The sequence below is a fragment of the Eubalaena glacialis genome, chromosome 3, assembly GCF_028564815.1.
Source record: "Eubalaena glacialis isolate mEubGla1 chromosome 3, mEubGla1.1.hap2.+ XY, whole genome shotgun sequence".
Lineage (NCBI taxonomy): Eukaryota > Metazoa > Chordata > Mammalia > Artiodactyla > Balaenidae > Eubalaena > Eubalaena glacialis.
Genome location: NC_083718.1, coordinates 175,787,443 through 175,931,621, shown reverse-complemented (window position 1 = coordinate 175,931,621; position 144,179 = coordinate 175,787,443). Strand labels below are relative to the sequence as shown.

General features: G+C 40.7%; 1 protein-coding gene across 1 annotated transcript; it reads left to right on the top strand.

The window, feature by feature from the left end:
* Window positions 1-45,001: 45,001 nt before the first annotated feature.
* CLIC4 (chloride intracellular channel 4) lies at window positions 45,002-136,494 on the top strand. Its single transcript, XM_061184713.1, has 6 exons — window positions 45,002-45,425; window positions 91,888-91,997; window positions 109,933-110,058; window positions 117,354-117,460; window positions 132,065-132,246; window positions 132,957-136,494. The coding sequence occupies exons 1-6, from the start codon at window positions 45,354-45,356 to the stop codon at window positions 133,119-133,121; spliced, it is 762 nt and encodes a 253-aa protein (XP_061040696.1). The 5' UTR covers window positions 45,002-45,353; the 3' UTR covers window positions 133,122-136,494.
* Window positions 136,495-144,179: the final 7,685 nt, after the last annotated feature.

Below are 144,179 nucleotides of genomic sequence, written 5' to 3'. Positions count from 1 at the left end.
CTGCTCAAGCCATACCTACCTCCTTGCTCTTCCTTTAAACCTCTCTCGGGGCCTTTGTCTTCACTGCCGGATCTGACCTGTTTTCTTTACTTTGTTTTCTTCAGACAGGCTTCCCTAACTTCCTCTCCTCTGTTTTCATCTATAGTAATTATTACCACCTGAGATGATATGTTTTTGGTCCTTAGGAACTTGATCTTGTATGTGACTGTCCCCAGTGCCTGGTACATTGTAGAAGCACAAATGCTCGATGAACAGATGAGTAAATAAGTTTAATTGACCGTCATTGCCTCTGTACTTGCAAGGCACTACTAGGGCTTGAGGTAAAGAAAATGAAGACATGGTGATTGCTGCTCTCTAGTATTTGCCCACTGGGAGTAAAGACATGCAAACAATTTGGAGTGGACAAGAACACAGAGTTTGGTAGACCAGGGTTTCTACCAGAGCTTTCTATGGTGTGACCTTGGTCAAGTTACTTGACCTCTAAGTGCTGCCATTTCTTCTCTCCGAGTTAAATAATGGTGGAATCTACTTCAGAGTTGTTTTTGAAGAGTTAAGTCTGTTAGTTAATACATATAAAGCAATGATAGTACAAAGAGGTTCCCATTTTCTTAGCTAACGTGATATGTGGTCATTCTAGTAACTATGGTAAATTTTAGTTTGGATGTCTAAAAAGGATTTTAATTAATCATAGCCCTATTCAATGTAATTTTTTCTTTTTAATAAAATACACCATTTTAAAGTGTGCAGTGCAGTGGTATTTAGTATATTCACAAGGTTATGCAACCATCACGACTACCTATTCCAGAATATTTTGATCACCCTAAAAAGAAACTGCCCATTAGCAGTCACTTTCCATTCTATTGACAGTCCCATCAGCCCCAGCTCCTGGCAACTACTTTCTCTCTATAGATTTGTCTATTCTGGACATTTCACTGGAATCATACAGTATGTGGCCTTTTGAGTCTGGCTTCTATCATTGAATATCATGTGTTTAAGGTTCATCCATGGTACTTCATTTTTTTTTTTTTAATTGCTGAGTGGTGTTCCCTTATATGGATATGCCATATTTTGTTTATCTATTCATCAGTTGCACATTTGAGCTGTTTCCACTTTCCAGCTCTTACGAATAAAGCTGCTATGAACATTCGGCATACAAGTTTTTATGTGGACATATGTTCTCTTGGGTGTATATACCTAGGAGTGGGATTGCTGGGTCATACTTAACTTTTTAGGAAACTGCTAGACTATTTTCCAAAGCAGCTACACTATCCAAACATTCTTACTAGCAATGTATGAGGGTTATTATTTCTCCACATCCTTGCCAACACGTTATCTGTCATTTTGATAATAACTATCCTAGTGGGTGTGAACTAGTATCTCATTGTGGTTTGATGTGCATTTCCCTGATGGCTAATGATGTTGAGCATCTTTTCATGTGCTGACAAACTTCAATGCCATTTTTTTTTTTAATTGGGTATAATTGATTTACAATGTTGTGCCAGTTCCAGGTGCACAGCAAAGCGCATCTGCCACACAAATACATATCTCCACTCTTTTCCAGATTCCCTTCCCATATAGGCCACCACGGAACACTGAGTAGAGTTCCCTGCACTACACAGTAGGTCCCCATCAGTTATCTATTTTATATATAGTATTCAGTGCCATATTAAACAGATTTGTATCTGTATGAGAATATTTCTGAGATTGTGGCTGTAGGGCTCTCAGAGTTTCTGCAGAGTAGAGCTGATAATGCATTTGTAAAGTGCTCTAGAACTTTCATACCCATTGTGGAGGTTGGGGCCGGGGGACTATGGCCAAGCAAAAATTTGTTCCCACTTTGTAAAGAGGATTAGGAGACTAAGGGAGAGTGTGACTTACTTAAGGTACATGCAGGTCTAGTTGATATTGTCCCTCCTACCATCTAATAAAGAGCGCTGTTTTTCTCAATATACCTGTCTGGTATTGTAACAGAATCACATTAGACGGCGAATGTAGAAAATCTGCCCAAATATGTGTGGTTCTTCGAAAGGCATTGGAATTAAGGATGGAGCTTATTACTCTGAAAAATTACTCTGAAAAAGTTTGGAAGTTGAAATTTGAAAGGCATTAATATCCTGAGGACCCAACTCTGCTCCTTCCTTTGAAAGACCAGCTCCAAAAGTCTGTAAGACTTTTTTGCCTTTTGAAAGCTTATTTGCTGTATTTTTCATTTGAAAGATCCATCTTAGCTCATACCAAACATTGTCTTTTGGCTCTTAGGAACTCAATTATTGCTGTACTCCTAAGTGGTCTTCCGTGCAAATTCTGTTTTGAAAGGAAAGATGAATTGATAGGATCTGAAATACAGGTTTTTCCAAAGCTCTTTGCAAAAATCTTCCACATTTGTCAATATATAGTTAAGTTGGCAGGCTTTCACATCATAAGAGGCTTTTGCCAAGATGGCCTTTTATTTCAGGTGCATCATGGGAGGAGAAGCTGATGTGCTGATTCTGAAGAGTGGTGCCATGTGTGCAGAGGGCTATATGGATACCTCTCACCAGATGGGCCAGTCATAAACTCTTCATCGGAAACTTCATTAAGGAAGTGTTTTGCAGACTGCAGGTTGAGACTCGGCAGTGAATTGTAAAGTTGAATGAGTCGCAACCAGCATTAAAATAAAAAAATGAAATAGTTAATTTAAGTGTGAATCACATATAGTAGGTTAAGTATTATTTCATGAAGTGTGTGTGTGCCTGTGTGCTTGTGTGCATAGGTATGCTTGTGAACGGGGTTACCATGTAAAATGTATTCTAATGTGATTGATACAGTCAACAAAATGGAAAGCCACTACCTTACAGATCTCCTAGTCCACCAGTTTGTAAACTGCCCTGCAGAGCCCTAAGTGGGGAGAATTATGATTCAGATTTTCTCTGTAGGATGGGGCCACTAGTAGTACTGATCTTTGTTGAGGGATTGAGAGATGATACAGGTAAGCTTCGCAAGGGCTTTGCTCTGTTTTTTTGTTTTTTTTTTTAAACTTTGAGCTTCCCTGTTGGATTCTTTTTGATAAAAGGTTCCGCAACCAAAAACCATGCGAAAACCACCCATCTAGCCTAGGCCTTGTCATGGGAACCGACTGCCCCAAGGTAAAGCCACGGCTCCCCCAGGTGCCTTGCCACCCCCTCAGACTGCCTCAGCCCGGGGGCTATTGAGGGCACCCAGCTTTAATTCTGTTGTAGTGAAAGGAAACAGACTGAGAGTAACCAGGTGCCTCTGAAGCAGGGGTAGAAGTAGCTCTCAGGGAATATTGGAGATGTGGAAGGAAAAAACCCAAAATAGGAAACAATGTGCAGAAGTGGCCTTTGTGAACCCCAAAGTCCCACATCTGTTCTTTCTCTAGTGCATAACCGGGTAGGGACCCTTCTAGCAATTTAAGCATGGAGGCTTTGGCTTACGTAGCCAACATGAGCAGAGGGGAGTGGTAAGCCTGACTGGTCTGGGCCCCGCCTGGAGGAAGACGCTCACGCCAGCGACCATCGGGACCCATCCAGACAGCCAAGATGTGCTGAGCAGCCGCCAGGAACCCTGTGATTTCCCACGTTTGTTCCTTTGCTTTTCTCTTGCTGTTCTCTGCCTGGGATATCCTTCCTGGTCTCCTAATGTCCTAATCCTTTTTGGACTTAGAGATGTACTTAAGATGATGGTTTTTAACTCTAAAAAAAAAAATACATATTCACTTTTAGAGAATTTGGAAAACAAAAAGAGAAAAAAATTGGGAATTCCCTGGCGGTCCAGTGGTTAGAACTCGGCGCTTTCACTGCGGGGGCCTAGGTTCAATCCCTGGTCTGGGAACTAACATCCTGCAAGCCATGTGGCGTGGCCAAAAGAAAAAAGAGAGAAAAAAATTGTTGGCAATCCCATCATCCAAATATAATAACCAAGGACACCTACCTCAGGTCAAGTACTCTACCTAACTACACTCAACCTTCCCTGAGCTCCCCTCCTCTAATATATGGAACAAACTGGGGTTTTTTTTCCCCCTATATATTTAGAAGTACTGATGTAGCTACAAACATCAGGATCAAACCATGTATACATAATGTTTAATATTCTTTTTTCCATTGGGCAGATCATGAACTAAAATTGCAGAATACATTTTAAATGTTGTTGTACAACCAGGAAATTTGGAAAATAGATAAAAGAAAGTGAATTACCCCATGCCAACCTCAAAACACAGCTACAGTTCTCCCTTTTGTATATTTCTTATTTAGTCGTTTTTTTTTTTTTTTTAATGTTAGGGCTTTCCTGGTGGTGCAGTGGATAAGAATCTGCCTGCCAAAGCAGGGGACACGGGTTCAAGCCCTGGTCTGGGAAGAGCCCACATGCTGCGGAGCAACTAAGCCCGTGCGGCACAACTACTGAGCCCGCATGCCACAGCTACTGAAGCCTGCGTGCCTAGAGCCCGTGCTCCGCAACAAGAGAAGCCACCGCAAGAAGCCCGCGCACCGCAACGAAGAGTAGCCCCTGCTCGCTGCAATTAGAGAAAGCCCGCGCGCAGCAACGAAGACCCAGTGCAGCCAAAAATAAATAAATAAATAATAATTTAAAAAATGTTAGATGCTTCTATTTATTTAAACTCTTACCTCTACAGATAAAATGGTAATAATGGCACCCACCTCACAGGGTTCTGAGGAGAATTCAATTGAGATGAATAGAATGCAGTCCCTGATCCAGTGGAGTTCATGGCACATGGCCCGGAATGGGGGGGTTAGGAGCAGAGGGGCAATCAAATAATGATGAGACCACATGCTCAGGGACATAAAAGAGGGGAGCAGTGCAGCGTCGCAATGGTCAGGAACAATGTTCTGCGGCAGCGTCTCAGCCACAGACACACTGTGAGGCTAAGCAAGTGACTTCGCCTCCCTCAGCCTGTTTCCAGTTGGTTCGCTGTGAGAATTGTTCCACAGGTACAGTATGTTTGCTGCGGTTGTGTGGGGAGGTGAGCTTCACGTCCTCTGACTCTACCATCTTGATTCACCTCCAGCCTCAGTTTCCTCTCGTGTAAAATGGGCATAGATTCAATAAGATAATGCATGTCAAGGGCTTGGCTCATGCCTGGAGCATCATGAAGGCTTCATCAGTGAGAGTTATGGCCAAGTTTTATCAAAGCTTGGATGCTGGCAATTGGAGGATGCACCACCATCTATTAAATATCATGCCGTTCATTGTAAAGGCGCATGGTGATTCCAGAGAGGTCAAAATGTGGAGAAAGAAGTCTTACATTATATTTTATAATGCACATATATCTCACATTATATACAATGTTATGCACAGAAGGGTCTGGAACGCTGAAGCAGGAACAGATTCATCTGTCACACTCTCAATTTCTCTGTCCACGTCCCTACCGCCAGCTCCTTCATTTTGTCTCTCTCTCTCCTGTTCCAGCAGCTTCTCACATTCTTCCACTAGGTGGCGCCCGGGCCCTGGGTGCCCGCAGCGCGAGCTCACGCCCTAGAAGTTAGTCCGCCCCTCCCGCTTCCCCTTTTTCTTCCTCTTTCCTTTTCCCTCCATCCCTATCTTCCTTCCCGATTCAGTGCTCAGAGGTTCTCTGGACGGCTCCAGAGCTTGAAGAACAGCCATGGGGCCCTTGCAGCTCACCCAGTCCATCCCAAGTTGGAATTCCTTACAGCCGGCCCCGAGCTGTCTCCAGTTCTCACTTGCACACCTTCAGTGACAGGAAACTCACTACTTTATGAGGATCCTGTTCTGGAAGGAATCCGTGTAATAGTCATGCACTCGAGCTCTGAAGACAAATCCACCTGGGTTCTAATGTCTCAGCTTTGCTCTTTGCTCAGCGGGTGATTCAAACACGTGTCTGCTTTGTTGATGGGTGAATCCCCAGGACCTGACACAGGAAAGGCCCTCATTTGGTAAATGAGTGGGTAAATGAACAAACTCAATCGTCTTCTGCATCAGTTTCTTCACCTGTGAAATGGGTTAATAATAGTATTTACCTCATAGACTTGTGAGGATTAAACACAACAGGACCTGAAACAGGCTTAGGCTCATTTCTGGCACATAGTAATTCTTCCATAAATATTCCTTTCATTTTCTTTTATAACTATGGCTATCTCTATTCCTTTGATCTGAAAGTTCTCCTTTAGAGCAAATTGAATCCTGATCCCTAGGACTTCCACACAGAGGCCTTGGTCTTAGCCCTGTCCCTTGGAGCCAAAAAGAACATTTACTCCTTTTTCTGAATGATTCAGGCCTGCGGATGTGTGTGCCTACTGTGCGCCAAGCACTGGGGTTACCAAGACAAAGACATGAGCATGGTCTCTTCCTTTGGGTGCCTCTTTGTCTAGCCAGGGAAAGAGACAGTCAAGCAACAGTGTGTGCTCAGTGAAGAATTTGAATGAACAGTAGGACTTATTTATTGAGCCTTTACTGCACCTCATTTCATTCTTCCACCTGCATTCCTGGGCATTCTAACCCCATTTTATAGATGAAGGAACCAAGGCCCAGATAGGTCACATAAGCTGGTGAGTATAGATCCAGGATATGGATGCTGCCTGATTGCAGAGGCCTCACCTTAACCTCTAAGCCCTGTTATCACTTCACTCTGGAGTATGCTCAGGCCCGTGGGAAATTTCCTGTTCCTGAGTATTCCACCACCACTACCATGACGTCATGGCTATTATGTGGCTTCCCAGCATCTGTTCCCCATCTCTCCCACCATCAGCGCCATATTTGGCTCTATTGGAATCCCATGTGATTGGCTGGGGGTTGGGGTGGCACCTCCAGCTCCAGGGTGGGCTCTGATGGCTTAGACCAAGCAACGCATCATTCCCATATCCTTGGTCACAAAGACGGACACTACCTCAGCCAGAGCCAGTGATTTGTCAGAAGTCGGCATGGCTTTTAGAGGGGCGGAGCTGCTTTTTGCTTCTGCAGAACTACTGGGAGGGATACTGTTCCCTGGAGAGTCTGTTGAGGGAATGTGAGAGCTGGAGGTGCAGCAGCTCTTCTGCCAAAAGAGGATCCCTTTTGAGGATGAAGCCAATATATGGAGGAAGGTAGAAGGCAGGACCAAGAGACTTCATGGAGAAATAGAACCTGGTCTGTGTTTTTATGTTACTGTTGTTGTGTACAGAGCACCCTAAACTTAAGAGCTTAAAACAGCAAACATGAGACTTCCCTGGTGGCACAGCAGTTTAGAATCTGCCTGCCAATGCAGGGGACACGGGTTCAATCCCTGGTCTGGGAAGATCCCACATGCCTCAGAGCAACTAAGCCTGTGTGCCACAACTACTGAGCCTGTGCTCTAGAGCCCTCAAGCCACAACTACTGAGCCCACGTGCTGCAACTACTGAAGCCCACGCCCCTAGAGCCTGTGCTCTGCAACAAAAAGAAGCCACCACAATGAGAAGGCCGTGCACTGCAATGAAGAGTAGCCCCTGCTCGCCACAACTAGAGAAAGCCTGTGAGCAGCAACGAAGACCCAACGCAGCCAAAAATAAATAAATAAATATATTTAAAAAGAAAAAACCAAACCAGCAAACATTTATTCCACATGGTTTGTGGTTGGGAATCTGGAGAGCCTAGATGGGTGGTTCTGGCTCAGGGTCTCATGAGTTTATAGGAAGATGTTGGCTGGGGCTGCATTCATCCGAAGGCTTGACTGGGGCTGGAAGACCCACTTCCAAGATGACTCATGTACATAATTGTTGGGAGGAGGCCTCGGTTCCTCACCAAGTGGACCTCTCCATGGCAGATGGCTTCCGCTGGAGAGTTGGGGGCGGGAAAAACAGTGCCTTCTAGAACCTAGTCTCTGAAGTTGCATGCTCTCATTTCCACTTTTTTCTATCCTCCAGAAGCAAGTCACTGAGTCCAGCCCACACTCAAAGGGAGAATAATTAGGCTTCCTTTGAAGGGAGTGTTGAAGTATTTGTGGATTGTTTTTTTTTTTTAATGGATACTTTTTAAAAAAATTGAAGTATAGTTGATTTACAATGCTGTATTTGTTTCTGGTGTACAGTAAAGTGACTCAGTTATACTTATATATGCATATTCTTTTTCATATTCTTTTCCATATTCTTTTCCATTATGGTTTATTACAGGACATTGAATCTAGTTTTCTGTGCTATACAGTATGACCTTGTTTACCTATTTTATATACAGTAGTTTGTATCTGCTAATCCCAAACTCCTACTTTATCCCTCCTCCACCCCCTTTCCCCTTTGGTAACCCTAAGTTTGTTTTGTGTGTCTATGAGTCTATTTCTGTTTCATAAATAAGTTCATATATGCCATATTTTAGATTCCACGTATAAGTGATATCATATGGTATTTGTCTTTGTCTGACTTACTTCACTTAGTATGATCATCTCTAGGTCCATCCATGTTGCTGCAAATGGCTTTATTTCATTCTTTTTTTATGGCTGAGTAGTATTCCATTGTATATATGTACCACATCTTCTTTATCCATTCCTCTGTTGATGGACATTTAAGTTGCTTCCATGTCTTGGCTATTGTAAATAGGGCTGCTATGAACATTGGGGTGCATGTATCTTTTCAAATTAGAGTTTTCTCTGGATATATGCCCAGGAGTGGGATTGCTGGATCATATGGCAACTCTATTTTTAGTTTTGTAAGGAAACTTAATACTGTTTTCCCTAGTGGCTGCACCAATTTACATTCCACCAACAGTGTAGGAAGGTTTCCTTTTGTTATGGACTGGTTTTAACCCACCACTATAGTGATATCTCTTGAGCTGCTGGACCAAGCTCACGCCTGAGGATCCATCTCTGAAAGTTTAGATGCATGAGTTAGTTCATTCCCCTTATTGGTTTATTATTATTATTATTAATTTATTTATTTATTTTTGGCTGCATTGGGTCCTCGTTGCTGTGTGCGGGCTTTCTCTAGTTGCGGCGAGCGGGGGCTACTCTTTGTTGTGGTGCATGGGCTTCTCACTGTGGTGGTTTCTCTTGCTGCAGAGTACGTGCTCTGGGTGTGTGGGCTTCAGTAGTTGTGGCTCGCGGGCTCTAGAGCGCAGGCTCAGTAGTTGTGGTGCACGGGCTTAGTTGTGCCACAGCGTGTGGGATCTTCCCGGCCCAGGGCTCAAACCCGTGTCCCCTACATTGGCAGGTGGATTCTTAACCACTGTGCCACCAGGGAAGTCCTATTCCCCTTATTGTTGAAGCCAGTTTGAGCTGGGTTTTCTGGTTCATGCAAATCAAAGAGCCCGGGTTAGTACCTCCAGTGCCTCATGGGAAGTGCCTTCATCTGCCTCATCTCATTCTCCAGACCTGCCTTGTCTGACGGTGACCCTCTTAAGTACAGTGGTGAGAGCTGGGCCCAGGTTTCAGGAGAAGTCCTTTTCCTAAAACAAGGTACATGCCAGGGTTCCATGACTACCAGTGAAGATAGATGTGGGAAAACCTCACTGCTCTGTTGATTCATGACCCATCATATTCATTTTTCCACTGATGTCTCCTGCTAAGACATGGCTTTTCCACCCTGGACCTGCCCTTAAACTTTGGGCAACAATCTCCAAGTCTCTCCGGGTAAGGCCCCTTTGGGAGGAGCAGGACAGAGGAATCAATCCCATGGTCAAGTGGGAAAGGTTGTAGGTCCACCTCCACCCTGCCTTGCTGTGTGACTGTGAGCAGGTCTCTGCTCCTCTCGGGGTCTCAGTGCCCTCTTTTATGAAAGAAGTTTACACTAACTTGCCTGAACATGCTTTAGGATTTTCTTAGTTCCCTTCTGTCCAGAGGAGACATGAAATCTGAGAAGTAGCCTCACTCAGACAATCTGGGTCTTGTGTGGTCATTCGTATCTTAGCAGAGATAAAGGCATACACTTTATGCCCTTTGCCATCTGCCGTCTCATTTGATCCTCCCAGAAGCCAGCGAGGAGACAGGGCCAGGTAGACCTTCAGGACAACATGGTCTCGCCTCCAGGGTCTGGGATAAAATAGCCGCTGTCATTTATTGAGTACTTTCTGCTCACCGTGTGCCAAGTACTTCATGTGTGAGCATTTCGTTTCATTCACACGTCAACCCTGCTGGGTGGTTACTATTATTACCCCCTTTTACAGATAAAGGACCATGAAAACCAGAGGGGTGAAGTAACTGTCCAAGGAAAAGCAAGCAAAAGGAAGCAGTGGAGCTGGGATTCAAACCTGAATGTCTCAGAGGCTGCCTGTGTTTTCCATCACACAACACTCCCTCTTGGTATTAACAGGAGCACAAGGGTGGGGCAAAACTAGGAATCCAGAGACTTGAGATCTCGAATAAACTCTGAACACTTACTAGTTCTGTGGCCAGGGCAAATCTCCCAACGCTCTGAGCTTCAGTTTCCTTACTCTTAAAATGGGGATAATGATTCTCACCTGAATTATAAGAACTCGGGAGGGGTGGAAAAACATTGGTAGTGAAGGCGTGTACGAGAGCGTGCCTTTTGTACTGCAGAGCTGTCTAAATGTTACAGGTCGTTGTTTTTCTTAATCCTGGATCAGGAGCTGGGGAAGGAAGTAGGCAGGCTGACCAGGGTAGGCCAAGTGTCCCAGAGTGGCTGTTTCCATGCTTGGTGTACACAAAGTCCCCTGGAAAGGAAGAGGCAGGGCAGGAGGAAAGGCCAAAGCTCTGGGTTCTTATACGGAACTTCCCTCCACTCCAGGGCCCTCCAGGGCAAGAGAAACTCCAGACCGTCACCACCGAGTTCCAAGCATTCCAGAGGGCTCAGTGGGGAGGAAGGCTGTCATCGCCTGACCCAGCAGCAGCCGCCAGGGATAGGCTGCGATGGGCTGGCTGTAATCCTCTCCTCACCCTGCCCTGCTCTCACTGTCCTACCCAAGGCCCAGCCCCCAGTGCCCACCTTACCAGGAGGAACAGCGGACTCCAGACCCCAGCAGTGATGGCCAACCGCCCAACCCTATCGAGGGGCAGCTTTGGAAGGAGACTGGGATTTGGAGTCGGGACGCCCAGGCTCTGGTTCTGGTTTAGTTCTATCCCCTCTCTGGGCCTCAGTGTCTCCCCTGTGAAATAGGAACATCAGCGAAGGGCACCGGCACACTGCAGTCTCATCCTGGGGCGAAGCAAGAGCCACGTGCTATGCCTGTCGCAAAGTGCCGCTCAGCCTTCTCCCCCGGGCCGCCAGAGGAACACGCACGTGCTGCCCTCTTGATTGGTGGTCGCCGTCCTCCAGCCCAGGGATTCCACACTCAAGCCATCTTTATAATTTTGTGTCTCTGATTCTCCCCGAATTCTAGGTCTTTCTTGCTCCCAATTAGGCTGAGGGGTCCTTAAGGATGAGAAGCTGGGGCCTGCTTACTTCTGGGCTCCCCTCGGAGCCTAGTATATGGTTGAACACAGGGTGAATCTCGGACCCGTTTACTGATTGTGCTGCTGGGCCATCCTGGGGGCCATGGATGGACACTCAGTCCACTCCCAGTGCCTGTTGGAAAGAGTTCGGCCACCCAGGGGGGAATCCAGCCTTCTGTCCCTGGTTCTACTCCATTCAGACTGTGTGACTTTACACAGGGCCCTTCCCCTCTCCCAGAAGTGTCCGTGTTTCTTTGAAACGTGCTTAGTGGAGACCCAGTGGACCCTGCAGCTCCAGGTGGAGCGAGCCGAAGGTGTTCCTGGGTGGTGGGGAGAGGCCAAGGGCATGAGCTGGTACTCCAGCCCTCACCCCACCCCCAGAGCTGCTCTGTACTTCACTTTTTTAAAAAAAATTATTTATTTATTTGATTGCACCGGGTCTTAGTTGCGGCAGGCGGGCTCCTTTAGTTGTGCCTCATGGGATCCTTAGTTGCAGCTCACTGGCTCCTTAGTTGCAGCAGGTGGGCTCCTTAGATATGGCATGTATGAACTCTTAGTTGCGGCATGCATGTGGGATCTAGTTCCCTGGCCGGGGATCGAACCCAGGCCCCCTGCATTGGGAGCATGGAGTCTTAACCACTGTGCCACCAGGGAAGTCCCTGTCCTTCACTTTCAATTTTTATGCATTGGGCTTTCATGTGAGGCTTTTGTTTTGTTTTTAAGGCTTTACTGAGGCAAAGCTGATGCACAATAAACTGGTGTACTTAAAGTGTACACTTCCGTAAGTTTTTACATATATGTACACTCGGGAAACCATCTACAATCAAGAGAGCGAACTTATCCACCACCCTCAAAAGTTTCCTCGTGCCCCTTTTCAGTTCCCCCATTGCCCAGGAACCACCGATCTGCTTTCTGTCACCACACGCCATTTGCCATTTTCTAGATTTTTTTATGTAAATGGACTCATACAGTATGTACTCTTTTTTGTCTGGCTTCTTTCACTCAGCATAATTACTTTGAGATTCATCTATGTTGGTACCTGTATCAATAGTCCATCCCTTTTTAATGCTGCCTGGTGTTCTGTTGTATGGATGGATGCACCATCATTGTTTACCCAGTGACCTGTCGATGGGCATTTGGGTTGTTTCTAGTTTTTAGCTATTACAAATGAACGTTCCTGCTATGAGTGTTCCTGTGCACAAGGTTTTATCTGAAGAAGTTGCACTATTTAAAAAAAAGCTGGCCCATGCTCCACAACAAGGGAAGCCACCGCAATGAGAAGCCTGCGCACCGCAACGAAGAGTAGCCCCCGCTCGCTGCAACTAGAGAAAGCCCATGCGCAGCAACGAAGACCCAATGCAGCCAAAAATAAATTTAAAAAAAAAAAAGAAAGAAAAAAAAGCTGGATAACATGATCCCCAGAGTCGCAGGCTTTTAAGGACCAGAAAGCTGTCATGGGGAGTCAAGGACTAAGGGAGCTGCCACTTTCGAGCTCCTGCGGCCGCCAAGCACCTGACCACACCTGCTCAATTCGTCAGAGCACGTCTGGGAAGCAGGCGCCATTGTTATTCCCAGTTTACAGATAAAATAGCTGAGGCGTAGAGGCACGGCTGTGGCGGACTGGCGACCCCCGCTGAGGCTGTGGCAGAGCCTGACTCAGCCCCAAGGTCTAGCTGCCTCTCCCAGCTGCCACTCGCCTGGGAAGAGAACCAGCCCTGGTTCCCTCTCTCGTTGACTCACCGCGGGGCTGGGGTTGACGTCTGCGTTGGTTCCCACTGTGCTGGGCCCTCAGGGGACACCCCGTCAAGCCTGGGAGGCACGTCGGGGACCTGCGGCCAGCGCAGCGGCAGGAAGTGAGGCAGCCGCGTTCGTGAGGGGCACCGGGTCCTGGGCCGGGCAGAGGAAGAGAGGAGGGAGCCCCTTGTCATGTAGAGGCCGCTGGACTTCCCACACATGTTCTCCCCTATAATGTGCACAGTTCTGTGAGGTAGGAATGATCATCTCCATCTTACAGATGAGAAAACTGAGGCTCAGGAGAGTCTATCAGTCAGGATTCTGTCAGCTTCAAGTAACAGAAAAGCCAACTGAAAGTGACTTAAACCATCAATACATTTAATTGACAACCCCCCAAAGTTCTAAGTCCGGCAAGTGCCAGCTTTTTATCCAGGGTCCCCACAGGCCCTGAGGACCCAGCTCTTTCCCTCACCGGGGCTTCATCCTCCACATCTAGGCTCCTCCCTCCCTCAAGTCCCCAGAAAGGCTGCCACAGTTTCAGGGGCCGCAAGCCAACAATGGCATCTGGAGGCAAACAGGGAACTCTCTCCTCCCTCGTCACCCCTTTTAAGAGGGGGAAACCCTCCTTGGAGCTCCCAGCAGACTTCCCCTCACTTGTCATGGGCCAGAATTGCCTTAACCAATCACTGGGTTAGGGAACACTGGGTCTGTTCCCTAACCGGGGGGTGGGCCCCCCCTGGAGGCTGGATGCTGAGAGGGCGGTTTTGTTTCTGAGGAAGAAGGGGTCTGCCTCAGAGGAGTAGAGACTTGCTCAAGGTGGCCCAGCTGGGTCAGAGGAGAAAACTGAAGCTCCTGTTGTAACAACCAGGAGCTTCCTTAGGCCCCACTGCGCCATCAGTACTTTATGTGCCAGCTGTATATTATCCCACCACCTATGAGGTAAGATGCTATTATTATACCCACTTTACAGAGGGAGACACGGAGGCACAGAGAATAAGAAGCTTGCCTGAGGTCACATAGCCAGAAAGTGGTGGTCCTGGTATTTGAACACTGCCTGGTATTCCAGGATCCCACCACACACAAAGGTCAAAGGAGGGGCTTGGGGAAGGCCCAGGGGGTGAGTCAGAGGGCGGGTGGGGCAGCCCCCAGGCCAAATAGGGATTGCTAAGCAGTGACAAGTGAAGGCCAGCTGCTTGGCGAGCCCAGTGTCCAGGAATGGGGCTGGGGCCAGGCCCGCTGGCAGGCGCAGCCCAGCCTGCAACACAAGCCCAGGAGGCGTCACCACCCACCCACCTCGCCGATCTTGCATGAACGTTTAGTTTGTTTGTTTTTATCTGTTTTATTCACTGCCTCATCCCTTTTGCCTAGAACAGTGCTTGGCACATGGTAGGCATTCAATAAACATTTGTAGAATGAATGATTGACTTGTTGAATGAATGTGGTTTTTCCGAGGCACTTAGCATTGCAACAGAAAGCTGGCTGTCAGAACAGAGCCTCTTCTTCAACCCCTGACGTCACACATGGGAAGACCACCTGAGGTCAGAGAAAAGGATATACCCTCACAAGGCACCCAGGCTCTCACAGACACAACATTGAATACATTACCCCCAACACCCAAACAAAAACACACACATGCACACACACACACACGCACACACATACACGCCTCACTTTCGTTACAAGGACAGAACCCCCTCAGCCTACTTAAGCATAAATGGTGGGGCGGTAGGTGGAGAGGGTTACTGGCAGGATCCTTGTGTAAGGGCAAGGGCTGGAAAAGCATCCCCAGCTCCAAGGGCCAGAAACAAAACCAGAAAAAAATGACATCACCCACCACCACCGCTGCCCATCTGGGCTGCACGCCTACTTTTTTCTCCCCTTCTCCGATCACTAGCTTTCTCAGGACTCCTGGCTGCCTCAGCCCCAGCTCTGCAGGTCCTCTCAGTTCAAACACCCGACAGAGGCCGGTGTTTAGGTTTCAATTTCAAATTCTAGGAGAGTGAACCTGATTGGCCAGCTGAGGGGCCACCGCCCATGACCCAGGGTTGTGGGAGCAGACCCTGAGAATGGGAGTATGGTTGCCTTCTCTAAAAGACATGTGGAGGGTGGAGGAAGTGATGCCTTCCCAGCATCTAATCCCTTCCCAGCCCCCATTCTGCAGACAAGAAGTCTTGAATGTCTCCTGTGATGGTGCTCTAACTACCCACACAGCACAATGCCATCCATTGTCCCTTATTACTCATTATTGGTTGAGGGCTCTTAAGTCATCCCTTCTTCTGAACCAGCCATTGCTCATTTGCTCACGTCTGTGGCTGCAGCATTTACACAATTTTAAGTCAAGGCAACCACCTGTTCCCTCATTCTGCTTCTTTGGCTGTTATAAACCATGTTTACACCTTCTAGAGCCAAACCTCATATAAGACAGGATCCGATTGGTTCTCTCACTCGCCAGATTGTCATGGCTTCCCCTGTTGGCCAGAGCATTCACACCAACTCCCCCATTGGTTGCCATCCAACCTATAGAATGGCTGTCCAAGGACCAGAGGCCCACTCATCCCTGGACACTGACGTTTGGGGTCATTTTTTAGCTTTGTCTTCTTCAAATGTTTTCTCCTCTTATCCTGATTTTCCTGTGGGCCTGGGCCAGTTTCCTGTGCTCCTACCCCCACCCCAATTCTTTGTTCATTGGTTACGGAGGCTTATTCTTCTCCTTCCTGGTGTTTCCCCACCTTTTCCCTGCCGATTGCACGTTTTGGACACAGCTCTGATCATTTCAAGCAATGGCCACATGTATCGCTTTGGGCAAGTCTCTTCCCCTCTTTGAGCCTCAGTTTTCCTATGTATATATTGGGGCTACTAATTCCCACCTCACAGGGTTATTGAGAGGATGAAAGGAGTCCATGTATGGGCGAGCTCCTGCCACAGAACTGGACGCTAAACAAACTCAGTGTCGGTCCTTCCTTTTGGTGTCAACCCTTAGTTAAAGCAGTCAAAAGACATGAGAGGTAGAGCTGGACCAGGAGAGAGAAAAGGTTTGCATTCAAGCCTCAGATGGGCATCTAACTTGCTGTGTGACCTTGGGAAAGTCCCTTCCCCTCTCTGGGATCAGTTTTTCCATCTGTCAAATGAGGATTGGACCAGAGAATGTCCCAAACTACAAAACAGGGGTTAATAGCACACCATACACAAAAAGAGAAAGAGATTGAATCTTTGATCAAACATGTTGGGAAAAGCCGTTTAACACCTATTAGAATATAAAAGACTCTGGGGCTGTGTTCTCCAATATGGTGCCCACTAGCCAAATGTGTTTATTTAAATTAAATTAATTTAAATGAACTAGAATTTTTTTTTTTTAAATTTTTGGCTGCATTGGGTCTGTTGCTGCGCGTGGGCTTTTCTCTGGTTGCCGCGAGCGGGAGCTACTCTTTGTTGCAGTGTGCAGGCTTCTCACTGCGGTGGCTTCTCTTGTTGCGGAGCACAGCCTCTAGGCGTGCGGGCTTCAGTAGTTGTGGCGTGTGGGCTTAGTTGCTCTGCGGCATGTGGGATCTTCCCGGACCAGGGCTTGAACCCGTGTCCCCTGCATTGGCAGGCGGATTCTTAACCACTGCGCCACCAGGGAAGCCCTAAATGAACTAGAATTTAAAATTCAGTTCCTCATCAGCCACATTTCCAGCACTCAATAGACACATGTGGCCAGTGGCACCGTATTGCACAGAAGTGATCAGAGGCTTCCCTTGATAGCAGGATGGTGTCTGATGGTACTGAAGTCAGAGGAGGCCTGCTTCACGTTAACCCAGTATTTCCCACACACATTTGATCACACTACCTCTACAGAACATCTGTGAGCAGTGTAAGAAATAAAACTGCTCCCAGGAACACGGTCTGGAAGATGTTGAGCTAGAGGATGTCTCAGGGCCCCTCCAACTCCAAGAGTGGAGAAGGGGAAATGTTCTGGCCCCTGATTTCCTCTTAGGGGAGGGAACTGCCTGTTTCCAGCAGTTCTCTTGGCTAAAAAGACATTGTAATTGTGGGAAGAGAGCCCCCTGTATGCAGCTGGGATGCCCTGGGAAGGAGAGGGGGCAGAGAACCTAATTGTTCAGGGAAATAATAATAATCTGTACACAGCTGCGTTGCCAGGCAACTCCCCTTGCCCACCACCCATGAATCAGTGAATGTCTACCACATCTTGACACGTGAACTTGGGGAAAGTTTTTACAAAGGGAAGGCTATGTTCAACCTTTGGGCTGCCAGTGGTGTGGAAAGGGCCTTCAAGTGAGTTGAGAACTAAAGGAGATAAAGAATTCAGCAGAAGCAGGTTATATGGAAGGAGGAAGTGAAGAGGTTGACTAGGAGAAATGGACCCCTTCCTAAGAGTCCTCACAGAGATTAGGAGGTGTGGTGGTTCTAAAACGTGGTCCCCAAATGCTTTATACTCCTCCCATCAGGATGTGGGGTTGTGTATGTCCTCCCCTTGAATATGGATTTTGTGACTGCTTGACCAATAGAATACGGGAAGTGACCCAAATCTTAAGAGACTGGAAGGTTTACTTCCTATTTCTAGGAACACTTATTCTTGGAATCCAGCTGCCATGCTGTGCCCAGGGCACATTAAGAGGCCACGTGTAAGTGTTCTGGCCAACAGCCCCAGTTGACATCCCAGCTGACAACCAGGGTCAACTGCCAGACGTGTGAGTGGAGGAAGCCTCTACATCACTCCAACTCCATCCACCATCTGATCACAGCCACACGAAGAACCCTGAGAAAGAACCCAGCCTAGCTGAGTGCCGTCAACCCATAGATCCGTGAGACATACTGACAAAATGATATTGCTTTAAGCCACTAAGTTTTTTGGTTAATTCGTTTTCCAGCAATAGTTTAACTGGAACAGGAGACCAGCCATGAGTCCCATCACAGTGAGATAAGATATGAAAGCCCATTTTTCATGAAATCTTAAAGCACAGGGGACCCCTAGCAAGCTGTTATACTTGGAGGATGAGAGGGATGACATCTGGAGGAACTTGCTGTGAGATAAATTTTCTGCTGTGACCTTGAGGAGTTGGCCAGAGACTCGCCAGGTGAGAGAGAGAAAAGTGTCAACAATGACTTGGAAGTTTCTATCTTGAGCAACTGTCCTCAGTGGTAGCAGGAGCTGAGATTGGGAAAGAGGAGAGGAAGAGGACGAGCAGGTTTGGAGGAAGATGATGAGACCTGTTTTGGACACAATATTGCATTTGCAAAGTGTCTTCTATAAACACCGGAACTTGCTGATAGGCTGAGAAAAAAGAGGAATTCTTGCTGGAAGCTTCAGCTCATGTTCCCAAAGCAAAGATTTGAGGACCCTGAACCCCAAACCTCATTCGTAAATGCCCATGCTAATTCATTCATTCATTCACTCATTCATTCATTCACTCATTTAGTAACTCAGTCAGACAGGCATGCTTAAGAGCCCAGGCCCTAGAGCCAGACTGCCTGGGTTCAAAGCCCAGCTCTACATCTTACTACCTGCATGGCCTTGGGCAGGTGACATAATCTCTCCGTACCTCAGCTTCCTTATCTCTAAACGGGAATGATAATAACACTGCTTGTATTATTATAAAGATTAAAAGAGTACATACTTGGAAAACTTTAGAACTGTGCTTGGAACATAAGTATATGTTACATGTTAGCTATTAATATTCAGCAAGTAATTTTTTTAATTTTTATTTATTTATTTTTATTTTTTTGGCTGCGTTGGGTCTTTTGTTGCCGCGCATGGGCTTTTCTGTAGTTGCGGCAAGCGGGTGTTACTCTTCGTTGCGGTGCGCCGACTTCTCATTGGGTGGCTTCTCTTGTTGCAGAGCACGGGCTCTAGGCGCACCAGCTTCAGTGGTTGTGGCACTTGGACTCAGTAGTTGTGGTGCACGGGCTTAGTTGCTCTGCGGCATGTGGGATCTTCCTGGAGCAGGGCTCGAACCCGTGTCCCCTGCACTGGCAGGCGGATTCTTAAACATTGCACCACCAGGGAAGCCCCAACAAGTAATTTTTGTGCTGGACCCCAGCAGTGAACAGGCCCTGCCCCATGAGGCTTACCTTCTCGTCCTTATCCAACACCTGGGCCCTATGCTTCCTCAGGTTTTCTTTCATGTGTACTATACCATTTGATCCTCAGAAAGGCCCCCTGAAGTTGGCATGACAGTGACCTTCTCCCCATTTGACAGAGGTAGAAACTGAGGCCCAGAGAGGAGCATTGATGTCCTCTTTGCACGGCGCCTCAGTCTGCTGGCACAAATCGATGTGTCCCTTTAACAAAGGCACTCTGACTTGAGCAGCTCCCTGTCTCCTGTCAGCTAGCTCTGCTTCCTCTGCCCAGAAGCCCTCCAGCAAACGAAATCTCAACCATGACTAACCTCTTGCCCCCAAGCAGGGATCTCCGCAGCCCTCTTGAGGCAGAGGTTCTGGAGGCATGAGGTCAGGGCCCTGTGCTCATGTTGCCCCTCTCCTTGCTTGGTCTCCTAGGCAAACTGGGTGTTTCTCCACTTGGTGGGACCACACTAAACCCCACGCAATATCATCTTGATGGATGCCTGAAATTCTACCATTCATGGTTCATTCTTTCAAGTTGAGCAATGGCTCCCAGGAACATCTTGTAATGACCAAAATCCCTCTGGAATGGGTTACTAACACCCTAGTGAGCTAAAAGCTGGCCTTGAGGATGATCACCTTCCTCCTACAGATGAAGAATCTCTGGTCCAGAAGGAAAAGTGAGCTGCCCAAGGGCACATAACCAGTCAGTGGCCAAGCCAGGACCAGAAGCCGACACTGCTTCCTCGGCCCATAGGCGGGACACGTGATGCTTCTGTGCATCTCCTGCTCATTTACAGCCTGCAAAGAGCTTCCCCAGCAGAGCTCGCCTGATTCAGGCCATCCCTATGAGCAGGCCATCTTCCTCCCAGATGTGCACACGAGTTGCTTTGGGCTGCCACAACCATGCCCTCTTCTTCCGATAACAGGACCTGGTTTATTATTTAGGGAACTAGCCTAAAGGTGCTGTTCATTGGTCCCTGCTGCTGGATGTCTGCAGTGGCCCTAGTTCAGCTCCTCCTCCCATTCTCTGGGCAGCCCCAGATCCTCCCAAGGCATTCCTTTTGTTCGTTGTCATTTAAGTAAAAGCCAAAGCTGCTTTCTGTTGCTGGCTTCTCAAGAACTCTAAGTGACATACCCACATTACAGATGAGAAGAATGAGGTGTGGAGAGGAAATGTGAATAATAAGCGGTAGAGTGGGGACTGCACCCCAGGTGAGTTGTCCTGCCTCCCTGCACAGGCTTTTCCTCCCCACCACAATGTCGGCTCTGCACAGCCGGGGCCAGAGGAAAGAAGATGGTAGAGACGAGTGCAAGTGAACAGGCCTGAACACAGCACCATGGTTACTAGAGAGGTTTAGGAGTCAGATAGTTCTTTTTTTTTTTTTTTGATATTTATTTACTTAGGCTGCGAAGGGTCTTAGTGGTGGCATGCGGGATCTAGTTCCCCGACCAGGAATAGAACCTGGGCCCCCTGCATTGGGAACGCAGAGTCTTACACACTGGACCACCAGGGAAGGCCCGGGAGTCAGGCAGTTCTGAGTTTAAATCCCAGATCTGTCACTTACTAGTTAAGAAACCTTGAACAAGTCATTTAATTTCCTCAGAACCTACCTTCCCTCAGCTGTAACGTCAAGAGAAAAGAACATTTTAAAGACACAAACCTCTGGGAATACCATTAGTGATTAGAGCACTGGGTGGATTGGAGTCTTCGCACACCTGCCTTGGCTGGGTCCCCTTGTGCAGTGAACAACCTGCACAACTGGACACAACAGCCCTACAGATAGATAACACCCCCCTTATATGGTTGTTCTGAGGACTAAATGAGATAAAGTCTTTGGCACCGTGCCCAACACTTAGTAAGTACTCAATAAATAGTAGCTAAATATTATGACATCATCATCACAGGCTCTATCCGGAAGGTCTCTGGCAGTCTGTGGTGAAACTGCAAGTCCTAGGTTCCTCCCTTCCTTACCATCCACCCCCAAACCTCATAACCTTTCCTAGATGGCCTCAGTGCCCTGCCTCTCCCTCCAGGGCTCTGCAGGCTTGGCTGGGCTTGCTGGAGAACAAGGTTCTGGCCTTGTCTAGCACACCATGGCTTTCAGTTTGGTGAAGGCCCCAAATACGCCAGGGCCAGATGGCAAGTGCTTCCTGCTCCAAGGTTCTGAAGGTTCCAGCAGAGTGCTCTGCCCTCCAGCCTCCTCCTTCAGCCCTGAGGCAGGTGGAAATCAGAACGCAGCATATCTTCGGGGCCCACCTGCAGGAGGCCCAGTAGCCCCTACAGCAGCCCAAGCCTCCTCACGCCTCCTCCCTCCCCTCCGGGCAGGCCCAAGCAGCCAGAGGCAGGAACGGCTGGACCCAGGGCCTCTGGGAGAGCCACGTGTGCCAGCCCAGCGCCTGCCAGCTCCCAGGCTGATCTCACAATGGCTCCTTTCACCAGGGGGAGGAGATGGCCCCTCTGGAGCCCGAGGGGTGATGTCCCAGGCCCCAGGGGCATGGAGGAGGAGGTCAGAAACTCAGGAAGGGGTGGCTAAGGCTGGGAGAAGGGAAGGTGCTCAGCCCCTGCCACCACTACCGTCTGATGCTAAGGTGACCGCCCCACAACCAGGCCCACAGAGATCGGATTCCCTGGGGCCTGGGGGTGGGGGGACGAGTAAGTGTGGGAGCAGAGGGAGGGAAAGAGTTAGTCATGGGGTTCTGGGGGGGAAGGGAGGCTGGGCCCTCAGCCCACGCTCTCGCTGGCATCTGCAGGCCCATAGCAAAAGGGTGACGTGGTCTTGGTCCTTGAAACAGCCCTTCCAGTAACAGCTGGGGCATCCCAGCCAGGCATCTTTTGCATCTCCTCCTTGTCTCCATGCCTTCTGCCCCTGCCTGGCACATAGCAGGGGCTCAGGAAATACTTGTGAAATGATCTGAATTGCCATCAGACTGGGCAGGCCCCGGCTGGGTGTTGGTACGGTGGGGATGGGACCCTGACTCTGGCACTACAACTAGGCAGCTCTATGGCCCATTCCCACCTCTGTGCGAATGCTCTTTCCTCAACTTAAAATGTCTGTCTCCCTTCAAACTAAAATCCTGCTCATCCATCAAGGAGCTCGATGCCCTTAATGTGTGATGTGAGGGCTGCTTTGAAATTGAACAGACTTGAGTCCAAGTCCTGGCTCTTCCACGTGGCACTTGTGTAATATGGGGCAAGTCATAGAACTTCTTTGAGCCTCAGTTTCCTTAAAATGGCAAACGCATAGTGCTTCTTACGTGCTGGGCATTGTTCTAAGTGCTTCACATGTCCTGGCACCTCTAATTTTTTGTCCACCCTCTGAGTGTAGGCACTAGCATTATCCTCATAATAAATGAGGCAACTGAGGCCCAGAGAGGTTAAGTGTTGTCTGAGGCCGTGACTAGGAGGTGGCAGAGCTGAAGTTGGAACTCTCACAGGCTGTCTCCAGAACTGTCCTGCCCCTTGCAAAATGGGGACAAAACTAGAACCTTTTCATAAGGTTGTGAAGTTCAACCTTCATATAATGTGTGTGGAGGATCCAGCAGAGCTGAGCACTGCTGTTCCCACTAGTGTGTTCTGAGCCTGATAGAGTCCAGTCTTCCCAGAGAACCCTGGACCTCAGGGTCAGGCTGGAGGGAGTGGGGCTGTGGCTGGTCCAGGACATCGTCCACTTGGCTCTGGCTACATTTTAGGGCTTTCTGTGCTTGGCGGAAGGACTCGACTCATAATGCTCATTTGTCCAGATTGTGGTTCAACGGCTTCTGTATTCTCTGCACGCACTCCCTTGGGCCCAGAAAGGATAGAGGGGGACAACACGGGCTCCAGCCAGGCTAGGAAAAGCTGCTGGGAATTAATAGGTCTGGGGTGGCCAGTTGGTCTAGTTTCTAGAAACCCCAGCTCTGCCACTGCCTGGATGTGAGAACTTGATCACATAATAACCTTGGGCCTCAGTTTCTTCATCTGTGAAATGGGGACAGTAATGGTACCTACTTGATCTGGTGGTGTGAGGGTAAAAGAAGATGATGTGTTTTGCAGTATGTGTTGTGGGTACTCAGTGAAAGACAGTTGATTATTAGTCTCATTTTGCTGTTTCCTCAGCCAGGCTGTCTGGGGCTCAGTCCTGGCTCTACCATTTCCTAGCAGTGTGACCTTGAGCAAGTGACTCAACCTCTCTGTGCTCAGTTCCTCTCTTGTGAATCAGGGACAATGACAAGACAATAATAAAGCAACTATATGTCTGGCACATTAAGGATGCACTTGTTTTTATTATTCTCCAGCTATAAGACTTAGGGCAACAACCTGCCCCTCCCCAAGCCTTAGACTTGGCTATCAGGGCCATTTCCTAAGAGATTACGGGCTCCAGCCCACCCTACTGAATCACTCACTCTGGGAGAGAGGCCAGATGTCCTTTCTTCAAGGGAGCTGCTGTGTCCTTCTTGTTCTTGCTTTGCTCACCGCTGTGTCCCCAGAGCCTGGCCTGGACCTGGCACATGGTGGACCCTCACTAAATGTTTACTGAATTTATGTTTTTCTATGAAACAAACACTGACTTCGTGCTTTTTATGTTCCAGGCACTCTTCTGAGGTCTTTACAGATATAAATGCATTCACTCTTTGCAGTCTTGGAGGGAAGGACTCTTACTATCCCATTTTTTCACAAATGAGGCAACTGAGGCAGGGAGTTAGTGTACTCGGGATTCACACCCTCTGGCTCCAGATTCAGTTTCCGACCTTCTCTGATCCTGTCCCCTCTGTTCAGGAGCTGAAGTGCACAGATTCTCCCATCCTTGGGGTGAGAGGCGGGGATTGGCCGTGAGATGTGGAGAACTGAGCAATGGGTCCAGCCTCTGGGAGACAGCCTGCCAACACCTGCCACTCTGTCAAGTCAAAAAGCAGCCTGGGAGTAGCTCATATCCTGCTATTCTTCCGGAGCCCGAGGAGAGAACAGGAAAGGCTGAGAGGCCTGGCTTCGGTGCTGACTCACCAGGGGGTGGGGCAAGCAGCCAGTAGGAAAGGGCAAGGAGTGCATTAAATTCATCCTTCCTTTCTCGGATACTCACCGGAATAAAGTTGTGCCCTGGAGCCAGAGGCCCAAATCCCCCCAACCCAGAGCTGCAAGATGCTCCCAGACCACGGGGGGAGGAAACACGTGTTCGATTAAAACCTGGGCACAGCACCCCTCCAGGAAGATGAGGGTCTCTGCATGGCCAAATACAGTAATGGCCACCTTGGGCACTGCCCTCTCGCTGACCACAGCCTGGAGGCCTGGAGGGTGGAGGGAGGCCTTGGGCAAGAAAATAAGGGGAGACTTGAGTCCTGAAAGCAGGAGGAGGGGATGAGAGCAGAGAAATGCAGCTGGAAGAAAGAAGCAACCTGTCTAGAGTCTGAAAGTTCCTAGGATGGAAATGTTTGCTGGACTTTTAAGAAGATGGATATTTAATATTCAAATTTTATCTTTTAGTGGTGGCTCTCCCCACGGTCACCACCAACCTTCCAGACCATCTGCCATACCCCAGCCTCGTGGGGTAAATTGTGAGGGTGGGAAGGATGGAGCCGTGTTCCAGGAGTGGGACTGGGGGTGTGCACAGCACACACGGGACACTAGAGTCATCTGGAGACTAAGAACTCAGTAAATGCAGCCCTGGGAGGTTGGTGAGACGGACTGCCTATAACCTGCACATCTCCTGGGCTTCTTACCAGGCAGGCCCTGGGGGTTTGAGCCATGTGGTTAAGACTGCAAACTTTAAAGCTAAGTTATGCAAGTTTGATACACTTACTACATGTGTAAACTTAGGTCCTGTCATACACTCCCTGAGCCTTGGTTTCATCTGTAAAATGGGAATAATAACACAAAGACTAATATTTTTCAGCACCTACTATGTGCTAGGCACTGATATTAGTATACCTTATGTGGATTACCCTATTTTAATTCTTACTGCAACCCTGTGAAATAGGTTCTATTTTCGGATGAGGAAAGTGAGGCATAGGAAGGTTAAGTTTATATAATAAGTAGCAGAGATGTGAAAACCCAGGAGGTCTCACTCCAGAAAATGTACTATTAAGTATGACACAGATCACATCTACCTATTAAGGTAGCTGTGTTTAATGGATTTATGCATGTAAATCTCTCGGAACAGTGCCTGGCACATAGTAAGTGCTCAATAAATTAGATGTGAGCTCTTGCGCTGGGATCAGTGAAGATGTGAACACCTGACTCAGTTGGCGTAAACATTAAGGGAATTTGTTATTTCACCAGCAGGAAGTCCCTGGGCATTCCTGGCCTCAGGAGTTGAACCTCAGTGGTTCAATGATGGCATAAGGACCTAGAAGCTTTCTGTCTCCTGCTCTGCACATTGGCTTCAATCCAAGGGTAGCTACCCTCTTGATGGCAAGGTGGCTGCCAGCAACACCTGGAGCATCCTGCATCCTCACTCTTCCCGAGCAAGAGAAAGAGGCTGTGTCCCTAAACCAGACAGTTAAGGCCTTCCCTTCAGTCTGATTGGGCAAGCTGTGTCATGTGGTCATCCCTGGACCAATAACAGCACCAAGACAATGCCAGGAGCTGATTGGATTAGCCTCCTCTGGCTCCACCCCTGGAGCTGAAATTGGGGCAAGCTTTCCCAGAATAGGGAGGCTGGCAGGAAGAGGACTCTGTTGGGAAGGTATAAGGGGGATGTGGATGCAACTTTAAAGAACTAGTGACCCTAGTTAGCTGAGGACCTGGGGGACCCCTGGGTTACACAAATAATTTCAATACAGTGTGCTCACCCAGTGTCCGGTGGTGCCGGATCCAGAGGAGGAAGAGGTTTATTTGGACTGAGGGTGGAGGGTGTGTTTCTGGGAGGATCCCTGGAGGCTTCGCCTCTGAATCCTGAAATATGAGAAAGATTTCCTCAGCCTGGAAAGCCTGGGAAGAGGGTCAGAGGGTACAGCATGAGCAAAGATCTGTGGGCTTGGGGAAGCTGGGGCTTGTAGGCAGAGTAGCCTGGGGCAGGGAGGTAGAATGTGAGACGGGGCCCTCAGGGCACAGAACTCACTCTTCCCCACCTCACCTATAGGCTGAGAGGACCAGAATAACAGTAACATCACTGAGCACTTGCTGTGTGTGCGTACTTTCTGGGCATTTAATCCTCATGACAGCTCTAGGAGGAAGTACTATTACTATCCCATTTTACAGATGGGGAAAATGAGACACAGAGAGATAAGTAATTTGCCTAAGATCACACAGCTGGCCCCGGCAGACCTAGGCTTCAAATCCAAGCAGTCTGACCCCAAACCCTGTGCTTTCAACATGCCCTGTACCTTCCTCGCTGCTCACCATCCCAGCAGGAGGAGAGCAGCAGTGGAGAGAGAGAAGTTCCAGCAGGCCAATGCGTCATTCTGTGAGTCACTGCAGCTGGTGGTGGCTGCAGCAGGGGGACCTGCATCTGGCAGACAAAGGTTCAAGAAGGTTTTGTCTCCAGTGGGCAGGGAGCTGGCCCCCCTCCTGAGGCCTGGGAGACAGGGAGAAGGTGGGGGAACTGATGTGAAAGAGGCTCTAGAGCCAGGAGACCTTCCTTCCTAGGACTTGAGTTCTCCAGGTCTCCGTTCTCTCTTTTGAAATAATAATAATTCTCATTATTTCAAATATCATGCCATTAGGAGGAGGCAGGTGGAACTTGGTAAAGAATACAAAGCTGCTTTTTACCATGCCATTCAAAGGTTATTTGTTTTTCTTATTAAAGCAGAGATCCTGGGTTGGCAATTTTAGCAGTGATTGCCTTTGCAGCTTAGTTCTTTGTTCTGCTTTTCTTTTCTTTTAGTTTAGTTTTGTTTTTTTCCAACCTTCTCTACAATGAATATATTTTACTTTTTAATGGATTCCCCCCCAACAAAGAAGAACATTAAAATTCATGTTTAAAATTCCTCTATTGGCTGTATCTACATAAACCTATGCACATGTGCATAGAATATCTTTGGAAGGAAACCCAGGAAAATGATTGTGTGCAGCCTGAGGAAGGGGAAATGAGAGACTGGGGGGGAGGGGCTGCCCTTGGGCTGTAGGCTCCCTGGGCTGCTTGAATTATTATTTATTTATCTTACCATATGCTTGCATAACCTCTCAAAAAAGTTTTGTGATTTTTTTTTTTCAGTCAAGAAGAATAACCAGACCCAAGCCCCAAATTCCCACTGGGTCCCGTGGTTGCCATACTTGGGATCCATCTCTGGGCTCCCCCCTCCACTTCTGTGTTCTGGTTCTTTAAGAGACATCCCTTTGGGAGAGACCCTGGGTCAGACTGGAAAGCTGACTTGCCTTGTCTCCCAGCCAAGTGGCTGATTCCTCTGAAGTGGGTGCCAGACAGCTCGGGGAGCAGAACTGCAAAGATGCCCTACCCCCCTGCCTGCCCCACTTTGCACTCCTTCCCCCTCAAAGTGTTTGAATTCATGAGGTTTCTTCCCCCTCTCAAACCTGGAGCTCCTCACTGAAACCTCCACACCATGGAGAAAGGGCACATTTCTTAGGGCAGTACAAGGCCCTCCCTGATTGACCCTACCCTCTGTCCAGCTTCATCCTCTCCACTCCCTGATCTCAGACTGATGGCTGGTGCCAAAAGGGCACCTTCTCTCACTTCAGGCCCGTGCACAGGCTGTTCCCTCCACCTGAACAGTCCCTCTCCCCCATCTGCACAGCTAATAGCTACCGATCTTGCAAACCTCATCTTAGATGGGACCTCCTCCAGGAAGCCCTCCTTGATCCATCCTGTCAGGGGCAGGCCCTCTTCCACACTGGGATTCCCTAGTGCAGAATTCTAGCTGTGCCACTTTTACACTGACTGTGTAACTCAGTGCTAATGACCTAACCTCTCTGGGCCTCAGTTTCCTCATTTGTAAAATAGCACTTAGAGTTGTTGTAAAGATTATACGACTTAATACAGATAAAATGTTCAAAATAGTGCCTGGTACGTAGTAAACTCAGAATAACTCTTAGTTCTTATCACACGATATTTGGAATGACTTGTTTATCTGTCACCCCCACTAGGCTATTATGAGCTTCACGACTGTGGCTGGGTCATGTCCTAATGTTCACTCAGGGTCTGGTACATATTAAAACATTCTTGAAAAATTCTTGTTAAATAAATGAAATAATCCATTCAAATTAATAAACATTTCTTGAGCACTTGCAAATCATGTACAGTACCTAATACTCCTTATCAGACACTGGGCTACTAAGTACCTTCTATGCAATATTTCATTTGATCATTGTCACAGGGGTTTAAGTTAGGTACTTGTAGTATTCCCATTTCATAGATGGGCAAACATTCTGTCCCCTTAACCTGTTTCATTTTTTTATCATAGCACATCACCTCCTGACATATTACGTGTTTATTCATCTGTTTGTGAGGAGCCTGCCTTCCCCCTAGAATGACAGTTCTGTGAGATCAGAGACTCTATCTTGTGTTCTATTTTGTGGTGTTCACAGGACCTAGCACAGTGTCTGGTGCAGAGCAGATGCTCAGTTTATGTCTGTGTTAAACACTATTCCCTCTTGAAAAAACTTTCTTGACTGTCTTCCACCCCAGACTAAGATAGATGCCCCCACTCTGTGCTTTCATAGCACCTGGAAATTATGTGTACTTCCCCTAACCCAGCAGTTATCAGGCTTTGCTGATATTTCTTCTTAAATTTGTGGTTTTCTTGGCCAGCTGCAGACTCTGGGAGGGCAGGACCTGTGGTTAATAATAACAATAACAACGAACATTTGTTGAGTATTTAGCATGGGCCAGCTCTTTCCATGAAGTATCTATCCCATTCAGTAGTTTCAAGGAGCCTATGAGGTAGCACGTTGTCCCCATTTTACAGAGGAGGAAAACTGAGGCTCCCGGAGGTGAAGAGGCTTGCTGCAGGTGAAGTGACGAGTGAGTCACGTGCTAGCAGTGCCTGGCTCAGGCAGTCCGAATTTAGCATTGGGATCCTTAATCACTACGCACATTGCCTCTTCAGAAAAGACAACAGTCATTTATGCCACAAACTGAGTGGGGAGCACTTGACAAGTGTCTTTTGAATGTCTGACAAGCAGGAAACAAAAAGGTGGTTCCCAGTTCCGGTTCTGCTGATTCCTGGCCCACTCAAGACAATAGGGGGTGGGGTGCTGGACCAGTCTCTGCGGAGAGAGGAGTCATGAGGGGCTTTTTGGAAAGGGCATAACAGTGCTTCTTCCCCCTCACTCTCCAGCTCGGGGCCCAGAGGCTCCAAATTCCTGGAAAGGCCAGTGGGTGAGCCGACCGCCCAGCCCCTACAGCCAGAGTCGGGGTGGCCCCAGTGGTGATGATCTAAGAGGCTGGAGTGTCTTCCTGGCTATTAACAAAAGGGAAACCAACCAACCCACAAAAAAGTCTTTCGAAAGAGAGAAGTCATAGAATGAGTTCTGCCAGTTCAGTCACTCCAAGATGAGGGGAAAAAATTCCCTGGATTTCAGTTAGGGATCCAGCTTTTCCTCCCTCTGGACTACTATGATGTTTATTTTAATTTAAAATAATTTCAAACTAACAGTAAAGTTGCAAGAATAATACAAAAGCTATTAAATATCTTTCACCTGGAATCATAAATTTTTTGCATTTTGCCATGTTTATTTTCTCTCTCTATAGATAGATAGATAGGTAGAGATAGATAGATAGATGATAGATATTAGATATAGGTGGGTAGATAGATAGATAGATAGACACATATAATTCTAGGATACATACTATGGTTTCTGAACCATTTGAGAGTAGATTGCAGACATCACATCCCTGTACCCATTAACACTTCAGTATGTATTTCCAAAAAACAAGGATATTCTCTGACATAGCCACAGTAGGACAAAGAAATTCAGGAAATTTAACATTGATATAATACTTTAATTACTATCCATGTTGCAATCCTGTCAATTGACGCAGTAATGCTCTTTATGGTATTCTTTTCACTCTAGTACGAGCTCCAGGCCAGGTTGTGTGCTGCATTTGGCTGTCACATCTTTTTACTCTCCTCTAATCTGGAACAGCACCCTGCCTTTCTTTGCCTTCGTGACATTGAAATCTTGAAGAATACAGAGCAGTTATTTTATAGACTGTTGCTCGATTTGGGTGTATCTGATGTCTCCTCGCGATTAGATTCGGGTTATGCATTCTCAGCTGGTATATTACCAAAGTGATACTGTGTGTTTGTCAGGGTATCACTTCCAGAAGCCCCCAATGTCTGTCTGCCTGGAGAGGGTACTCATTTTGATCACCCCCTTAAGAGGTGGTCTGGTTTCTCCATTGTATAAGTTACAATTTCCCCCCTTGCCAGGAAAAAGCAAGGGGATACTTTAAGGTCATGTAAATATCCTGTTCCTGCTGATTCTTGTGGTGTTTATTTCTGCTCAGCAGGAAGAGGTGCCTAGTGCCCTTTTACCTTCTCGTCCCAGTCATCCTCCTCACTGTGGAACTGGGATGTGGCCTCTCCTAGCATACTATATCAGCATTATGTGGGGCTTGGGCATGTTTACCCCACTTGGGAGCCCTGCTGGCTGAATCCAGGGACTCTGGTCTCTGCCTTGACAGGGTAGATCCAGCAGCTGAAGGGTATGGGCATGTTCCAGGGAAGAAAGGACTCCTTTTAGAGCCTCACTTGAAAACGAAGAGGCGAACCTGATGGGAAAGAAAATGTGTTGGGCTCAACCTTCAGGACCCTGGCCATGTCTGTGATCAGCTCAGGAAAGGCTGTTGTCCTTCTGTTAGGGACTGTCCCCTGTGTGTACACAAACACTGGTGATCCTGGTCCAAATACGGACATTGCAATAGGAAGCGTAGCACTATCTGAAGAGATTAGCAGTTGTTTTATATGGGAAACAAACAAATCAACCAACCAAGCCTGCACCTCCAAGTATCACCAAGCCACCAACAAGTGAGGGAACTGGACCACGGGGCATGGGACGCAGCTGGGAAAACACAGACCCTCTGCATTTCCCGTTCCCCTGCTTGCGGGTCTCCTCTGGCTGCTGAGATTCAGCACAGCTCAGAGCTGGGGATGTGTTTATTCTTTTGAAGCGTGAAGGACACTTCTCAGCTTTGAAAAAATACACTTGCCTGCTTGAATTTCAAATAGTTTAACGCCCCCCTCTGCTACCTAGCTGTGATCTAAAGAACTGACTGTTCAGGCCTCAAAGTACCAAAGTACCACTCTAATGAATGAACTGTGGCTACCCAAGGATGGAGAAGAAATGTCCTTATTCAAATCAAACTTTATGGCTGGAAAGGATTGTCAATTTTTGCTCTGATGTTGCAGGGAAGCAGCTGGGTGGTGGAGACCCACCCCTGACATTCTCCTGGGGCGACAGCTGGCTGTCCCTGCACCTTTAGGCAGTAGGAAATGGGCACCTCATCTGAGTCAAGGCCACCAGATCTAGCGGTGAGAGCTATTTCTCTACGTTGAAGATCGTGTCCATGGTCTTAGGTCAAGGGGCAAAGGGCAGAGCAGGCACCTGGGGGAAGACTGCTGAAAGCAGGGCACTGCCCACAGGGTGTCTGTGGGCGATGGGAGGCGGCAGCGTAATAAAGTGCACTGTCTGGAGTCCGAATAGACTTGGATTCAAATCCCAGCTCTGCCTCTTACTTACCAGCTATTTGACTTGGGCGAGTGATTGAATTTCTCTAAGCCTCAGTTTCCTCCTCTGGAAAATGGGGTTCAATAATAATACTGGACTTGGGTTGTAGGTATTAAATGAGATTGTATATGCAGGCACATATTAAGTGCTCAATGCATCTCTAATAATAGTGTAAACTCTAATAATAATAATAGTGATGATGATGGTGGTCATTATTATTGTTTCTGAGCCTCCAGGCTATGTTCGGCTTGGCTAGGAGGTTGGAGCTGGGGTGGAGGTAGGAGCGGGGATGTGGGCTGAGGGAGCAGTGAGTGGCACTGAACTGAGGCCACCAGGCACAGAATGCCATCATCCTGGTGGCCAGCTCCGCTAGTTCCTACCCCCATCAGCCGCTCCATTCTCAGCAACCTTAAACATCATTTTAAGTGACTGTGTATTATTCCATTATATAGATGAACTATAGTTTTTTTTTTAAACTATGTTTTATTTGAGTAATTTTTAACAGTTGCCGAATATTCCAATGATTTGTTGGATTGTATTTTGACAGGGAAGCAAAGTGGTGTATTAGAATCTGAACAGGCTTTGAAGATAGAGATCTTCAACTGTTTAGTCAACATTTTTGAGCATCAGCTTTGGGCCAGGCCCTGTGTATGTGCCAGTCATACAAGGGTAAAGCAGATAGACATGGATCTGTCCTCACGAGCTTAGGGTCTAGAGGGGGTGACAAGCATACAAGTGGACCTGAATTTAAACCCTGGCTGTGCGATCTTAAGTCTCGTGTCTTCCCTGAGCCATAGCTTCCTCCTATACGGAGGCTCAATGTAGAGTGTTATAAGCACAGTGTTCCGCCTACAAACATTAGTTCTCTCTTTTAATGATTAGTGGTTATATAGATATAGATACAGATATGCATACATATAAATATTTATATATGCATATCTATATATGTATGTATATAACATCTATATTATAATATATACATATCTATATATAATATATATACATATCTATGTTATAAAATATATTATATATAACATAATAAAAACATAATTATTAATATATAATTGTTTTTTGCCCTTATGGGTAGTATAGCCATGGATAGCCTCCAAAAATATCAACTTTTTCTTTTGGGGTTGGGTTATTTATCATCATGGAATGATTTTTGTTATCCAGCTAAAGAAGTTTTTCTTTTTTTTTGGCCGCGCCCTGTGGCTTATGAGATCTTAGTTCCCCGACCAGGGATTGAACCCAGGCCCCGGCAGTGAAAGCACAGAGTCCTAACCACTGGACTGCCAGGGAATTCCCTAAAGTTTTTCTAAACCCTCTGTTACTCTTCAGTGTTCACTAGGCAAAGAAATGGACAAGAGCCACTGAATTGGTAGGAGGTCTCAGCAAACAAGTCAGACCTTTTATTTCTCATCTGCCTATTTAGTGTTCCTCCAACACACCAAGGAAATTCTTGCCTCAGTGCCTTTGCACTTGTTGTTTCCTCTGCCTAAAGCACTGTTTGCCTAGATATTGCCTTCCCTTCCTTCAGCTCTTTACTTAAATGTCATCTTATCGGAGAAGCTGTTCCTACCCCTGACGCACAGCACCTCTCTCCATCCTCTTCCTCTGATTTATTCTTCTTCACAACTCTTATTACCTCCTGACATAGGCATATCGGCCTGGGTATTGGTTTGTTATCTGTCTTCCTAAATAGAATGTAATGTTTGTGAAAGCCAAGATGTTGTCTGTCCTGGGCCTGGAACAATGCCTGGCATATAGAAGGCCCTCAATAAAAATTTGTGCCACGAGTAAATAAAGAGATCAAATGTGACTACTCACAATACTTACAGTATATGCTAGTGTCTGGAAACAGTAAAGAGCTGTTCAAATGGAAGGGAGAATAAAAATAATTGGAAACTTAATACAGTACCTTATTTGGGTGGTAGACCATTGAAGATCTTGGCTGGGGTGTATGTGAGTGGGGACTGGGGTCGGGGAGGCAGTATTTCCTCCCTGCCAAGCTGGAGTGAGAGGCTAATGGCCTCCATGGGGATCCAATCCAATTAAGGCCCTGGCTCCAAGTCAACTCGGGTTCCCTTCCTGGCTGCAGCGGCTTTCAAGTAACAAAATGAAACCTGTAACTTTCCCAAGATGAGACAGTCTCCAGGCGAGCACGGCAGAAAGGGGCCTAGGGTAGGGTTTCTGCTCCCAGGGGAATAGATCTGCATTGCACCCGCATGGTTCTAATATTGTATGTGTGTGTGTGTGTGCCAGGCACAAAAGCTGGTCACCATCCTCAAAACCAGTGCTCACAGAAAAACTGGATGCAGTGGAAAGGCATCAGATGCAAAGCAAGGGGACATGGGTTCTCAGTTCTGCTCCCACCCAGCTGTGTGACAGGGCAGGAAACCAAGAAGGTAGGGAGGGTGAGCCCTGCCCCGAGTCACATAGCTCCCTACTGCAGAGCTGGAAAGGTGACTGTCCACAAGTTTAGGCTTAATTGCACTCACTCAGAATGGTCTTTCAACTGTTTTTTTTTTTTTTTTCCTTTTTAAAGCCAATTTTTGGGAGAGGTAATACACACCCAAAGGACAAAATTTTAAATTTATGTAAAAAACAGCATATACTAAACAAATCTACACCTCTGTCCTCAGTGACCTAGTTCTCCTTTCTGGGGATAAACACTTGTGCCCAATTCCTTGTGTATCCTTCCAGAGAGAAATGCACATGTGATATATAGTTATGAAAAGATGAGTATGGTATGAGAATGTGATATACAGGCATGCAAAGATGATATATGAGTATCACATTAAATTTTTGACTAATATATCGATAGAAAGACCTACTGTCACAATGATTTTGAGTCTTCCCAGCCAAGAATAGATTATGCTTCTCCATTTATCCAAGCATTTTCAAGGTTTTTTTGGTGAATATATATATTGTCTCACATATACATGTTTCTCAAAAGCATTCACATTTTTTCGAATAGAACTTCACATATTATTGAGATGATTTCCTACTTCCCAGATAGTTTTATGTTTTTGGTTGCTTTAATAATTGAGACATTTTCTTCCAAATTTCTAACTAGTGGGGATTTGAATATAGGAAGGCACTGCTTTCTAAAAAAATATTAACTTGATATCTTATCACATTCAGGAGGTTGTTTATCGTTGGTAATAGATTTCCAGTTGTTTTTCTTTGGAACTAATGTTGAAGACAGTCAGTCCAGTAGATCCTGCACCCATGGATGCTTTGTTAATAAACTCTTTTTGATGTGAATGGTGACCTCTCACATCTGTGTAAACTTCCCCTTCTCTCCCTGACTCAACATAAGCCTCTGTTATAGACATTATTCCCACACTTGACAGAAGAAACTGAGGCTTGGCAAGGTGAAATGATTTGCCTTAGCTGGTGAGTGGCAGAGTTGGAATTTGAACTGAGGCCTGTTATGCAAAATTTTTGATCTTAGGACGGCGAAACGAAAGAGAGAAGGGGTTAGAGAGGGGTTTGTGCAGAAGAAGCAGAGGTGACATATTTTGAATGCCTACCCTGTGCCAAAAACTTTATGTACCATCTTTCTGAATGCTCCTAAGAACTCTTGGAGGCCGGTATTATGAGCAGATGGCTGGCCAGGGCCTGGGCACAAGGACAAAGAGATCTGGGTTTGATTATTGGCTCTGCTGCTTTTCCAGCTGTGTGACCCTAGGCACACTGCTTGAGTCTCTGAGCCTCAGCCTCTCTGCTGTATCCTTGTTACAAATGGTACCTGAATGGTCCTCCTTTCAATAAAGGTCTGTGTAGTAGAGCCTGTGGCCAGGAAGAACACCTCAGTCCTTGGACCCACACACTGGAACTCCATTTCTAGAACCAAGAAAAGCTGAACTGAAATGTGTCTCCAGCTCCTATGTTTGTTGAGTGACTTTGCTTCCTCCAGGGGAGCCCATATCTACAGGGAGGCTGGAAAGTTGGTGCTTCTGTGGACACAGCATTCAGGTTAAACTTTAGCCAAAATAATGGCTAAGTCACAATTAGCAGGATTTTATAGGACCTAATTCATATCATTGGGACACATTTGAAGTTCAAAGCTGCATTGGAATTTTCCATAGCTGGGTTTACTGACATCACTAGAGATTAATTAAGCACCTATTATAGGCACAGTGAGAGAAACAATGATGTGAAACTTAGCACATGGGAAGTTAAAAGGCAATGTTTAAATTTTATTTATTCTTTCACTCAATCTTATCAAGATTATTATTAGTTTATTATGCCCCAGGCACTGAGTTAGGCATAGGAGAGCATAAATAATGACTATAGGCATACATGATCTTATCGTACTTTATTGTGCTTTGCAGATATTGCATTTGTTACAAACTGAAGGGTTTTGGCAACCCTGCATAGAGCAAGTCTATTGGCACCATTTCCCAACACCGTTATTTTAATTTATTTATGTATTTTTAAAATGCATCTCACACCTATAATGTGCCAAGTACTCTGCTAAATCCTTTACATGTATTATCTCACTTAATCCTTACAATTACCCTGTGAAATTAGTATTATTATCATCCCTATCTCATAAATAAAGAAACTGAGGCTTAGAGACTAATTTGCTATTTTTCCCATTGTCACTTAGCTAGCAAAGAAAAAGTATTTGAGACCCAGGTCTAGTGTACCAACAGCATTATTTTTATTTTTTATTTTAAAGTAATTAAATTTTAATTTATTTTAAAAATTAAAATTTTTTTAAATTTAATTTTTAATTAAAAAATTTTTTTAAACTTTTAATTTTATATTGGAGTATAGGTGATTAACAATGTTGTGATAGTTTCAGGTGCACAGCAAAGTGCACTCAGCCATACATATACATGTATCCCTTCTCCCCCAAACTCCCCTCCCACCCGGGCTGCCAGATAATATTGAGCAGAGTTCCCTGTGCTATACAGTAGGTCCCTGTTGGTTATCCATTTTAAATATAGCAGTGTGTACTCCCAAACTCCCTTTCCCCCACCCTTCCCCCCGACCCCCATAACCATAACCATAAGTTTGTTCTCCAAGTCTGTGACTCTGTTTCTGTTTTGTAAATAAGTTCATTTGTATCATTTCCTTTTAGATTCCACAATAAGGGATATCATACAATATTTCTCTTTCTCTGTCTGACTTACTTCACTCAGTATGACAATCTCTAGGTCCATCCATGTTGCTGCAAATGGCGTTGGCTGAGTTCTTTATCCACTTTATCCACTTCTCTGTTGATGGACATTTAGGTTGCTTCTATGTCTTGGCTATTGTAAACAGTGCTGCAATGAACACTGGGGTGCATGTATCCTTTTGGACCATGCTTTTCTCCGGATATATGCCCAGGAGTGGGATTGCAGGGTCATATGGTAGCTCTATTTTTAGTTTTTTGAGGAACTCATGCTGTTCTCCATAGTGGCTGCACCAATTTACATTCCCACCAACAGTGTAGGAGGGTTCCCTTCTCTCCACACCCTCTCCCGCATTTACTGTTTGTGGATTTTTTGATGATAACCATTTTGACTGGTGTGAGGTGATATCTCATTGTAGTTTTGATTTGCATTTCTCTAATAATTAGCGATGTTGGACATCTTTTCATGTGCCTCTTGGCCATCTGTATGTCTTCTTTGGAGAAATGTCTATTTAGGTCTTCTGCCCATTTTTTGATTGGGTTGTTTGTTTTGATGATATTAAGCCTCATGAGCTGTTTGTAAATTTTGGAGACTAATCCCTTCCTGTTTGTGTCATTTGCAAATATTTTAACTTTTATTGGCTGTGCCCGCGCGGCTTGCGGGATCTTAGTTCCCCAACCAGGGATCAAACCTGCACCCTCGGCAGTGAAAGCACAGAGTCCTAACCACTGGACCGCCGGGAATTCCTTAACAGCATTATTTATTTATTTATTTATTTATTTAAAGAGCTTTTAAAAAAAATAAATTTATTTATTTTATTTATTTTTGGTTGCGTTGGGTCTTCGTTGCTGCGTGCGGGCTTTCTCTAGTTGCGGCGAGCAGGGGCTATTCTTTGTTGCGGTGTGTGGGCTTATCATTGCGGTGGCTTCTCTTGTTGCAGAGCACGGGCTCTAGGTGTGTGGGCTTCCATAGTTGTGGCACGCGGGCTCAGTAGTTGTGACTTGCGGGCTCAAGAGCACAGGCTCAGTAGTTGTGGCGCACGGACTCAATTGCTCTGTGGCATGTGGAATCTTCCCGGCCCAGGGATCGAACCCATGTCCCCTGCATTGGCAGGCAGATTCTTAACCACTGAGCCACCAGGGAAGTCCCTAAAAACATTATTTTAAAATTAAGGTATGTACATTATTTTTTCAGGCATAATGCTATTGCACACTTAATACACTACAGTATAGGGCAAACATAACTTTTATATGCACAGGGAAACCAAAAAGTTTGTGTGACTTGCTTTATTAAGATATTCACTTTAGGGCTTCCCTGGTGGTGCAGTGGTTAAGAATCCACCTGCCAATGCAGTGGACACGGGTTCGAGCCTTGGTCTGGGAAGATCCCACATGCCACGGAGCAACTAAGCCTGTGTGCCACAACTACTGAGCCTGTGCTCTAGAGCCCGTTGAGCCTCAACTGCTGAGCCCGCGTGCCACAACTAATGAAGCCTGCACGCCTAGAGTCCGTGCTCTGCAACAAGAGAAGCCACCACAATGAGAAGCCTGCACACCGCAATGAAGAGTAGGCCCTGCTCGCTGCAACTAGAGAAAGCCCGCGCACAGCAGTGAAGACCCAAAGCAGCCAAAAATAAATAAATAAATAAATTTATTAAAAAAAAAAAAAAGATATTCACTTTATTGCAGTGGTCTGGAACCGAACTCACATCTCCAAAGTCTGCCTCTAATGTTCACTGAGCACTTAGTATATGCCAGGCAGTGTGTTAAGTGCTTTACATTAATTACCTGTTTAATCTCCATAACAACTCTATGAGGAAGGTATTGTAATTAAAATCATTTTATATGAAGAATCAAGCTATAGAGAGGATTGCTCAAAATCACACAGATGGGAAATTAAATATTTTGCTCAACTAAAGATGGATATAGGTTCCTTTTACTCCAAGAATCTCACAGTATACCAAGGAAGAAGACATTGATATGAATAGTAATAATAGCTAACATTTATTAAATGCTTATAATTAAATGCTTTACATGTATTATCTCATTTAATCCTCAAAGTGACTTTGTTAGGTTCTATTGTAGAACCTAATTGTTGTAGTGGTGAGGAAACTTGCTTGAGTTAAGTAACTGATCCAACTGGAATTCAAAATCAGGCAGTTTAGGAACAAGACAAGGTTGCCCACTCTCACCACTATTATTCAACATAGTTTTGGAAGTGTTAGCCACAGCAATCAGAGAAGAAAAAGAAATAAAAGGAATCCAAATCGGAAAAGAAGAAGTAAAGCTGTCACTGTTTGCAGATGACATGATACTATACATAGAGAATCCTAAAGATGCTACCAGAAAACTACTAGAGCTAATCAATGAATTTGGTAAAGTAGCAGGATACAAAATTAATGCACAGAAATCTCTTGCATTCCTATACACTAATGATGAAAAATCTGAAAGTGAAATTAAGAAAACACTCCCGTTTACCATTGCAACAAAAAGAACAAAATATCCAGGAATAAACCTACCTAAGGAGACAAAAGACCTGTATGCAGAAAATTATAAGACACTGATGAAAGAAATTAAAGATGATACAAATAGATGGAGAGATATACCATGTTCTTGGATTGGAAGAATCAACGTTGTGAAAATGACTCTACTACCCAAAGCAATCTACAGATTCAATGCAATCCCTATCAAACTACCAATGGCATTTTTCACAGAACTAGAACAAAAAATTTCACAATTTGTATGGAGACACAAAAGACCCCGAATAGCCAAAGCAATCTTGAGAATGAAAAATGGAGCTGGAGGAATCAGGCTCCCTGACTTCAGACTATATTACAAAGCTACAGTAATCAAGACAGTTTGGTACTGGCACAAAAACAGAAACATAGATCAATGGAACAGGATAGAAAGCCCAGAGATAAACCCACACACATATGGTCACCTTATCTTCGATAAAGGAGGCAAGCATATACAGTGGAGAAAAGACAGCCTCTTCAATAAGTGGTGCTGGGAAAACTGGACAGCTACATGTAAAAGTATGAAATTAGAACACTCCCTGACACCATACACAAAAATAAACTCAAAATGGATTAAAGACCTAAGTGTAAGGCCAGACACTATCAAACTCTTAGAGGAAAACATAGGCAGAACACTCTATGACATAAATCACAGCAAGATCCTTTTTGACCCACCTCCTAGAGAAATGGAAATAAAAACACAAATAAACAAATGGGACCTAATGAAACTTAAAAGCTTTTGCACAGCAAAGGAAACCATTAACAAGACCAAAAGACAACCCTCAGAATGGGAGAAAATATTTGCAAATGAAGCAACTGACAAAGGATTAATCTCCAAGATTTACAAGCAGCTCATGCAGCTCAATAACAAAAAAACAATCCAATCCAAAAATGGGCAGAAGACCTAAATAGACATTTCTCCAAAGAAGATATACAGATTGCCAACAGACACATGAAAGAATGCTCAACATCATTAATCATTAGAGAAATGCAAATCAAAACTACAATGAGATATCATCTCACACCGGTCAGAATGGCCATCATCAAAAAATCTAGAAACAATAAATGTTGGAGAGGGTGTGGAGAAAAGGGAACCCTCTTGCACTGTTGGTGGGAATGTAAATTGATACAGCCACTATGGAGAACAGTATGGAGGTTCCTTAAAAAACTACAAATAGAACTACCATACGACCCAGCAATCCCACTACTGGGCATATACCCTGAGAAAACCATAATTCAAAAAGAGTCATATACCAAAATGTTCATTGCAGCCCTATTTACAATAGCCAGGACATGGAAGCAACCTACATGTCCATCATCGGATGAATGGATAAAGAAGATGTGGCACATATATACAATGGAATATTACTCAGCCATAAAAAGAAATGAAATGGAGGTATTTGTAGTGAGGTGGATGGAGTTAGAGTCTGTCATACAGAGTGAAGTAAGTCAGAAAGAGAAAAACAAATACAGTATGCTAACACATATATATGGAATCTAAGGAAAAAAAAAAAAAAAAGTCATGAAGAACCTAGTGGCAAGATGGGAATAAAGACACAGACCTACTAGAGAGTGGACTTGAGGATATGGGGAGGGCGAGGGGTAAGATGTGACAGGGTGAGAGAGTGGCATGGACATATATACACTACCAAATGTAAAATAGTTAGCTAGTGGGAAGCGGCTGCATAGCACAGGGAGATCAGCTCGGTGCTTCGTGACCACCTAGAGGGGTAGGATAGGGAGGGTGGGAGGGAGGGAGATGCAAGAGGGAAGAGATATGGGAACATATGTATATGTATAACTGATTCACTTTGTTATAAAGCAGAAACTAACACACCATTGTAAAGCAATTATACTCCAATAAAGATGTTAAAAAAAAAATAAAAGGATTTAAACTTAAAAAAAAAAAAATCAGGCAGTTTGCTAGGGAAGCTCACACTGGTACCTGCAACACCACCTGACCTCCTTGATGGGTGATGTAGAATCCAGACTAATGCACTGGTGGAAGGAAGCTCCTTGGAGCAGGGGGATATTTGAGTTGGGCCTTGAAGGATGGTTAGGAGCTTGCCTTTTCCCATACCCACTAAGCATACAGTGTGGTGAAGAGACAGTTGTGGGTTGAAATCTCAGCTCTGCCATCTTCCCAGCTGAATTACTTGTGTTTATCTCCTCCATTCCCCAGTTTCTTTAACTGTTAAATGCGGACATTGAAAACTATTCATCTGAAACGCCATCAGGAATAAATGTGATTGGATATAAAAACACTCAGCTAGGTATCTGGCATGCAGCATGGGAGCTCAATAGTTGAGATTATGGACAGATGGGTATAAGACCAACAGCTAGTCCCTACAGAGCACTTTCCATGGGCCAGGCACCATTCTAAGCATTCAACATGGACTTATTTATCAACAATCCTATTTGCTTATGAACAATCATAACTATTATTAGGTACTATTTTTAGACCCATTTTTACAGAGGAGAAAGGTGAACACAGCGAGGTTAAATAAGTTATCCTGAGGTAGCAAATGACAGTGGCAGGACTGGAACCCAGGCAGTCTGGCCCAGAGTCCACATACATAGCACTTTACTGCCTAAATTGCAGAGAGTGGGGTTGAGACAGTCAGCCAGCAGCACCGTAGAATCAGGAGTGGGAAGAGGAAAGTGCGTCACCAGGGGAGGCTTTCTGGAGGTGCCATCTTGTCCTTTGGAAAACCTGACTTCTTATTTAGTGGCAATCATAAACAAACACAAACCACCTGGCTTCTCAGATGGGGTGAGCAAGACTTTCCAAATGGTATGTCAGGGGTACAGGAAACCTCAGCTTAAACATGGCACATACACCCATTCCATAAATTCTTATTGTGTACCATGAGCTGTTCTATGAGCTGGCAATATTAGCCACAAGCAAAATTAAACAAAAATCCCTGCCCTCATGGAGTTTGTGTTTGTGCAGGAGACAGACAACGTGCAAATAATAAGTAAGATATATTTCAGAGGGTGATAAGTGTTATGGAGAGAAATAAAGTGGAGGGTAGAATAAGATCCAACTACTTGCAATGTTGAGTAGGATGATATTTAGGGAGATTTCTCTGAGAAAGTGGTATTTGAGCAAAGACCTGAAGGAGGCAAAGGAATGTGAGTTGCAGGAATTCCGGGGGAAGAATATTCCACAGAGGGAGAAGAGCAAGTGCAAAGGCCCTGAGGCAAGAGTGCATTTGGCACATTCAAGGCATAGCAAAGAGGCAGGTGTGGCTGGGATGGAGAGCAAAGGGGAGAGAAGTAAGAGATGAGGATACAAGGGGGTGGGGGTGGACGAGGGAGGAGAACACATCTCTACCCATCTTCAAGATCTGTGTGTGTGTTATAAAAACAAACGAGTATAGAATGCAAAATATGCTTGCATTTCAAAATTGGAATATGAGACTTGAATGCAATATGCTTGTGGACCCTCCCCCACATACACACCCTGTTTCTCTCCCTCTCCCTCTCCCCAGACTGGCACTGCCCATCCATGTGAGCCACATGGGGTTGGAAATTGGGAAACATAGGTATGAGTGGTTGTGATCAGGTTTCAAAGCACAGGCTCTGGGTCTGAGCCTCGGCGATCGTCTCTACCTCAAGGCTCTGTGAAGGAGAATGTCACTGGCTTTCTCTCAGTCAGGATCTGAGTCAATAAGGCCTAAAAAACCTTGGCTTGCTCATCCTTCCAGGCCTTGGTCATCTCCATATCCTGGTGCTGTGAGGCCAGCATGGGGCCGTCAACAGACACTGAAGGTAATATTCGCTGATTCAAACTGAATTTGATAAACCTCGGGCACACCTCCGCCACCTTGAAATATTCCTTTGCCTCAGGGCCAGTCTGAGGCCATCTCTGAGGTTCCATTTGATCGTTTTAGACCTGAATCTGCTTTGAACTGGTTCACTATTTTGGTTTCTTTTCAGGCAGGGAGAGACTGGAAGGGAACTTTGGTTCACTTTCCTGATTCCATGAAAAACTAACACTGGATTTAGTTCAGAGTCCAGCCAGACACTTCAGTTTTGTTTTTGTTTGTTTGTTTTGTTTTTTGGTTCAAGTCCCCATCTAGGGGACAGCCTCCTGGCGTTTACTTCTTTCCAACAAACAAGCTGGTCTTGGAGACAGTTGAATATGATGCCATCCTAGCCTACAGGGTTGGACAGGGACAGTACAAGGCCCAGTGCAGTCATAACAGCTATCACTGACTGAGCAGGACGTGTGGTAAGGCATGGACCAGTAATAGTCCCACCCCCCCATCTAGAGAATGAAACTGAGGCTTAGGGATTTCAGAATCTTGCAGTTTCAGGACTTAGTCTGACTCCAGATCATGTGCTCTGGGGTAGGATGCTTCTTTAACAGAGTCCCTGCAAGAATATTTGAGCAACTTGCCATAGACTGGGAGAGGGAGAAACTGCAGGTTTCACTGTATTTTCACGCATACCTTCAGTTTGTTCAAACGTTCTGATATGTGCTATGCACTGAGGATGTGGAAAGACAAACCTAGGGCTGGCCCTCTCAGGACTCAGCCTTCAACTTAAACTGGAAGGTGAGGAGGAGTAGCTGAGTCATGTATTACCGAACGTCAGAAGAAGGGACAAGTAACTGTTTCCAGAGGGGGTGACATTTGCCCCAGGCATTCAACAGTAGCAAACCCAGACCCCGTGCCTGGCTCAAAGTATCACAGCCCCTGTCCTCAGCGGCTTCAAACCCCAGTACAGTTTTTCCAGTTTGAGGACCACCTACATCAAAAACGTCCTGGTGCTATCTTTAGCTAACAGTAGACTCTGTTGTTAATCAGCAAATGTATTCATTGACTAAGATTGAAAGTGTAGGTAGATTTAGAGCAACAGTACCAAGTAATAGTGAAAAAAAAAAAAGTCCTGGTGCTTGTTAAAATGTGAATTTCTCCCTTCTCCACCGGAGGAGAATCAGAGAATTGGGTAAAGCAGGTCTGGGTGTAGCACCCAGGTGATTCTGATGCACACTCAGATTTGCCAGGTGAATGGGGAAAGAAATCACGCCAGGAAAGGGGAACCGTAGGGACAGCGGCTTGGGAGTTCGTTGTAGCCTTCAGGCACTGGGCTTGCCGTTCAAGACTGTAGGCTCTCAGAGGAAAGGGATCGCGTCCGTGCTGTTTATCACCGGGGGCCTGGAACACTGTAGGGCCTCATAAATATTTGTGAATACGCTGGCTCCCAAGACAGAAGTAACGGGAGAGTCAAACGGGAAAATGAAGAAGTCAGAGGAGGGAAAAAACGGTGTTTCTAAGGGGATGAAAACTTTCCCAAAAGGGAAAAGGGAGCTCCGCCTAACACAGGGCGTTGGGGAGGCGACTGCTGCGGGAAAGGGTTATGAGTCTTGGGGGCTGCAGCGGGGGAGAGGGCGGGAGGCGCCTTCTCGCCTCTCCAGGCGACGGAAAGCTGAGGTCACCTGGCACAGCGCCAGCAGCAGCTGCGAGGACGCGCCCGCGCTTCGGCGGGAGGCGGTGTCAGGCGCTGGTCCCCGGGGGACTTTCCCTTCCGTCTCCTCTGGAGGCGAGGCTCTGAGTCCCGCCCACCGCCCGCCCAAGCCTTGGCTTCTTTCGGTCCCCACCAAGGCCACTCCCCGAGCCTAAGTCAAGCCGCCTTAGCTGCCTCAAGGAGCCAGAGCGGTCCGCTCACCTCCCTCACCCGAGGCCGCGCCCCCGAGTCCCGGCTGTCCTCTTTCCTCCCGGGAGTCCGGAGACGCCGAGCTTTGGCCCCGCCCCCAAACGAGGCCCCGCCCCCGGTACCCCGCCCAGCGACTTGAAACGGCTGGGGCTGCGGCTCACTCAAGAGTGGCGAGCTGGGCGTGGGGCGGTGCTGAGGAACCGACCCTGAGGCGCCGAAGCTGAGGCGAGTTAGACGCCAGGACTGTCCAGGGAGGCGCAACGCGGCAGGAGCCCGTAGCTAGAGCAGCCCCGGAGCAGAAGCAGCCGCCGCCGTCCGCGGAGCCCAGCCAAACCGGCCATGGCGTTGTCGATGCCGCTGAACGGGTTGAAGGAGGAGGACAAAGAACCCATCATCGAGCTCTTCGTCAAGGTGAGCGCTCGCCGCCGTCCCACCCCGCCGAGCCCCCGGCGCTCGCCCGGCCGCAGGGGGCGGCGTCCCTGGGCGCTCCTCAGCCGCAGCGCCCCCGCGCGGCGCCCCGCGCCCGGGCCGAGGGGGAGCGCTGCTCCCGCGCCCCCGGGCCATTGTCTTCGGCCACCCGCGCCTTCCCGCCGCCGAGGCCCGTCGAGGGAGCCGGGGTGGGACCAGGACCCCAGAAAGACAGCACTGCTGGACGGGGGGGGGGGACCGCCTCCCGCCGCCCTGGCCTCGGCGGACGCCGCACCGTCGTCCCGCGTCCGGGTGGGACGAGCTGCCCCCCTCCCCTCGGGTGCCCCTGGGACCCGGGCAGGGGTGGGTCCTGTCACCCCCTCTCCCCCGCCACCGCCCGGACGCCCGACCTCACCTCACCCCACCCCACCCCAGCCCTCGGCTCTCCCAAGTTCACCCCCAGCCCGGGAGGCGAAGCCTCGAACCCGTCGTGAGCTGATGAGCTGAACTTCTTTGAACGCTTTCTGAGCGTTTCGCTCCCGGCTGGTAGGAAACTGTAACTTTAATTTTCGATTCCATCTGAAACAATTTTTTAAAAAGAACAGACATTCCTGGGCCTCAGGAAAAGACCGAGATTCCCAACTTGGGTTTTTCTGTCTTAGTTATTTTACCACCATCTGATTTTCTTGTTTCTCAAGCGCGAGTGTTTTGTATGATGCAACATTTTGGCTGCTCCCCTCGGTGTTGCTGCCTCGGGAAAGATTGTGTGTGCCCTTTTGTTTTGAAAGAAAAACTGATGAGGGAAAGAACTCCTCACTTGCTTGGGCTTTAAAGGGTTGATTTTTCCCTTCTGGTCTTTTCAGTTTATATATCCTGAAACTACCATATTTGTAGACAAGTACTACCTCTAGTCCTTTCCTTTTTTCTTTAATATTTTTCGTTTTAGCAAAGGAGAAAGATAGAAGTTATGAACATCTGGATTCAACTGCCTCCCTCAAAACTTCTTTAAAATCCTCGAGATTTTCTTTCTTAGTCACTTACTTAAGCAGGCTCTTTCAGAACCAGGCTCTGAATTGGAGAGTTTAACAGAAATCCAGAACAATTTTGTTGTTTTTTTCCTGAGTTTTTATTTTAAAGAACGGGAGACACTGAAGGGTGTGTTTGAGACATGGAAAGAAGAAATGATCTGCAAGTGATGGAAACGGTGTTTGTTTTAGGATTTTCTTTCAGTTATCAGTTTTAGAAACATTTTGATTCAGGGAACTGAAACAACAGACGGGTATAGAACCCCCAGAATATCTTCAACGAGTCTCTCAGTTGCTTCGAGTGGCAGATATAGTACTTTGTGATGCAGGGAATGTAGGAAGAAACCTGAAATAAGAAAAAGGAAGAGGAGTGGGAGACAGCGTGGAGAAGGGAGAAGAGTGGGTCAGAGATAAATGTTCAAAAAATTTCACTGAGCCAGGAATAGGAATGAATTTCCATAAATTAAAAAACAGTGTATCTACTAAACACCTAAAAAACATGTTACTTAAACATGTTACTTTAGACGTATCATTAAGTTTAGTGTCAGATAAGGGTACTATCAGTAATGGCTTCTTTTCAGCATTGTACTGGAGGTCTAGCCAATACAATAAGACAAGAAAAAGAAAGTATATGACTCAGAGACGAGGAGATCAATGCTTAATGCCCTACTTACTATTAATTTAACTTTTGTTAGAAGGAGAGAGGTGTTTCCCAAGCTTGAGTCACTTGCATACCCCTTCTTAGTTTTCTATATATGTGTTGAATTGGTATTATTATTTACTAAATTCAGCCCGTTTTTTAAAAACATAAACACATTGCCCTAAGCAATACCTGTGAAACTGTGGATTAGGTGTGGTGACTATATTTCTTATGTACATAACTATTGTGTGTGTGTGTGTGTGCATAACTATTAAAAGAAAAAGTGTTTGTGAGCCACCTAAAAGCATCCTGCTTATCACTAGTTGTAAGCCTTTGTCACTGGGCTTGTTGGCAGAGAACCAGGTTCAAGTCACAGTTCTGCACTCACTGGGTGGTTTAACCTGGGCAAGTTGTTTTCCCTCTCTGAGACTTGTTTTCCTCCTTTGTGGAGTAAGAGATGAAATGTTTTCTGCTGTCCTGTGGTTCGGCATAGGTAAAACTTTATACTGATGTAAATCAGGATAACTGTTTCAAAGGGGAAAAAGGGGCCAGGTAAATTGTAGTAAAGAGTGTTCTTGATTTCCAAAATCTGTGTGTGGGAAATGCAAATGGGGGAAAATCCCCTTGTAAATACAATTATTTTGAAAGCACTGAAAGGGCAGAGGCTGTGGTTGTCCAGTGTGGTGTGTTAAACAGTGTTAATTATTCTGCTAAGAGATATCTGAGTTTGTAGCAGAAAACTATTATCTACACTTAAAGGAAATGAGTGTAAAAGTGCTACGTGTTTAGATAGCATTAAATTGAACAGAAATAGGCTAGGACCTTCCCAACTAGTGTGACTGGACTCACAGCTACATTTCTTTCCTTGTGAGTATTGTTTTTGGAGTTGTCTGTCCAGGAGCCCAGTGAATCCTCATTACCTGTATAACAGCAGTGCTCCATTTTTGTTTGTTTACCCCAACACCTATAGGATAGGGTACCCTCCCAATAGTAAAAGAGGCTTACAAAGGCAGTCATCCTCAAGAGTTAGAATGCCCTCTTTCCCTACCCTGAGAGGCCTAGTAGATGTATATATTTTGATACACCAGCCCCACTTGGGGACCACTGATTAATAGGGTGAAGTTCAAACCCTTTAGCAAGGTCATAAGGTCTCTTATCTGCTGCCGGGTTTCTAATCCAATTTGTCCACTTACTAATTGTGTGTCCCAGGACATATAAACCTCTCTGCCTCATCTGCATAGGTGGGATATTAATAGACCAACCTCATGGGATTAAATTAGTTAATATATGTGGTGATAATAAGCTTAGAACAGTGTCTAGTACACAGTAAGTAAATAAATGCTAGTTGTGTGTCATTTTGTATATACTTATTTGTATGCACATCTCCCCTGCTAGATAGGCAGTAAGTTCCTTGAGGTTAAGGTCTGTATATTGTTCTGAGTCGGTACCAAAGAGGGTACCAGATAGTTGAAATGAGATTGTTTCCTTCTTTCTGAGCATTTTGGTGTTAATATATGCGCCTGGCATGCTTCGGAATTGAGAGCTACTTACTTATTAGAGCCTGGTAGTCTGATTCTCAAACCTTGGTCCTTCATTTGTTCAACTTTGCCTAGCCTCCAGCCTCCAAGACTCTGTGTGGTTTTATCTATCTTTTTTCTCCTCCATTTTTTTGGTACTTCTGAACTTTTCATGTATCTGCCATGTATTTTCCACCAATATTTCTTCATGGTTACGTTCAGAATTTGGAAGCCAAGATTCTGTATTGGGTAGAAGTAAATATTGTGTTGAACAACAAAATGAGAGAAGTTGAGAAGAGACTGAATTTTTGGATTTTTCCTTTCCTTGTATATGCCTAACTCCTATTGACACTGCTGCCTTCCCCCCCAGCCCCCACTAGAATCTTTGGTATGATGTGATGGTATTTCTGATTTTGGTTTAGGAGGAGTCCCTTTGCAGAGTTTAGTTTTATTGGTTGGAATTTAAAATTGTTGGCATGCCATTTTGCATTGGGACACTCACCGTTGGCAGTCATCTCTAAACTGTTAGAATTGGGGTGGTGTAAAAAGTTAATCTGGTGCAGAGTGGCTTAACACATAAGAATGCTTCTTTTGAGATATTTGGCAGGATTTTTAATGTGTGTGGACCCTGGAGCCAGACTGCTTGGCTTGAATCTGGCTTCTAGTAGTGTGTCAGGGAAGTTTCTTAAGTTCTCAGTACCTCAGTTTCTTGACCTCTAATATCAGGATAATAATAATAACACAATTTTATAGGGTTGCTGAGGGGATTAACTGGTGATCTATGTGTATTTATTAGGGTAGTCTAAGCTTCTGTAAGAAATACTGTAATCTGCCCCAAACAATGGTTCAGACAAAATGGAAGCTTATTTCCTTTCTCACTTAGCAACCCAGGGAGGGTGTTCTGGATGCTGGTGGCTTTTCTCCTTAGAGTCATTTAGGGACCAAAGTCTTTCCAGCTTCTTTTTCCACCAACCCCCATAGCATTGTCCTCCTCACAGTTGGCAAAGCTGGTTGCAGCAGTGGGAGGTGAAGAGTATGGAGGAGGCTCATGTCAAGACCCCCAGCCCAGAACTTCTACCTGTCACTTCCTTTCATACTCCAATGGGGAGAACTTTAATCACACGGTTTTGTCTAACTGCAAGGAGTGCTGGGAAATGTGATCTAACCATATATCACTCTATGTAAGTATTAGGAATAGTGCTTGGCACACAGTAGACACCTATTTTTGTTGTTGATGATAGTATATTCTTTTTTTTCGGCCATACCGTGTGGCTTTGCAGGATCTTAGTTCCCCGACCGGGGATTGAACCCAGGCCCTTGGCAGTGAAAATGCAGAGTCCTACCAACTGGACTTCCAGGGAATTCCCAAAAGTATATTATTCTTTTTTTTTTTTTTTAATATTTATTTATTTATTTATTTGGCTGCGTCGGGTCTTAATTGCAGCACGGGGGATCTTTCATTGCAGCACGTGGGCTCTTCCTTGCGGCGTGCGGGCTTCTCTCTAGTTGTGGCGCATGGGCTCCAGAGCGCATGGGCTCTGTAGTTGCGGCATGAGGGCTTTCTAGTTGTGGCCCGAGGGCTCAGTAGTTGCTGCGTGCGGGCTTAGTTGCCCCGCGGCATGTGGGATCCTAGTTCCCTGACCAGAGATCAAACCCACATCCCCTGCATTGGAAAGCGGATTCTTAACCACTGGACCACTAGGGAAGTCCCCCCTCCAATAGTATATTGTTCTTAAATGTGGGCTTCATTAATAGAATTCAGGGGATTCTGTAAATCATTGAAATTACATTTAAAATTCTATATGAGTCTTTTTTGGGGGGGATTAGGAACCATTGTTCTAAATGGTGGCATTCTGAGTGTCGAGCGTAATTCATACAGGCAAGGTATAGAAGAAAGGTTTGGGCTACATGATCGTTAAAGTCACTTCCATCTTATTATCTGTGTTTAAAGCATTTGTTGGCATGAAGGAAGTGCCTAATACTGAGTTAGGTACTATGGGAGATATAAGAAATTATTAAACATTTTCTACCTTTAGGTTTATAAATTTTATTGGAAAGAAAACAATACAGGATGGTACATGCTTAACGAGTCAAGTGTGGTTCACATTAAGTTGGGCCAGGACATGTGGGGAAAGATGGAAGTAAGCTTTAATTTGACCTTGAAAAAGTGGCTGGAATAAGTGAATTGGGAATAGCCAAGAATGGGAATATTAGTTTTGACATCATTCATAAACTCGTTATGCCAGGAAACAGTAGACAGATGATACTTTTGAAGAAGAAGGACCCAGCAATGATTCAAACCCATAGTGCCAGGGAGAGAAGTTATTTAAAAGTTGAAAATGAGACTTTTAAAACCTAACTTTTAGTCTTGTTTGTTCTCCCAACACTTCCCTACTTTTTGGATTGCTGTCTATTCAACAACTTCCCAGCAGCATTTGGGAAGGTGCAAATGGATTGTACAGATGGGCAAACTCTCAGCTGTTTTTTTACAGTATAAAATGGGAGTTCTTTTTTTTAAAAATTAATTTTATTTATTTATTTTTGGCTGCGTTGGGTCTTCATTGCTGCACATGGGCTTTCTCTAGTTGCGGCGAGCGGGGGCTACTCTTTGTTGAGGTGCGCGGGCTTCTCATTGCAGTGGCTTCTCTTGTTTCAGAGCACAGGCTCTAGGCGCGTGGACTTCAGTAGTTGTCGCGCGTGGGCTCAGTAGTTGTGGCTTGCGGGCTCTAGAGCACAGGCTCGGTAGCTGTGGTGCACGGGCATAGTTGCTCCGCGGCATGTGAGATCTTCCCGGCCCAGGGCTTGAACCCGTGTGCCCTGCACTTGCAGGCAGATTCTTAACCACTGTGCCACCAGGGAAGCCCGGGAGTTCTTTATATTTTGTTTTGAGGGCAGGCTTTTTTTTTTTTTTTTTTAAACACAGACACAGATGAAATAAATTTTCTATAGGCAATGATGCTGAGAACTTTGTTTTAATAATTGAACAAAAACTAACTCAACACCAAGACAGTGTTACCTTGGATGAATTGGTTTGACATTCATTTGAGGTTTCCATAGGGGAAAATTCAGGAGATAGAAATGACTGTAAAAATGTGAAGTTAATGGGAACTCTATTCTTGTTATGTTTTGTCTGAGCTGTTCTTGAAGACCTAACAGTGCCCCTCTGAGCAAAGGCCAAGGTGATAATTTTGGTTAAATGTAAAATTCTGAGAGAAAGAGGCCCAAAATGGGTAAGAGATGGGAGGATTCTGAGACAAGGTGACTGAACACATGAAAAGTCTAATGGTAAGGGGCGGGTGGGTGGGAGGGATAAATTAGGAGGTTGGGATTAACATATACACACTACTATATATAAAGGAGATAACCAACAAGGACCTGCTGTATAGCACAGGGAACTATACTCCATATTTCGTAATAACCTATAAAGGAAAAGAATCTGAAAAAGAATGTGTGTGTGTGTATAAAACTGAATTACTGTGCTGTACACCTGAAACTAACACGACATTGTAAATCAACTATACGTCAATTAAAAAAAAATTTAAAAACCTAACGGTATGAATAATAATAGGAAAGAGGCAATGCGGAGGACCTGGCTGTCACTAAAAATCTGAGCTGGTTTGGAAGGATGCTTACAGAGATGCCTGGAAGCTGGTAAAAGGATGGTGAGCAAGACTTTCCCACTTCCTGTTTCATTGGCACTGTGGAGCCTCAGTGTTCTAATGTCTCCTGAATAGGGAATTAGTGAGTCTATTAAAGGGAAATTTGTTAGCCAGGATGAGAAGTGTGATTAAGGCATGAATTAAGATTTTGATCAAGTAGGGGAGTAAGTTAGGATAGGTTTGCCCATTGTATAGGTTCCTGTAGAAAATGGAAAGGGAGTTTCTGAAGGAAAATAACATTAAGGTTGTGATTACAAACTGTCCAAGTATGATTTAACAGAAATCTAAACTTAATTCAGGGCATCGGTTTGTGAATTCTCTGGAAGTTTCAATCCTTTTGTCTTTTTGGAGACCTGACTTTTATCCGTCAGTGCTCAGTACCAAGAAATGGTATAAGGAATATCAATTAGCCTTGTTTGGTTTCTGTTATTTTCCTTTATTTAAAATATAAAACCAGGAGACTGTATTAGTCTAAATTTATGAAAATAATAACTTATGTAGATAAATGAGACTATATTTGAAAGTTGTGCCAAAGATGGCCTAGGAGTCTTTTATATTTTAATATCAATATTTTGAAGAGGGCTTCCCTGGTGGTGCAGCGGTTAAGAATCCGCCTGCCAATGCAGGGGACACGGGTTTGAGCCCTGGTCCGGGAAGATTCCACATGCCGCGGAGCAACTAAGCCCGTGCGCCACGACTACTGAGCCTGTGCTCTAGAGCCCGCGAGCCACAACTACTGAAGCCCGTGTGCCTACAGCCCGTGCTCTGCAACAAGAGAAGCCACTGCAATGAGAAGCCCGTGTGCCGCAACGAAGATCCAATGTAGCCAAAAATAAATAAATAAAACAAATAAATTAAAAAAATATATTTTGAAGAAGTAACAATATTAGAACCAGGGCCATGTATTGACCCTCAGAGCATAGATTTTGTTCTGTAGATTTTTTTTTTTTTTTGCTTTGCTTAGAGCTGAAATACAGTGTGACTCTAAGCAAAGGTGTAACAGGTTTTTTACATTTTTTTGGTAATAAAATTATTACTTCCAACTTTACAGGTGAAATAATTCATTTTTGTGAAAATGATTAAGTTTTCATTATAATAGAATAGTAAAAATGTCAATCGTCTATAATAATTTAAGTACTGAATTTTACCATCATGCAGCATAGCTATTTATTTGTATGTGTGAGAGAAGGAAAAAGGAGAATCTGAACAAACATTGGAGAATACAAAGACAAACAATTAGATGAAAGCTGAAGTAATTAAGAACTTTTTTAAGAATATGTGAGTTCTATGCATGTTTTCCTCAGCTAACAACCAGTTGCTTTATTATGGAGGTGGAGACCAGGTGGTAGATTGCTAGAGTGAAAGTTCATTAAAAGCTAAAGACAACCGAATCAGGCCGCTGTGCTACGTAGGGAAATGGAAGAGTGGTGAGACCAGACTACATAGACTAATCAAGAGAAAAGAAGATGGTTAGACTTAAATGAAATTTTGGCTTTGAATATACATATGCGCAAGACTTAACTGAAAAATTTGCAGAGACATAAACTTATGAAGAGTGTGAAGTTTTGTATTATTTGATCTTCTAAGTTACAGAATATTTTAGTTAACACAGGAATCTAAATTTTTGATTTAAAAATGTTGAGGGCTTTTTGATTCTTCATTAAATCAAGTAAAAACTGTTGCTAGCCATCAATAACATGGACTTTACTTACATTTTGTAATTGTCAGCAGGACCCTTGATTGCAAATGTACCTAAAAAAAGTGACTCAGAATAAGTAGTATCTAACCTTAGTCTGTTTTAGTTTAAATATTGGCCCTAAATTTGAAAAGTAATGTCATTTTCCTTCTGCTTCCTAGTATATTCATTTGTATGTATTGTGCTTTAAAAAAGTGTTTTTTTTCCAGTTATAAAAGCAACACTTGTTTACTGTAGACAACTTAGAACACAGAAAAGCACCATAAAATAAAAATTATGTATATCCCCTTTTTCTTGAAATGACTGCTGTTGCTATTTTGTTATGCATTCTAATCTTATTCATAAACTTGCATGAATTATTGATGACATTTTATGTATAATATTTTAATGTTCTTCATGACAACAGAATTCTTGGAAGAATGCACAGTGAAGCCCAATCTAGTATGTAACATGTATTGAGTTAAGTGAGTTGGTTTAAAGAAAATTTACTTTATTTAGGTTTTATCAGAGAAACTCAGATTGGATTTACCTTCCTAACGGCACTAAAAGAACATTTACCCTGTTTGATCTTTGCTTGAAGAAGGGAAGCTTTTATGTTGTGAAATCTGCCAACACCTAGAATTGCTCATAGTATAGATATTGATTAAATGGTTTGAAGGTAGGCCCTCCTTTGTGCTCTTGAGGAGAAATGTTTTGAAAAGTCAAAATATTTTTTAGCATTAATTTTCCCCTTCAATAACTGTCTAGTAGGTGAGGTATGCCCATTTTATAGTTGGAGGATGTAAGATGCAATCTTTGTCTAGGAACAGTCGAGTACAGTATAGGGATCATTATAGAAGCAAATATTGAATACTTTCCATGCACTAAGTGCTGGAGAGGGAAAGAAATAAGAACAGGTTCCCTTGTCTTCAAGGAGCTCACAGAACAGCTTAATGGACAGAGGATGAGTAAATGAGCCATGGTTGATGATGGCTTTTTCCCATGTAATACAGTGACTTTTTGTCTCATGTGCTTTTTAAAGTCCAGTTGAATTAAGACCTTATGAAATGATTTATGTGGCAACCTACATGACATAATTGACTTAGAGATGAGTGAAATGTTTATGTTGTATTCTAACAGATGAAGGGTAGTTAGTATTACTGAATCTACCAAGTATTGTATATTATCAGTTTGAAGAAACTTTTATCCTTTCCCTCAATAATTAGTTGTGTTATATTCTGTAATTTTGTCTAAAATAAAACTGTGATACTTCTTGCCATAAATCTTAAATGGATCCTACTTTCTCTAGTTGTTTATTGAATTAGATACAAACTCCATGATCTAGCATTCATATTCATAGTCTTTCAGATCATGATCCTGACTTGTGTTTTCAGTCTTTTCCCCCACTGCAGCTGCAAGTATACCTCATGTTCTAGGCAGATTGGTCTTCAACATGCCCTGTACTACTCTGCCTTCATGGAAGATTTTTGCTCTTGTTTCTTTCATTTGAAATATCTTTGGCTTTGCCAGCCTCTCCCCCTACCTTCAATTTCTGCCTGCCAGAATAGTATTCGTTCTTTTTTCATTCAATTGTTTAACAAATATTGAAGCACTGTTTCTAGGGACTTGGATACATCAAAGAACATTATGGCATTCATATTCAGTTGGGGAAGGCAAAAAATAAACGTATGTCTACTAGTGAAAAGTGCTATGAAGCAAAATGAAATAGGGTAAGGAGTATAGAGAATGATAGGGGGGTGTGCTCTTTTCGATTTAACAGGACATTCTGTTGAGTCTGTAGCCTTGCAGAAAGTAGCATAGGGAGGTAAGGTCAGAATCAGGGAGACTAAATAGGAGGCTGCTTAGTAATTCAGGCAAGAAATGATGGTGGCTTGGACTGAGGTGAGAAGTAGTCTAATTCTGGATATATTTTTAAGATGGAGATCACAGGATTTCCTGATGGATTGGATGTGGAACGTGAAAGAAGGAGAAGTCAAAGATGATTCTGAGATTTTTGTTCTGAACAACTAGAATGATGGAGTTGCCATTAACTGAGATGGGGGAGCCTTTGCGAAGGGCTAGTTCTGATGGAGAGATCAGGAGTTTAGTTTGTGATGTGTTAAATTTGAATATTTTAAGACCTCATGGAACCTGTTGTCTAGTGAAAGAGGCATATGTTAAAAAAATACACAAATATAGTATATAATTACATTAAGGACAAGAACAGGGTGTATTGAGAAAGAATGACAGGAAATTCAATTTAGATGGAAGCTTAATGGGGACTTCTTTGGGAAAATGACTTGTAGGATGAATAGTAATTAGGGGAAGAAAGAGAGGAAGAGCATTCCAGGCTGGAGGAATTGGCATATGTAAAGGCTGGAAGTAGTCAACAAATTGAGAGTGTGGCTGGAATAGAGAGAACAAGACTGAGGTGTAGAGTGAGGAATGGACAGGCTACATCATGGAGGTTCTTGTGTGTCATGTGAGGTTTTTTTTAATATAAATTTATTTTATTTATTTATTTTTGGCTGCATTGGGTCTTCATTGCTGCGCACGGGCTTTCTCTAGTTGCGGTGAGCGGGGGCTACTCTACGTTGTGGTATGCGGGCTTCTCATTGCAGTGGCTTCTCTTGTTGCAGAGCACGGGCTCTGGGCACGCGGGCTTCAGTAGTTGTGGTGCATGGCCTCAATAGTTGTGGCTCGCAGGCTCTAGAGCACAGGCTCAGTAGTTGTGGTGCACGGGCTTAGTTGCTGCGCGGCGTGTGGGATCTTCCTGGACCAGGGATCGAACCCATGTGCCTTGCATTGGCAGGTGGATTCTTAACCACTGTGCCACCAGGGAAGTCCCGTCATGTGAGTTTTATCCTTAGTAAAAAGGCAGTTCTCAAAGGGAGTGTCATGATTTGATTTGCATTTTAGGATGAGTAGTCCAGCCGTTCTGTGGAAAATGAAGAGAGGCAAGAGTGGAACAAGGAACACTACTTGCAGGCTGTTGTGATGGAGAAAGATGATGGTGGTGGTTTGGATTAGGATGGTGATGGAGAGAAGAGAATGGATTTGAGATAAATTTTGGAAATGGAGTACATAGGAAGATACTGAAAAAGGAGTTCTGAGAAAGAGAGAAGTGTGAAAAATGACTTGGGTATTTTAGTAGAATCACTGGTTGATAGAGGTGCCTCTTATTGCGATGGAGGAGGAGCAGACAATGTTGTTTTTGACTTAATGAGTGTGAGATGACCGAGATGTCAAGTGGAGATGTCTAGTAGAAAGCCGGATGTACAGACCTGATGCTTAGAAAGAAGTCTAGGCAGAGTAGGGAGATTTGGGACTTGAGTGTGTGTGTGTGTGTGTGTGTGTGTGTGAGTGTGTGTGTATGCATACTTTATTTGTTTGTTTGTTTATGTGGTATTTAAAGTGTGTGAGATCATTCTGTGGAGGAGTGAAGAATAGGGAGAATGCCCAGGACCAAGTTCTGAGGAACTCACAACACTAAGGGGTTGTATAATAGAGAATCTGGAAAAGGAGAACTAGGAGGAGTTGCAATCAAGCAGTAGTGGGAAGAGGAAAACTATGAGAGCAAGGTACCAAGGAAACTAGGAGAAGTTTGTAAGGAGGAAGCGACCAGTTGTGTCAAGTCAGATGAGTGTGTATTTGCTTTATCAGCCTGGAAGTCATCGGTAACCTTAGTAGTAACAGCTTTGGTGGAGTGGTGGTGGGGAAACCATAATAGAGTGGGTGGAAGAGTGAAGAGGAAGTAAGAGAGTGGGGTCAATGAGTAAAGCCAAATTCTAACAGGAAACTTGGCTGTGTAGAAGAGACAGGTTGGTAGGTAGAAGGGGATACATGTCAAGGGAAGGCTTTAAGAAAAAAAAAGTATCAGCTGTAAGAGCTATAATGTAGGAAGGAACACTTACACCATCATCTTAAAGGGGAAAATATTTCCCATGAGAATCATCATAATTCACTGGCTGGGAGGACTTTTTACTGCAAGGAAGATCTGGTTTGTGTACATTTAGAATAGATGCTTAATCTCACTGACTTTTTTTCTGTTGCATTTTCCAAATGCATGAGGTAGAAATATAGAAGAGTATTTCATACTTAATTGAACTAATATAAATATTTACAAGGTGCTTTCTATGTGCCAGGCACTGTTTACTGCATTACATGTATTAATTCATTTGATTGTTCTTCCAGAAAATATTTGCTGAAGGAAGATACAGAAGCTTTTTTTTTTCCCTCTTCCCTTGAACAGGGTTGATTCCAGAGGAGACTGGGGGGAAAAGAAGAAATAAAAGATCACATTATTGGGGAAAAGCAGATGCCTGTTAAATTCACAGAAATTTTCATATAGAGAAGCCAGAGGAATAAGCTGGGAGTAGAATGCAAATCACTGGGCTCAGTTCATATTTGCAGTTTTGATTTAGAGCATCAAAATCATTGTTATTTTAGATTGAAATGAACAGTTACCTTTTTTTCCTTGCAAAATAAAAAAGGTTGAAGGGAGAGTCCACAGCTGTGTTCTGGCCCTAAGTTTGTGGTTTGACAGCCCACAAGCCCCAAGAGTTGCTGTCATTCTCCTGATGACTCAGCAGGGACCCGTGTGCTAGATTATGGTGTTGCCTCAGTGTTGCTTGTAAAGGTTCTTTCTGTCCTGTGTAATATTTGAGATTCGAGATCCCAAAGTCAGACCCAGGGGAAGATTGTGGACTTGAAGTATCATTTGTAGTCCCTATGTAGGCACTGAAATAGTCTATTTCAGAATTGAAGATAATTAGAATTAATACTTCAAATAGGCAATTGAGGTGTCATTTGGAAGACTGGATCTTTGTGTTACATTGTTGCTGTAGGATAGTGGTTAAGAGCATAGGTTCTGGAGCAATGTAGACTGTTTCAACCCTAGTTCTCCCTTTGTGCCTTAGTGTCTCCACTGGGGTAATAGTATTTACTTCTTGGGTTTTTGTGAAAATTAAAAGAGTTAATATAAGAAAAGCACTTAGTGTCTGACACAGTAAGCATTGTTTGCTTGTTATCCCATGGACCTTTGGGAATGCTGAGTTAAGACTGCCCATGGATAGTTTGTATGTTTAACATATATGCTTTCAACCTCCAGGATGTTACTGTGAGAAGCATCTGCCAGGCTGCCATTACAAATAGGTGGGGAACTTTCCATTGTTTATCAGAAGAGCAGGTTTAGTACAAAAAAAGTCCAAGATTAGACCTGAACTTATTCCTGAATTAACTTCAGTGAACCATGATCCTGTTGACACTTGTTAGGTAACTAAAGGACAGTCAGATTGGACTCTGCCATCTTAGAACATCTGCCTCAGCAGCTCTTCCTGGATTTGTAGCTAAAGCTGAGAGTCCATTATTATCAAGAGTGTTTTTCTTGTTTTTTATTTCTTTGTTTTGTCTTCTTTTCTTTTTCTTTCTTTCTTCTTTTTCTTTTTTGTGAGAGCATAAAAGAAATAAAGAGGGATAATCTAAAACATATAGGATCTAGTGGTTCTGCAGAAGTACTTTCGACTTACGGATCTTGGCATATATATAGGTTTCACTTAGCTCCCTGTGCTACTACATTTCACTGTTCCTTGATTTTTATGGTAAACTTTGGCATGGCTGTAATTGATAGATGATGTAAGGATCATAAAGTGACTTTAAAATCCTTCATTTTATAATGTTATAAGCTTTTTGAAACTACTTAATTTATTCCTATATAAGATAGAGTACACTGGTGTATAAAAATGAGCAGTAGGTTTTTGTTTTCCTATTCAAGTCAGTAATAGTCGTAAGATAATAGGTAGCATCGAGTGCTTACTGTGGTTCAAGCACAGTGTGCCAAGCCCTTTACATATGTTATGTAATTTAATCCTCATATAAATTCAGAAATAGGAACTATCAGTACTGTTTTACACATGAGGTTTAGGTCATTTCTTGTGTGTGCTCACAAGGCTGGTACGTAGCAGTACTGGGATTCGTACCAAGGTCTTTGTGATTCAGAGAGACTGACTCTTAACCACTAAGAGCTTTTTTATTTGTTTATATTCTTTTTCTGTTTGAAACTTGAATTTTTACCTAACAGAGTTTTGTTTTCACTATTTGCTGTTTTCAGTCACCCTGAAAAATAAAAAAGAAAGAATTCAGAGAATGTTTAAGAATATTTCGAAAACACTTACAACCAGTGAGCCTAGATAGTTGTTAAATGAGTTTGGTGCTTCCAGTTCTCTTGGTTAAATTTGAAAGGAAACTGTAAACTTTCCATTACCTCATCTCTTTGCATTTTGGGGGCCTGGTTAATTAGTATTTTTAAAAGTACTTTAAGGGTTTATTTATAAACTTGTTGAGGGACTTGACTTGAACATCACATATTTGATTTTAGGATTGTTTTCCAATTTATAAGTGTCAAACTGTCCCAAGTTTAACAAAAATCATGTATTAAATTGTTAGTTTTAGTTTTCCTGTTCTTTTTTTTTTTTTTTTTTAACCTCTCCCTTCAGAGGAGCCTACACTAATCTTTGCATTGTTGACAGAAAAAAAGCAAGGAAGTTTCTTTTTGTGGAGAGAGGAAATGGCTGTTAGTTCAGGACTTTATCCATATTAGGTATAAACTAAATATAGCTGTGTATTCCAGGAGTGAAGTCACATCTATAAAGTTTCTTAAGCAGAGCTAATGAGATCAGCCAGTGCTTTTGGATCTGGGTTTTTTTCTTTAATGTTTTTGTTTTGTTTTGTTTTTTAACTTTTGGCTCACTAAAAGGTTACCAAACTGATTAGTCCTATGGTCTGCCTTCCATGTCCCTTAAAATTTTTTTTTATAAGGAATCTTCCTTTAAGCAAACATAAATTTAAAATATTCTGCTTTGTGTGTAAGGAATAGTTACTTATGCCTCTTTTTTTTTTTTTTTTTTTTTGGCTGCGCTGCGGGTCTTGCGGATCTCTGTTCCGTGACCAGGGATTGAATCCTGGCCATGGTAGTGAAAGCCTGGAATCCTAACCACTAGGCCACCAGGGAACTCCCGCTTAAGCCTCTTTTTGAGGGGGTGTAATAAATATTTTAGTTTCTTCACCCTCTTGTTATTTTCCTATCTCTATCTTTTGTTTGTTTGTTTGTTTAGTTCGTTTTACCCTTAAGTCTTTTTCACACATATTTTTACTGTGAGGCTAGACTCTTGTTGTCTTGTTGTCATCTGTTTTACTTAGTATCTTCTTGGTTTATTTGGTGTTTAACCATTAAGTCAGATCTCAGTGTGGCCAGGTAGTAATAGGATTCTTCTGATTGGTTGGTTAGTACAGGTATCGTAGTAGAACAGAATGAAGAAATCTCCCGTTTCTGGCCAGAAGCACAGGTCATTCTCAATAAGGACTTTTAAAAGTCCCCCCAAAACATTCTTACCCACAATAAATGTTTGCAGCTCTTGTGCTTCTTCTCAGAGCCCTTTGCAGGCATGCCAAAACATTCAGGCACTTAGCAATGTACTGTGCTGCTGAAGAGAAGAATGATCTACCTTTCTAGCATATCTTTATTAGAAATATTTTAAAATACAACTAACTCTGTAAAAAGTTTATTTAACATATTTCAAGGGTTTTAGTTCATGAAACCAAATGCCCTCCAAGGTTTAGTTCAGCTATCTTCTGAATCCTTCTCTGATCTTTGTGCTTCCTCAGCAGAGCTAACCCTTCCTACCATCTGTCTGGAGCACGTTGTGCAGTTGCATGTTCTGCCACTCACCTGAATCATTTTTCTTCATATCATTGTTCCAGTTAGAATGTGAATTCCAGGAGGTCTGGGTCAGGGATTATTTTCTTCATCTTTTATTTCTCACCTAACACAAATCTTGTCGTATAAGAGATAACTCATCAATTCAGTAAGTATCTATTAACATTTTGGGACAAATTGGTATGTGTAGTCTGGGAATAGAAGCGAGTAAGAGAGTATTAAGTCTGTTTCTGGTATTGTGTTCTATATTAACTCATAGTAAAATACCAGAAATAAAAATAGTGTTCAGTTATTGAATTTGAGACTTGTAATTTAGGTTTTATGACTAAGCTGCTCACTAGATAGATAGCCATTGATCTAAACTTAATAACAGATTGGTTTAGAGGTCAAGAATCTTCAAATTATATAACTGAAAGATCAGGTTTAAGTTGTTGTTCTCATCTGTAAAGTGGGTGTGTTTCTTAGAAGTGATGAACACTCTAGTCCGGATTTATTTTATGTACCCAAAGTAGCCTGAGTCTTGGGTGTTTAGGCCCACACAGAAAGTTGAGACTTGAGATTTCAAAATCAGGTCCAGATAATTAAATTTTCATAATTGGAAGCAGTTTATTAGAAAACAAATATAAATGGAGCCAATAAAATTTATCAGTGATAATGGGAGCAGTTTGCCAGAGAAATGAAAAATTTTTCAAGAGTAAATTATTTTACCAGAAAGATATTGTATTTCCAGATGAACTACCTGAAAGATAAATATTTTGTTATGTCTAAAATAAAACAAATAAAGCACTGTTTTAAGTTAAAATTTGCCTTTATCATATTTAAGGCACCTGTGCATTGAAATGGTAAGTAACTTTTCACAGCAATATGTTGAGTATATAGTTTTAAAAGAAACTTATTTTGTAATATGTTTTAATGAAAAAAAATTTTTTTTAATTTAATTAATTAATTAATTTATTTATGGCTGTGTTGGGTCTTCGTTTCTGTGCGAGGGCTTTCTCTAGTTGCGGCAAGTGGGGGCCACTCTTCATCGCGGTGCGCGGGCCTCTCACTCTTGCGGCCTCTCTTGTTGCGGAGCACAGGCTCCAGACGCGCAGGCTCAGCAATTGTGGCTCATGGGCCTAGTCGCTTCGTGGCATGTGGGATCTTCCCAGACCAGGGCTCGAACGCTTTTCCCCTGCATTGGCAGGCAGACTCTCAACCACTGCGCCACCAGGGAAGCCTTAATGAAAAGTTAAACATAGATAATCCAAAATAAAATACCAAAGAGTCATTCATTCATATGTCTATTGTGTGTGAGTATTTTATATTAAAATATTCTGTAGCATTTTTATGACTTCAGTTTTGCATTGCTTATTGTTGTTATTAATCCTTTGTTCTTAGTCATTTAGAGGTCCAAAATTTAGCTATTAAATAATACTGTAGTGTAATGCGCACATGAAAAGATGCTCAACATCGCTAGTTATTAGAGAAATGCAAATCAAAACTACAATGAGGTATCACTTCAAACTGGTTAGAATGGCTATCATCAAAAAGTCTACAAATAGGGACTTCCCTGGCGGAGTCCAGTGGTTAAGACTCTGCGCTTCCACTGCAGGGGGCATGGGTTCGATCTCTGGTCGGGGAACTAAGATCCTGAATGCCGCTCGGTGTGGCCAAAAAAAATAAAAAAATAAAAAGTCTACAAATAATAAATGCTGGAGAGGGTGTGGGGAAAAGGGAACCCTCCTACACTATAGGGTAGGAATGTAAATTGGTACAATCACTATGGAGAACAGTATGAAGGTTCCTTAAAAAACTAAAAATAGAGTTACCATATGATCCAGCAATCCCACTCCTGGGCATATATCTGGAGAAAACCATCATTCGAGAAGATACATGCACCCCAGTGTTCATTGCAGCACTATTTACAATAGCCAAGACATGGAAGCATCCTAAATGTCCATCAACAGAGGAATGGATAAAGAAGATGTGGTACATATATACAATGGAATATTACTCAGCCATGTAAAGGAATGAAATAATGTCCTTTGCATTATGGATGGATGGGCCTAGAGATTATCATACTAAATGAAGTAAGTCAGAGAAAGACAAATATCATATGACATAACTTATATGTGGAATCTAAAAAAATGATACAAATGAACTTATTTACAAAACAGAAACAGACTCACCAGCTTTGTAAACAAACTTATGATTACCAAAAGGGAAAGGTAGGGGGGAGGGATAAATTAGGAGTTTGGGATTAACAGATACACACTACTATATATAAAATAATCAACAAGGACCTACTGTTTAGCACAGGGAACTCTATTCAATATTCTGTAATAACCTATATGAGAAAAAATCTGAAAAAGAATGGATATATGTATATGTGTAACTGAATCACTTTGCTTACCTCTGAAACTAACACAACACTGTAAATCAACTATACTCCAATATAAAATAAAAATTAAATTAAAAAACATAATACTGTAGTATAATGAGCACATGAAAAGATGCTCAACATTGCTAATTATTAGAGAAATGCAAGTCAAAACTACAATGAGGTATCACCTCAAACCAGTAAGAATGACTATCATCAAAAAGTCTACAAATAATAAATGCTGGAGAGTGTGGAGAAAAGGGAACCCTCCTACACTGTTGGTGAGAATGTAAATTGGTGCAGCCACTATGGAAAACAGTATGAGGTTCCTTAAAAAACTAAGAATAGAGCTACCATATGATCCAGCAATCCCACCCACTGTTGGGCATATAACTGAAAAAGGTGAAAACTCTAATTTGGAAAGATATGTGCATCCCAGTGTTCATAGCAGCACTATTTACAACAGCCAGGACATGGAAACAACCCAAGTGCCCATCAACAGACGATTGGTTTACAAAGATGTGGTATATACACACACACACACACTCACACACACACACACACACACACACACACACACACACACACAGTGGAATATTACTCAGCCATAAAAAAGAATGAAATACTGCCATTTGCAGCAACATGGATGGACCTAGAGATTATCATACTAAGTGAAGTAAGTCAGACAAAGAAAGACAAATATTATATGCTATCACTTTATGTGAAATCTAAAAAATAGTACAAATGAATCTATATATTACAAAACAGAAACAGACTTGTAGACATAGAAAACAAATCTATAGTTACCAAAGGAGAAAGGGAGGGGTGGAGTATGGGATTAACATATGTACACTACTATATATAAAATAGATAAGCAACGAGGATTTACTGTATAGCACAGGGAACTATATTCAATATCTTATAATATTCTATAATGGAAAATAATCTGAAATATTGATATATATATAACTGAATCACTTTGCTGTACACCTGAAACTAGCACAATATTGTAAATTAGCTGTACTTCAATTAAAAAAAAAAAAAAAAAACTGCAAAAATAAATAAATAAATAAATAGCTTAAGAAAAAAACCCCCAGTGCTGTAATGTGTATCTTTATAGCCAATTTTCTGTGCATAACCATATCATGTAATTGTTTTTTTTTGGCTGCATCAGGTCTTTGTTGAGGCATGCGGGATCTTTCGTTGGAGCGTGTGGGCTTCTCTCTAGTTGTGGCTTGTGGGTTTTCTCTCTCTAGTTGTGGTGCACGGGCTCCAGGGCGCGTGGGCTCTGTAGTTTGCAGCATGTGGGCTCTCTAGTTGAGGCACACTGGCTTACTTGCCCTGTGGCATGTGGGATCTTAGTTCCCCGACCAGGGATCGAACCCACGTCCCCTGCATTGGAAGACAGACTCTCCACCACTGGACCACCAGGGAAGTCTCCATGTAATTGTTTTTAAAGTCCCTCACAAATCTCATTTATCCTCTGAATTCTTCATTTTCCTTTTATTTACCTAAAGTGTAATCTCTTTTAAAACTTTCTGGAGAATTTAGATTCTTTACAAAGGGAGAAATTTTTGACTCTACTGCTGAACTCTTGATGGAATTTCTAGTTAAAATTGCTTGGTCTGGGAACTTGTTGATAAAGAGAAATAGCTCTTACGTGCTAAAGTTAGGTAGTTGCTGTAAGCACAGATTGGGGAGGAGGAGTATTTTTTGAACACTTAATTGTTTTCTTTCTCTCCCAGGACTCTTTCTGAATTTAGTTTATACTACAGCATGTATATTTTTAACTTGCCCTTAGGGGAAGTGGGCTGCTGGATTTTGACTTGCGTAAGAATTTCACTCACCGCTCTAACATATTTGTCTTTAGCTGATAAGCAAGGGAACACTGGCAGTTAGTGAATTTATCTTTGGTTAGAAGATGTTAAAAGAATGAGGCTTAGCCATTGAAAAAGTTTGAGATACATTTTTTTGTATGTGACCAAAGTGAGAATATGTAATTGTAAAGGGCACCTGTTTCTTTTTTTAAATAATATAATCATGCCTTAATATAATAAACATTAATTAGTTTTCTGTGTTCCTGAAATTAACTCATTTAAATGTCAAACATTCAAATTCTACATAGTTTTATCTGAAAATGTCTTGATTTCACTTCCATTCTTTAAAGATATTTTTGTGGGATGTAAGATTTTGGGGTGATTTTTGTTGTTTTTGTTGTTGTTGTTTTTATTTCAGTATTTTAAAAATGTAGTTCCATGTTTTCTGGCCTCCATTATTTCTGATGAGAATTCAGCTGTCATTCGAGTCATTATTCCTTTGTATGCAGTGTAGTTTTTTTTCTAGTTACTTTTAAGATTGTCTCTTTTTGCTTTTTAAGCATTTTAATTATGATATACCTAGGTGTGACTTTCTTTATATTATTCCTACTTGATGTTAATGAAACTTCTTGAATCTGTAAATTTGTCTTAATTTGGGAAAAGTTCAGCTGTTATTTCTTGAAATTTTTTTGCCTCATTCTCTCCTCTCCTTCTGAGACTCTATTTAAATATATAGACCTTTTGATATTTTCATAGGTCTTTGAGGCTCTGTTGATTTTTTTCACTTGTTTTTTTCTCTTCTTCAGATTGAGTAGTTTCTTGCATCTGTCTTCACATTCATAGACTCTTTTCTCTATTCTACTGTTAAGCTCATCTTGTGGTTTTTAAAAATTTTCAGATACTGCATTTTTTAGTTCTAGAATTTTACATTTTATTCTTTTTTGTGGTCTCTCTCTACTGAGATTTCCTATCTTTCTTTTTTTTTTTTAAATATAACCGCTTTTTATTTATTTATTTATGGCTGTGCTGGGTCTTCGTTTCTGTGCGAGGGCTTTCTCTAGTTGGGGCAAGTGGGGGCCACTCTTCATTGCGGTGCGCGGGCCTCTCACTATCGTGGCCTCTCTTGTTGCGGAGCACAGGCTCCAGACGCGCAGGCTCAGTAATTGTGGCTCACGGGCCCAGTTGCTCCACGGCATGTGGGATCTTCCCAGACCAGGACTCGAACCCGTGTCCCCCGCATTGGCAGGCAGATTCTCAACCACTGCGCCACCAGGGAAGCCCTCCTATCTTTCTTTATCATGAGCTTATTTTCCTTTGTGTCCTTGAACATAGTTATAATAACTGCTTTAAAAATCCTTGTCTGCAAAATGCGGCATCTAGGTCTGTTTAGCGTGTATCTCCTTGATTATTTTTTCTCTTGAGAATGGGTCATGTTTTCCTGTTTTTATGGGGAATCATTTGGATTGTATTCTGATATTGTGAATGATAAGTTGTATCAATAGAAACTTTGGATTTTGTTGTGTTCTTCTGAAGAGTATTGATCTATCTTTCTCTCTCTCTCTCCCTTTTCTTTTTCTTCCCTCCCTCCCTCCCTTCCTTCCTTCCTTCTCTTTCCCTTTCTTTCTTTCTTCCCCTTCCTTTCTTCCTTCCTTTCTTCCTTCCTTTCTTTCTTTCTTCCTTCCTTCCTTCCTTCCTTCCTTCCTTCCTTCCTTCCTTCCTTCCTCTTCTTTCTTTCTTTCTTTCTTTCTTTCTTTCTTTCTTTCTTTCTTTCTTTCTTTCTTTCTTTCTTTCTTCCTTCCTTCCTTCCTTCCTTTCTTTATCTTTCTTTTCTTCCTTCCTTCCTTTCTTTCTTTCTTTCTTTTTCTTTCTTTCTCTTTCTTTCTCTCCCTCTCCCTCTCCCTCTCCCTCTCCCTCTCCCCCCTCCCCCTTCCCCTCCCTCCCCTCCCCCTCCCCCTCCCCCCTCCCCTCCCCCTCCCAACTCAAACTGAAAAACTCTCTCTCCTCTGGTGGGTGGCAGCTCAAATTTCAGTTCAGTTCTTTTAGCTGGCCTGCTTGGAATCTGCCCTGTGCATATGTATGCCAGGGATCAGCCAGACATCTGGACAGAGTTTTGTGCAGATTTTAGGGCTCCCCCTCTCTGGTTCTCTTTTTTGTGGTGTTCAACATTATTTTCTGGGGGTGATGGTTTCTTTAAACTCTGTCCTTTGGTTCTTCAAGCCAGCAGGACTGTGAATCGTTCATTGAAATTTTAGCTGCCTTGCATGGCACAAGGTTAAAAGATAAAAATTGGGGAAACTTGTCCATTGTATTTCCCTTGCAGGTATCAACTCCCATCCAACATCTGCTTGCTTTTGTTCATTCTCCAGTGTAGTTCACCCCAAGTGGTTTTTTTTTGTCTAGATGTTATCATTGTTATGGGGGCAAAGGGTTGATCTCATGGGAACTACTTGGCCATACTAAAAGCTTCAAATTGATTTTTAAAATTAACTTTATAATTTTGGAATAGTTTTAGATTTATAGAATATTTGCAAAAATAGTATAGAGTTCTCGAATTGATTTTAAATGAAAATATTTCTAAAATATACTAATATTTCCTTGACTTCTTAAAATGCTGAATTTAACTGTCAATGTCAGCATTCTGAATACAAATTCAGTAATGCCATGATGGCCTAAGGAACTATTGAGGTATGTAAGACTATTTTTGCCTTTCTGCTAAATGGCCTCAGCTGTTGTGCTTTTTGAATCTCCTCTGTGTGTGCATGCATGGGTGTGTGTGTGTTTGTGTGTGTTTTCTATTTCTTCCTTTGTCAACTGGTCTCTATTGATGCAGCCCACTTCCTTTAATTTTCTATTGTAATCTTTTGTGGTTTGGGTAAGCCAGATAAACAAACTTGTTAAAGTTTGTTTGAAATAAGAGTAAATAATTTCTGAGGGTTTGAATGTTGAGTTGATGAGTCAGGTACGTGACCCTTAGTACATGGTCTAGGTGACATACGTTAGTGTTTGTTGTTCAGAGGCTTTTTCTCTAGCCATGTGCTGTCTAGTATGATATGTGGCTAGCCATATGTGGCTATTAAGTGCTTGTTTGAATTGAGATGTACTCTAAGTATAAAACATACACCAGATTTCAAAGATTTAGTACAAAGAAAAGAATGTAATAACTTTATGTTGATTATATGTTCAAATGATAATATTTTAGATATATTGAATAAAATAAAATATTTAAATTAATTTCACTTTTTTTTCTTTTTAAAATATGGCTGCTAGAAAATTTAAATAACAATTCGGGATCACATTGTAATGGTTGTGGTTCAGGTAACTTATCTTACTTGATAATAGTCGTGTCCATCTGTGTGAGTTGGTGGTTGTACCACACAAATCATGAGACTAAGCAGGTACAATTCCAGCATTTCCTTCTTATCTTGGTGTTAGAAACTGTAAAAGTGGTTAATAGCATGGACTTAGAGTTCAGACTTCAGTTTTACCACTCCTCAGTTGTGTGACCTATGGCAGGTTACTCAGTTTCTCTAAATCTCAGTTTCCTTGTTTGAAATATGAGGAAAACAATACCTAACTTCATATGGGTATTGTGAGGATTAATATAGCTACATAAAGCACTTTCAAATAGTGCATGTTGAGTGAGAAATCAACTGCTAAATTAAACAGTGGCTATTAACTTGTTTGCAGGCAATTTTGGCAGCATTTTCATTTATTGTAGTTGATTCTTATAGGGAGTAGATTCAAGGTTGATCCAGACAAGAAAAAGGGTTATACCTTTGGCTATCTTTTTTTTCTTTCTTATCGTGCAGTATTTTTAGTTATATGGGTTATAATTTGTTCTGAAGAGATAATAGACTTTGTTCCTCCTATTTTAGGCTTTTGATGAGTGAATGTAAACATTCCAGCAGAGCTTGTTTTTTCCATTATGGTCCTGTTGTGCTTAGATGGAAAGTCTGGTCATTGTATATCTGGCACTTAGTGGGTTTTTTTTTTTTTTTTATTCATTTTTGGCCGCTTTGGGTCTTCGTTGCTGCGCACAGGCTCTCTCCAGTCGCAGCGAGCAGGGGCCACTCTCCGTTGTGGCACGCGGGCTTCTCATTGCGGTGGCCTCTCCTGTTGCAGAGCATGGGCTCCAGGCGCGCGGGCTTCAGTAGTTGTGGCACGTGGGCTCCAGAGCGCAGGCTCAGTAGTTGTGGCGCACGGGCTTAGTTGCTCCGCGGCATGTGGGATCTTCCCGGACCAGGGCTTGAACCCGTGTCCCCTGCATTGGCAGGTGGATTCTTAACCAGTGCGCCATCAGGGAAGCCCTGGCACTTAGTTTTAACAAACGATTCTGGCTGAGACATTTCAGATTTGATTTTAGTATGGATTAGAGCTTTTGTTTTCATTTTCAGCATACAGTTCAAATATGTAACAGAGAACAAAAGTAGTACTCAGTAGAATCTTTTTCAACTGTCATTAATTTCCTATGTTATTTCCAGTAGTAGTTTTTGAGTAACAGCTTTGTATTCAGAATTTCTTTTGAATTCTTCATAGTGCTTGAAAAAAATGCTATCGTATTTAAACAGCTTAATATTTTTTTTTATAGGTTTTTTTTTGTTTTTTTAAATTTATTTATTTATGTATTTATTTTTGGCCGTGTTGGGTCTTCGTTTCTGTGCGAGGGCCTTCTCCAGTTGCGGCAAGCGGGGGCCACTCCTCACCGCGGTGCGCGGGCCTCTCACTATCGCGGCCTCTCCTGTTGCGGAGCACAGGCTCCAGACGTGCAGGCTCAGCAATTGTGGCTCATGGGCCCAGCTGCTCCGCGGCATGTGGGATCCTCCCAGACCAGGGCTCGAACCCGTGTCCCCTGCATTAGCAGGCAGACTCCCAACCACTGCGCCACCAGGGAAGCCCCAGCTTAATATTTTGACAGTGATTGGGGCAGGAATAAGATTATCATGTATAAACATTTGGAACATTTTCTTTAAAAGCTTTCTTAAATCTAAAAAAAAACCAAAACAGTACAGAGGTCTATAAAGTTAATACCCCTGTTTCTACCTTTCCCGAAGTCTGTCCTGAGATATAAACAATGTTAATTTTGGTTTGTAGCCTCCCACACCTGAGAAATATTTTCAAGCCAAGATTATAGCTCTGTGGTTATCTCTTGAAGGGATTTCTCTTTCTATCCTTCAGCAAAGTACAGGCAGACAAACCCTCACCTCCATCTTGAGGCTTTTCTCTACCTAGTTGCTCAAACCAGAAATCTAGGAGGTACTTGATTTCTTTCTTTCCCTCACTTACCACATCCAAACCATCCACAACTCTTTAGGATTATACCCTTCCCAGTTCAATTTAATCCACGCATTTCTTTCCATCTTCATTGCCTCTACCTAATCCAAGCCACATTCCACTGGGACTATTACAGTAGGCCTCCCAGCTTCCATAATCCATCAGCTCCATGCCCCCAACCTGTTTTCCATATGGTAGCAAGTGTTATTTATTGTCTTAAAATTGAAATCTGATTTTACCTTCATATACCTCTGCCCACCAAAACCCTTCAGGGGTATCCCATTATGCCATTCTGTGGCATATTCTCCCTTCCCAGCACACACACACACACATGCACGCACGTGCATGCTCCGTGAAGTAAGGAATATACTCTCTACTTGGCACATACTTTGTTACCAAGCACTTACCACATGCTGAGCAATATTATAAGAGATTTTCATATATTAGCTCATTTCATCTCATAATAATTCTGTGAAGTAGGTATTATTCCCATTTTACATACAAGGAGACTGAGTTCCAGAGAGGTTAAGTGCCCAATATCATACAGGTGGTTAAGAAGAAGAACCCATATATCAGCCCAGGCTCTCAGCCTTCAGAATCCTTGCTGTTAACCATTGTGTTAAATGATTTCTTTCTACATAGTAGGTACTTGGTAAACATTTGTTAAACGAATGAAAAATTATTCCCTCTGTGAACGTAAGTTTGAACTCCTTAATTTGGTCTAGAAAGTCTTTCATGAACTGGCCCCTCCCAATACCACTTTCTCTAGTACTTACAGCAATCTAGTCATACTGGCTCTTTGTGGGGCTGGCTTCGTCTCATTCTTTAGGTCTAAGAGATCTTTTATGACCATCTTATCTAAAGTAGGTGCTCCTTGTCCTCTCTCTTAGTACTTTGTTTCCCTTTAGGCACTTATTGCAGTTTAAAGTTTTTAACCTGATATATTTATTATCTGTTTCTTCCATAAAAATGAAGGTTTCATAAAGTCAGGTCTTATCTGTCTCATTCACAGTTGTTTCTCCAGTGCCAACTTCCAGTGCTTGGGAGGATAGTAGGTCCTCAGTAAATATGTATTGAATGTTGAATAAATATATCTGGGTCCTAGGCAAGGAGGTGTATAAAAGGTGTTCTGTGATTGAGGAAATACACCCCATAGCTTGAACTTCAGTGGCAAGTACTACACAGACTACTGAAATCCTAGAGCGAAGTCTAAATGGCAGCCTATGAAAATAGAATTAATTGTAAACAAACCAGAGCCCTGGTTATTATATCTCCTTTCACTTATATTGAGAGTTTTCTTTTTTCATTCCTTACCACACTTACATATTTTCATTCTTCCTGCTAGTCTTAATTGGAGACAAATAGAGATATTGGTTTGGATACTTATGATTGTAAGTAACAGAAAACTTTGCCCCAAATTGTCTTGAACCACTAAGGCAGCGTATCTAAGAAAGAAGTCTAATAGGAAGACTGGCTCCCTTGTGATTCTTTTGGGTCTGTCCTCTTTTGGTGTTGGTTGCAGCCTCAGGCAGTATCAAGTTGGCCACATCAGCCACAGGTTTCTCATCGAAGGGTTTCTTCTTCTGCTGTCTTTGTCTTAAGAGTGAGAAACTTTTCCCAGGGGACTGTTTTGTTGATTAGAACTGAGTCACATGATTACAGTAGGTCAGTCCCTGGCAAGAGGACTGGAACTCTCATGACTGGCTTAGAATCAGTCAGGATTTACCCCTAGAACTGGGGGTTGGGTTATCATCTCCTGTGTCACTTGGGGGAGGGAGGAATGGATTCCTGAGGAAAAAAATTTCAAGTTCTATCAGCAAAAGAAAGGGGAGAATGGATCTTGGGCAGGCAACTATCAGATTTTGCTGTGTGGCTTTTGTGGTTTGTTAGCTCTATCCCAAGGTGATTTGGAGACCTAATTAAATTTTTTGAGAAAACTTATTAAATCAGAAAGATTTGACTTAATAAGTTTTTTCTATACTGATAACCTTTTTTTGTAACTCAAAGGCTTTCATTGTTAGTAATCAACAGAAAGCTAATAAATAGTAAGGCATCTGCAGTAGATGAAGTCCTATAGAAAGAAAAATAAAAAGTACGGGGTGTCAATAAGTTTGTAGTCTAGTTCAGGAGATACAGTGCAGAGATATGAATATTAAAGTAATAATTCACAGTAGTGATTTAAGAGATCACAAGGCAAGTCATGATTAATTTTAAAAAAATAACATAGAGTTGCTGTTCCCTGGGCGTTTGTAAGAGATGCAGAATCTTGGGCCTCACCCTGGATCTACTGAATAAGAATCTGCATTTTAACAAGATCCTCTGCTGATTTGTGTTGACATCAGGGTTTGAAAAGCTGGGTGGGTAATTGGACAGGTAATTGGTTTGGGCTAGAGTGATTTAGAAAGTTCTCTTGGGGGAGAGGCTTGAGCCTGACCAGAAGGGCAGGTGCAGCAGGGGCATTTCAGATGGAGGATAATGTGATTTTAGTCACGAAGGTGTCCAGATTTATGTTGACTATTGTACAGGATGAATGGGAGGGGATAATGGAATAGTAGTATGGATCCTCAAGGATATTGGTGGGAAAGGCAATAGGAAAGGAGGAGAGAGATCTTTTTCAAGACCTCATTTTTAAAGACTATTGTACATGTTTACAAGTTAAAAAAAATTAAATTATTAGCTATATTAGTTGAATCATAATTTGATCACATACTGAAGGAAACAGAAACAGGCAACCTTCGAAACTACTGGAATTGAATTGTCACTCCCATATGACAGGTTAAACTGTGGATAGTTGTGGGAGAGCTTTTTCACTAAACCTTGACATTTAGCTAAAACAATTGGCTAAATTGTGTATCTTAGCTATTTCTTCCAACAGCATTCAAGTAACTTTGAATCTTGATGACTTTAGTAATAAGTATAGATTTTAGTGGGTTATTTCAGATAGGTAAACATGATAAACTTTGGCTGTGCTTTAATTGTTCCCTCCTTAAATTTAAATTTTTAAAATTAAATTTTTAAAATTAAATTTTTTAATTTTTAATTTTTTTAAAATTAAATTTTAAAATTAAATTTAAGTTTTTAAAATTAAATTTTTAAAAATTAAATTTTTAAAATTTAAGAATAAAGTGAAGAGACATCTTTGTATAGTTTTAAATGATTTCTCAATTCACAGTGATTTAGACTAAAGCAAGAGAACATCAAGTCTCCTGTTATAAGATGAATCACCAACTCAGAGGAGGAGCCATGGCAAGCCCTTAAGACTAAAACTCACAAAATCATGATTTATTGGGGGATGTTTATGAGAAAATGCTAAACAAGTATTATTACAGTTTTGATAAAGTTGGGGGGGTATATTTTGAGTTTCACTGTATCCTATAGTGACATTTTTACTTTGTGTATTCTCAAATTTTTTTTTTTTTAATTTACTTATTTATTTATTTATGGCTGTGTTGGGTCTTTGTTTCTGTGCGAGGGCTTTCTCTGGTTGCGGCAAGTGGGGGCCACTCTTCATCGCGGTGTGCGGGCCTCTCATTATCGCGGGCTCTCTTGTTGCGGAGCACAGGCTCCAGACGTGCAGGCTCAGTAATTGTGGCTCACGGGCCTAGTTGCTCCGCGGCATGTGGGATCTTCCCAGACCAGGGCTCGAACCCGTGTCCCCTGCATTGGCAGGCAGATTCTCAACCACTGCGCCACCAGGGAAGCCCTCAAATTTTTAAAATATTAAGATTAAACTTTGTAGACCACAGGTAATACAAAGGCAGGAACCATGTCTTCTCTTGTTTATCACTGGATTTTCAGTGTTTAGTGTAGGTCCTCACTTGGTTGATGAATGATTAAAAAATAAAAATTTTAATTAAAAAAGACTTTTATCTGTCCTTGGAGATAATACATAAATGACATAATAAAAGTGAGTTATAATATAGTTAGAAACTATTTAGAATGGAAGTGGAAACTAGATTAATAATTGAAAAAAACTTTATTTGGAAATAATTTCAAACTTACAGACAGGTTATAAGAACAAGAACAGTACAAAGACACCTTTTACCCAGGTTTACCTATTGTTAACATTTTACCCCATTTGCTTTGTTGTTTACTCTTTCTCATGTAAGTTGTGTACATTGTAGCCCTTTACCCCTAAATCCTTCAGTGTGCATTCCCTAAGAGTAGGGATATATCTTGTATTACAGCATAACAGTTATCAACTCTGTAAATCAGTCTCCACCATACCCCCCAACCTCCCCTTTCCAGAATAGGAAACTAAGACCCAAAGAGATTAAGTGATTTACCCATGGTTATATAGTTTCTCAGTGGAAAATCCAGCCTATTTTGCAAGTCAGGTATTGGTTCTCATCCCTAAGTCACAGCAGTATCTTTTCTTTTTTTCTCTTGACAAGTCAAATCATTTAATAGTGTAATATACTAATTAAAATTTATAATTGTTCTTCTAAAACCAGATATAACCATCCTGCAACAAGCATAAAGGACTTGATCTATAAAGGACTCTGGGTCATCATAATTGTCCTTGACATTGTATTTGGTCTTAAGATAAGCTTTAAGAAACATTAATGTTATATTGTTTTGCACTAAAAGGTACTTGCCTCTCCTTCTTAGTTTTTGTGGAATGAGAGTGTTCTTGAATTTGAGTGTCTAGGTTTTAAGGGGCTCTAGGCTAGTTTGGTTTAAGTAACTTGGCTCTTGCCAAGTGTGAGGCAAGATAGCATAGCGTGGCATTACTTCAGAGTATGAGAGGAGGCTGTTATTTATCAAATCTGACCCCAGCAAATGGTGACGAGGTTGCTGGCTTACAAAGAGCAGAGTCCAGAAGGCATCATGAGGAATTCACAGTTTAACCATGGAGTAAACATCTTTCCAGTCTTTTTTTTAAAAATTTTTTGGCATGTTTTTCCTCCATGTCAGTGTTTACCAAAATATGGTCTGCCTACCAAATGCATCAGAATTAGAATTGTTTGGAGTGCTTGTTAAAAATTGCAGATTCCTGAACCCTACCACAGACATACTGAATCAGTGTCTGGAGGTGAGACCTGGTAATCTGTGTTTTAAACCCATTTCCTTATGGATTTTTATGTATCCTAAGAGTTCTAGAATCTTGCTCCTATGTAGGTGTCTTTCGTTTTCAGGGCTTTTCCACATTCATTCTATAACTTGTGTTTTACTTAATTTTCATATGTTTAGGGTAGGAAGGTTTTTGATTGCTTGCTTTTTTGTTGTTAAATGAAAGATTCATGTGCATGGTACAAATATCAAAAAGTATGAAAGTGTATACAATGAACAATTCCCTCCCCGTTCCCCTGTTTTAGAGCATTGTGCTGTTCTAAGCCCTTTAATATAGTAATTCATTCAGTTCTTCCAAACAATCCAGTGAGGTAGGTCATGTTACTGTTCCCATTTTATAGAAGACAAAAACAGGCCCAGAGAGGTTAAATCACTTTTTCAAAGTCACACAGCTAGGAAGTGCTGGAGTTGTCTGGGAGTCTGGCTCTTAACTCTTAACCACCATCCTCTGCTGAGTGAGAGGATATAAGGATTAACTAGATTAACACATGTGAAGAGCTTGTTTTGGGAGAGTATAGAGTTTGTCTTCAACATGGTAAATGATTCAAATAAACTCTAACGGCCTACCCTGGAGTTTCATCTAAGCCTGGTATCTAATCCTTATGTAATTTCGAACTAATCAGTTCTCTAAATTGCACGGGCTCTCTTCTGGAGAGTAGACTTCATGAATTGGTGATACTGAACAAGAAAATGGTAGCAACTGAGGTCCTTTCAGTGTCCTGTCATTGGCTGTCTGTATTTTAAAATACATCCCAGGCAGAGCTTGGGATACGGTAATTCTTCCATTACATATCCTTTGACTTTATTTATAGAATTATTTCTATTATATGGTTATGGCCAGGAAACAGTGATACATTCTTTGCATGGCCAGAGATTTTTGACATCTTCTCAAGTAAAGGATATCTTTGCTTCACTCCATTTAGTGGACTATTTAAACTTTATATAGACGATATTTCTTTTTTTTTTTTTAATTAATTAATTTATTTATTTATTTATGGCTGTGTTGGGTCTTCGTTTCTGTGTGAGGGCTTTCTCTAGTTGTGGCAAGCGGGGGCCACTCTTCATCGCGGTGCGCAGGCCTCTCACTATCGCGGCCTCTCTTGTTGCGGAGCACAGGCTCCAGACGCGCAGGCTCAGTAATTGTGGCTCACGGGCCCAGTTGCTCCGCGGCATGTGGGATCTTCCCAGACCAGGGCTCGAACCCGTGTCCCCTGCATTGGCAGGCCGATTCTCAACCACTGCGCCACCAGGGAAGCCCTAGACGATATTTCTTAAAGCATTAGGGCATAATATATGTCATTTGGAAGAACTTAACGTAGAAAATACTTAGATTCATTCCCCTCTCTTGTTTTCTAAATGATGTAACCTAGGGATTCTAATGACAGTGCTAGAACTGAAGAACCTGTTGTTAGGCCTTGAGTTCTGTGCATGAAGTATCTTTAACGTCAGGTAACATTTACTGAACTCTTACCATGTGCCAGGAACTGTGTGTACCTTAACTGATTTGATCCTCATAATATCACGTAAGTTTCACAATGTTAAGTATTTTACCGAAGGTCACACAGCTAATACTTAGTGAAGTCAGGATTCAAATCCAGATATGTCTTAATCTAAACATTGTTATTTCCTCCATACTCTGCAGACCCTGTAGAAGGATAACAGCTTATTAAACCTGTAGACTCTAAACCTTGGTTCCAGCATGTTTAGCAAAAACTCTGAAGAAATAGATAATAGAAGCCAGGTGACTTTGCCCATTTATTGTGTTGTTTTGTGACTTTTAAGTTAATCTAAGTCAAAGGAAGCCATTTTGTGAATTTAGACAGCTAATTTAGATAGAAACCACATTAAAGGTTAAGTGAGCTCTTAAAGTTTTAAAGTTCATTCTTTCAGCTACACGCTGATTCATACATTCCCTTGAAAATATGTCAAGGAAAATATTGATAAGTTAGTGGTCAGGAGCCCATTCTTACCTTCAGGTCCCAGCTTCTCTTTCTCTTCCCCTAGTCATAGTCATCCCTCACCCCCAGTCCCTTAAACACAAAGAAATAAAGAGGAACCAAGTTAAAGCTCTCTTTCTAGGGTGTTTTTTTTTGTTTTTTTTAAATTTAGTTATTTATTTTGGCTGTGTTGGGTCTTTGTTGCTGCGCTTGGGCTTTCTCTAGTTGCGATGCATGGGCTTCTCATTGCGGTGGCTTCTCTTGTTGCGGAGCACGGGCTCTAGGCGCGTGGGCTTCAGTAGTTGTGGCTCACGGGCTGTAGAGCGCAGGCTCAGTAGTTGTGGCACACAGGCTTAGTTGCTCCGCAGCATGTGGGATCTTCCGGGACCAGGGCTCGAACCCATGTTCCCTGCATTGGCAGGTGGATTCTTAACCACTGCGCCAGGAAAGCCCCTCTAGGGTGTTTTAAAATCTGACTATTCTGAAAACTGATTAAACTGGGTTTTCTAAGTGAGCAGTTCCTTAACCTTGAATTAGTAAAACATTAAAATATTTATGGCACCTACCACTGACCCCTCTTCTGCAATGTAGGAGTTAATCCAGTAGTTTCTGAATAAATACTGGTATTAGGCAATTCAAGAATTACAACAGAGGTGGGGCGAGGGAAGGGTGCGGAACAGTGAGTGTATGAGAAGAACCCTAGATAGCAAATTAAACAAAACTACCCCTTTTGTAAGAACAAAACCTAAATGAATGCTAAGATTCATTATTTGTCTGGAATTGGTGGTTATTTCTGTCAGTGGTATTGTTCATGTTTTTGCATTGATTATTTGGATTTTCTAATTTTTAAGAAATATAGACATGTATGTTTTCTGTAATATGAAGTTATAGTTTAAAAACTATTTATGTATTGCAAATTAAAATTTTGTCCAGTATGTGATATTTATACTTGTAATCTGTGTCTATGTATTTTATTTAATTTTTTATAAGATTTTAAAAAATATTTATATATATATATATTTATTTATTTTTGGCTGCGTTGGGTCTTCGTTGCTGCGCGGGCTTTCTCTAGTTGCGGCGAGCGGGGGCTGCTCTTTGTTGCAGTGCGCGGGCTTCCCGTTGCGGTGGCTTCTCTTGTTGTGGAGCACAGACTGACGCACGGGCTTCAGTAGTTGTGGCATGCGGTCTCAGTAGTTGTGGCTCACGGTCTCTAGAGCGCAGGCTTAGTAGTCGTGGCACACGGGCTTAGTTGCTGCGCGGCATGTGGGATCTTTCCAGACCAGGGCTTGAACCCTTGTCCCCTGCGTTGGTGGGCAGATTCTGTGCCACCAGGGAAGTCCTGAGTCTATGTATTTTAAAAACAGCTTTACTGAGATATAATTCAGATATTATTCAGTTCACCCATTTAAAGTGTACAATTCAGTGTTTTTTTGGTATATTCACAAAGTTATGCAACCATCACCACAGTCTAATTTTAGAACATTTTTATCACTCCAAAAAGAAACCTTTTACCCATTAGCAGTCATTCCCAACTCCCCTTTCTTTCCTCCCCTCTACCAGCCCTAGGCAACTGCTAATCTACTTTCTGTCTCTGTGGATTTGCCTACTTTGGACATTTCATATAAATGGAATCATATAATATGTGGTCTTTTGTGACTGGTTCCTTTTATTTAGCATAATTTTTCGAAGTTCATCCAAGTTATAACATGTATCAGTAATGTATTGCTTTTTATTATCAAATAATATTCCATTTTATATATATATATCACCTTTCATATATTTTTAATTTTGTTTTTTAATTTTTGTAAATTTTATTGAAATATAGTTGATTTGCAATGTTATGTTAATTTCTGCTGTACAGCAAAATGATTGTTATACATGTATATATTCTTTTTCATGTTCTTTTCCATTATGGTTTATCACAGGATATTGAATATAGTTCCCTGTGCTATATAGTAGGACCTTGTTGTTTATCCATCCTATATATAACAGTTTGCGTCTGCTAATTCCAAACTCCCACTCCTTCCCTCCCCCCCACCCCACCTTGGCAACCGGAAGCCTGTTCTCTATGTGCGCCTGTTTCTGTTTTGTAGATATGTTCATTTGTGTTGTGTTTTAGATTTTACATATAAGCGATATCATATGGTATTTGTCTTTCTCTTTCTGACTTATTTTGCTTATCATGATAATCTCTAGGTCTATCCATGTTGCTGCAAATGGCATTATTTCATTCTTTTTTATGGCTTAGTAATAATCCATTGTATTAATTTTGCTTTTTAAATTTAATATATCTGAGAAACCTCTACTTTTGGGAAGATGGATTGGATGGTGGTGGTGAGTTTCCTGGGTTTTTGCTTCATACATCCCAGACTTGGCACTATAGAACCCAGCAACCTGGAAACTCCAACAGTTGTAGTCAAAAACAACAACAAAAACTCTGACAAAAAGCTGCTCTCTCTAGCCAAAAAACCAGGAAAGGGGCAGCCTAAGCAGGACAGAAAACTTTCAGACAATAGCTGCTCTATTCCAAACACCACAGGAAAAATCTATGGTCCTGTTTTCCACCCATGCCAGCGAAGGCCGAATGGGTTAGCCCTGACTTCCACCCTCTGGTGGTGTGATATCATTTAACAAATCCTTTACTGATGGGCATTGGGAGATCCCCAGTGTTTTGCTATTGTAAACAACACTTTATTTTTCCTTCCTCTTGTATCCTTGGACATCTGTATAAGTGTTTCTATAGAATAAATTTCTAGATATGAAATTGTTGGGTCAATAGCATACAGTGAAGCCTTCAAAAATGACCATTAGATGACATTAAAATATGGAAATATATAAGAAGTATTAAATTTTCTATCTATCTTCTTTCTGTTGTTCAGATTGGGTAATTTTTATTATTCTGTTTTTCAGTTCACCAATTCTTTCCTCTGTCCTCTCCATTGGCTGTTGAGCCCATCCTCTGAGCTTTTTATTTCAGTTATTGTATTTTTCAGTTCTTAAATTTCTGGTTCTTCTTTGCGCCTTGAATTTCCTTGCTGAGGCTATTTTTATGTTTATTTTAAGCTGTTCGTAATTGCTCATTGAAGCATTTTTATCATGGCTGCTTTAAAATCTTTGTCAGCTAATTCTAACGTTTATGTCATCTTGATGTTGACATCTTTTGATTGCTTTTTTTCATTCAGTTTGATATGGTTCTTGGTATGACAAGGGATTTTCAATTGAAACCTGAACATTTTCTTATTATGTTGTGAAACTCTGGATCTTGTTTAAACCTTCTGTTTAAACTTCTCTGACACTCAAATAAGACTTCTCTGACATTGCTCTGGAGGGGGGTGGGAGAGAAGAATGGCAGTGGGAAGGAGAAGCCAGATGGACATACATCCAGGTGGAGATAGAAGTCCAGGTGCCCCACTCGGCCTCCATTGATACCCATGGTGGGGAGGCTCCTCATTATTGTTGGGCAGTGGTGAGGGTTCCAGCTCCCCATGTGGTCTCCACTGACACCCCAGTCGAGGTGGCCTCATTACAGCTGGTTGATGTTGAAAGTCCTGACTACTCTCTACTAGGCTTCCTCCTCTGACACCCCTCTGCTTCCCTCTCTTCCAACCAAGAAAAAAGGGGGGTTTCTCATTACTGGCTGGCAGGGTTTAAAGCCTGGCTCCCTCTTTGGCCTTCTCTGATACCATCCTGGTGGGGGCATTACAGCCTCCAGAGGGTTGATTATGTTAGTTTGGGAGTAAAATATTTTAAAAAGCTGTATAGTGTGATTACACATTTAAAAGAAAAAAGTAGTGTGTACATAGAAAATAAAAATCTAGAAGAATAACTAGTGAATGGTTCAAGGGTAGGGGAACTCTGACTTTCTGTAGTGTTTCAGTTTTTATTTTAAAAATAATAGAGGTAAAAGACCTATACTCAGAAAACTATAAAACACTGATGAAAGACATTGAAGACAACAGAAACAGATGGAAAGATATACCATGTTCTTGGACTGGAAGAATTAATATTGTTAAAATGACCATAACACCCAAGGCAATCTACAGATCAGTGCAATCTCTATCAAAATACCAATGGCATTTTCCACAGAACTAGAACAAATAATTTTAAAAATTGTATGAAAACACAAAAGACCCCAAGTAGCCAAAACAATCTTGGAGAGAAGAACAGAGGGGGAGAAATCATGCTCCCTGACCTCAGACTATACTACAAAGCTATAATAATCAAAACTGTATGGTATTGGCACAAAGACAAACTTATAGTTCAATGGAACAGGATAGAAATCCCAGAAATAAACCCACGCACCTATGGTCAATTAATCTACGACAAAGGAGGCAAAAATATATGATGGAGAAAAGACAGTCTCTTCAATAAATAGTGTTGAGAAAACTGGAGCCACATGTAAAAGAATGAAATTAGAACATTCTCTAATACCATACACAAAAATAAACTCAAATTGATTAAAAACCTAAACGTAAGACCAGATACTATAAAACTCCTAGAGGAAAACAGATAAGTGAGGTTTTAAAGTTTTACCTTTAGCATAGATTCTATCTAAATTAGCTGTCTAAATTTATAAAATGGCTTCCTTTGATATAGATTAACTTAAAAGTCACATAGAACACTCTTTGACATAAATTGCAGCAATATTTGTTTGGATCTGTCTACTAAAGCAAAGGAAACAAAAGCAAAAATAAACAAATGGGACCTAATGAAACTTAAAAGCTTTTGCATAGTGAAGGAAACCAATGACAAAATGAAAACACAACCTACTGAATGGAAGAAGACATTTGCAAATGATATGACTGATAAGGGGTTAATACCCATTAATATCCAAAATATATAAACAGCTCATACAACTCAACATTAAAAAAACAAACAACCAGATTAAAAAATGGGCTGAAGAACTGAATAGACATTTTTCCAAAGAGGAAATGCAGATGGTCAACAGGCACATGAAAAGATGCTCAACATCACTAATAATCAGGGAAATGCAAATGAAAACCACAATGAGATATCACCTTACACTGGTCAGAATGGCGATCATCAAAAAGAACGCAAATTGCAGATGTTGGCAAGGATGTGGAGAAAAGGGAACCCTTGGACACTATTGGTGGGAATGTAAATTGGTGCAGCCACTGTGGAAAGCAGTATGGAGGTTTCCCCAAAAACTAAAAATTGGACTGCTATATGACCCAGGAGTCCCACTCCTGGATGTATATCTGAAAAAAACAAAAACACTAATTCAAAAAGATACATGCACCTCAGTGTTCATAGCAGCATTATTTACAGTTGTGATGGTATGGAAATAACCTAAGTGTCCATCAACAGATGAATGGATAAAGAAGATGTGGTGTATGTATACAATGGAATACTACTCAGCCATAAAAAGAATGAAATTTTGTCATTTGCAGCAACATGGATGGACTTGGAGGGCATTATGCTAAGTGAAATAAGTCAGACAGAGAAAGACAAATACTGTATGATATCACTTATATGTGGAATCTAAAAAATGCAACAAACTAGTGAATAAAACAGAAGAAGCAGGCTCACAGATATAGAGCACGAACTAGTGGTTACTAGTGGGGGGGGAAGGGGCAATAGAGGGGTAGGAGTAAAAAAGGGTTATTTTGGGATTATATGAAATCATGTGTGTGAAATTTTTGAAAATTTTAAAGCAGTATAGAATTTAAAGAATCTTTCATTTAATTAAAAAAATTTAAAATGAGTGTATATGTTACTGTTAGAAGCAGTAAAAAAAAAAGCATACTTTTTTTAGATGCTATGTGTTCATTTTTAACATTAATAAAAACTGGGTGCAGAATAAGATACCCTGATTCCCAGTGTAGTATGCTTTCCATTATACCATAATATCCTCCTCACCTCCTCAGTCAGTTGTACCAGTAGGTTGTATTTATTGTAATTCATACTGAAGAGAGTAATTTTGATCCTTTAACTTTGTTTTTTTTTTTCAATCAGTCATCAGTTTTATACACATCACTGTATACATGTCAATCCCAATCGCCCAATTCAGCACACCACCATCCCCACCCCATCGCAGTTTTCCCCCCTTGGTGTCCATACGTTTGTTCTCTACATCTGTGTCTCAACCTCTGCCCTGCAAACCAGTTCATCTGTACCATTTTTCTAGGTTCCACATACATGCGTTAATATACGATATTTGTTTTTCTCTTTCTGACTTACTTCACTCTGTATGACAGTCTCTAGATCCATCCACATTTCAACAAATGACTCAATTTTGTTCCTTTTTATGGCTGAGTAATATTCCATTGTATATATGTACCACAACTTCTTTATCCATTCGTCTGTTGATGGGCATTTAGGTTGCTTCGATGACCTGGCTATTGTAAATAGTGCTGCAATGAACATTGGGGTGCATGTGTCTTTTTGAATTACGGTTTTCTCTGGGTATATGCCCAGTAGTGGGATTGCTGGGTCATATGGTAATTCTATTTTTAGTTTTTTAAGGAACCTCCATATTGTTCTCCATAGTGGCTGTATCAATTTACATTCCCACCAACAGTGCAAGAGGGTTCCCTTTTCTCCACACCCTCTCCAGCATTTGTTGTTTGTAGATTTTCTGATGATGGCCATTCTGACCAGTGTGAGGTGATACCTCATTGTAGTTTTGATTTGCATTTCTCTAATAATTAGTGATGTTGAGCATCTTTTCATGTGCTTCGTGGCCGTCTGTATGTCTTCTTTGGAGAAATGTCTATTTAGGTCTTCTGCCCATTTTTGGATTGGGTTGTTTGTTTCTTTAATATTGAGCTGAATGAGCTGTTTATATATTTTGGAGATTAATCCTTTGTCCATTGATTCGTTTGCAAATATTTTCTCCCATTCTGAGGGTTGTCTTTTCGTCTTGTTTATGGTTTCCTTTGCTGTGCAAAAGCTTTGAAGTTTCATTAGGTCCCATTTGTTTATTTTTGTTTTTATTTCCATTACTCTAGGAGGTGGATCAAAAAAGATCTTGCTGTGATTTATGTCAAAGAGTGTTCTTCCTATGTTTTCCTCTAAGAGTTTTATAGTGTCCGGTCTTACATTTAGGTCTTTAATCCATTTTGAGTTTATTTTTGTGTATGGTGTTAGGGAGTATTCTAATTTCATTCTTTTACATGTAGCTGTCCAGTTTTCCCAGCACCACTTACTGAAGAGACTGTCTTTTCTCCATTGTATATCTTTGCCTCCTTTGTCATAGATTAGTTGACCATAGGTGCGTGGGTTTATCTCTGGGCTTTCTGTCCTGTTCCATTGATCTATATTTCTGTTTTTGTGCCAGTACCATATTGTCTTGATTACTGTAGCTTTGTAGTATAGTCTGAAGTCAGGGAGTCTGATTCCTCCAGCTCCGTTTTTTTCCCTCAGGACTGCTTTGGCTATTCGGGGTCTTTTGTGTCTCCATACAAATTTTAAGATTTTTGTTCTAGTTCTGTAAAAAATGCCATTGGTAATTTGATAGGGATTGCATTGAATCTGTAGATTGCTCTGGGTAGTATAGTTATTTTCACAATGTTGATTCTGCCAATCCAAGAACATGGTATATCTCTCCATCTGTTGGTATCATCTTTAATTTCTTTCATCAGTGTCTTATAGTTTTCTGCATACAGGTCTTTTGTCTCCCTAGGTAGGTTTATTCCTAGGTATTTTATTCTTTTTGTTGCAATGGTAAATGGGAGTGTTTCCATAATTTCTCTTTCAGATTTTTCATCATTAGTGTATAGGAATGCAAGAGATTTCTGTGCATTAATTTTGTATCCTGCAACTTTACCAAATTCATTGATTAGCTCTAGTAGTTTTCTGGTGGCATCTTTAGGATTTGTTATGTGTAGTATCATGTCACCTGCAAACAGTGACACTTTTACTTCTTCTTTTCCTATTTGTATTCCTTTTATTTCTTTTTCTTCTCTGATTGCCGTGGCTAGGACTTCCAAAACTGTGTTGAATAGTAGTGGTGAGAGTGGACATCCTTGTCTCGTTCCTGATCTTAGAGGAAATGCTTTCAGTTTTTCCCCATTGAGAATGATGTTTGCTGTGGGTTTCTCGTATATGGCCTTTATTATGTTGAGGTAGGCTCCCTCTATGCCCACTTTCTGGAGAGTTTTTATCATAAATGGGTGTTGAATTTTGTCAAAAGCTTTTTCTGCATCTATTGAGATGATCATATGGTTTTTATTCTTAAATTTGTTAATATGGTGTATCACATTGGTTGATTTGCGTGTATTGAAGAATCCTTGCATCCCTGGGATAAATCCCAGTTGATGGTGGTGTATGATCCTCTTAATGTGTTGTTGGATTCTGTTGGCTAGTATTTTATTGAGGATTTTTGCATCTATATTCATCAGTGATATTGGTCTATAATTTTCTTTTTTTGTAGTATCTTTGTCTGGTTTTGGTATCAGGGTGATGGTGGCCTCATAGAATGAGTTTGGGAGTGTTCCTTCCTCTGCAATTTTTTGGAAGAGTTTGAGAAGGATGGGTGTTAGCTCTTCTCTAAATGTTTGATAGAATTCACCTGTGGAGCCATCTGGTCCAGGACTTTTGTTTGTTGGAAGATTTTTAATCACAGTTTCAATTTCATTACTTGTGATTGGTCTGTTCATATTTTCTATTTCTTCCTGGTTCAGTCTTGGAAGGTTATACCTTTCTAAGAATTTGTCCATTTCTTCCAGGTTGTCCATTTTATTGGCATAGAGTTGCTTGTAGTAGTCTCTTAGGATGCTTTGTATTTCTGCGGTGTCTGTTGTAACTTCTCCTTTTTCATTTCTAATTTTATTGATTTGAGTCCTCTCCCTCTTTTTCTTGATGAGTCTGGCTAACGGTTTATCATTTTTGTGTATCTTCTCAAAGAACCAGCTTTTAGTTTTATTGATCTTTGCTATTGTTTTCTTTGTTTCTATTTCATTTATTTCCACTCTGATCTTTATGATTTCTTTCCTTCTGCTAACTTTGGGTTTTGTTTGTTCTTCTTTCTCCAGTTCCTTTAGGTGTAAGGTTAGATTGTTTACTTGAGATTTTTCTTGTTTCTTTAGGTAGGCTTGTATAGCTATAAACTTCCCTCTTAAAACTGCTTTTGCTGCATCCCATAGGTTTTGGATCGTCGTGGTTTCACTGTCATTTGTCTCTAGGTATTTTTTGATTTCCTCTTTGATTTCTTCAGTGATCTCTTGGTTATTTAGTAACGTATTGTTTAGCCTCCATGTGTTTGTGTTTTTTACGTTTTTTTCCCTGTAATGCATTTCTAATCTCATAGCGTTGTGGTCAGAAAAGAAGCTTGATATGATTTCAATTTTCTTAAATTTACTGAGGCTTGATTTGTGACCCAAGATGTGATCTATCCTGGAGAATGTTCTGTGCGCACTTGAGAAGAAAGTGTAATCTGCTGTTTTTGGATGGAATGTCCTATAAATATCAATCAAATCTATCTGATCTATTGTGTCATTTAAAGCTTCTGTTTCCTTATTTATTTTCTGTTTGGATGATCTGTCCATTGGTGTAAGTAAGGTGTTAAAGTCCCCCACTATTATTGTGTTACTGTCGATTTCCTCTTTTATAGCTGTTAGCAGTTGCCTTATGTATTGAGGTGCTCCTATGTTGGGTGCATATATATTTATAATTGTTATATCTTCTTCTTGGATTGATCCCTTGATCATTATGTAGTGTCCTTCCTTGTCTCTTGTAACATTCTTTATTTTAAAGTCTATTTTATCTGATACGAGTATTGCTACTCCAGCTTTCTTTTGATTTCCATTTGCATGGAATATCTTTTTCCATCCCCTCACTTTAAGTCTGTATGTGTCCCTAGGTCTGAAGTGGGTCTCTTGTAGACAGCATATATATGGGTCTTGTTTTTGTATCCATTCAGCAAGCCTGTGTCTTTTGGTTGGAGCATTTAATCCATTCACGTTTAAGGTAATTATCGATATGTGTGTTCCTATGACCATTTTCTTAATTGTTTTGGGTTTGTTTTTGTAGGTCCTTTTCTTCTCTTGTGTTTCCCACTTAGAGAAATTCCTTTAGCATTTGTTGTAGAGCTGGTTTGGTGGTGCTGAATTCTCTTAGCTTTTGCTTGTCTGTAAAGCTTTTGATTTCTCCATCAAATCTAAATGAGATCCTTGCCAGGTAGAGTAATCTTGGTTGTAGGTTCTTCACTTTCATCACTTTAAATATGTCCTGCCGCTCCCTTCTGGCTTGTAGAGTTTCTGCTGAGAAATCAGCTGTTAACCTTATGGGAGTTCCCTTGTATGTTATTTGTCATTTTTCCCTTGCTGCTTTCAATAATTTTTCTTTGTCTTTAATTTTTGCCAATTTGATTAATATGTGTCTCGGCGTGTTTCTCCTTGGGTTCATCCTGTATGGGACTCTCTGTGCTTCCTGGACTTGGGTGGCTATTTCCTTTTCCATGTTAGGGAAGTTTTCGACTATAATCTCTTCAAATATTTTCTCTGGTCCTTTCTCTCTCTTTTCTCCTTCTGGGACCCCTATAATGCGAATGTTGTTGCGTTTAATGTTGTCCCAGAGGTCTCTTAGGCTGTCTTCATTTCTTTTCATTCTTTTTTCTTTAGTCTGTTCCGCAGCAGTGAATTACACCATTCTGTCTTCCAGGTCACTTATCCGTTCTTCTGCCTCAGTTATTCTACTATTGATTCCTTCTAGTGTAGTTTTCATTTCAGTTATTGTATTGTTCATCTCTGTTTGTTTGTTCTTTAATTCTTCTAGGTCTTTGTTAAACATTTCTTGCATCTTCTCGATCTTTGCCTCCATTCTTATTCCGAGGTCCTGGATCATCTTCACTATCATTATTCTGAATTCTTTTTCTGGAAGGTTGCCTATCTCCACTTCATGTAGTTGTTTTTCTGGGGTTTTATCTTGTTCCTTCATCTGGTATATAGCCCTCTGCCTTTTCATCTTGTCTGTCTTTCTGTGAATGTGGTTTTTGTTCCACAGGCTGCAGGATTGTAGTTTTTCTTGCTTCTGCTGTCTGCGCTCTGGTGGTTGAGGCTATCTAAGAGGCTTGATGGGAGGCTCTGGTGGTGGGTAGAGTTGACTGTTGCTGTGGTGGGAAGAGCTCAGTAAAACTTTAATCCACTTGTCTGCTGATGGGTGGGGCTGGGTTCCCTCCCTGTTGGTTGTTTGGCCTGAGGCAACCCAACACTGGAGCCTACCTGGGCTCTTTGGTGGGGCTAATGACAGACTCTGGGAGGGCTCACGCCAAGGAGTACTTCCCAGAACTTCTGCTGCCAGTGTCCTTGTCCCCATGGTGAAACAGAGCCACCCCCCGCCTCTGCAGGAGACCTTCCAACACTAGCAGGTAGGTCTGGTTCAGTCTCCCCCGGGGTCACTGCTCCTTCCCCTGGGTCCCGATGCACACACTATTTTGTGTGTGCCCTCCAAGAGTGGGGTCTCTGTTTCCCCCAGTCCTGTTGAAGTCCTGCAGTCAATTCCCTCTAGGCTTCAAAGTCTGATTCTCTATGAATTCCTCCTCCCGTTGCTGGACCCCCAGGTTGGGAAGCCTGACGTGGGGCTCAGAACCTTTACTCCAGTGGGTGGACTTCTGTGGTATAAGTGTTCGCCAGTCTGTGAGTCACCCACCCACCAGTTATGGGATTTGATTTTACTCTGATTGTGCCCCTCCTACTGTCTCATTGTGGCTTCTCCTTTGTCTTTGGATGTGGGGTATCTTTTTTGGTGAGTTCCAGTGTCTTCCTGTCGATGATTGTCCAGCAGCTAGTTGTGATTCTCGATCCTTTAACTTTGTTGAAATGGAATTTTATTAGTACAACTTGGATTAAAGGAGGAAGTTTTTGATTTATGACTACTGGACATCCGAGTTTTTCCACAGTTTCACTCTACTTTATGAAAACATCGTCTGGCTAGTAGCTGCCAATTTTCTAGTGCTATTATGACTTTGGAAAAACTTACTCATGGCAGTACTTCTTATTTGAATTGTCATGAGTTTTAGGAGAGCAGTTAATACAAAGGCGTTTTCCAGATTATTCCTGAAGAGTGCACATGCTATGCTTTTTATTTATTTATTTATTTATTTATTTAATTTATTTTTGGCTGCGTTGGGTCTTTGTTGGTGCACATGGGCTTTCTCTAGTTGTGGCGATCAGGGGTTACTCTTCGTTGCAGTGTGCAGCCTTCTCATTTCGGTGGCTTCCCTTGTTGTGGAGCACGGGCTCTAGGGCACGTGGGCTTCAGTAGTTGTGGCACGCGGGCTCAGTAGTTGTGGCACACGGGCTTAGTTGCTCCGCGGCATATGGGATCTTCCTGGACCAGGGCTTGAACCTGTGTCCCCTGCATTGGCAGGCGGATTCCCAACTTCTGTGCCACCAGGGGAGTCCCCTGTATTATATTTAATCAGGTAACTGCTTTTATTTTTTTTTAACTCCCCTCCATTTCCCCATTAGTTTAGGAATTAATGACTTTACTAATGTAGCGTTTTACTGAAATGGCTTCTGAAGTTTTTGAGACTTACTTTAGGATATAATAAACAGTACTTCTACCAGCATCTTTGAGTGACTTGTTGAAAGTTAGTTTCTGGCTCTATTCATAGACTTTATGGTGAAGAGGGCTGTGTTGGCTGCTAGTGAGTGTCAGAATGTCCTCTTCCAGCCTGCTTGCTTGCTGTTTCATTTCCTGCTCCCCCTCCCTCCTTTTTAAACTTGGGGAGCATACTTGATGGAATTCAAGATTTGTCCCACTCTAATTTTTAGGAAAATTGTGTTATCGTAGAGCTCAGGGAAGTCAGCTGCTTCATTTATTAAGTAGGATTACAAATAACTTATTAAAAAGATATCTTTTGTTATTTTCTTGTTCCCTGAAGGAATGTGTAAACTGGGTATGGGATTTTTATAATGAATAATTTTTAAAAAATTATTTATTTATTTGTTTGGCTGCGCTGTGTCTTAGTTGCGACATGCAGGATCTTTTAGTTGCGGCATGCGGGCTCTTAGTGCAGCGTGCGGGATCTAGTTCCCTGACCAGGGATAGAAGCCAGGCCCCCTGCATTGGGAGTGTGGAGTCTTAACCACTGGACCGCCAGGGAAGTCCCATGAATAATTTTGTTTAATGTGGGGGAGGTTGGCAGTTATTTTACCCTTTGGAGACAGGCACACGTTTCCCTTTTTATGTTGCCCTGTAAAGAATACTGTCTCATAGAACAAGAAACGACTTACGTTTCATAAAACCTATGATAGTCTTTGCCCTGGCGCAAGGATATATGTACCCCCTAGGGATTGATTGGACCTGTGCTGTCCAATAAGGTAGCCATTAGCCACGTGTGGCTGTTTAAATATAAATTAATTAAAAGTAAATAAAATTCAGTTCATTTGAACTAGCCACATTTTAAGTACTCATTAGCCACATATCACAAATAACTACTGTATTGGACAGTGGTAATTCAGATAATTTCTATCATTGCAGACAGCTCTTTTGGACAGCGCTATATTAGACTGGCCATTTTTAAGAGAAAGAGGCGGGAATTCCCTGGTGGTCCAGTGGTTAGGACTCTGAGCTTTCACTCCCAAGGGCCTGGGTTCAATGCCTGGTCAGGGAACTAAGATCCTGCAAGCCGTGCAGTGTGGCCAAAACAAAAAAAAGAGAAAGAGGGAAATGAAAGACCTGAATTTCTTCCTTCCACAGTGCAACTTTTCCTGTCTCCTAGTACCCTTGACTAAAATTCAGGAAAAGGTTTATTGTTTTGTGTATCATCACTTTGGCCTTGTTTTTTAATGTTTATTTCTGTTTCCCAGGCTGGCAGTGATGGTGAAAGCATAGGAAACTGCCCCTTTTCCCAGAGGCTCTTCATGATTCTTTGGCTCAAAGGAGTTGTGTTTAGTGTCACAACTGTTGACCTGAAAAGGTAAGATTTGGTTGTAGTTGGGGATCAACTTGCTATTTTCAGTTTGATCCTCTCCTCATCCCTCACTTTGCTTGCATATGTTCTGTAAAGAAATGTATTCAAGTTCAGCTGATTTATGGGCACATTTAACTTGTATAAGTATTATGGATAATTCACAATGTAAGTATATTGCTTGTGGCCTCTCAGTCTTTTTAGGAACTTATTGTATGTTTACCTTATAATATCAAGAGCAGCACCAGGAGCTGTTTTAGTGTAGAAGCAGTGAAATCTTTGACTTTACAGATAAACATGTAACTATGCAGAACTTTCTAAGCAGACGACTTCTCAAATGTGCTCGTAGACACATGGCCTATATAATCTGGATCTTTAAAGCCAAGAGTGGGATTTTTGGAGGCTGATTACTGCTGTGGTCTTTTTTATTTCATCTACTTTTCAAAGCATAATAGGAGTTTTCTATAATATGATTTTAACCATATTTGGTTAAATACAGTTATAGAATAAGAGCAGTTATCTATGGCCCTGTGATTGTTCTTGCTAGGTGAAGGGTTGTTTCTGACTTTCTCTCTACAGACCGAAGTGGAGAGGGCTGAGAAGAGCCCTGATAAGCAGTAAGCTGTTTTTACTCAGTAACTTCTATTCTCCCTTAGCAAACAGGTCTGAGGCGAAGAACATTCATACTTAAAAAAAAAAAAAAAAAAGATTTAAACCAAGGGTTGAGAACATTTTTACCAAGAGAAAATCTGGGATTTGGCAGTGGAAATGTATTCCTCTTGACACAAATGCCACAAAGCAAAAAATGCTTTGCTACTTATTTTTTAAGCATATTAGACTTGAGCAGTATCCAAGAAAAAAATAATGACAGGCTATCACTTGATGGGTAGCAGAATTCATGAACATTCTCCTTCTGGGCATCACAATGTGAGAATTACCTGACAGCTGTAATCCCATTCCCTGTTCTAGGTTAGCATTCTCTGGGACCCCTGTCAGTTCCTTAAGATTTATTTTTTACTTCACTTAATTGAGATTTTGCAGACTTAAAATCTATTTATTGAAAATAAGCCATAAAGTCTTCCAGGAACCCCTTTGGTTATATATATGAATGTAGAAATAAGCCTTTGGGAATTGTAAGAACAACAGGCTCATTTGAAGACATACCTAGCTCATATTGGACAGAGCTATTGTAAGAATGAAATAATTTATATAGTTACCCTTCTATTACTGTTTTTTTCCTACATGCATTCACAAAGGGAGTTTCCCAATATAACTCCTAAAAATAGACCATGCCGCCAAGCACACACCCTTAGTGTGTCTTAAAATACATGTCTTAAAATACATGGATTTCTCCTATTCCATTTTTGGCTTGGAGCAAGTGAGTTGACTAACATGCTTTGAAAAAGCCTTCTTTGAACAGCTCAATACAGTGCTTGATTGTGGTGCACACCAGTAATAGAACCATAAACGATGGGAATCTGGTTCAGAAAAGGAAGTGAACTCATAACGGCTGTTTCTAAGTCATCTGTTTCATTTTTCATTTATAAAGTTTTGACGGCATTATTCTTGGAAGTTGATTGATATTTGGGGATTTGTATATGTTTAGGAGTAATGTACCCTACATGTAAAAAGTGACACATGGGAAGTAGGATGAAAGATTCAGGGGCTCCTAATTAGAAAATTTGCTACTCAAAGAAGACGTGTGTTTATTTCCTAGAGCTTTGTGTAAAATCTACAGAGAGCACTTAATACTGGAGCCTATATTCTTTAGCTTTCTTCAAAAGTCTTAGGCCTACAGTACATATAAAAAAAATCCTTCTTAAGGTCAATTAAAAGTGTACGAGTAGTACATGATAATGAGTCCCCTTCATCCCTAACCTTGGTCATCAGGTTCCCCTTCACAGAGATAATTGCATTTAGGTTTGGTCTTTATCATCCAGGTTCCCCTTCACAGAAATAATTGCGGTTAGGTTTGGTCTTTATCATCCTTCCAGACCTTTTCTATGAGTTTACATGCTTATATATAGTCTTAAGTAAGATTTCAAAGAGAAGGTGCCCCAAGAGAGTGAACGTTGACTCAAAAAAAAAAACCAGTGTAAATAAAATAAAGTTGTCACAGAGGACTAAAACATGCTGTAGTAAAAAGTACCTTTCATAATATATTCTTAACTTTAAAACTTTAAATATGATTGTTTTTAGAAAGCTGTGGGGGAGAAAGATTCGGTGCCTATAGTGCTTATTTTCCTGCTTTTCCTGATAATTGCCTAATTTCTTGGTGAAATGTACTGACCCCAGAACGAACTGGCGGAGAGCAATAGAACTCTACTGAGAGCTTTTTAGAAGCCCACTCTCTGCCCTGAAAAAATTATTGTTAAATGACATTTCATCCATACGAACAAGCCAGTTTCTAGTTCTTGGCACTGTGTAACACGTTCTCTTTGAAGCTCAGTCGGTGTTAGTGACTATGCTGGTGGTATTCATATGCCCCTGTGAGGCTTGGAACAACCTCCCATTGCTTCCTGCCAGTGCTGCCTTCATACTTTTGTGGGAGTAATTTCTAAACCTAATTTTCTGTTTATGCTGCAGTCGTATTACAGAACTTCCAGATTAAAAAAAAAAGTTCCCAGGCTTTAGGAATTTAGGTTTATATCAACTGCCATTTGAACAAAAGCTTCAGGTAAATATAAGTGAAAATATTAAAATATGGGACACATTTCAGGATGTTATCATGTGTCATCAAAAGGGGAGCAACCATGGCATAGCAGAAAGTGTTAGGGGTAGAGACCTGGTTCTGTGTGGAGAGAGCCCTGTCTCTGATTTCGCTGGGACCTTGGGCAAGCTGTCTCATCTTCTTGCAGGTCAGTTACCTCATTTTTAATCTCAGTAAGAAAGAAGGGAAAAATAAACTAACATTTCTTCATTGTCTATTACGTGCTAAACACTGTTCAGGGTACTTTTTACTACTGTTATCAGACCATTTTCAGACCTATTATTGAATAGAATTTATTATTTTGATCACACTGGTGTTACAGGGCCTTTGTGGCTGACAGGTTCATGGCAGTGATCAAGATCTTTATTTGAAGACTTCCACTATCTTCATTATGCTCAGAAGTTCTTAAATCAGAGATCAGCATCATTAGAGCACAGATAAGCCTGAGAGGTAGGCTGGGGGAAGAGAAAGAAGAAAGCGTGAGAACAGTAATAAGAGAGAGAGACACACACATACATACACACACTGAGACACTGACTTGGATATAGCTGAGTGTGGCCATATAGTTGTTAGGGTAAACTCTTCTGGTTTTGGGAAATGAGAGTGGAAATGATAACTTTAAGAAATTAACTTTTTATTGTAAAAGCAGTGATACCTGCTATATTACCAGTGAATAAAATTCCTCCTCCATGATATTCTCTGAGAAAATAGATAAATTGGAGAAGACCACTTTAAAAGTCTGGGAAATATTTGTTTTCATTTTTCCCATTCCCACCTTAAACATTGAAACTATCTCATCCTTTGTGGTGTCACCAGTTCCTTCTGCTTCAGAAGTCAGCATACCATTTGTAACACTGTATGAGTCAGACCCACAAGTAAATTGCCATGATCATGGCATAAGGTTTTGGATTATCATTATGATAGTTTAACAATTTTGTTATAGTTTAAAATGTTACAGCAGAACTATAAAACTGATAGTTCTGTATATCTTAAAAGGAGTTATAAACTCAGAACAAAATCTGATTTCCAAATAGATTCTTCAGGTAATTTGCTTTCATTATCATGTCTCTGTGGTTCTACCCTTCTGAAAATAGTCTTCAGCAAGTTGAGAGATCATTTTGAGCTCCAGGTACATCTTCAGTACACAGCAGCATGAATAACACATACAGAGAGACTAAGTGGAGTGGAACAGGCCAGCCTTTTAGAGAAATCATTCATTTCCTGCTGCTGGTCAGTCAGGAAAGTACAGACTCTGTTCTTCCCCTTTGTAAAGTTGACTTGGGCTACGTGAAGCCCTTGTTAGAATGGTCCTACAATTCAAGATATGGGTCTCATGAATGCATTCTGAATCACATGTATACATACCCTGTGTGTGTGTGTGTGTGTGAGACAGAGAGAGATAGAGACAGAGAGAGATAGAGACAGAGACAGACAGAATTTCACTGCCACTGCCACTGCCACATGTCTTTATGTTCTTTTTCAAGATAATTTCAAAGATGAAAAATCCTGTTGAGGCCATTAAGAGCTGAAATAGAAAAATGGATTGTTAGTGAAAGGTTTTCTAAACCTGTTGTCAGTATAAACTCTGCTTATAAACTATAAATAAAATCTGTTGAGCATTATAAAAGCTGAATTTGATACCTTTTCATGGGTGCTATTTTGTTCTAAAATGATTGCTCCACAAGTTGACATTAAAGTAGACAGAGATCAGCAGTATACCACATTTAATCACAATAAATAAAATCCTTTAACTGGTTGAACGGGACACACAGACAAAATACTTAGTAACTGGGATCTTGGTGTGTGTGGTTTGATGTTCACAATTCAGTCATTCAGTTAGTGACTTTAGTATTAGTCAGAATATAGCAAATCTAGTGAAGGATAATTAATAGGAGTAAAGTGATCTGAAACAAAAGATTTGTGTTGTTACCTTTTTTTTGCTTATTTACCATCTGGTGTCCAGCATTCTCTTGATTTGTATGAAATAATTCTATGCCTTGAAAATCAACACCTTTAAAGTTTTAAAAGGGAACTCAATTAACGTGTAAGTCTACATACTTAGTATTTTTTTCTCTCCATTTAGTGAGTCAACTAGTTACAGTAGGTCATTTTTAAGGACCAGCTCCAGTGTCCTGTGGCTGTGCTGTACTCATTTTATACCAAGCAGCTGGAACCGGGCCACCAGCCTGAGGGCCTCCAGTTGTTTGTGCTGAATTAAATTTTAATTGCAATTAAGCCACTTAAGTTGCTTAAAGTATTAGCTCCTATAAGGTGTCTCCTTTTCATTCCTATCTTTCCTTTTCTTTCTGTTTCTTATTTTAGTTTTTTCTTTTTTTTTTAATGAGTATTCACCATCCAGTTTTTTAATCTTTTTAAAATTAAAAAAATTTTTTAAACATCTTCATTGGAGTATAGTTGCTTTACAATGTTGTGTTAGTTTCTGCTGTATAACAAAGTGAATCAGCTATATGTATACATATATCCCCATATCCCCTCCCTCTTGCGTCTCCCTCGCACCCTCCCTATCCCACCCCTCTAGGTGGTCACAAAGCACTGAGCTGATCTCCCTGTGCTATGCATCTGCTTCCTACTAGCTATCTATTTTACATTTGGTAGTGTATATATGTCAATGCTACTCTCTCACTTCATCCCAGCTTACCCTTCCCCCTCCCCATGTCCTCAAGTCCATTCTCTACATCTGTGTCTTTATTCCTGTTCTGCCCTGCCCCTAAGTTCATCAGAACCTTTTTTTTTTTTTTTTTAGATTCCCTATATATGTGTTGGCATACGGTATTTGTTTTTCTCTTTCTGACTTACTTCACTCTGTATGACAGACTCTAACTCCATCCACCTCACTACAAATAACTCAATTTTGTTTCTTTTTATGGCTGAGTAATATTCCATTGTATATATGTGCCACATCTTCTTTATCCATTCATCTCTTGCTGGACACTTAGGTTGCTTCCATGTCTTGGCTATTGTAAATAGAGCTGCAGTGAACATTGTGGTACATGACTCTTTTTGAATTATGGTTTTCTCAGGGTATATGCCCAGTAGTGGGATTGCTGGGTCATATGGTAGTTCTATTTTTAGTTTTTTAAGGAACCTCCATACTGTTCTCCATAGGGGCTGTGTCAATTTACATTCCCACCAGCAGTGCAAGAGGGTTCTCTTTTCTCCACACCCTCTCCAGCATTTATTGTTTGTAGATTTTTTGATGATGGCCATTCTGACCAGTGTGAGGTGATACCTCATTGTAGTTTTGATTTGCATTTCTCTAATGATTAGTGATGTTGAGCATCCTTTCATGTGTTTGTTGGCAATCTGTATATCTTCTTCAGAGAAATGTCTGTTTAGGTCTTCTGCCCATTTTTGGATTGGGTTGTTTGTTTTTTTGAAATTGAGCTGCATGAGCTGCTTATATATTTTGGAGATTAATCCTTTGTCAGTTGCTTCGTTTGCAAATATTTTCTCCTATTTTCGTCTTGTTTATGGTTTCCTTTGCTGTGCAAAAGCTTTTAAGTTTCATTAGGTCCCATTTGTTTATTTGTGTTTTTATTTCCATTTCTCTAGGAGGTGGGTCAAAAAGGATCTTGCTGTGATTTATGTCGTAGAGTGTTCTGCCTATGTTTTCCTCTAAGAGTTTGATAGTGTCTGGCCTTACATTTAGGTCTTTAATCCATTTTGAGTTTATTTTTGTGTATGGTGTTCGGGAGTGTTCTAATGTCATTCTTTCACATGTAGCTGTCCAGTTTTCCCAACACCACTTATTGAAGAGGCTCTCTTTTCTCCATTGTATAGTCTTGCCTCCTTTATCAAAGGTAAGGTGACCATATGTGTGTGGGTTTATCTCTGGGCTTTCTATCCTGTTCCATTGATCTGTATTTCTGTTTTTGTTTCAGCACCATATTGTCTTGATTACTGTAGCTTTGTAGTATAGTCTGAAGTCAGGGAGCCTGATGCCTCCAGCTCCGTTTTTCTTTCTCAAGATTGCTTTGGCTATTCGGGGTCTTTTGTGTTTCCATACAAATTGTGAAATTTTTTGTTCTAGTTCTGTGAAAAATGCCGTTGGTAGTTTGATAGGGATTGCATTGAATCTGTAGATTGCTTTTCGTAGTATAGTCATTTTCACAATGTTGATTCTTCCAACCCAAGAACATGGTATATCTCTCCATCTGTTTGTATCATCTTTAATTTCTTTCATCATTGTCTTATAGTTTTCTGCATACAGGTCTTTTGTCTCCTTAGGTAGGTTTATCCCTAGGTATTTTATTCTTTTTGTTGCAATGGTAAATGGGAGTGTTTCCTTAATTTCTCTTTCAGATTTTTCGTCGTTAGTGTATAGGAATGCAAGAGGTTTCTGTGCATTAATTTTGTATCCTGCTACTTTACCAGATTCATTGATTAGCTCTAGTAGTTTTCTGGTAGCATCTTTAGGATTCTCTATGTATAGTATCATGTCATCTGCAAACAGTGACAGTTTTAATTCTTCTTTTCTGATTTGGTTTCCTTTTATTTCTTTTTCTTCTCTGACTGCTGTGGCTAAAACTTCCAAAACTGTGTTGAATAATAGTGGTGAGAGTGGGCAACCTTGTCTTGTTCCTAATCTTAGCAGAAATGGTTTCAGTTTTTCACCACTGAGAATGATGTTGTCTGTGGGTTTGTCATATATGGCCTATATTATGTTGAGGTAGCTTCCCTCTATGCCTACTTTCTGGAGAGTTTTTATCATAAATGGGTGTTGAATTTTGCTGAAAGCTTTTTCTGCATCTATTGAGATTATCATATGGTTTTTATCCTTCAATTTGTTAATATGGTGTATCACATTGATTGATTTGTGTATATTGAAGCGTCCTTGCATTCCTGGGATAAACCCCACTTGATCGTGGTGTATGATCCTTTTAATGTGCTGTTGGATTCTGTTTGCTAGTGTTTTGTTGAGGATTTTTGCATCTCTGTTCATCAGCGATATTGGCCTGTAGTTTTCTTTTTTTGTGACCTCTTTGTCTGGTTTTGGTATCAGGGTGATGGTGGCCTCGTAGAATGAGTTTGGGAGTGTTCCTCCCTCTGCTATATATTTTGGAAGAGTTTGAGAAGCATAGGTGTTAGCTCTTCTCTAAATGTTTGATAGAATTTGCCTGTGAAACCATCTGGTCCTGGACTTTTGTTTGTTGGAAGATTTTTCATCACAGTTTCAATTTCACTGCTTGTGATTGGTCTGTTTATATTTTCTGTTTCTTCCTGGTTCAGTCTCAGAAGCTTGTGCTTTTCTAAGAACTTGTCCATTTCTTCCAGGTTGTCCATTTTATTGGCATATAGCTGCTTGTAGTAATCTCTCATGATCCTTTGTATTTCTGCAGTGTCAGCTGTTACTTCCTTTTCATTTCTAATTCTTTTCATTTGAGTCTTCTCCCTTTTTTTCTGGATGAGTCTGGCTAATGGTTTATCAATTTTGTTTATCTTCTCAAAGAACCAGCTTTTAGTTTTATTGATCTTTGATGTTGTTTCCTTCATTTCTTTTTCATTTATTTCTGATTTGATCTTTATGATTTCTTTCCTTCTGCTAACTTTGGGGTTTTTTTGTCCTTCTTTCTCTAATTGCTTGCGGTGTAAGGTTAGGTTGTTTATTTGAGATGTTTCTTGTTTTTTGAGGTAGGATTGTATTGCTATAAACGTCCCTCTTAGAACTGCTTTTGCTGCATCCCATAGGTTTTGGGTCATCATGTTTTCATTGTCATTTGTTTCTAGGTATGTTTTGATTTCCTCTTTGATTTCTTCAGTGATCTCCTGGTTATTTAGTAGTGTATTGTTTAGCCTCCATGTGTTTGAATTTTTTACAGGTTTTTTCCTGTAACTGATACCTAGTCTCATAGCATTGTGGTCGGAAAAGATACTTGATACGATTTCAATTTTGTTAAATTTACCAAGGCTTGATTTGTGACCCAAGATATGATCTATTCTGGAGAATGTTCCATGAGCACTTGAGAAGAAAGTGTATTGTGTTGTTTTTGGATGGACTGTCCTATAAATATCAATTAAGTCCATCTTGTCTAATGTGTCATTTAAAGCTTGTGTTTCCTTATTTATTTTCATTTTGGATGATCTGTCCATTGGTGAAAGTGGGGTGTTAAAGTCCCCTACTATTATTGTGTTGCTGTTGATTTCCCCTTTTATGGCTGTTAGCATTTTCCTTATGTATTGAGGTGCTCCTATATGTTGAGTGCATAAATATTTGCAATCTTCTTCTTGGATGGATCCCTTATAGTAGTCTTTATTTTAAAGTCTATTTTGTCTGATATGAGAATTGCTACTCCAGCTTTCTTTTGATTTCCATTTGCATGGAATATTTTTTTCCATCCCCTCACTTTCAGTCTGTATGTGTCCCTAGGTCTGAAGTGGGTCTCTTGTAGACAGCATATATACAGGTCTTGTTTTTGTATCCATTCAGCCAGTCTATGTCTTTTGGTTGGAGCATTTAATCCATTTACATTTAAGGTAATTATCAATATATATGTTCCTATTACCATTTTCTTAATTGTTTGGGGTTTGTTTTTGGAGGTCTTTTCCTTCTCTTGTGTTTCCTGCCTAAAGAAGTTCCTTTAGCATTTGTTGTAAAGCTAGTTTGGTGATGTTGAATTCTCTTAACTTTTGCTTGTCTGTAAAGGTTTTAATTTCTCTGTCACGTCTGAATGAGATCCTTGCCGGGTAGAATAATCTTGGTTGTAGGTTTTTCCCTTTCATCACTTTAAATATGTCCTGCCACTCCCTTCTGGCTTATAGAGTTTCTGCTGAAAGATCATGTGTTAACCTAATGGGGATTCCCTTGTATGTTATTTGTTGCTTTTCCCTTGCTGCTTTTAATATTTTTTCTTTGTATTTAATTTTTGATAGTTTGATTAATATGTGTCTTTGCATGTTTCTCCTTGGATTTATCCTGTATGGGACTCTCTGTGCTTCCTGGACTTGATTGACTATTTATTTTCCCATATTAGGGAAGTTTTCGACTATAATCTCTTCAAATATTTTCTCAGTCCCTTTCTTTTTCTCTTCTTCTTCTGGGACCCCTATAATTCGAATGTTGGTGCGTTTAATGTTATCCCAGAGGTCTCTGAGACTGTCCTCAATTCTTTTCATTCTTTTTTCTTTATTCTGCTCTGCGGTAGTTATTTCCACTATTTTACCTTCCACGTCACTTACTGTTCTTCTGCCTCAGTTATTCTGCTATTGATTCCTTCTAGAGATATTTTAATTTTATGTATTGTGTTGTTCATCATTGTTTGTTTGCTCTTTAGTTCTTCTAGGTCCTTGTTAAACGTTTCTTGTATTTTCTCCATTCTATTTCCAGGATTTTGGACTTTACTATCATTACTCTGAATTCTTTTTCAAGTAGACTGCCTATTTCCTCTTCATTTGTTTGGTCTGGTGGGTGTTTACCTTGCTCCTTCATCTGCTGCATATTTCTCTGTCTTCTCATTTTGTTTAACTTACTCTGTTTGGGGTCTCCTTTTCGCAGGCTGCAGGTTCATAGTTCCCATTGTTTTTGGTGTCTGCCCCCAGTGGGTGAGGTTGTTTTAGTGGCTTGCTGGCTGTTGGATGGAGCTGGGTCTTAACGTTGAGACGGAGATCTCTGGGAGAGCTCTCGCCGATTGATATTACGTGGGGCCAGGAGGTTTCTGTTGGTCCAGTTTCCTGAAGTCGGCTTTCACACCTCAGAGGCTCAGGCCTGACACCAGGCCGGAGCACCAAGACCCTGTCAGCCACACAGCTCAGAAGAAAAGGGAGAAAAAAAGAAAGAAAAATAAATTATTAACATAAAAAAATAATAATTAAAAAAAAAAGAAGAGAGCGACCAAACCAGTAAACAAATACACCAATGATAACAAGTGCTAAAAACTAAACTAAGATAAACATAAATATCAGAAACAAATCAGTCACAGACAGCAAACCCCAAGTCTACAGTTGCTCCTAAAGTCCACCGCCTCAATTTTGGGATGATTCGTTGTCCATTCAGGTATTCCACAGATGCAGGGTACCTCAAGTTGACTGTGGGGATTTAATCCGTGGCTCCTGAGGCTGCACGGAGAAATTTCCCTTTCTCCTCTTTGTTTGCCCAGCTCCTGGGGTTCAGCTGTGGTTTTGGCCCCGCCTCTGCCTGTAGGTTGCCCTCAGGCATCTGTTCCCTGCCCAGACAGGAGAGGGTTAAAGCAGCGGCTGATTAGGGGGCTCTGGCTCACTCATGCCAGGAAGAGGGAGGGGTACGGTAGTCATAATTGGAATACAGGGCGAGCCCGTGGCGGCAGAGGCCAGCGTGACGTTGCAACAGCCTGAGGCACCATGTGTTCTCCCAGGGAAGTTGTGCCTGGATCACGGGACCCTGGCAGTGGTGGGCTGCACAGGCTCCGGGGGCTGTGGTGTGGATAGTGACCTGTGCTTGCACACAGGATTCTTGGTGGCAGTGGCAGCAGCCTTAGCGTTTCATGCCCGTCTCTGGGGTCCGAGCTGATAGCCATGGCTCGCGCCCGTCTCTGGAGCTCTCTTAGGCGGTGCTCTGCCTACTGTGGGCACATGGGAAAGGAATCCCTTCTCCTCGTGCACCCTGAAACAATGGTCTCTTGCCTCTTTGGCAGGTCCAGACTTTTTCCCGGACTCCCTCCTGGCTAGCTGTGGTGCACTAGCCCCCTCAGGCTGTGTTCACGCAGCCAACCCCAGTCCTCTCCCTGGGATCTGACCTCCGAAGCCCGAGCCTCAGCTCCCAGCCCCCGCCCGCCCCGGCGGGTGAGCAGACAAGCCTCTCAGGCTGGTGAGAGCTGGTTGGCACCGATCTCTGTGCGGGAATCTCTCCGCTTTGCCCTCTGCACCCCTGTTGCTGCGCTCTCCTCCGTGGCTTCAAAGCTTCCCCCCCACCCACCCCTTGTTTCCACCAGTGAAGGGGCTCCTAGTGTGTGGAGAGTTTTCCGCCTTCACAGCTCTGTCCCAGAGGTGCAGGTCCCGTCCCTAGTCTTTTGTCTCTGTTTTTTCTTTTTTCTTTTGCCCTACCCAGGTACGTGGGTATTTTCTTGCCTTTTGGGAAGTCTGAGGTCTTCTGCCAGTGTTCAGTAGGTGTTCTTTAGGAGTTGTTCCACTTGTAGAAGTATTTTTGATGTATTTGTGGGGAGAAAGGTGATCTCCACGTCTCACTCCTCCGCCATCTTGAAGGTCCCCCCTAGTTTCTTCTCTTTATATATTTCCTTTTCTTCATCTAGAAACAAACTTACTCTGGTAAGTAATGGTGAAAATAAAAAGCCCCCAAGATATTGGAGAATATTCACGCTCTCATCTCAAGGCATGAATTCTATGCATTTTGCTTTTCCTAGATATCACTTAAGGGAAGCATTTGAATGAATTTGAATGAATTCTTGAATATTTATTGAAGACCTTTTATGAAAAAAACCAAAGATGCCCTGAAAATTTTAGCCATTGCTTATTCAGTTTCATTTTTCTCACACTGCAGTTCTTGAAATGTTAAGTTTCTGTGAAGCATCTGTAAAAATGAGCCCTTGTGGGTCAAATGAAACACCCGAGACCTTAGAGTGCCAGTGAGGACTTGAAGTTGAAGAATCTTAGATTCTATCTGTTTGCTGACTTGATAACAACTTCTAAGTGAGTCACTTCAATGCGTACAACTTGTCCATTTATTTGGCGTCTACTGATCTGTTAGGGGCATTAAAGTTTCTTCTCAAATTTACTTTCACTTGGAATAAGGACCTAACATGATTGTGCTTTAGCTCAACAGTTAATCCTGAAAATAGTTTTATCATCTTAAAAAAAAAATCTTTATAGCCTTTTAGCAGAAACAAGAAGGACTATTTGCTAGTCATTAATGTTAAGGAAAATTGGTAAACATATGCCTGGTTTCACTTTACTTACACACCTCTATATTAATCAGATTTCTTAGTACCAGTTAATGCTAGATAACCAGTTTTGAACCATCAGACTCAGAGTTTAAAACTGCCAATTTCATCACTTGTATAAAGTTTAGTTCACTGTCACACCCATTATTTGATTTGATCTTTACAGGCAGAGCCAGTCTTATATCCATAGTACAAATGAGGAAATCTAGACCCAAAGAGGTTGTGATTTACTTAGTCACATAGCTGGTGAATGGCAGAACTGTTCAATTTGGGACTTTAACCAGGTCCTTTTTATTCGGTCTTTGGTTCTTTCTTTTCTACCATTCTAACTTTATCCCTCCTCTAATAAATATTTTTGTTTTGAGATCTTGAAAGCTGTCATAATTTATTATAGAAGTAATAGCTGCTATTTATTTTGCCACCCTCCCTTATGGGTTATTTTAAAGCATTGATTTCTTTCTTCTCCCTTACCTAAATCCACCCTGTTCATAAAAAAATTATTACCTTACATTTAGGCATTAATGGACTGTTTGTTAGTCGTAAAAATGTTGGTGGATATGTTTTGTAACTTTGGAATGAGAGAAGTGTCTTCCAGGTGATCGCAGTTTGTGTATGATGAGATTAAAGAACATTCTTATTCGTCACTGGCATTGATGGGAAATGTGTGTATTCTCTTTCTCTTGTGTACTTTATACAGTTTTATTAGCCCCACTTGCTGTGGTGAGATACTGTTGTTCTTGCTTACCTTTGTGCTACCTTTTTAAACTTTAAAGTGTTAGGATTTGAAAATAAATATATAAACCCTAAACTCTTAGGATTTCTAGACTCTTGATTATGTACAAGGTCTTCCTGCGTTGAGTAGGAAGTAAATTATAAGTGGGAACAAATGTGAGTCTGAGTGAGAACATGAGTGGGTGACTTCAAGATTAGAGATGACTGTGGTCTTGGACATGCTGGACCCTTTAGTGGTCAAAGAACAGGTGGTTAAGATGATGAGTAAGAAGGAATAACAAAAAGAAACCAGTGAAATGTGGAATTCCCTGGCAGTCTAGTGGTTAGAACTGCGTGCTTTCCTTGCCGTGGGCCCAGGTTCAGTCCCTGGTCAGGGAACTAAGATCCTGCAAGCCGCATGGTATGGCCAGAGGCGGGGAGAGAAAAACAGTGAAATGAAAAACAGAACAGGATTAGTTCTGACTTGGAGCTGAGTGCTTATAAAGGTTACTGAAACCTTATAGGCATACCTCACTATTTAAATAAATGTGCATCTGGAAGACTTACTCAAGTTTCATGTATTCCAATCATTTTGTGCTCAACTTTACCTTGTCCAACCAAGGAATGCTCAGTAAAAGAATCAAGAGTTGAAAATCAAATCAGATTTTGACTTTAAAAAGTTCTCTTTTGGGCTTCCCTGGTGGCGCAGTGGTTGAGAATCTGCCTGCCAATGCAGAGGACACGGGTTCGAGCCCTGGTCTGGGAAGATCCCACATGCCGCGGCGCAACTGGCCCCGTGAGCCGCAATTACTGAGCCTGCGCGTCTGGAGCCTGTGCTCCGCAACAAGAGAGGCCGCGATAGTGAGAGGCCCGCGCACTGCGATGAAGAGTGGCCCCCGCTTGCCACAACTAGGGAAAGCCCTCGCACAGAAACGAAGACCCAACACAGCCATAAAAAATAAAAAAAAATAAAAAAAAAAAAGTACCAATTTGCAGTCCTACCAGTAGTTGTAGGTAACGAACTTATACACTTAAAACATTTGCTATTATCTGGTGAATTAAAAAAAAAAAAAAAAAAAAAAAGTTCTCTTTTGGGGGCTTCCCTGGTGGTGCAGTGGTTGAGAGTCTGCCTGCCAATGCAGGGGACACGGGTTCGAGCCCTGGTCTGGGAGGATCCCACGTGCCGCGGAGCGGCTGGGCCCGTGAGCCACAGCTGCTGAGCCTGCGCGTCTGGAGCCTGTGCTCCGCAACAAGAGAGGCCGCGATGGTGAGAGGCTCGCGCACCGCGATGAAGAGTGGCCCCCGCTTGCCACAACTAGAGAAAGCCCTCGCATAGAAACGAAGACCCAACACAACCAAAAATATAAATAAATAAATGAATAAATAAATTAAAAAAAAATTTAAAAAGTTCTCTTTCGGAGCTTAGGTTTTTGTAGCAGTTGATAGATAGTCTTAGTTTTCTTTGGCTTGGGAAGGAGATAGGCTCTAGAACTTGAGTAGAGGGAGGCTCTGAGTTAGAACATTTGGACTAATTGGATAATTAATAAGTCTTTATATATTTGATTACAATGTAGTAATAGATGAGGCACTTTCCAAACCTAAATTGAGAGAGAGACAAGGGTGTGTGTGCAGGGCAATGGGAGGGAAAGAAAGGGAGAAAGAGAGAGAATTGATATGAATAAGACCATAATTGAAAAGCTGGGCTGAGTACAGATTTTAGGGTACACTCTATTTGAAAAATTCTTTTTAATGACAAAGTATTTCACCTTCATGATACACTTAAAGATATCCTTTATATATTCAAATTCCATGCATTTGTGGTAAGGATGGAAGGAAGGAAGGTCTATAGTAGGGGGAAACGTTCTTTGAAGCAATATATTATAGTATAATATTTTTTTAAGTTTAAGTTTTTTAAGTTCATCTTTTTAATTATGAAAGTATTCAAACATATACACAGAAAGAATAAACTTCCCCATAACTTCAATTCTGTTAAGATTTCGCTCCCATTTGCTTTGTCCCCTTTTTGCTTCTTTTTCTTTCTTTTCTTTTTTTTTTTTTTCCCCTGAAATATTTTAAAGCACATCCCAGGAATCCTGTCATTTCACCTCTACTCATTTCAGTGTACATCTCCAAACAATAATGACATGTCCTTAACTAACCACAATGCCATTATAACATCTAGTTCCCAGTATACAATCCAGTTTCCCCAGCTGTCTCCAAAATATCTTATCTTTGTCTGGTTTGTTCAAATTAGGATTCAAACAAATTCTACTCATATTTGGTTGTTATGTCTCTTAAATTTTTCTTAATCCACAACAATCCCTTCAAACTCCCATTTGTGGCTTTTTGTCCCCATGCCATTGACTGATAGAAATCTAATTAGTTGAACTGTAGATTGCCCCAAATTCTGGATTTGGCTGATTGCTTCCTTGTGGTATCATTTAACTTTGTTCTGTAACTCCTTGTGTTTCCTGTAAATGAACTTTTTGTTCCCAGCACCCCTTTATCTTTTTTTTTTTTTTAACATCTTTATTGGAGTATAATTGCTTTACAATGGTGTGTTAGTTTCTGCTTTATAACAAAGTGAATCAGTTATACATATACATATGTTCCCATATCTCTTATCTCTTGCATCTCCCTCCCTCCCACCCTCCCTATCCCACCCCTCTAGGTGGTCACAAAGCACCGAGCTGATCTCCCTGTGCTATGCGGTTGCTTCCCACTAGCTATCTATTTTACGTTTGGTAGTGTATATATGTCCATGCCACTCTCTCACTTTGTCACAGCTTACCCTTCCCCCTCCCCATATCCTCAAGTCCATTCTCTAGTAGGTCTGTGTCTTTATTCCCGCCAGGACCCCTTTATAATCTTAACTTATTGAGGACCTCAAAGAGCTTTCAGTTATTATTGATTTTACTATATTAGAAATTAAAACTGAGAAATTTAAAATATTTACTAATTCATTTAGTAAGACAATCATGAACTCATTGTTATCACAATTTTTTTTTTTTTAATTAATAGCTACTTTATTTATTTATTTATTTTATTTATTTTTGGCTGTGTTGGGTCTTCGTGTCGTGTGAGGGCTTTCTCTAGTTGCGGCAAGCGGGGGCCACTCTTCATCGCGGTGCGCGGGCCTCTCACTATCGCGGCCCCTCCCGTTGCGGAGCACAGGCTCCAGACGCGCAGGTTCAGCAGCTGTGGCTCACGGGCCTAGTTGCTCTGCGGCATGTGGGATCTTCCCAGACCAGGACTCGAACCCGTGTCCCCTGCATTAGCACGCAGATTCTCAACCACTGTGCCACCAGGGAAGCCCTCACAAAATTTTTTAAGAATTAAAAATATCTGTAATTTCCAAAACAAAATTAGTGAGAAGAGTGGCATTGTTTTATATTTTTGTACCTATCTAATGTCTGCCTTAACAGAAGACAGATTCTCATATCTGCTTCTGTATATATTACCTTGTGATGACACACACCAAGTAGCCTATGGAAAACTCCACTATACAGGCATGAGAGAATGAGAGTGAAAAAGGTAAATGATGTCAGTATTATGCGAATGGTTTTGACCTCATGGACCATCTGATGAAAGGGTCCCCTAGATCACAATTTTAGAGACAGCTGCCCAAGGAGACTTAATTTTAGAGTCAGGTTTGACTTATTTGGTAAGAATATTTCATAGGTGGTGATGTATACCTCATATTTTATCATTAGGATGCACACCATATCTGTCATGTTATTGACTCTAGGATTCATTGGTAGGCTTAGGTGAGCCATTTTGCTTTTTAATAGGGTAGCATACCAGTTTCACCATTTTTATCAGTGTTCTGTGTATTTTCAGTTTCTCCTAATTCATAGGCGGAAAATGTCTTCATTATTTAATTTTGAATTTCTTTGATGATTGGGTTCTTGGACATTTTTCCATGTGTTCACTTATCTATTGCTTATCAATTTATTTTGACCCATACCTACTTGAATTTTTGATGAATTTGGACAAAATCCTTCTTATTTACTATACTATTTTTTTCCATTCTATGTTGCTTCTTACCTTTGTTTATGCTATTTTTTATATATTGAAGTAATTTTGATATTAGATAGTCAAATCTCATGATCTTTTTCATTGTTAAGTCTGGACTTATAGGAAAATGGAGAAGTAGCATTTGAGTTTGAAATCTTATGGAAAAGGACTGTAGGAATCAGCTGCTCTTCTTCCTTATTAAAAAAAAGAAAAGAAAAGGAAGGCCTAGAGAAGTAGAGAAGTTATAGTTTGCCCATCTTTACACAGTGAGTTGGTGCCAGAGTTGAGACTAGAGACTGACTTTCCCAAGTCTTCTTCCCCTCATTCTACCTCCATTTCTAATAAGTGCCTCAGTTACATTTGGAATGAGAATGAAGAACTTTGTCTTTGGTTAAAATCAAAGACTTTTAATTTTTTTTCCCTAAATTATGTGCTTTGTGGATGTTTGCTTCTTACTAGAGTACTATTGTGGCTGTTATACTTAGTGGAAAAAATACTATTTCTTATTCATTTTTATATATTTTAAAATTTAGAATCACTCTGAGAATGTAAAGTATTGTTGCTTCTCAGTTAGAGTAAAAAATGACCTGATTTTGACCACTATTTTGCCTAACAGGAAGCCTGCAGACCTGCAGAACTTGGCTCCGGGGACCCACCCACCATTTATAACTTTCAACAATGAGGTCAAAACGGATGTAAATAAGATTGAAGAATTTCTTGAAGAAGTCTTATGCCCCCCCAAGTGAGTATTGAAGAAAATATGCATGGAAATATTGCCATCTCTTTAAAGTTTGTCTTATCTGGCCCTTAGAGACATTTCTCCTGATTGTACTTGAGTTAAATTGTCACAGCATTAAGTTGCAATGACTAGCACTTTTCTTCATACATTATAATGCTACACAAATGTCAGAATTGGCTGCCAGCTAAGCCAGTAAGCCACACTAAGAAAGGTAGGAATCTGATTAAGCTATAGAGTACCTGGTGAAAGTAGGTTTGGGACACATGAGATAGCTCAGGAAAGACTGGTTATTTGAGGTCCCAAAATGAGAGAGAAGTTTAGGGAGAAGAAAAGATGGGGAAAGAAAGGTTCAAACTGAACCCAGCCAGAATATCTAAGCAGGAGTGTGGTACAGGTTGCTGGGAGATTTCCTATCAGGCCATTTTAAAGGTAACTTTCTGAAGCTACCACCCAAGGGAATTAACTTTTTAGATTGTGTCCCTGGGATTCCATTTTTATTTATGTATTTCTTTGAGGTGTTCTGGATCCCCCAGTCTTGCATATTAGCCCACATGGTTAACGATTTTAAAGTACTCAACTATTTACTATATTGTGAGGTGTAGTTGAGGAATAGATGTACTGTAATGACAGTTACCTAAATTGCAACTATGCATCATAATGTAATCTTGGCATAGGTTCAAAGCATCATTGGTTTCTTTTAGGCTTTTCCAGTTTCATTATCCTGAAAACTGGAATGTTTCTTTTGGCCCAAACCTTTTCTTGTTAGTTGTCTTTCACCCTCCATATATACAGATAAATTTCCCTGAATTGGGATTAATGGGTCAGAGAGTTCTAAAATAATAGTTACTCAGTATTCATTCCTTCATTTATTAGTTTATCCTGCAAACAGTTACTGGGCAACAAAGCCCTATGGATATAATAGTTAATAAGATAGTTCCTGCTCTCAAGAAGTGCAGTCAAATATGTATGAAGAGATAGTGGTGCTGTGGGAGAGTGAGTAGAATCAGAAAAGGCTTTATAGAAAGAGATAACACTTGAACTGAGCTTTAATTGAAAAAAAAAAAAAAAGGCCTTTTGCAGGTGAATGAAGGGATGACAGACGTTCCAAGCAGAAAAATAATTTTGAATAAATAGTGTTTCTTTGGGGGACCTAAAGCTGTGGCTGGAGCATAGCATGCAGGGTTGGGGATGGTAGGCAGGAAGGCTGCCAGGAGACATATGAATAATGACGCCTCTGTCTACAACTAGCGCATCTTCAATTGTGAACAGAATTGCCCTCTGTTTAGCAATCTTATACTAAGCTTAAAATTCATTTTCTTAATCGTGTATTCTAAAGCGTATTCTCTGCCTTCCTTCCTGTCTTTCTAAGACCCTCAAACTTCTTTTTTTTTTTAATTTTTATTTTTTGGGGTATAGTTGCTTCACAATGTTGTGCTAGTTTCTGCTGTACAGTGAAGTGACTCAGCCATATGTAAGCCTCAAAACTTTTTTATCTCTACTTTCCAGGAGTCCTAACCTTCCTTCCATCCCTAGTAAAGTTTCTCTAGACCAACATTAATAAAACTATATTTGACTTTTCCTTCAGGCCATGTATATAGTTAGAATACTGATAAATCGAAACTGGGATCCTTGTAAAAATATAAATTGAAGCTGTATACACATAAGTAAGGAACTATTATGAACATGCATTCAGCTTAGTAGAAATAACTTTTCAGATATTGTTTTGCATCATAGAACATACTGGATCTCTTTTACTCTTTTTATGTATGTATGTATATTTTACCCTTTTTATTCTTAAAGTCTGTCAGCTCTGAGGAAAGCTCCATATTTGCCATCTTATCCTCAGACACTAATGAAAGTGATCTTCCTCTCATAACTGTAGATCATTGTATCAACATTAAATTATAAATAGAGAAACAGTTTGAATGACATTCATTCTCTGTGAAGGAAGCTGTATGTTGTTTTAAAGCATTGTCTAAAATGTTTGTTGTGTAAATCCTTCCAAGGATATTTATGTTTTTGAAATCGGTATGCTGATAACATTATATACCATTTCAGTAAAATGGGCATTTTCTCATATTCTCTTCTAGCCTTCTTCTTCAACAATAGCAGCAATAACAACAACAAAAATAATTTTCATTATTCTTTCTTATTTTTCTCAGAGGGAATAAATATTAACAGAAATAGTAGAGCTAATATCAAAATATTCGATTTTTTTGGCATCCAGTACTCTGTAAGACACCATAGCTTTTTTTTTTTTTTTTTTTGGCTGTGCCACGTGGCTTGTGGGATCTTAGTTTCCCAGCCAGGGACTGAACCCGGGCCCTTGGCATTGAGAGCGCGGAGTCCTAACCACTGGACCACCAGGGAATTCCCTCATTTTGCTTTTCATATATAGAAAATTTAGCTTCATTTCATTTGGGCATATTCATAGAGATATTCTAACCAGAAATGATCTTTTCTTTCGGTTTAAATAATTTAATTTAAAACTTGGAGATCTTTCTGTTATAAAGGGTTCATAATCCACTAAATTCTCTCTATGGTTAATTTTCCTTGTTTTTATGTTGAAGTTTATATTCTGAAGAGAGTTTCTAAATAAAGTTTAAAATTTTACTTTATATAGAAGGGAGTATTTTTGATGTTACTAATGCCTCTGCTATTATTAACTAACATTCAAGTGCTAATTATGTGCCATGCACTGTGCATTGTGGATTATTTTGTGGATTATCTCAATTAATCCTCTCAAAGACTTTATGAAAAAACTGAAGATGAGTAATCCAAATAATTTGTCCAGGATTTCACAGTTCATGGTGGCAGAGCTGGCATACTTACTTTCAAAGCCAAGTAAAAACAAAAACCTATGTTTGACTTTTATAAAAGGTAAAATGTGAGTCTTTAATTGGAATTGTGCTTTAGTGAGTACAAAATTGATGGCTAGCTCAAGTTTAGAGGAAGGGTGAGATAGAAAGCAAAGGTAGTTTGTTGTACTGTGATGACCAAGTGGGACTGAAGGTGGTTTTCAAACTTAATTTAATGAATCCTTTTTAAAAAGTAGGTGAGGTTTAACTTCTGATGAGTTTTTATTTATATGCATTGGAACAGCATGTTTGGATTGGGAGCACCTTGCCCTTAGTGAGCTCTGTAACACATAATGTGAAATGCGGATCAAACAGCATATTCTCTGTCATGCAGAATTGCTTCTAGAGGATGAGAGGAGGAAGTGTTTCTGGGACCATCACATACATTCTTCTTCCTTTCTTCTGTTCTAGGGCAGCCAGGGGCTGTCTGCCTTTTCTCGGTAGGATAAGGAGGTCTTCAGGTCCTTAGCTGATCCTACTCACACTGATTGTAAGCCTTTTTGTTTCCAGATAGGATGAGGACAAAAGGCAGAAGAGTTGTACAAGCTGGTGGACTAGAATCTAGGATTTCTAATAACATGTTTTTGGCATTTGATGATACTGAGAACAGAGGGGTTTTTATGTGAGCATTTCTGATTTAATCATGACAAATACAAATACAGGTAACTGTCTATTCTAGAGTTGTTTAGAGTTTAGAGACTAATGAAAAGGTAAAATCAAGGAGCTTTTGCTGGTCTCGGTAACTATAGGTTTTAAAGAAGAAACTATCTTTCTTCTCTTCTGGGGATATTTTTGTCAGTTCCCCTTGCTTGAAAGAAGGAACTACTTTGCCCAAAAAAAGCTTTCAAAAAAACTTTGAAGTTTGGGTTTTTAACTGAAGCAGGCTTGTATACTTGGCTAACTTATTGATAAAAGGATAGAAGGTTAGAGGAAGCTAGATAATTTTGGAGAAGAGTTCTATAAACTGTTGTTAAGCCTTTTTTTTTTTTTAAAGAGAAATACAACGAAACGAGTTTACAGGGATAATTTAATAGACTGTATAACCACACTTTATTCTTTTTTTTTTTTTTTTTTGAAGATTTATTTATTTTATTGATTGATTGCTATGTTGAATCTTCGTTTCTGTGCTAGGGCTTTCTCTAGTTGCGGCAAGCGGGGGCCACTCCTCATCGCGGTGCGCGGACCTCTCAGCATCGCGACCTCTCTTGTTGCGGAGCACAGGCTCCAGACGCGCAGGCTCAGTAGTTGTAACTCACGGGCCCAGTCGCTCCGCGGCATGTGGGATCCTCCCAGACCAGGGCTCGAACCCGTGTCCCCTGCATTAGCAGGCAGACTCCCAACCACTGCGCCACCAGGGAAGCCCCACACTTTAGTCTTACATTAACACAAGAAAGGAGAAAATGTTTGAGACCTTTCTTAAAGGATGGAAGTATTCTTAGCTAGTCTACCATTAATAATAGTCAGTGATGTAGGGCTACCCTCGTGGCGCAGTGGTTGAGAATCTGCCTGCTAATGCAGGGGACACGGGTTCGAGCCCTGGTCTGGGAAGATCCCATATGCCGTAGAACAGCTAGGCCCGTGAGCCACAATTACTGAGCCTGCGCATCTGGAGCCTGTGCTCGCAACAAGAGAGGCCGCGATAATGAGAGGCCCACGCACCGCGATGAAGAGTGGCCCCCGCTTGCCACAACTAGAGAAAGCCCTCGCACAGAAACGAAGACCCAACACAGCCATAAATAAATAAATAAATAAAATTAAAAAAAAAAAAAGTCAGTGATGTAATACAGGATGTGATAAAGGACTGATCTGAAAGTCTAAATACCCTGGATGTGCATGTCTCTTCTGTTGTTGACACATAGCCTTTTATTAATTATTTGCCTTCCTTTTGTTAAATGTTTAAGTGAATGCTCATAATAATTGAAAAGTATTGCTTTATCAAGCAGTTTGCTAAAACTAATAATGAATTATTAAAATCCAGTGTTTGGGGGGAATGCAAAAAAAAGTTGACAGCTGATTTTGGACCTACCAGTTTAGCATTTGATTTATCTTTTAGAACTTGATCTTTAATAAAACAAAAACAAAACAACACTGGACCTGGGGACAGGAGATGTGAGTTTCAGTTTGACAATACTTTTAACTAGTCCAGTGATTTTGGGGCCAAGTATGTAAGCTTTCTGGAATATAATTTCCTTTTAGGCAAAATGAGAGATTGAGGTGAGTGGTCTCTTGTAACTATAGTATTGTATGCATTAAATTAATAGTACAAATTTAATTGTCTTGGAGGAGAAGAATAGGACATGTTTAACCTGCTTTAGAGAACACTGTTTTTCTTAAGAATTGTAATAGCATCTATTTCCATATGAATAAAGGATATGCTGATTGCAGGTCTTTTAATTTTTACCTGTTCATTAAAACAGATCTCTAGTAAGCATGCTTCTATGTGTTGATCATTACAACCCCAGTACTTAGTACAATTCCTGACACATAGTAGATACTTAATAATTAGAATAAATGAATATATGCATGAATAATGAATATATAAATTATCTGTAATTCAAGCCTACCTTTCTATAAGTTATTATGAGAATTATGAAGTTTACTTCATTAGAAAAAGTTGGTACTGCTAAATATTGGTTGGGGAAAAGAAGAGTAAATTTGGACTTGGCTAGAGGAAGTCATAGATATATTGAAGAGGCACTTCAATATATTTTGTTCCTTGCACTATTTTTTGTTTGGAATGAGTCAATGAAGGTACTGTATTATAAGCGGTGGAAACATTTAAATTAGAGGCTGGTTGTTTTCATAGTCAAGGGAAATCCAGGAATGTTGAAGCTGGAATTAACTGTTTCAGCTCAGGCAGGGAAAAAAAAAAGAGAGAGAAGGTAAAGTTTTCTATAGTTAGCAGGAAAAAAAATACATATTATATATATACACACACACATATATATAATATACACACACAGGTGTATAATTTTCACACACAGGTGAAATTTATTTACTATAATCATTCACTGAAAAGCTCGTTATATAATTAATTTCATTTCTAATTATGAAGAACTCTTTAAGCTTAAAAATAGATATTAAACAGAAAAATAACTTGAGCATGTTGGTATTCAATAGATATTTTATATTCTCCTTACCAACATAGTACTATGTCTAATTTAGAAGATATATCTTTTCTTGAATTTAAAATGGTAAACGTAAAAGATATGAATATAAAAACTAACCTGAAACTACAGCTTACAACTGAACAAATTTTTTTCTAAAAATACCTCACTTTCATTTTTAATTTAAAGAAAAGTAGTAAGACAGCATCTTAAAATATATGAATAAATCTAAACTAGTTCAATGTAAGATTTTTTCCGTAGTCTTACCGGCCCCCAGCCCGTTTTGCAGGGCTTTTAAGCTGATCAGTCTTCCCTAAAATGTGCTCAGAGTCTGAACTTCTGTAGTCCTGACTCCTTGGAGCTGATACAAGCTCTGCTGAAGGGAGAAGTAAAGAATTGGGCTTTTTCACATGTATTTTCCAATTTGAGGAAGAAATAAACATTGGGTATGTGTGTTTGAAAATTTAAGTATAAGAAATACACATTTGTGTGTTTTTTTTTAAAAAAGCTGTTGTGTTAATGAATGTCTTTTCTCAAAGTAGAAAGACTTTGTAACAACACAACAGAGCACTTGTTAGCAAAATTCCTGATGTCTTATTTTTCTGTTGTTCATTGTCACCCTTACAATATTTAATATATGGGAGGTTTTGGAAAATCCTGAGTGTAGGAAAGTGAATGATCGGCCTCCTGCTGTTTTTGTCCTTAACCTAAGCTTGGACAGCTTAGACTCTTTTCCTACTGTCAGGGTTCTGTGGTACTGCTATGCATGGCTGGCTCAGTGTGTGGCATACCAAAGATCTGTCTGTTTGGTATTCCTATTTGAGAAAGCGCTACAGTTGAAATGTGGCTAGTGTAACTGAGGAAATGAATTTTAACTTTATTATGATTAATTTAAATTCATATTCAGATAACCACAAGTCACTAATGGCTACCATCTTGGACAATTCAGATATATAATATTTCCATCATCACAGAACGTTCTCTTGGACAGCTGTGCTCTAGAGTTCTCTTTCTAAGACGCCCATGGGCTTGGCACAAGTCTCTGAACAAGTAGACTGTTTCCCCAGCATTCTAATTTATAAAATGGAGGTGGAGTGTGGATGAGCTTTGGTTGCCAAGAATATTAATATGTGAACAAAAACACTGTGTAGAACTTTGTTTCCTAAGGAAAAAACACATCTTAAAAATATCATGGAAAACAGATGATAGCATTTCTTAGAGTAATAACTGTTAAAAGATGTCTCGTAACTGCTAGCACAATGGCTTGATTGAGAGAATTTATGCTAATGTATCTTTGGAGGATCTATAATCCGTTATTACATTTTTCATTTAGGTACTTAAAGCTTTCACCAAAACACCCAGAATCAAATACTGCTGGAATGGACATCTTTGCCAAATTCTCTGCGTATATCAAGAATTCAAGGCCAGAGGCTAATGAAGGTAAAAAAACCAAATGATTGAATTAACACTGTAGAACAATTCCCCCCGCCCCGCAAAAATACCCCAAAACAAAACAAAAACAGGAACAAAGACCAAAAATCCCTATTATGACAGTGATTATAAATGATTACTTTGGAGGCCAGACATTCCCATAAGTATCAAAAACTGGCTTTCAGAGTTGATCAGAGATTTGAGGATAAAGCAGGGTAAGTCCTTAAATTGCTTTTTTCTCTGTTTCTTGCTAGTGGGACCGTGCCTGGCATAAAGTAGATGTGTGATAAAATGTTTATTGAATAAATTTGTTTTCATATTCTTTTGAGAAGTTACCACGAAGGGAGCTATACAGAAAACTGCAGTGCCTCAGAAACAGTGGACTGGGTGGCTGTGGTTGTTGGAATAGATGGATGTAGCATAGTTTAAACTGTTCCCAAATCTTTGTTTATTATCCGTACCAGCAACCTGAAGTCAGCCTGGGTGGATTTTTGTGCTAATTACCCTTAAGAGCAGTTTTTGGAGTTGCTCTAAGAGAGATTTGGACTCACCAGTCTTCCAAATTTCTCCATATCCTAAAATTAAGATTTTAGTTTCAAGTCATATTTTCATGGTGAGAATTGTTTAGGTAGTACAGATGCAACTTCCTTCTTTTATTTATTAAAGGACACTATCTTATTATTTCATTTACCAAACTTACATTAGTAAAGGGAAGCCTCTTAGAAAGAGGTCCCATTTAATGAACCTTGTCTTAACGACACCATTCAGTCATTTCCCCTTTTCTTCTCTTTGGGGTATTAAGCATTGTTCTTCCTGGGGAAAACTATATAGAGAGAGCATTAGTGTTTAATTAAAAGTAACAATAATAACCAAAGAGCCAACTCCTGAAGACACTATAATCCATCATAATTTTAGACTCTTTGGTAGCTTGGGTGGGTTTCTTTGGGTAGAGTTTATGGCAGCAAATGAGCAAGAATACCAAAGGGGAAAAAATATCAGTGCTGGTTAAGCAAGAATAAACATCTTTTAAAAAATTGAAACATTTGCTGATTTCCTTATGTTATTTCAGTGGGTAGATTTCCAAGCTATTCAGGCTTTTATTTTTTCTATAGCGAAGGGAAAAAAGGGAAAACATTAGTGCTCAGGCCTGCCTTATTAAATGTGTTTCAGTAGCTGCCTTAGTTTGGGAGCAATTTTCCTTAGTAATTGGCTTTTTTTTCTGACTACTGTTTCTGTCTGAGAATTTTATATACTCGGTAAACAGTTATACTGGAGCCCCTCCTATCCACAGACAGTATCTTTTCTGTTCTACCCCCCTTCCTGCAGGTGACTGTTCTTTTTACACCCAGATGCTCTTGCTGCATAGTTCTTTGAACTCTCTTAGTTAAAGTCATAATGTTTTTATTTCTCTGTGTGGCTTTTGGAAACTAGAGGGTGGTTGAATTTATTTTGACACTTGGTGGGGAGGAGAGGGAAATAAAATGTGTTTGCTTAAAAAAAAAAACAAACCAATTGCTTTGAGGGATGGGATGGGGGTAGAGAATAGGGGAGAAAGTGACTCATTTAAGTATAACTTTGTATTCTATTTTTTCCTATCAATTTGTTACTGTCTTAAGTAGCCACCTACACTTGCTGTTCTTAGAATGCTGTAACCAATAAGAACAAACAACATAATGGATTACACAGTGCAGAACTTAGAAGGCTTTTTACATTAAATTACCTATTGGTAAATAAGAATTCCAGTTACCAAGCAACTTCCCCCCACAGTGGCCTGTCACTGCCATGAGACTTTAGAAAACAGTATTCCAAATCACTTTGGAGCTTAAGGGGTCTCCCTTATGTATATTTGTTGCAGGTCTCTTATCTGTCTGTTTAGTGCAATTAAATGCCTTAAATAAGCCTTAGTCATCCACCTCCTAATTCCCCCAAACAATAAACAACTTACATGTAGATGGATTTGTCATTTTACATGGTAAATCAGAGTAGGCAAGCCCTTGATTAGTTTTAAAAACCTGTTAAATGTTTTACAAAATCCAATGTGTTTGGACAATTTTAAGACCTTTTAAGAGCTAATTCTAAGTAAGGGATTAGATGCCTAGATGCTACAGCAATTGGGCTAGTGAAAGTGAAAGAGAAGGGCCAATGCTTATATTGGGGTACAAAGTAAGCAAATGTGATTTAAAGAATAAAATAAATAAAAGGAAACATAGATAGATAGATAGATAGATAAAACATATAATTCTTTCGGTAACATGTCCAAGGTGATTGGGAGTAACAGTTTGTGTTTTTTTTGAAGCATTAAAAGAGAAATTAATGGATAATTCCTTTTATGGGATGGGTTCGTTATGACCTGTCCCAGATCTCCTAAGTTTTTTTCAGTTCTGTGATTTCATTCATTTATATAATTTATTAAGCTCCCAAATGTAACTAATAGATAATTTATTAGTCTGTTGATGTTTATAATATTCTTAAGAGATCAGTGAATTTAGCAGTGATGAAATCTACCATTATAGCCTCCGAGGCATATTTCATAATGTCCCAATTCCCATTTTTAAATGGAGGCAAGGAATCTTTAGATTCTGATTAGTTCCTTTTTATTCAAGATTTATTCTCCCTCCCTACTTGCCTCCCTCTCTCCATCCCTCTCTCTTTCTCTCTCTCTCTCTCCCTCTGGAAAAGTGTGTGGAATCAGAGGATGGTTGTTCATCATTGTAGCAATGAAACTGCATTGGGTATTTAATCATGTTTACATACTTATTACCTCTCCCTGTTTTCCACTGATGTGTTACCTGGCATTTAAAAATTGCTTGTGTAAGATTACCCTCTTATTAAAACTAGCAGTAGCTTTAAAAACTAGCAGTAGTTTTGTCCATGTAAGTGCTCATAATTTTTTTCTTCACTGTAAATTATATTGTTTTTCTACAACAGTAACTGTCTTGTTACATTTAATGCTTTTTGCCTTGCGCTTACTCATTCAAATTATACAAGTAGTAGAATAACGCATGCTTATTGAAGAAGTTAAAATAGTACAGAAATTAATAAAATTTCAGTGCCCCTTCTTAGTTGCATCATATAAACTCTTCCCCAGCAGTTAGTATGTATGCTTCTTTTTTTTCTATGCACACATTGTACTTAAATGTGTATTTATGTATATATATATACATTCTGCAGTTATCTTTATCATGTATTATATGGTAGAAATACTTCCATATCAAAATGTAGATCTACCTGATTTTTTAGAAATGCTGCTTAATATTCCATAATATGGATTTTTAGTTAACTATTTCCTTACTGATAGACATTTAGATTGCCTCAAGTTTTTTATTATGACAAACTGTGCTGCCAGTGAATGTCCTTGTGCTAGATTTCAAATAGGTCAAAAGGTTTTGTTCTCCAGAGCCTATAATAGTTTATATTCCCACTAATGTGAAAGTATTCATTTCCCCACACTTCTGACCCTGGTGTGTTTGTGTGTGTCTGTGTATGAGAGAGAGAGTATGTGTTAATATTTTGATTTTCACAATTAATTTAAAAACTGATTGTATGGCCTCTGTGGTACTTAGTAATTTTTTTGAGAACTTTTGAAATACCTCCTTAGAGATACGGCATTACTATAGTAGGGGTATCAGAGAATAATAGTGCTACTTTTTAATTACAAAAGACAAGGAGCTTAAAAAAAAAAAAAAACTACATTTTTTTTTTAATTAATTAATTTTTTTTGGCTGTGTTGGGTCTTCGTTTCTGTGCGAGGGCTTTCTCTAGTTGTGGCAAGTGGGGGCCACTCTTCATCGCGGTGCACGGGCCTCTCACTATCGCAGCCTCTCTTGTTGCGGAGCACAGGCTCCAGACATGCAGGCTCAGTAGTTGTGGCTCACGGGCCTAGTCAGGAGCTACTTTTTGATGGACTGCTACTGCCTTCTAGTGGTTAATCTTGACATTTTCTTTATCTTAACCAATTTCACATTCCTTTGTGATGGTTTGTCTTTAAAACTTTATTATCTTTTTACCTCGTTTTTATTTGTTTTGTTGTCCATTCATTAGTTTGATACATAAAAATTGTATCAAACTAATTCAGCATTCTTTGTTTTCATTAATATACCCTTTACCCTGACATTCTTAACTATGAAAAATCACTAACACTCTGGTCAAGTACAGCAGTTCAACTTCATTGCAGGTACTTTGCTACGTCCAAAATTATAGAGCAGTAATTGTAATGTTCTGCTAGCTTCTGAATTTTAGTCCATGCCTTACAGCTAGGATCATAAACGTTGTATGTTATAAACCTTGGAAATTTAGGATATTTTATTTCTCTATTGGATACTTTTGAGAGTTAATTCAGGAAAAGGATTAATTTAGAGTAGATCAGAGATCATAAACTTGTTTGCACTTGTTATACCACTCAAGTGCCGTTTGAGACATTATTTCAGTGTTTGAATTCAGTATTATCTTCCTTATAGGTCATGATCCTGTTGATTGTAATCTGATCAAAGAACAAGTCCTTATATCTAATATGTATTTATTCTGTATTCACTGCTTTTGACAGGAAGCATATTGAATCTTTAAAAGTTTGTTCTTTTACAGTCCTGAGATTCTACTATCTCCTTTTTTTCTTTTTAAGTACAACCATGAAAATTTTCCATCATGCCCTGGACTCCTTACTAACGTAGCTGTTTCTCACATTGCATTTTCTTGTTAATTTATAAACTTTACATTTCAGCTGACTGCGTGCATTATTAACAGCTTGTATGTAAGTAATAAAAGGTTATATATATATTTTTTAAAATTTATTTATTTTTATTTATTTATTTTTGGCTGTGTTGGGTCTTCGTTTCTGTGCGAGGGCTTTCTCCAGTTGCGGCGAGTGGGGGCCACTCTTCATCGCGGTGCGCGGGCCTCTCACTGTCGCGGCCCCTCTTGTTGCGGAGCACAGGCTCCAGACGCGCAGGCTCAGTAGTTGTGGCTCACGGGCCCAGTTGCCCCGCGGCATATGGGATCTTCCCGGACCAGGGCTCAAACCCGCGTCCCCTGCACTGGCAGGCAGACTCTCAACCACTGCGCCACCAGGGAAGCCCAAAAGGTTATATTTATTGCCTTTGTATTTTTGATCTTTTATCTTTAAATGGCTTGATTCCCTGTCACTTCCCCAGTTGCAGTTAAGCTCCCCTAACTCCTCAACTTTATTTTACTGGGTTCTATTGGCCTGTTTCTTAACTATTTTCTCTAAGAAATAAACTAGCTTGATCCTGGCTATGGCTAGAGTGACTTCCTATTAATAAAACAGGTAGTTCTTTGATCTTAATCTTGTTGTCTATCACTTGACATAACACATTCCAATTTGTTTGATATTTACCTAGGTAAAAAATGTTACCAGTTCTTTTTTACATTTTTTAAATGGCTACGTGCTCTATAGCAATATGTAGTACCTACCTTATTCTCAGCTTCCCACGAAGATATAAAAGTCAAGTATAAATATCTTCAATCATCTGACTTTAAAAGTGTCTATTCTACATTTTCACCTAATTGCCTTTTGAACTTCCTTCATACATTTATGAAACTCAAAACTCTTATACTTAACTATTGGCCTTTCTCAGTCTGGTCCAGACATAGACCAAGTGTCCACCATATGCTGAGGTAAAGTGCCATGAATATAAGGGGATATGCAGAAGAAGAAGCATAAGACACAGACTTTACCTTCAAAGAACATATAGTACGGTTGGGGAGCAAGAATGATGCATTAATTTTAACAAGAATATGAAGAAAGAAGTTCATGATTTAGTAGACTATCATTTTAATATAAACCAGCCCTGAGTTTAAAAATTTACCAGCTTTAAAAATCTAATAGTAATAGAAAGTACCCATATCAAGGACTGAATACAACTAATACATTTTATGAAACCATTTAAAAACTACAAGGTATTCAGTTATCAGATACTTTAAAATAACTTATATATATTCAAAAGTAAAAGAACAAGGTGAAAATTGCAGCAAAGAACTGGACATTATAAAAAAGAATCAAATGGAAGTTCTAGAATTTAAAAATATAATATCTGAAATTATGAACTCAATAGATGAATTTAACAGAGTAGACAATGATGAGAAAGTATTAGTGAACATGAAGATAGGGCAGAAGGAAATAGCTAATGGAAGCACAGAGAGATAAAAAGACAAAACCAACAAAAAAACAAACCACAGAAAAGAGTGTAAGACATGTGGGGCACAATAAAAAAAGTTTGACATGTGTATAACTGGAATCCCAGAATAAGAGGAAAAAATGGAGTTGAAGCTATGGTTAGATAATTGCCAAGAATTTTCCAAACTGATGAGAGATAACAAGCCATGGAGTCAAGCATTACAAAACCCAAGCAGGACAAATAAAACTATACCTGTATACGTCATAGTCAAATTGCTGAATACCAGAGATAGAATCTTAAAAGTGACAGAGAGAAAGCTCTTCAAAGTAAAAGCAATAAGACTGGGCACTGATTCTTAACAGAAACAGTGGAATCCAGAAGACAGTGTTATGAGATCTTCAAAGAGTTAAAAGAAAACGAATTAGAATTCTGTAAGCTGTGACATACCCTCCAAAAGTGAAAGCAAACACATCCAAATATTTTATTTTTGCCTCAAGATGTGACATTTATGTTTACAGCCCTGGATCCATATACTTGCTGACCAGTCAGCTTTTTCTTACTGCCTCTTCTGTGAGCCTCTAAAATTCACAGTTCAATTTATAATTTCAGGTAGTCATAACAAGTCAAATTCCAAGATGTCAGATCTCCTTTCTTTGATTTTGAGAAAAGGCAAAGTCTCTTCTTTATTTCAGTATCTATAAGATAGGATAATATCTGCCCATCCTATGTCCCATGGCTGCTCTGAGAATCAGTTCTCTTAACATATGTTCACCAAGTTTTTCAACTGAAAAATACTATAAGAATGTAATGATTAATATATTAGTTTTTTATTTATGAATTTTAAACGGTAAAAGCAAAGTAGACATTTTCAAATAAACAAAAACTGAACATTCATCTCAGCAGACTCACACTAAACAAAATACTAAAAGTAGTTTTTCAGGCAGAAGGAAAATGATTTCAGATGAACACCCAGAGATGCAGGAAGGAAGGGAAAGCAAAGAGTAGTATAAATATATTATAAAATATAAATGAATACTGTCTGTATAGAACAGTAGTGTCTTCTGGGATTTAAAATATATGTCAAGGGACTTCCCTGGTGGTGCAGTGGTTAAGAATCTACCTGCCAGTACAGGGGACATGGGTTCAATCCCTGGTCTGGGAAGATATCACATGCCGCAGAGCAACTAAGCCCATGCGCCACAACTACTGAGCCTGCACTCTAGAGCCCACAAGCCACAAGTACTGAGCCTGTGTAGGGCCCGCGTGCTGCAACTACTGAAGCCCGCGTGCCTAGAGAAAGTCCATGCACAGCAATGAAGACCCAACGCAGTCCAAAAAAAAAAAAGTCAAATTAATACACAAAACAATAGTAGCCTGTGAGACAGGAGGGAAATTAAATACAGTTAGAGTGTTCTAAGGTCCTTGCATTATCCTGGAAGTGGTAAAAGTTATAATTAAGCTTTAGTTAAGTCAAGGAAACAAAGTCTAGCAAAAGAATGTGTGATACTGTGATCCAGCAATCCCACTACTGGGCATATACCCAGAGAAAGCCACAATTCAAAAAGACACATGCACCCCAATGTTCATTGCAGCACTATTTACAATAGCCAGGTCATGGAAGCAACCTAAATGCCCATCGACAGATGAATGGATAAAGAAGATGTGGTACATATATAAAATGGAATATTACTCAGCCATAAAAAGGAACGAAATTGGGTCATTTGAGACGTGGATAGATCTAGAGACTGTCATACAGAGTGAAGTAAGTCAGAAAGAGAAAAACAAATATCATATATTAACGCATATATGTGGAACCTAGAAAAATGGTACAGATGAACCGGTTTGCAGGGCAGAAATTGAGACACAGATGTAGAGAACAAACGTATGGACACCAAGGGGGGAAAGCCGCGGGGGCTGGGGATGGTGGTGTGATGAATTGGGCGATTGGGATTGACATGTATGCACTGATGTGTATAAAATTGATGACTAATAAGAACCTGCTGTATAAAAAAATAAATAAAATTCAAAAATTATAAAAAAAAAAAAAGAATGCATGACACACAAGTAGAGGGGGAAATGAATAATAATTAAAAACAACTTAATCCAAAAGAAGGCAAGAAAGAAGAAGAGAACACAGAGCAGGAGGGCAAATAGAAAACAAACGTATGATGGCAGTTCTAAACCAGTTTGTAGTCATTACGTTAAATGTAAATGATTCAAATACTCCAAGTAGAACACAGAGTTTGCTAACTGCATTAAAAATGTGTTGCTTATGTACAAGAGGGAATTCTCTCTCTCCCTCCCTCCCTCCCTCCCTCCTACATTTGAAATAGACACCAATAGATAAATAGACAGACTGATAGGCTGACTGACCCAGGAAAGTTGAATGTAAAATGGTGTAAATACTAACCAAAAGAAAGTTGGCAAAACTATGCTGACATTGCACAAAGTAGACTTTGAGGAAAGAAGCATTGCAAGAGATAATGAAACATGTTTCAGACTGATTTAAAAAGATTAACCTACCAGGAAAATAAAATAATTCTAAATTTGTGTAACCAAATAACTACCCTCAAAATATATAAACCAGATTGACAGAGCTAAAAGAGAAATAAACTAATCCACAATCTCGGTGGGAGATTTTAACTTACTCCCTTAGTAACTGTTAGAATCTGCCAAAAAGAACAATTCAGTGAGAATACAGAAGAATTGAATAACACAATGAACAAATTTAATCTCATTGATATATAAATTTAATCTCACTGTGCCCCACAACTGCAGAATATACCCTTGTTTTTCAAATGCACATGGAACACAAAATTGACTGTAAAGCTGAGCCATAAAGCAAATCTGAAAAATTTTCTAAAAAATGGAAATTGAAATCATATAGAATATTTTCCCTGACCACAAAGAAAAGCTAGATATCAGTAACAAAAGTACAGCTAGAAAATTTCTACATGTTTGAAAATTAAGCAGTGCATTTCTCAATAACCCATGGGTTGAAGAATAACATGATGAAAATATAGCATGTCTAAATTTATACGCTACCACCACTAAAGCTGTGTTCAGAGGAAAATTTATAGCTCTAAATGCATATATTAGAAAAAAGAAGGGACTTCCCTGGCGGTCCAGTGGTTAAAACTTCGTGCTCCCAATGCAGGGGGCCTGGGTTCAATTCCTGGTCAGGGAACTAGATCCCGCATGCCGCAGCTAAAGGATTCTGTGTGCTGCAACAAAGACCTGGTGCAGCCAAATAATGAATGAATGACAAAAAAGAAGAGCTAAAAATTGGTAACCTTAAAGTATCCACCTCAGGAGTTTAGTTAGATCAGCGAATCAAGAAGGTAGAAGGAATGAGATACTAAAAGAGTAGAATTTTATGAAATTGAAAACAAATGTGACAGGATTTGGAAAGCTAAAAGTTAGTTCTTTGAAAAGTCTAATAAGAAAATTGATAAATCCTTGACAAGAAAAATTAAGAAAAGTGAGAGAAGGCAGCAATAACCAATATTAGGAATAAAGGGATTACTACAGATCTTGCATTTAAATGATTTTTGGATATTATGACAATGTTTATAAATTTTTTTTAAAAATTTATTTAATTTATTTTTATATTTGGCTGCGTTGGGTCTTTGTTGCTGCGCGTGGGCTTTCTTTAGTTGCAGTGAGCGGGGGTCAGTCTTCATTGCAGTACACAGACTTCTCATTGCGGTGGCTTCTCTTGTTGCAGAGCACGGGCTCTAGGCATGCGGGCTTCAGTAGTTGTGGCATGCGGGCTCAGTAGTTGTGGCTTGTGGGCTCTAGAGCACAGGTTCAGTAGTTGTGGCGCACAGGCTTAGTTGCTCCGCGGCATGTGGGATCTTCCCGGACCAGGGATCGAACCCGTGTCCCCTGCATTGGCAGGCGGATTCTTAACCCCTGTGCCACCAGGGAAGCCCTATGCTTATAAATTTGAAAACACTATTGCATAAATTTACAGAAAGTACAGTGTAAGAAAATTGTTGCAAGAACGGATTCAAGATGTGAATCATCTTATATCTATAATTAAAAACCATTTCACAAAGATGGCTTCACTGATGGACTCTTCTAAGCATTTGGGAAAGATGTAACATCAGTCTTGCATATACTCTTCCAGGAAACAGAAAAGAGGAAATACTTTCCAACTTGCTTTTTGAGGTCAAACCACACAAAAACATCAAAAGAAAGTAACTTTCAGGCCAGTCTCTCTCAAACATAGATGTAAAAGCCTAAAACAAAATATGCCAAATCCAGCAATATGAAAAAAGATAATGCACATAACCAAGTTGAGTTTAATTCAGGAATGGAAGATTGTTTGGACATTCAAAAATCTATTCGAATTATTACAATAATAGAATGAAAGAAAAATTATGTGATCATTTCAATTGATGCAGAAAAAGTACTTGATAAAATTTAATACTTATGATTAAGATGTTTATTTTTTTAAAATTTGCAAAAAAGATATAGCAAGGAATTTCCTTAATCTGACAGAAAATCTACAGAAAAGTTACAGCAAGGCATCATAATAGGGGAGTAGTGAAAGATTTCCTCTTGAAATTGAGAACTGAAGAAGGATGCTTACTGTCACCACTTCTATTTAGCATTGTACTGGAGGTCTTGGCCAGTGTAATAGGCAAGAAAAAGTAATGAAAGGTATGAGACTTATAAAAGAAGGGATAAATTTGTCATATTCTTAATATAATTGTACATGTAGAAAATCTAAAATAATCTACTGATAAACCATAAGAATAAAAAAAAGTGAATTAGCAGGGTGGTTGCATATGAGGCTATTATAAAAATCAATTGTATTTGTGCATGTTAGCAAGAAACAATAGAAAATGTGATAAAAATATTTATACAATAAAAAATGTCAAATATTTAGGAATAAATTTAACAAAAATGGGCAAGGCCTCTACATAGAAAACAAAAGAAATTGAAATTTCTTTCAATTTCATAAAATAAAAAAATTTTAAAAGAAATGATATTCATAGATTGGGAGACTCAAAATTATAAAGATGCCAGTTTGCAAGTTGGGGTTGTGTTGAATCTATAGATTATTCAAAAGTCCAACAGCACGTGTGTGTGTGTGTGTGTGTGTGTGTAAATTAACATGCTAATTGTACAGTTTATTAGGGAAATGTAAGGAGCCAAGAATAGCCAAGATGATCTTCAAGAAAGATGTGTTTGAAAACTTCCACTACCTGATATCAAGACTTGTTATAAAGGTACAATAGTTAAAACAGTGTGGTATTAACAGAAGGGTAGGCAAATAGAACAGTGGAACAGAATATAGAGTCAAGAAAATATCCCTGTCTCACACCATACACAATCAATTCTAAGTGGATTGTAGATATAAATATGAATGGTAAATAATATATCTTCTAGAATATAATGGAGAATAGCTTCATAATTTGGGAGTAGGTAAGGTTTCTTAAGCTGAACACAAAGTACTGATCATAAAAGAAAAAAAATAAATTGGACTACATTAGGTTTAGTAACAAGTTCATCAAAAGTCACCATTAAGCAAGTGAAAAGGGAGAAGGTATGCATAATACATATAACCACAAAGGATTTGCATCTGCATATATAAAGACTGCAAGTCAGTACAACAGACAGTCCAAGAGAAAAATGAGCAAACAGCACTTTACAAAAAGAGGATATCCAAAGAGTCAATAAATATGAAAATATGTTAAACCGAATTTGTCATACCCAAGAATGGTTAAAATTAAAGAGACCAACAATACCAAATGTTGTTGAAGATGTGAAGTAACTGGAACATCCATACACTGCTGCTTGCTGTGCCGAACTTGGAAAACTGATCACAGTTTCTACTAAACCTGAACACACACATACCCTATAACCTACATCTCCATTTTAAAAAATTGAAAAAAAATTTTTATTGAGGTATCATTGACATATATTAGTTTCAGATGTACTACATGGTTTGATATTTGAATACTATGTGAAATGATGACCACAATAAATCTAGTTAGCATCGATCACCACATGTAGATACAAATTTTTTTTCTTGTGATGAGAACTTTTAAGATTTACAACTCTTAGCAACTTTCAAATATGCAGTACAGTATTATTAACTGTAGTCGCCATGCTATACATTACATCATTTTCACTCCATCCATTTTGCCCACCCCCTGCCTGTGGCAACCACAAATCGGTTCTCTATATCTATGAGCTTGTTTGTTTGTCTGTCTTTTAAGAGTCTACATATAAGTGAGATCATATGGTATTTGTCTTTCTCTGTTTGACTTACTTTACTTAGCATAATGCCCTCAAGTTTCATCTGTGTTGTTGCATATGGTAAGATTTCATTCTTTTTTGTAGCTTAATAATATTCCATTGTATGTGTGTGTGTGTGTATATATATATACACCACATTTTCTTTATCCATTCATTTGTCAGTGGGCACTTAGGTTGTTTCCATATTGGATAAATACCCAGAATTGATATTGCTGGATTACATGGTAGTTCTGTTTTTAATTTTTTGAGGAACCTCCATACTGTTCTCCACAGTGGCTGCACCAATTTACACTCCCATCAACAGTGCCTAAGGGTTCCTTTTTCTCCACATCCTCGCCAACACTTGTTATTTCTTGTCTTTTTGATTATGACCATTCTAACAGGTATGAGATATCTCATCCACAATTCCATTTTTGATTGGAATATGAAGAGATGCACACCAAGAGATTTGCACAAGAATGTTTGTTACACCGTTAGTCATAAGCCCCAACTGTAAACAACACAAATGTCATTAACAGTAGAATGGATATATATTTATTCTATAATCATATAATGAAATGCCGAATAATGACAAAAATGTATTATCTGCCTCACACAACACCATCAGTGATGTTCCTTAGGGTTCTGTCCTAGGACTTCTGCTTCTCCTTCATAGATAATGATGCCTTCAGCGTTCATTTGTGCTTTCAGGACTTACAAATATATTGCCCCAGCCTAGTCTGTTCCAGACTAGAACTCAACTGTCTGTGGACATCGCTGCTCAGATGTCTTATAGACATCTCAAAGTCAGCATATACTGAACTCATCTCCACATTTCCTGAATCTGCTTCTCCTCTAGGAAGGTACATGTCTCAGCAATGGTACCAGCATTCACCCTGGGAATCTTTTGTTGATCAGCTTCTCTATACTACTTTCATTCCCCAAAATATAAACTGAGAGTAGGAACCTTTTATGTTTTATTCAGTAGTGAATTTAACGATGCTTGGAACAAAACTTGGCATGTAGTAGGGTCTCCATTTGTATTTTGTTGAATACTTCTGTCCTCCTTTTTCCATATTCAGTTTGGTTTCCAAGCTCAGTAGGTTTTTATCTCCTAAGTACTTCTAAAATCCTTGTAATGCCTACAGCCCCTACCTAGCTAAGACTACCATCTATTGTCTGGACTACTTTGAAGGGATGAAGGGACGAGTCAGTGGGGCAGTTTGGAAGAAGAGGTATAGGGTTAGGACATTTATGTTGCTGGTGAAATATCTAATATACAGCATGTAAAACTTTGCCTTTTTCTGTGATGGATCCAACTTTATTCAAACATAACTAATATGGAGTGTCACCTCATGATTTTAACTTTCTTTTATGGCCAAGTACTGTACTCATCAGTGTGAACTCATCTATTCTGGGAGTGGGAGGTGAAGGTGAGTGGAGAGGATAAAAGACAAAAAGGGATAAGGGAGGATCTGTCTTTTGTTATTTCATATTCCTTTCTAATGATGTTCCCATCCCCTCTTTGCTAAGGGTCACTAACCTTGACTTTCTAGATATACAGGGTGGCTGCATCCCGCTTCTCTCTGAATTATAGCATATAGTATCTTCATCTATTTTGCTAATGAGGCCTCCAATTCAGATTGTAAATTGAACTTTCTAATCTGACCTCTTTTTCATGTTATTATAAGATAGTGCTATTTTTGGCTTCTTATGTGTATTAAGGCAGTGCAAAAACTTCAGGCTTCTCTGCTTGGAGTGCTTGGATTGGAGTTTCTTAACACAGTTCATGGATATAAATCCAAATATTTTTACGCAAACAGGACTTAAAATTGAGGGCAAGAATCTGTCTCGGCAAGATTTTCTTTCCTAGATTTGAAATAATAGGTTTGCATTTTCTCACCCATTTTTTTTTCCCAGTTCAAATATCAACTGTGTTGGGCCATGATGTGTTTGTATATGGGACATTTAGTTATTAACAAATTTTTATAGATACCACTATCTGAAGTTATCATGCTTGTTTTTATATTTATCTATAATTTTATCTATAAATTTGTTTGTCTTATCTCTCTCCCCCAAGTAAATAAGCTCCATGAGAGCAGGAACCTTGTCTGTTTTGTTCTCCAGTGTCAGAGAAACATTTGACAAATAGTTATTGACTGAAGGAGTAATGCTTCTACTTGGGGCTTGGGTGGTTTTCCTTCTTAGAGTATTTCCATCTTTCTTTCAGCATTGGAGAGGGGTCTCTTGAAAACACTGCAGAAACTGGATGAATATCTGAATTCTCCCCTCCCTGATGAAATTGATGAGAATAGTATGGAGGACATTAAGTTTTCCACACGTAAATTTCTGGATGGCAATGAAATGACACTAGCTGATTGCAACCTGCTGCCCAAACTGCACATTGTCAAGGTAGGCCTGCAGGATGTGGGGCACTATTACACCTAGTATCTGTTTACTAAGACAGCACTTCCTCTGTGTAAAACTTTGCTGATCTTCTGACACAAACTATTTAGCACCCCCCAAATAGTGTAACTTAATGTTGTTCAGGCAATAGTTGAAACACCCTAGGGTTGATTAAATGGAAAATTATGTCTTAAAATCAAGGCATATGAGAAATAGGATTTTTTTTTTCTGTGACTGCATAAAAATTCAAAGATGTAACAGATAACTTTGAAGTGGTGGCTACACTGACTTATAGCATCAAACTTTGTTCTCTGATCACCTGGCTTTTTCTTTTCAAGGCAGAAAATATTTATTGAGCATTTATTGTGTGAAACACTATGCTATATAGGATGGTTGTGCAGTAAAGATCAAGATGAAGAAAAACAGAGATCTAAACTAGTGTGTGTGTGTTTAAAGTATTTATCCAGTGATTATACTTGGCTGTTTCTCTGGATGGCCAAGGCAGGCATTTGCAATGACCATCACACTTCTGGATCTCTGGTGTAGTGTGCAGTCCTTATCATTATTTAAAAGTCTAGTCTAGTTAGAATGAAGGTGACAGACTTTAGGTAGAAGCAGTTTTCAGAGATTCACAGAATTTGTCCTGAAATCAGATATATGTCTGGTTTATAAGACATGGCATATAAATGTTAACTTTTGATCTCTTTGTATTTCAGGTGGTGGCCAAAAAATATCGCAACTTTGATATTCCAAAAGGAATGACCGGCATCTGGAGATACTTAACTAACGCATATAGTAGGGATGAGTTCACCAATACCTGCCCCAGTGATAAGGAGGTTGAAATAGCATATAGTGATGTAGCCAAAAGACTTACCAAATAAAGTAGCACTTACAAGAGAGATGTCTTCACATCTTCCCCTAAGAACATGCTTTTCCTAACAGACTGCTCCTCTTCCTATAAAGTAGAAACTTTATTTTGCACAAACATGCAGTTATTCCAGATTAGGATAAAGGATAGACAAGGTATAGTAGCTATCTTTAAATATATACTCCTAAGCAGTATTATTTTAAAATTCTTTTATCCTGCCTACCTCCCCTACCCCGTATCCTCCTCTCTAATTTGGAGACACTCCATAAAAACTTTTCACTTTAAAGGCAGTTTGCCATCTCTCTAGAGCCCTCACCACTGTCTTACTGTGTATAGATGGCAGAACTTTTGAGGTGCACTGTTTAACTGTTAAAATAGTAATCACAACCTCATCAGGCCCAAACTGGTGCATAATGCACGGTACAAGGAATATTTATGTATTTTTGGAATTTTATAATATTTAGTAAGAGTATATGAAAGGATTGCTACTGTATCAAAATATTCTGTTTCAATTTAGTCTATCCTGGATATGTACTAAAGGATGTTACCACCAGAGAAGAGAGCCTTCTACAGAAAGTCACTACAGATTTTGCTATTTTACTTTGTATGTGGATTTTTACTTTTTCCTAAACACATTTATCCTTCATATCAGTTATAATATCTGACACTATGTAGAAGCTAAAAGTCTAGAGGGAGGAACAATACTTGCAAGATCTTCTTCAAGCCTTTTATGCATATGAGAGAAACCAATGGGCACCTGATACTCTCTGTCTAAATATGTTACTGGTTATATGTATTTTGCCCAGTGCCATTCATTTGGAACATTATTACTTTCTTCCTTTATTTTAAAAATGTTCCTTTTTTAGGTAAGCATTGGCCTTGCTGTTTGTAGATCGTTTGAGCAACACTACATAAACTGATATTTAGTTGATTTAGCTCTAGCAGTACAATGATTAGTAATGTAAAAATTAACCTAAGGAATGTAGTGTGGGTTTGTCAAAATATCAAGTAGAATTTTGTTTCTAAAGCACATTTAATGTGGATAATCTAAAGAATGCATTATCCATCCTATATTAAAAACAAGGTAAAACACATAGATTACCCATTTACTGTTAGACTTTGGGTAGAGGATGGTTCACTTCTTTTGGACTAAATTATAGTTGTCATGGTGACTACATATTGACTGCAGTTTTGCCTAATCTCAATCATTGCACTTCCTTCAATTAAATTTTCCTACAGCCACATTGAGGAATAGCAGTCTTCATGTTTGTTTGTTTCTTAAATTGAAGTCCTAAACCAGGAATTATTTGTGTTGTAACAAGGGAGGATGAACTTGGTGAAAATAAAACAAAAGTTTGCTATGTATTTATTCATTAAAAAAAAAAAAGACTTTCTATGTAATACTCCAGAGACTGTGATTGTGACTATAATAATGTTTTGGTAATTTTTATACCTAACTTGTTTAAGAAATGCTATTTCTCATAGGCTGCTTTTGGAAATTTTAAGTATATTGCTTTAAAATGGCAGTGTTTTCTTCCTATGATATGCTAACATTTAGTAAGCACTGGCTTTATGGAAGCAGCTTGATTTTTTAATAAGCATTCTGCATTTTTTAAATTTATCAGTGATTAGCTTGGTATAGAAAGATAAGAAAAACTTCATATTGTATCCATTTGGCTCAGGGAGATTTCTTTGCTTTACCTTTCTTAGAACTCCTTATTGCTGATCAAAAGTTTGGGTACCCACCTTTTTGTAGTAAAATGTTGGATGATCTTGTTCCAGGAAGAAGCATTATCAGGTTATATATTGAGAAATTCTATAGCAGTAGCTTCCGTGGGTGAATATGTCACCTCTGCACCAATACACAGACAGCCATCTTCACTTTTCACTTACTTTTACAATAGTGGTAACTTGGCATCAGGTGGTATTGAATCTTGCCTCATAGCTTAAAGCACGGAAAAGATTCAAGAGAAGTGGGGGTGTCTATTTCAAGTGAACAGTGGACTAAGTGGTGCAGAGTAGAAGGCTAATGAGGAAAGAGCTACAGTCCTCCAAACGGATGAAAAAACACATTCTGAAACTCAGTTGTGAAGTGTTTTCCACTTTGGATATTTATTCTCTTCTTCTTCTTCTCCTCCTTTTTAAAAATTTATCCCATGATTGTACTTGGCTGTCTCTCTGGATGTCCAAGGAAGGCAGGGTCTATCTGTTATAATTTTGATGAAGGCAGAATTATTTTTCTGTTGAAAGACAGATCTTATTACTTTATCAGGGAAGTTAGATGAGGTTGAGATTGGCAGATGGACAAAAGCTAGTAAGAAAGATGATCCTAGAATATGCTTTTTACCCCATCTTACATTTGTGGAAAGATCATAGCTTCATGTCTTGGGAGATTTGGGACATGAAAGTTTTCATGGCAGTTCATGTAGTATATGGGTTGACACAGTAGAAATCATCTGTTATTATTTCTACAACTACTGAATCATTTTCCCCTTCATTTAAACCCCTTTTGTTCCATTTAAACAAGGAGATTAGAGTCTGAATGAAAGATCTTACTAATTTCCAAGGGATTCTGAGAAATTTTTGTGTTCAACATTTGGAAAGCTGTCTACTATTTCAGTTGATGTAACTTCCCTTTTTAAAAAATGTAGATGCAGATTTTCTATACAGTTCTGTTATTTTCTTTTACTAGGATTGTTGACTTTAGTGATAAAATTCATGTAAGATTTTATTTCTTGGTAACTTTGGTTTATACAAGTACCTTTATTATTATTATTTTTTAATACAACTATCTTTAAACCCTTGAGCAATCTGTATACAATGAAGAGGTTTCTGACATTTATTCTTACACTCAGTTGATTGACTTTAGAATTTAGGCATATTTACTTCTGTTGTTTTGAATCTCTCCAGAGTTGCATGTAGATAGCTTTTATTTCTGTGCATTTAAAATATCCATTTAGAAAATATCTACATGGTAAAAACGAGAAGAAATAGAAATGTATTTTTTCATGAACATTTTGATACACAATTTCATCAAGTTTATTGATTAACCAATTTCGTACACTGGTTATAATCAGTATTTGATTCAAAGAGAGGGAAGCATTCATTATTGTTATACTATATGGTCTTTTTTATTCCATCCTTTACAAATTACTAAGGCTGGGGCTGTCAAAATTATATTTTTATCATGGAAAAAAATTTCAACTCCCCCAAATCATAATGTTGAATGGAATTGGAGTATTTTCTTTAAATTAGTTGAAAAGGAAAATGAAAGCTTATTATAGAATGCTTGTATTTTCTTTTCTCTCTCTGGAACCAGTATATTGCTGGCAGCTATTGTATTAAAAAATAAAGTATATTTTCACTATCATAAAAGGTTCTTTTTTACCCCCTCATGAAAATAAATAACAATTTGGGGTAAAAGTGTTTTACTTGAGACTACTTTTTTTCATGACTGGCGATTCAGCACATTTAGTAGATTAAAGGAGAAAACCCATATGATCATCTCAATAGGTGCATAAAATGATTTATAAAAACTTTCATGCTACCCATTCTTAGTGAAATAGGACCAGAGATTAACTTTTTTTAACCCAGTAAGAGACATCTGCCAAGAACCTACAGCAAATTTCATATATAAATATGAAACAGAAACCCTCTCATTAAAGTCAGAAATAAAACAGAATTGCCTTCTATCACAGCAATTATTCAACTATTTTCCATAGCTGCTTTATTAGAGGCATCCTACACCAATGCAGTAAAATCAGTAAAAAGAATAAGGAATGGAAAAGAGTAGACCAAATGACTTCTTTGCAAATGATGCATATAAAAAAGAAATTCAAAATAACCTACTATTAGAAATAATAAAATTCAGGGACTTCCCTAGTGGCACAGTGGTTAAGAATCCGCCTGCCAATGCAGGGGACATGGGTTCGATCCCTGATCCGGGAAGATCCCACATGCCGCAGAGCAGCTAAGCCTGTGTGCCACGACTACTGAGCCTGTGCTCTAGAGCCCACAAGCCACAACTACTGAAGCCCATGTGCTCTAGGGCCTGTGTGCTGCAACTACTGAAGCCTGTGTGCCTAGAGCCCGTGCTCTGCAACAAGAGAAGCCACTGCAATGAGAAGCCCGCGCACCACAACAAAGGGTAGCCCTTGCTTTCCGCAACTAGAGAAAGCCAGCACGCAGCAATGAAGACCCAGTGCAGCCAAAAAAACAATAATAATAATAAAATTCAGATGCTTACTAGATACAAGATTGAGGAACAAAAATCAATATAATTACTATATACTAATATTAACTACATTAAAAATAAACTAGTAACGTTGGTTTCTTCTGGAAGAAAACTGGGTGACTGAGAAAAATGGATGGGAAATTGTCAGTGTATACTTTTTGAGCTTTTAGAAATTTGTACCATAAATATATTACCTATTCTAAAAAATTAGAAGTGCTTTAAAAGATAATCTCTAAATATTTAGGATCAAATCTAATAAAGAATGTGCAATTCCTTTATGGAGAAAAGTACAAAATATTATCAAAGGACCTAATAGAAACCTGCTCAGTGGATAGGTGTACCATGTTCATGGATGGAGAATGTAAAAGTATAAGAATTTCAATTCTGTCTTAAGTAATTTATAAATGCAGTATATTTTCCCAACAAAATCCCAAGAGGATTTTTTGGGAACACAGATAAATGGATTTAAAACATTCATATGGAAGAAGTGTGGCCCCCAAATAGCCAACATATATCTGGAGAGGGGAGGGAAAGAAAAGAAACTTGCCTGACAAGATATAAAGTCTTAAAAGCTTATAGTAATTGCTGGGTAGGATATAGTAAGTCACACAAACACAACACTTCTGTTGCAACTACCAGAAAAAACTGGTTTAAAACACCAAAATACTATTTTTAAACATCAGAAAACTGTGGAAGCAATAAGGACTAAATGAATCGGATTTCAGAGGAGGAAGCCTTTCTGAGGTGAACTGATGGTCTGGCCATTTTTTCCTTTGGGGGCATTTCCTGATTCTGGGCCTGGAAGTGAGGATTGGGTTTGGCCCATGGAGAGGGCTCTACTGGGTAAAAGAAAATCATAAGGCTCTTGGTGATAAGGCATACTGGAAACTGGAGACATCTTAAATATGTGACTGGTTTTCTCACAGGACATTTGCTGAATTCCAGAGCTCTACATGCCATGCTAGAAGCTAAGCCCAGGGCCTCCAAGAGGCAGAGTGAAATCTCCCACGATGACACAATACTTAGGAGACAAAATTTCATTAGAGAGAGGGCTTACCTGAAACACACAGAAAGCAGCTGCAGCTTAGTGGTTGCCAGTCACTAGGGGTGGGAGAGGGAATTGACCACAAATGGACATGAGTGGTCTGTTTTAAATATGGATTGTAGATAAGGGTCTAGTATCCAGAACATAAAGAATTCTTACAACTCAGTAATAAAAAGACAACCTAATTTAAAAATGAGCAAGGATTTAAATATACATGTTTCCTAATAAGATATACAGATGACCAATAAATACATAGAAGCTTAACATTATTAGTCATTAGGGAAGTGTAAATCAAAAACCACAAAAAACACCCTCTAGGATGGCTATAATTAAGAAGACAGAATTATAAGTGCAGTGATGTGGAGAAATTAGAACTCTCATACATTGCTAGCGGGAATGTAAAATTATGCAGCCACTTTGGAAAGCAGTTCGGCAGTTCCTCAAAAAGTTAAGCATAGAGCTACCCTATGATCCAGCAATTCCACTCCTAGGTTTATAACCAGGAGAGATGAAAATTACATCATTGTACATAGATGTTCATGGCATCATTCTTCATAGTAGCTAAAAATGGAAACAACCTAAATGTCCATCACCCAGTGACTGGATAAACATACCGATATAATGGCCATTAAAAAAGTACTGATACAAGCTACAACATGAACCTTGAAAACATTATGCTCAGTGAAGCCAGACACAGAAGGCTACATATTATATGAAATGGCCAGCATAGACAAATCTATAGCGACAGACAGTAGATTAGTGGTTGCCAAGAGCTGGAGGAGGAGAGAATGGGGAGTGACTGCTGGTGAGTACAGGTTTCTTTTTGGAGTGATGAAAATGTTCTGGAATTAGCCAATAGTGATGATTGCACAACTTTGTGAATATACTAAAACCCACTGAATTGTATACTTTAAAAGGGTAAACTTTATGATATATAAATTATACCTCAATTTTAAAAAATTACAACCGGGGCAATTCTGCCTGCTTAAAACTTTTGGATAATCAGTGTATACACAGGTTGATTGGCAAAGTTAGTGATGTTGATTTCCCTTGCATTTGAATCAAAGTTCAATTTAAATGTCATCCAAAATATATTCTTAAAGAGGAAACAGGGAAAAAAATTGTGCTAATGTCTGCTCAACTTTATAAATTTGCTAAAAATCATTTAATTTTGTTCATCTAAAATGGGTGAAGTCTACAGTTTGTAAATTATACCTCAGTAAAGCTGTTTGGAAAAAAAAAGAAATAAAAGCTCAAATCTGAAATTAAGAATTCATCATGTGGGTTTAACAGCAGAGCGCACACAGCAGAAGACAGGATTAGTGCTTGAAGATAGGCCAATAGAAAAAATTCAAGCAGAGAGTAAGAAGAATGCACAAACAGAACAAACAAAAGAGCATAAGAAACATGTAACTGAGGTCCCAGACATAAAAGGGAATGGGGCAGAAGCAATATTTCATGAAATAATGGCTGAGAATTTTCCAAAACCGTTGACAAACATCAACCCACAGATTCATAAATCTCAGCAAACTCATTATGGAATAAAACCAAACCAAACCAAACAAAAAAAAAAACACACCTAAGAATATCATAGTCAAACTGCTGGAAACCAAAGACAGAAAATTCTAAAGATGGCCAGAGAGAAATATCATGTAACCTTTGAAGGAGCAATGGCTGACTTTTCAGCAGAGACTTTGGAAGCCAGAATCTTTAAAGCACTGAAAAAGATCTGCCAACTTAGTGAAAATATTCTCAAAAGGGAAGGCAAAATAAAGGCATTTTCAGACAGAGAAAGGCTGAAAGAATTAAGCACCAGCAGACCTGTGCTACAAAAATACTTAAGGAAGTACTTCAACCCAAAGGAAAATGACCCCAGATGGTAGTATAGAACCAGAAGGAAGAATGAAGAGCAATGGAAAGGGTAAATATATAGGCAAATACGAAAGAGTATTGACTACTTAAGCAGCAGTAATGTCTTGAAGACATATACTGTTAAAAAATATATAATGTGTAATACATAACAGTGGCTATATATTATACATATATAACACCGTGGAGGGGTGGAAGAAAGGTTCAAGTGTATGTACTTGTATGATCCTTTCATTATTTGGCAAGCGGTAAAAGTACTAATTTAAGAAAACTGTAATAAATTGTAGATAAATACTGTAATCTCTAGGGAAACTTAGGTATTATTAAGATAATTATGAGAATAACTTAAAAATCTAAGATTCAAGGGGAAAATGGAATTAAAAAAAACAAAACAATGAATCCAGAAGAAAGGACAGGGACTTCCCTAGTGGCGCAGTGGTTAAGAATCCACCTGCCAATGCAGGGGGTACGGGTTCGAGCTCTGGTCTGGGAAGATCCCACATGCCGCGGAGCAACTAAGCCTGTGCGCCACAACTACTGCCTGCACTCTAGAGCCTGCGAGCCACAACTACTGAAGCCCACGTGCCTAGAGCCCGTGCTCCGCAACAAGAGAAGCCACCACAATGAGAAGCCCGTGCACAGAAACGAAGAGTAGCCTCCGCTCGCTGCAACTAGAGAAAGCCCGCACGCAGCAACGAAGACCCAATGCAGCCAAAAATAAATAAATAAATAAATAAATAAATTTTAAAAAACGAAAGAAAGGACAAAAGGACTAAAGGAACAAAGGACAGGACAACTTGGAAAAACAGCAAAAGGTTAGCTATAAACCCTACACCATTAATTATATTCAATGTAAGTGTGCTAAACAATCCAGTTAAAAGGGAGTATGAAACTATTTAAAATAATCAAAACCCAATATGTGACATTCACAAGAAACAAGCTTTATAAGGACACAGAAAGGTTGAAATTAAAGGATTTAGTTCATTGACACTGCAAACGCAAGAGAGCAGATGTAACTATCATAAAATGCAGGCTTTGAGGCAAGAAGTATTACTAGAGACAAAGGACATTTTATAATACAGCCATGTATAATGTACTTTTATAATGATGAAAGTTTTATTCATTAGGAAGATACAACAGTCCTAAATTTATGTGCATCTGATAACACAGCCTTGGATACATACAGCAAAAGTTAATGACGCTGAAAGGAGGAAGAGACAAATACACCATCATAACTGGAGATTTTTAACATAGCTCTCTCACTGACAGAACGAGCAGGAAATAAACCACCCCCCCACCCCCACCCCCACACAGTAAGGAGTAACTCAATTAAGTAATTTAACTTAATTGACATTGTAACACTACATCCAGTAACTGTAGAATGCACATTCTTTTCAAGTGCACATGGAGCTTTTAGCAAAGTAGTCCATTCGCTGGCCCATAAAGCAAGCCTGGACAAATTTCAAAGGAGTGACATCGTACAAAGTGTGTTCTCTGACTGCAGTGGAATTGAACTAGAAATCAGTTTGATTGAAAGACAGCAAGAAAATCCCCAGAATAAGGAACCAGTTACAGCAAGGGCAACAAGCCTACACCCTACAGTGAAATTTAAACATTTTAATTTAACAGACATATGTTCGGTAAGCCAGGAACTATTCTAAGCACTTTACATATATTAACTCAGTCTTCCTAACAATCCTGTGAGATCTAGACTATGATTCCCACTTTATGGATGAGGAAACTGAGGCACAGGGAGGTTAAGAAACTTGCTCAAGGTCACACAGCTAGTGAGTGACAGCAAAATTAGAGCCCAAGAAATGTAGCACTGTGCAGATCGTGCTCTGCAATCTTGAGAAGTGCTTTTATTGATACTTTTCTCATTAGGGTGGACTTGGGTTGCCAGGTAAGCAGAGCCCAGCTGGAGCAAACCTATTCTTGTGTTTCTTCTGTGGGGCAGGTCTCTTGCGAAGGTAGAGGGTCCAGGCCCAGACAAGCCCCGCATTCCCCTAGGGACTTACCATCCCAAGGGCTTTACAACCTCCTGCCCAGGAGGCAGTGGCCGCGCCCGCGTCCCCAGGCCCTGCCGGCTTTCCTTGCCCGAGATGGTCGTTCTAAAATGACCGGCAGGGGGCGCAGGCTCCCCTCCTTTCTGCCCCGCGGCTGCAAGCAGGGCTGTGACAGCTGCAGGACCTCGTCCGTTTGGGGAGCCGGCAGCTCGTTTCAGCCGCTTCGAGGGCTTCCTTCCTCTTTATCAGATCTGTCAGGGCTGCCGCGCCGTGAAGGCACCTCCGGCCTCTTCCCTCCTTCCTGTGGCGAACGGACGCTCCCCCCGAAGCCGCTAATCTACACCCTGGCGCCTGCAGCCCGCCGGAGGCCGGGCCGCCCTCCCTCGCACCTTTTTCGGGGGCGGGACCCTGCTTTGAGGTCAGGTCGCCGGGAGCTCTGGCTTCCCCCACAACCGGCCGGGGCCGCGCGCGCCCGTTTCTCGCAGCCCTTTCGCACTTGTGCACGCGCTCGGCTCTCGCCGGCCCGCGAGGCGGCTGGAGAAAGCGCCTCCGAAGCAAAACTAACAGGTCTGGTGGCAGTTGGCACGAGGGGGGAAGAGGTGCTGCCGCGGTTAGTCCCGGGGCTCCTCCCCGCCTCGCCCGCGCCACAGCCGGCCGCGTGCCGCCACCGCGCCAGGTGCGGGGCCGCGGGTCCAGCTCCCGAAGGCGCCCCGCGCGGCGCCCAGCTGACCGTCACCGGCGAGAGCCCTGCCGCCTGCGGAAGAGACCCGCCCGCACGCCTCCCCGAGAGGGGCCCTGCGCCGAGAGCTGAACGTGACAGCTAGGAGGGGGGTCCCCTCTGCAGACGGCCCTGGAGGGAGGAGTGGCCTCAAGGGAGGCGAGCTGTCTCTGGGGGAAAAAAAAGGGAAAGCCAGTGACTCGTTTCTGATCCCATTTCTTATAAGAAATGAATATGCTTCCGTTTTTTCCAGTGTTCCCTCGTTCTCTGATTTCCTCAATCAAGTAAGAATAAATGATTTTCCTTAAACACTATGCGCCAGTTATCGTACTGAGTTTATATACATATAGGTATAAATATGTTTTAAAAATATATAACTGTTTCAAGTCTTTTAATCTTGTCAATAGTCTCTTGGGGGTAGAGATGATTATTAACCCCATTTTAAAGATAAGGAACTTTAAGCATCCAGAGGTTCAGTAATTTGACCAAGCTCACGCAGCCAGGAATGGATGGAGGCCGTCTGGCTCCAGAGCTTAACCATCAGGGCGCTGGATTCCGTGCTGTCCCCTCTCCTGTGCTGGGAGAGGCTCAAGTTGGGGACTCAGGAAGGCTGATTTCTTGGCCCGGCGGTGGAAGCAGCCCGGAGCTCCCCAAGCAGACTTTGCTAGTAGGAAGGCTGCACCATGCCCAGCTCCAGCCTCCCAAGCGCACAGGGAAGTGGGGACAAGGCAAGCAGAGCTAAGGGCTCTAATACCACGTACCAAGCGCAGGGACCGGCGCTCCATTTCTGTGTAATAGGGAGGGTCCTGCTTGGTGAGGGGGGACTCTGGGAAGCCAGGGAGAGCAGAAGGGGCTCTCCACCTCCTTGGCTCAGAGACAGACGTGCAGCAACTCTCTGCTGTCTGCAGAGGTCACTGTAAGCCAGCGAAACCACCCTACTGTGGATGAACGGAGGTCTCCCCAACAAGGAAGGGGCAGGAGAAGAAAAGCCCAGGGCCCTCTCCATTCCCTGCCTTCACTGGCACTTCAGTGATGTGATCTCATTCTCTGAAATCGTTTACTGTAGAGGAATTGTTCCTCATCTCTACAGATGGTCCAGGAATCCCATGGACCTTACCAGAACCTTAAGGTTGCCTAATTTAATTATTTTAAAAATCGAAGATAAAGACAAAATGTAAATGAAGTGGCGCCCAGCTCAT

Excerpts from the sequence above, each read along its gene's own strand:
- CLIC4 (XM_061184713.1), top strand. The coding sequence starts at position 45,354 with ATGGCGTTGTCGATGCCGCTGAACGGGTTGAAGGAGGAGGACAAAGAA. Across the intron at positions 45,426-91,887 it reads TCATCGAGCTCTTCGTCAAG|GCTGGCAGTGATGGTGAAAG; the intron begins GTGAGCGCTCGC and ends TCTGTTTCCCAG. Across the intron at positions 110,059-117,353 it reads GAAGTCTTATGCCCCCCCAA|GTACTTAAAGCTTTCACCAA; the intron begins GTGAGTATTGAA and ends TTTTTCATTTAG.